At 42.1% G+C, this 128,090-nt stretch overlaps 6 protein-coding genes across 23 annotated transcripts; 4 read left to right on the plus strand and 2 right to left on the minus strand.

The window, feature by feature from the left end:
* Nucleotides 1-6,819: 6,819 nt before the first annotated feature.
* On the plus strand, nucleotides 6,820-20,528 carry morc3a (MORC family CW-type zinc finger 3a). Of its 3 annotated transcripts, none has more exons than XM_034200370.1 (17): nucleotides 6,820-7,538; nucleotides 7,649-7,875; nucleotides 8,215-8,356; nucleotides 8,736-8,892; nucleotides 10,168-10,296; nucleotides 10,404-10,523; nucleotides 10,630-10,727; nucleotides 10,814-10,921; nucleotides 11,032-11,160; nucleotides 15,735-15,812; nucleotides 16,075-16,108; nucleotides 17,576-17,629; nucleotides 17,725-17,845; nucleotides 17,936-18,008; nucleotides 18,094-19,120; nucleotides 19,307-19,376; nucleotides 20,048-20,235. In XM_034200370.1, the coding sequence occupies exons 1-16, from the start codon at nucleotides 7,489-7,491 to the stop codon at nucleotides 19,355-19,357; spliced, it is 2,598 nt and encodes an 865-aa protein (XP_034056261.1). In that variant the 5' UTR covers nucleotides 6,820-7,488; the 3' UTR covers nucleotides 19,358-19,376; nucleotides 20,048-20,235. The 3 variants fall into 3 exon arrangements, with proteins under 3 accessions (XP_034056261.1, XP_034056260.1, XP_034056259.1); XM_034200369.1 differs by lacking the exon at nucleotides 19,307-19,376 and adding an exon at nucleotides 20,345-20,528 and having other exon boundaries at nucleotides 6,823-7,538; nucleotides 18,097-19,120; nucleotides 20,048-20,247; XM_034200368.1 differs by lacking the exon at nucleotides 19,307-19,376 and adding an exon at nucleotides 20,345-20,528 and having other exon boundaries at nucleotides 6,825-7,538; nucleotides 20,048-20,247.
* A 5,102-nt stretch (nucleotides 20,529-25,630) lies between these two features.
* Nucleotides 25,631-34,612, plus strand: chaf1b (chromatin assembly factor 1, subunit B). 11 transcript variants are annotated; one of them, XM_034200381.1, is made up of 16 exons: nucleotides 26,236-26,650; nucleotides 26,991-27,136; nucleotides 27,711-27,843; nucleotides 28,005-28,125; nucleotides 28,562-28,665; nucleotides 29,031-29,127; nucleotides 29,254-29,338; nucleotides 29,729-29,822; nucleotides 29,937-30,006; nucleotides 30,088-30,179; nucleotides 30,286-30,445; nucleotides 30,769-31,215; nucleotides 31,252-31,341; nucleotides 31,414-31,584; nucleotides 33,040-33,128; nucleotides 34,051-34,612. In XM_034200381.1, the coding sequence occupies exons 1-16, from the start codon at nucleotides 26,527-26,529 to the stop codon at nucleotides 34,149-34,151; spliced, it is 2,124 nt and encodes a 707-aa protein (XP_034056272.1). In that variant the 5' UTR covers nucleotides 26,236-26,526; the 3' UTR covers nucleotides 34,152-34,612. The 11 variants fall into 11 exon arrangements, with proteins under 11 accessions (XP_034056266.1, XP_034056273.1, XP_034056272.1 ...); XM_034200375.1 differs by adding an exon at nucleotides 25,631-25,672 and having other exon boundaries at nucleotides 26,495-26,650; nucleotides 30,769-31,584; XM_034200382.1 differs by adding an exon at nucleotides 25,631-25,672 and having other exon boundaries at nucleotides 26,495-26,650; nucleotides 26,996-27,136; nucleotides 30,769-31,584.
* Nucleotides 34,613-35,806: 1,194 nt separating this feature from the next.
* si:dkey-229b18.3 (zinc finger and BTB domain-containing protein 8A) lies at nucleotides 35,807-40,025 on the plus strand. Its single transcript, XM_034200374.1, has 4 exons — nucleotides 35,807-37,121; nucleotides 37,778-37,851; nucleotides 38,074-38,302; nucleotides 39,017-40,025. Exons 1-4 carry the CDS (start codon nucleotides 36,782-36,784, stop codon nucleotides 39,727-39,729), a joined length of 1,356 nt encoding a protein of 451 aa, XP_034056265.1. The 5' UTR covers nucleotides 35,807-36,781; the 3' UTR covers nucleotides 39,730-40,025.
* Nucleotides 40,026-61,195: 21,170 nt separating this feature from the next.
* bcl9 (BCL9 transcription coactivator) lies at nucleotides 61,196-84,559 on the plus strand. 5 transcript variants are annotated; one of them, XM_034200398.1, is made up of 11 exons: nucleotides 61,196-61,381; nucleotides 63,232-63,399; nucleotides 75,506-75,973; nucleotides 77,491-77,804; nucleotides 78,289-78,396; nucleotides 78,538-78,724; nucleotides 79,363-79,456; nucleotides 79,576-80,208; nucleotides 80,257-81,781; nucleotides 82,299-82,571; nucleotides 82,717-84,559. In XM_034200398.1, the coding sequence occupies exons 3-11, from the start codon at nucleotides 75,687-75,689 to the stop codon at nucleotides 83,754-83,756; spliced, it is 4,461 nt and encodes a 1,486-aa protein (XP_034056289.1). In that variant the 5' UTR covers nucleotides 61,196-61,381; nucleotides 63,232-63,399; nucleotides 75,506-75,686; the 3' UTR covers nucleotides 83,757-84,559. The 5 variants fall into 5 exon arrangements, with proteins under 5 accessions (XP_034056289.1, XP_034056287.1, XP_034056290.1 ...); XM_034200396.1 differs by having other exon boundaries at nucleotides 79,576-81,781; XM_034200394.1 differs by lacking the exon at nucleotides 61,196-61,381 and adding an exon at nucleotides 61,416-61,763 and having other exon boundaries at nucleotides 79,576-81,781; nucleotides 82,717-83,756.
* Nucleotides 84,560-85,456: 897 nt separating this feature from the next.
* acp6 (acid phosphatase 6, lysophosphatidic) lies at nucleotides 85,457-92,237 on the minus strand. Of its 2 annotated transcripts, none has more exons than XM_034200400.1 (11): nucleotides 92,053-92,237; nucleotides 90,134-90,353; nucleotides 89,894-90,022; nucleotides 88,847-88,974; nucleotides 88,644-88,723; nucleotides 88,467-88,554; nucleotides 88,158-88,290; nucleotides 87,330-87,430; nucleotides 87,079-87,171; nucleotides 86,832-86,997; nucleotides 85,457-86,744 (listed from the first exon to the last, which is right to left on the minus strand). In XM_034200400.1, the coding sequence occupies exons 2-11, from the start codon at nucleotides 90,344-90,346 to the stop codon at nucleotides 86,610-86,612; spliced, it is 1,266 nt and encodes a 421-aa protein (XP_034056291.1). In that variant the 5' UTR covers nucleotides 90,347-90,353; nucleotides 92,053-92,237; the 3' UTR covers nucleotides 85,457-86,609. The 2 variants fall into 2 exon arrangements, with proteins under 2 accessions (XP_034056291.1, XP_034056292.1); XM_034200401.1 differs by lacking the exon at nucleotides 92,053-92,237 and adding an exon at nucleotides 91,677-91,988.
* Nucleotides 92,238-93,704: 1,467 nt separating this feature from the next.
* gja5a (gap junction protein, alpha 5a) lies at nucleotides 93,705-103,794 on the minus strand. The gene is made up of 2 exons (XM_034200402.1): nucleotides 103,583-103,794; nucleotides 93,705-96,198 (listed from the first exon to the last, which is right to left on the minus strand). Exon 2 carries the CDS (start codon nucleotides 96,095-96,097, stop codon nucleotides 94,964-94,966), a length of 1,134 nt encoding a protein of 377 aa, XP_034056293.1. The 5' UTR covers nucleotides 96,098-96,198; nucleotides 103,583-103,794; the 3' UTR covers nucleotides 93,705-94,963.
* Nucleotides 103,795-128,090: the final 24,296 nt, after the last annotated feature.

Genomic DNA, 128,090 nt, shown 5'->3' on the forward strand with positions numbered 1-128,090 from the left:
CATCATGAGTAGGGGGAATGCTTAATTCTGGCAAGGCCGATGATGCCATACAGAAAGCCTTGTACCTAGCATCATTTACATGTTCGGCTGCTGGCTGATCATACAGGTGACATACATACCGGCAAAGAAGTGCAAATGTTGATTGCTCCAAGTCAAAGTTAGTACCTAAACTTCTGAAAGCCTTAAGGTAGTCATCTTTCTCACATGCAACAGCAAATGACTTTCTTTTGCCTTTGCCATAGAAAGCGCTTGTGGAGTCACACCCAGAGAACGTGTGAATTCCAATCAAGGCTGAACACACACTGGTTCCGAGAGCTGATGACACCATGGCAATGTCAATGATCCGTGTCCTGTTGCCAGTCCCTGTGAACACATATAAGCTGCATGGCAAATCTGCCTGCAGACTTACAGCAATGACTGCCACATCAGTGTCCGAGCTCTTGATGATGACAGCTTTGTGCTCCTGTGCAGCATGTTGGGCATGTAAAAACACCCGTGTGTCACATTCCTCATGATCACACTGCAGGTCTTCAACAACATCAACAGACTGTACACCCTCCATGACAGTTACACAGTGGCATTGATTTTGATGGGCAATGTACAAGCTGAGGTTTTTACCCACTGTTGTGAGGTCTGCATGTGTCCATGCCACATAAAGGAATTCGGCCAGTGCTTCCTTATTTTTTCCGTCAGAGAGAAACTTCTTCCACTGGGTTGGAGTTCTCTGATCTGGGCTGAAGATTGTTATTAGTTGTGACCCTGCATCAGCTCTACGGGACCGTTCTAGGCTTTTGATGCTGATGGGTGGATACCGGTCAGTGACAAAATCAATGCGTGTACACTTGTGATGCAAAGCAAGTTGGAGTATGCTCTGCAGTATGGTCTCTGCAAGCTCTCCAAATATTGCTGGTCTGGATGGCATGGCCTGCATGACTGCCATGCCATCAAAAAGAATGGCACCACCTATTGGAACTTTGTCAACCAAGCACTCTCCACCTTTGCTCTGCAATAGATCCATGAGAGCTGATTTGTTTGTTTTGGCAAGTGAACCATCAGCACTTGCTAATGGATATGACACAGTTCCCAAGGAATATGACAGAATTTCCCTCATTTCAATTTTCCTGCTCTGGCCAAGGATGAGGAGCCTGGAAAATAACTTCTTGTCAGCACGCAAAATCACTTCCTTGCCTGCTGCAGATTTTTTGGGGGGCTTTTTCTGATCACTGAGAGTCTTGAGTTTTTGTGATATTATGGGGGCAAATATGTCAACTGTTTTGGATAACAGTCTCTGCTCCATAAACTCCTTTACAGCATTTTCACCCTTTTCTGAGGCAACAAGCAAATCCTTTGTGATTTCTCCTGTTGCTACTCTTCCAGAGCTAAGACACACAATGCCGTCTTGGTGTACATCAAAAGGGTTGAGCATGGAATCAATAGTGTCCAAGATTCTACTCACAGCCTTTGCATCAGCAGAGATGCGTGTCTTGTCCAGGTCTTTTCTTGTCCGTAGCTCAGGAGATATCCCTGCCATTGATTCACACTGTCTTGCTATCGCGGCTCTTTCATGCTGTGACAGTATCCAGCGATACACTGCAGACCGATTTTGTGTGATCCCTGTCCAGCCACCTTTGGTCTTGGCATCTCTGTTAAGCGTTTGCTCAATAGCCTGGTCGCAAGCAATGGAGGCAAATCCATGAACACTTTGTCGCTGGACAGTCCACTGGCCTTTCACATTCATGTCACTGTGGCAAGAGGGATGTGTGACAGGCGGATTCATCATTTCCAGCCAGTATGCAGGTAAATATCGAGCGTAATTTACTCTATCGTAGGCAAAAAACCATGGCATCATTAACCGGACGGTTGACAGGTGAAGCTGCCAGTTTGATTCTCGCGTTGCTCTCACAAACAGGAGGAGTAGCTGCATCATGTCAATGTATGAGCTCCAGAAAGCAAATGTTGCATTCTCTGTACTCCTCCTCTGCACAAAGTCTGCATATTTCGAGCACATATTATCAAACCTCTGATCTGCACTCAAAACATCCATCAATCTGTCTGGAAAGGCACATTCCATCTCAGTGATGACATCCATGCACGCAGCTCTCTCTTGGGGTGGCAAGGAGTCCATGAAGGTGATAAACCGGATGCGCTGCAGACTCTCATATAGAAGTTTATGAGCCCTCATGCTGCGATTGTAGTGATGGCCATTGAGTACCCCATTGATGGATCCTGGGGCAACAACTTCAGATTCAATGAGGATATCTTGCAGTCCTGCATCTCCGAACCTTTTGCCTAGAATACTCAGGTAGGACATACATGTATGGAATTCACCTAGTCTAATCACTAGACGCTTTGTAAACTCAACATCCTTCCAGCGTATTTGCTGTGCTTTGGCATATATAGCCTGGTCAAACACTAAAACTATATGATCCAGTTCTAGCTGGTCAGCAATCTGGACACTTCGCTTCAGGATAGTGTTGACTGTTGACATCTCTGTTGGTGAGGCTTCAATGACTGGAAGATAATACAATGCGGACTTCTGCAGAGTGTTTTCATCCTGAAGCAGTGTATGGAACCCTGTCCAGCTTGGGATTGTACAACTATCCGTACATGTGGACTTCACAAAAGCATATGCCATTTCAGCTTGTACAGCAAAGTGGGTGTCCATTCTGCATGTCGCTGACTGCACTGGTTGACACAAGTTCTGTGGCCCTTGCCTTTTGGACTGATGGTAAGGTTGTATAGGCATTGGGGGGGGGGCTATGAATGAGGTAACTCCCTTTCTCAGTGGCTGTCTGATTGCTGTGGACATAGGCTCGCCGGGCACACTCTGGAGCATAATTCCATTTGTATGGTGAGTAGTTCCACGACCCGATAGTGTCTCCTCACCAAAGTCAATGTTATCCCACACAAGTGTTGTGGGTGTCCGCTTTGAGAATCCCTTCGGTATTTTGTCTCTGCCTTCTACTAGTGTCAGTTGGGCAAGGCTAGTGTCTAGACTCAAAACTGTGTCCCATGATGCACAATGTCCCAGTCTGTTAAGCAGTGATACAATGCGTGATGATCCAGTTAAATGTCGAACAGTTAAACCTAAAGCCAAGGACTTGGGTGTCTGCTTGCGGCCCTTGGAAGCAAGGTACACAATGTCTTGACAAACAGACAACACTTTCAAATGTACGTCATCATCAATGTTGACACAATGATCCAGTGTTGGCTCCTCAGTGGAACCTATAATCCAGCTGAGCAGATTGTATAGTCCAATGGGGACAACAGTTTGAGATTCAGTGACATTTACATTTTCAGAAGTGGGAGGCCATGGGCATGACATGCCAGGAGTGTCACTAAGCAGTCTTTTCAAAAACAACGCTGCTGTATACAGTGTCCTTGTGTCCTCATGTGTTGTTTGGCACTTTGTTCTCCCTGTTTCATTGTCGCTGTCTGTCTGGCTCAATTCACTGGACTGTGTTGTTTCCGTACCGGATGGATCTGGTAGCATGTCCACGAGTGCATCCTTTGACAGAGTCTCAGCAAAAACCAGTTCGCAGACGTTGCGCTTGGTGGGCATGTGAAACGCTAGCTGAGGGAAATCTTGAGCCAGCCTCTTCTTCAACAGATCCTGTCTGTAACACAACAAAACAGTGACAATTACGAGTCACAGGAGTACCATCAAAAGCAGAGTGGTGGAGGTGATACAAGACATTACAGACTAGAACCTATCTGCCATACAGCACATTTAACACCAAAGAAGCCAAATAAAGGCCCACATCATCACAAACAACACTACACACTACACATCATGGGGGTTTCTCCAAATAGGCCTGTCATACACATTTTGTTTAAAGCTGGCCTTGCACATGATAAATAATAAGACTTGTATTACATTGCAGTTAGCTGTAGTTTGAAGCATCAACACCTTCGTTTGCTTTCACCATGTCAATGAAGGCCTGCCTCAGCTGGCCCATTCTAAGCACCTCATTGTTGACAAGCAGCCTCTGGCGGATGATCCTCTCACAGAACAGCTTGTAACTGGCATCAAACATTGCCTCATCCCTACAACACATGAATGAGAAGTAAATAAATGGATAAATGAATAAGTGTTGTGATTGTGTGCACATATAACAGAAGGAAATTGGATGTTTACTTATAATGTTAAGTATGTGTATGTGTATATATATATATATAGCCATCGCCGACACACACCTGGACTTCAGTCTGGTGGTAGTGCAAATAGGTAAAGCAATCCAAGGAGAAATAACTTACTGTTCTGTCTCTGGTTTGTCAGGTCTCAGCAAAAACATGGTGTACTGACTGTAACAGCTTTTGTGGTACCGCACCTCCAGAGCCACACAGTCTTTGTCTTTTATATGTAAAAGAACACTTTGGTCATCTTTCTTCTCAGCAGCTTTCTGCAATTTGCCTAAACGGAAAAAAAGGACAACTCAATGAGTTTGTTGACGTATCTCTCACACATAATTGTACCTTTCAGTTATTCAACCACAGAGAATGTGTGTGTGTGGTGTGTGTAGTGTGTGTGTGGTGTGTGGGTGGGGGAGGGGGTTTGCTTACCTGCTTTTAATGTTTCAGCCTTACACAGTTGATCCCTTTGTCGCTTGCCTGCTTTGATGATCATTTTCTCCTTCATCTTGCATATAATGCACAGGGCAGGAAGGACGGGGCCAGAGCCTGCGATTGGCAGGCCTGACCTTGATCGTAGCTTCTCTGTTTGGCTTCGGTACGTGCTGCGAGACGTCGATGGGATGGGCTCGACCTCAAGGTCCTCCCTAACGTCTTGATCTCCCTCACGTGCGAGCCGTCTTTCCACCTTCGTCATGGCCTTTGTGTCGGTAAACCTTATGTAGCATGTGTGGTGGAAGCCAGCGTCCTCAGGAATATCTTCGAACTCGAAATCAAGACAGTGCTTGTGGTTTTCAGCCACCACGTTCCGAGAGTCTCCCTTCAAGCCGAGCGACCGTTGTAAGCTTGTCCTGTACGTATTCCATCTTGTATTGGTAAAACAATCAACCTTTTCGTGCTTCACAGACGTAATATGCATGTAACAATGTTTGTGTGTTGACAATTTTGACTTTTTGAGACTTTCTGGTGCGTTTTCCTCGTCTCCGCTACTCGATGAAACCATGGCGGCCGCCATCTTTCACTTCTGTTGACAATATGCAGCTACCCAATTGGTGTAGCACGATCACGTGATGAACCGTGGCACGACTTTGGACCAAGATATTATTACGCTTCGAAGGGAATAGTTCAGCCAATAATTACGTGCCTAGAAGAATTGGCAGGAATTTTAGCGACGAAATTTTTTTTGGTGGATAAGCATGAATCGTTCTTTTTTATGAACTAAAGATTGTGTAGTTTCACTTCTGTGGAGCGGGATTTCTTTTCTAAAGGACTTTTCGAGGTTCACCTTGCGGCCTAGATAGAGAGAATGAAATGAAGAAGTGATCGGATGTGTGGAGCGGGTTTACAGAGAGGTTAGAAGTAGCGCAGTTCCTTGAGAATATGAGATCAAGGACATTGCCAGCTTTATGAGTCGGTGGGGACGGAGACAGTGAGAAAGCAAAGGAGGTTAACAGAGATGTTAGTTCGTCTATCTTCCCCGTCTGGAGGTTGAAGTCTCCGAGAAGTACAGCGGGAGGGCCAGTTTCAGGGATGTGTGAGAGGAGATTATCTAATTCCTCCAAGAAGTCCCCCAAGGCGCCTGGTGGACGGTAGAGAACAACAATGGTTAACTGTATAGGATGGGTTACTGTGACGGCATGGAATTCAAAGGTGGAAGGAGTAAAGTTAGGTAGCTTGAAGAGAGAAAAGCTCCATTTGGGAGAGAGCAGGAGACCAGTGCCACCTCCTCTGCCAGTGGGTCTGGGTGTATGGGAGAAGGAATATGCAGTGGAGAGAGCTGCTGGGGTGGATGTGTTGGATGGAGTAATCCACGTCTCAGTGAGAGCAAGGAAATCCAGAGACTGCAGGGAGGCGTAGCCAGAGATGAAGTCAGCCTTAGGAACAGCTGACTGGCAGTTCCACAGGCCGCCTGAAACTAGATGTTGGATCTCAGTGGAGCATGTGGGATAGACGAGAGCAGGCCGGTTATATCGATTACGAGATACACGGGGCCAGTGATAATTGCGAGAAGACACATGAACAGGAATGGAGAAAATACACATGATTATAGCATGAGGGGCTAAACAACCAAATAAAATGAAACAAAAGAAAAAACCCCAGCGATACTTAGCTCAATCAAAGTAGGATTTGCCTCCTCTTTGCCTCCCTCGTGACTCCCACAGGACTCTAATGTCTTTGCCAGTCTTTGACTCCCACAGGACTCTAATGTCTTTGCCAGTCTTTGACTCCCACAGGACTCTAATGTCTTTGCCAGTCTTAGCCTGTCTGACGCTGAAGCTGACGCTCCAGGAAAGTGCTACCTAAAATGGACACCTGATTGCTGAGTTCTCACAGCTGTGGGGAAACGTCCTTTTAATTAGTTAACTCTGCAGCTGGTGGCCCTCAAAAGGAAATCTAGACTGGCTTCGTCCTGATTTCTTATTGTCTTTTAAGTCAATTACATTAAACCCTAAGTTATAAAGTTATGAGTTTAACCCTTAATACAGTTACACCTACTCAATAAAGCTCTTAGTATTCTACAAATGTTTAAATCAAAGTTAACCCTAGTAGTCAGTTAGTTCACTTTTATGGTTTCAGTCAAATGACTTTTCCCAAGTTTCTGTCTGACAGATGCTGTAGCGGTTTTGAGTTTTTTAAAAACACAATTCCAGTCAGATCAACTACAGAGCATTGATACAGAGTACACACACTGAAACAGAGAAGTCTACAAACACAGTGTTACTCACACAATTCTAGAAGTCTCCAGTAGCTTTCTTGTCAAAAACTAGTTGCCCACTGGCAGGTCAGTGCTCTTCAGAGTGTTGCTAGGTGGCTCACATGAAAGTGTGATATACTTTGTGATCTCTCCGGCCGTATTCTACTCTCAATAAATATCAGTGTTTGACTAAAGCCGCTCCAGCTTCCATCCTTTCCTGAGCCTTGGCTCTGCATTGCTGCACAGAAGTTTCCATCACAGTTTGGGTTGCATATTTAAACACAGAGAGAGGAGAAAGGGAGGGGTCAAGGGTGGCGATAATGAGTTAGGGAGGCAGTATCAGGAATGTTTTCAGTTCAACAGAAGCTGCAATTCATACTATTGGTGCACATGGAGTGTAACTAGCAACATTGCAACACATCTTCTTATGAATGACTTTTCCCAAGCTTAGCAAAGAAGTGAAAGCCAGTAAATAAAGATAAACATTAGCAAATAAGAATCACACAATGATAGTATTAAAGTAAGTAAGTGGGTATAATTGTTTTCTGTTACACCCCTAAACAAACTTTCTCTCGACAGACAATGCCTATGATCCAGATGTCAATGCCAAACAGTTCTGGATTGATAAGATTGTGGTCAAAAAGCAGGACTGCCTTAGCTTTATGGATAATGGATATGGACTGGACAAAGATAAAATACACAAGATGCTCAGGTAATTAGAAATGGCTCACCAAACGAATGTTGTACATGATACATTTATGTATAAACCATGCTGTTATTCATATACTCACTAAAGGATTTTATGCATTTCCCCCCTTTAAGCTTTGGCTACAGTGACAAGATTCCTATAAAGGGAGTAAAGCCCATTGGTATGTACGGCAACGGTTTCAAGTCTGGATCCATGCGCCTCGGCAAAGACGCCATCGTGTTTTCGAAGTCAAAGAGTGTGTCCTGCGTTGGGATGCTCTCTCAAACCTACCTGGAAGAGATTGGTGCTAACCAAATAATTGTTCCTATTGTATGCTTTGAACGGAAAGAAAAAAACAAGTATATCCTTTACCTGCTGCGTTAAGGCATATTGCTTCATGTAAACTATATGTAAATGATGAAAATGAAACGCAAATCCCAGCATCTGATGGAATGGGTGCTAGATCAAATGTAACCGAAAAATAACAAGAACAGATAGATCCTAAACACTAAATAGCGTTATGACATTTTGACAGCCGTATGCTCAAAATGTTACACAGCATTCCAATCCTTCAGACAAGAGTTGTAGAAAAATATTATGAGACCCCAAAGAGTTTGCTTAACATACAAATGTCATCGTACACCATATACGAATGTTCAATTGTCCTCATTTACGACGTTTTCCTTAACTTGGACTATACTCCGTGTAAGAGAAGAACACAAGGCCAGTCTTCAGGACATCCTGCGCTATTCCCCATTCAACAAAGAGGAAGAAATTCAGGCTGAGATCGACGGCATCAGTTCCAAAACCGGCACACGGATCATCATCTGGAATCTCCGCAGGTCTGTGGGTTCTTCACACACACAAACCTTTATGTTTTATTTCAGAAACCAAGGGCTAGTAGCTCCTGTACATGCCTGATCAGACTATATCAACTATTCTAATCTAGTCATCATTAATTTAAACATGATCTATGAGGTAATAAAAAGTCAAACCTAGATGTTTGTATTAAAATGTGTTTTCACAACCATGTGTCCACTTTGGCTTTAAATCTGTTCCCAACAAACAGCAGCAGGGTTGTTACCTAGCAACAATGAATAACGCTATAGTTCTGCATGTGATTTGCTGTTTGATGTCAGTTGTTAGTATTAGGGAGGCCCAATAACTCAAAGATTATGATAAAGACTGATCGCCCATGTATTTCTTTTATATTTTTAACAGTACATCTAGTAAACCATCAGAATTTGATTTTGAGAGGGACCGCTACGATATCCGAATACCATCTGAATTCGACGAGACAATGAAGGACGCTGCTCCAAAACCAGGTCCAAATCAAGCGACCAAGTCAAACATCCCTGAGAGTGTTTCCTCACTTCGGGTAAGTAGCTGTTTTGTGCATGTGGCCCACAGTCACACATTTTATAGTGATACGTATACAAGCATGAAATCTGAAGCCAATTAGGGTACATTATGCAACTTATACGTACAAATGTTTTGTCAAAAAACGCAAATCTTCCAGTTTACAAATAGTGAGAATGTATTTTTTAGTGGGTTGGGAGTTGTGAAAGAAAACTGGAAGAGTTTTTTCTGTTTAAATGTTTTTACTGAGATCCAGTTTGAAGAAGGATTCTTATCTTAGCTTCAGAGTCAACACAGAGGATTGTGTTTAGGATTCATACTGCCAGGGAGTAAGGGACGACACACAAGGAGCTTTGTCTGCCTTCCCATTTGCATCCCAAGGACAGGGACAACACAATGTTTTGTGTGTTAACCAAATGGGAGGAGACAGACAAAATGCCAATACACAAATGCAAATTACGACTGGGAAATTCCAGGATGACTCATTTAACATCTAAGTGTTGTAATTGTAATCTAAAGCAAGATTTATGGCCCTCCTGCGATGTGTCACCCCAAATCAGCCCTGCCCCCAGGCCCTGCCTCCCCCATTAGAATCATTGTTGCATGTTTTTTCCTTACAATCAATGAACCCCTTCAAATTAAAGCTGTATAACTACTTGATCAAGGACTACTTGTTTATTTGAGTAATGTATAACCAACATGTGTATATATTCAGATACGTTATGTTAACTGTGCCGGTATTAGTCAAAAAACATTGGATGAATAGAAATCAGTATGCTATAACAGCATAATACAATTCCTTGCATTATGGCAGGTCGTTTTTTTACAAACAAATATTTCATCTGTGGAAGCCGTGGCGCTGTAAAAAGCAAGACCAATCATCTGAGCCGGCCCGGCTAAAATAACTGGATGGCCTACCTGCCTGTCAGCCTTCCATCTGTGCACAAACTTATCTCGTGCCCTCATTGGTCATGTGCGCGTTCGTGTGTGTTGGAGGAAGGGCTCTGTAAGGAAGTCTGAAGGAAGGGGCAGATCTTTTTCGGTTGTGTACTTTGAAATTCTAGCGCACTCGAGCTGGTTTCTCCATTCTTACCTACCCTATCTTTAATTTAGGTTTATAAAACATATTATTTTTCTTTTTTAAATCTTACGATGAGTAGGCAAATTGAATCCATTTAATTGTAGGTAATCTGTGTTGTGTCCAAGAGAAAAGTTGATTTCCTTAAAACCTGATACTTAGTTTTGATATCTCTTCATTTGTATGAGGTTATAATTGTGTTTCTACTGTCCGCAGGCATATTGCAGTATTCTCTACTTGAAGCCTCGGATGCAGATCATCGTACGGGGTCAAAAGGTGAAATCTCAGCTCATTGCTAAGACACTGGCCTTCGTCAGAAAGGACCACTACAAGCCCGCTTTCCTGGTATCCTTTCTTCACAGAGAATAGATAATTGTGTATGATTTGGGAAATTGTTGTCTTGTCTTTGTCTTGTCACGTGTTTCTTGAGTTTCCCTTACATTTTATTTTAGCCCAAACGCATTCCCATCACTTTTGGCTATAACACCAGAAGTAAAGACCAGTATGGCATTATGCTGTATCACAAGAATCGGCTCATCAAAGCCTATGAACGTGTAGGCTGCCAGCTCAAGGTGAGTTGGTGTTGTTTTGTGGAGCGTGTTTGTATATTACACATTTTCAAGGGTTTCTAAATGTCATCATCTGGTATTCATGTTTCTGAACCGTTGCCTTCTGCAGGCCAACAACAAAGGTGTTGGGGTCATTGGGATCATAGAGTGTTTCTTTCTGGAACCTACCCACAACAAACAGAGCTTTGATGAGACAGATAAGTACAGGTAATGCTATCAATTCTGTTTTGATTATATCGGTATGATTAAGGCCCAGGAATACAGAAATCTGAAGTATTCATTTCTTTTTATAGGAAAACAATGAACAGCTTGGGGACCAAACTGGAGGAGTACTGGAATGAAATAAACTACAAGAAAAAACAAGAGAATCCAAACAACACCATACCCATGGAAGATACCACGTTAGTACATTTTGCAGGGACTATCATCGTGTGATCTATATTTCTACATATTTGTCTAGCAATGTTTGCTTCCTGCATGCTCTGATACTTGTCTCTTTCTTTGTCCTTAGGAAGCGACCGGATCAAAACTGGGTGATGTGTGATGAGTGTTTGCACTGGCGCAAACTCCCTGATGGGATCGACACCGACAAGCTGCCAGATAAATGGTCCTGCCATTTGAACCCGGATCCGCAGTTCAGGTAACTAAAGCATTCTCTAAAACCCACTTGCAATGATAATAAGCTTCTGTGATGAATAAACTAATATACATTTCTATTAGGGCTGCACGATTTTGGGAAAAAATCTAATTGCGATTTTCCTGACAGATATTGCGAATTGCGATATTTGTTTTTAAGCTACCCAACGGAAGTTTATTGTAAAATGCGGCCATAACTCCGGCTAGGAAGGTCGTATCAACGTGCTCCCGTCTCTAGCACCCCCGCAGCCCGAGCTACAGATGTAGCGCTTCATTTCAGACAGTTTGAAACGCGAGGGCCGTGATTGGTACGTGATCTGCCCTCGCTCAAGGGAAAACCTCCAGCTTGACTTGAGACCTCCCCCGTGATAAATAAATGTAATTATAATGAAGCCAGCTGCAATGGATCATTGATCCACCAGGGGGTGCAGTGGGGTTCCACACTGGAGCTCATGTGAAATAAAGTCAGATACAGTACCTGGATGTACTGCGGAACTTTGTTAAGATCCATATGTCACGGATATCATACTCTGTGCTAAATAAGAGACATGTTGTTATTTAACAAAATAATGTTGTTTAGTCGAAAAAAACGAACGGGAGGAAATGCAGCTCGGCTCTCGATTTTTAATCCTAATTTAATCATCATCTTCACCACGATCATTTATGTTTATGTTCGCCGAATTGACATGAAATCACTGACAAATATGAATATACTGTATTCAACTTCATTAAAACGTTATTAACGTGCCTAAACTCAGTAATTCACTAAAAATATTTATATTTTAATGGAGCCTCGTCGGCAGATGGGTGTTATTTTCCCCATAAGGAACAAGTCGCTGCAAATTATCCCGCTATTACATGGCCACATTCTCAACAAAGTAACGACATGACTCCCAATATTAATTGAAATGCTTTTATGGATTTAGAAAATGTTTTTATTGATTTAAAAAATAGTTGTATGTATTGATTTAAATTGACATGCATCCGCTATGAAAAATAGTCCGTTGTTACCGTTTTTAAACAGTCTGAATGAAACGGCAGCTCTCAGCTGTGTATTTACACAACTAATGGCCCATCAACCACAGCTCTCTCCCCCCCTCCCCCCCCCGATCTTTCTTCTCCAGCAGCTAAATTAACTGTAGGTTACTCTGAGTGACAAGTTTACAGTTAGACACAACACTGTCATTGCAAGTGACCCTCAGTTAGTTGACTTTTATGTTCAACTGCTAAATTCGTTACTGATAAAAAAGGGCTTCTACTGTAGCCTACCTAATTACCTTAACACTAGAACCGCCAGTGGTTCTACCTAAAACTGTCAAATCCCGCTATTAGAATGCCATTTTTAACAACATAGGGTGCTACATAACACACTTTCAGGAAAAGTCACGGACTGGGAGACTTTAATATTTTATTGAAAAAAAGTTACATTGCACACACACAACACACATCACACAAATTGACCCGATTGGCGGTTATACTGTTAAATAAACTCACTAATTAATGAAACCAGTTCAATACGCATTATTCTTATTCTTATCATTCTTTATGAGCGCAGAAATAGTCTTAAAATCAGATCTGTTTTTTAAATGAAATCTGACGGCAGGCAGTTAGCTCTGATCACCTATGATAAATGCGCCACACCTAATCGCTGGCCATTCAGTCACAGAGCTCCCTCTGTCTATACAAATCAAACTGTAGACGGTGTGAAAGCACCTATTGTTTTAAATAATGGTCGGAATGTGACCTGTGAGCCTTCTGAATTACCATGGGACAGCACATTCTAAACTAAAATGTTCAATCAATAAAGTAACATCTTATCTTATCTTAATAATATCTTCATAATAATAATAAATCATACAGTATGTGTCCGAAAGGGAGCAGGAGGAAGCAAACACAAAAATATACAAAAAATATACTGCATATTAAAGCAAACGATTGTAAAGGTAAAAGTATGAGCATAACAAATAAAGAAGTGTAATGTAAACATTTACATTATTATTATGATTATTTAATATATGAAGACTATATATTATTGAATTACAAGATTGGATATAGTTTAGTTGATCTAAAATATTGACGTGTTCAAATGTTCTTCAAAACACAACTGAAAGTCCATGAAACTTGTCTTTCTGTATTTGTGAATGAAGCGCGGTTAAAACCTGAAATTGAAAATCTGGCAACGCCCTCTTGGAAAATAGTGGGCGGGCTTAACATTCCTCGATACTGGTCTTAGGCAGGAAGCTGTAAGTTGGAGTCTGAAATGAGGTGCTACATCTGTACGAGTGAAAGAACCAAACTTACATGAAACTTCCGTTGGGTTGCTTTAAAGTCAAGCTTCAGTTTAAGATTCAACCTGTAATAGAAACATGTGATGGAGCATTACTAACCTGACTTATGCCCCGGCCACACAAGGACAAAAACGGTCGTTTGCGTTACTGTTTAGTGTCATATAGACCGTTCGGCCACACGAGGACGACCGAATACGGCACTAAACGACTGCGGAAACGATAACGGGTCCCAAGGTGGATTGAACGGCATACGCAACGCTCTGGGGGGTCCAACGGCTCCGTGTGTACGCCCTATACGATCATTTTCTGATAATGATGAGGCAATAGCCCCGCCTCTCCCCACCTCTGCTGCTCACCCCCGCGTCAAAGTAAACTGCACACTGAATTCAGATTATTTATCTTTCTTATATGGACATAAACGCGAGTGAAGTCTAATCTGACAGGACGGAGACACCTCTCAAACTACCTAAACTAGTTATAAATATGTTTATTTTTACTGTCGGCCGGGTCACTCATTACTGGATCAGCTGCTGCATGAAACAGACACTGACGCTGTCCGAAGAGAGGGAGGAAAAAGAGAGGCTCCGTGTATTTTATTATTACATAGATTCGTTATTCATTTGTTTTAAAGCTCAATAAATAACAAAGAAGACCTTTGACCGGCACTTTTATAATTTTGTCCGGAAGATTTAAACTTTAATACACGTTGACTGGCGAAAAACTCTGCCGGGTTCCCTCGGCCCCCACCGCGGAGAATAAACAGAAGGGCAACCATGACAACCATGCTTCTTCGCTGCTTTTGTGGAGGAAGTTACAGCGCCATGTACAGGCTCCTGCATATGTACTGCAGCTTCTCCAGCGGTTGGAGCTAAACGGAGCTGTCTCGTGTGGACAGACACTATCCGGATGACTATTGCGTGTGGACGGAAGCTTTTTTGCGATTGCGTTTGCGTTAATCCTATGCGTTTAGCCGTTTTCGTCCTCGTGTGGCCGGGGCATCAGATGGTTTGTTTCACCAAACCATCTAGGAAAGCTCCATTGGAAGCCATTTGGAAAGGGCAGGCACTTTCAAAAGCACTTGGCAGGTGATTGGATCAATCTGTCTATCACCTTCTATCATGGACTACTTCTGATTGATTAACAATGGCTGGTACATGTGGAGCACAGCACTTCTGATTGTTGTGGATGATTGACACACAATAAAAAAATTGTTAATAAAAATCGCAGGCTTTGCGATTTGATAATCGCATCATTTCAAATTGCGATTTCGATTTCAAATCGATTAACCCTTCAGCCCTAATTTCTATCCACATCTCCTTTTTTTTTAAATGCCAAGTTATACTCCATATAAGTATGTCTAGATCTACACACACGCCTGTGGATACATCAGATACTAGAGCCACTAACAAACTTCTAAACATAAACAGATGTTTTTCAAATGATTCAATCACAATAATCATACTATTGACTCCAAATGTATCTCCAGGTGCAGATTGACTGTCTGTTTATAGCTGTAATGACTACTGAGCGGTGCCTAATCAAGACAGTTGGGTTAGGAGTCAAATGTGAAATGGCTGAGTAGATTTATGATAGTTAATAACCTCTACAGGGCGTGGTTATAGGTCAAAACATCATTTAAGGCAAGGCAAGTTTATTTATATAGCACATTTCAACACAAGGCAATTCAAAGTGCTTTACAAAAATGAAAGACATTAAGAGCATTAAGAAAAATATTATGAAATGACATTTAAAAACACTCATTTAAAAGCAAAGATACATGAATTAAAGTTACAGTGCAGTGTGAGATACACACATCTGAAATGTTTAGGTCTGACTCTCAATCATTGCTAACTTTTTAGCAGAAATAGTTTTCGATGACCTCCCTTTCTTTCCTCTTTCTTGTTTAACTTGTCCTTTAGTTATTTCAAGTGTTTCATGCTAAACGAACCCCCCTTTGGAAAATTCTAATCTGACCCCATGGTACCTTTTAGTTTTTACCGAAACTATTCCTCTTTTTTAAATGCACATAGTTAAGTTTACCTTGACTTTCTAGGACTTTTTTGGTATCCTCCGTGAACCAGGGTCTTGAAACCAAAACGAATTCCTGTACCCCATGGTACCTTTTTAGTTTTCGCCAAAACTATTCCGCTTTTTTTAAATGCACATTAATTAAGTTTAAGTTGTCTTTTCTATTTAACATGAATCTCAGTCGTCCACAGAAATACTACTCCAACTTTTGCCACATTGTTCTTTGATTTGAAATGAGAAGCATCTTCATTTTCTCTCCCAGGAGCTGCCAGGCAGAACAGGAGCATGTGGACTCAGATGACGATCTGCAACCTTCATACCGCAAGACGTATAAACTAAAGTGAGTCCCTATGTTCATTTTTGACACTGCCCAAAAAGGTCATTTAGTGCTCGGACTCAAAATGAATTGCATATATTGTGAAATCAATCACACCCTAAATGTTTCTGAGGTTCGTATCTTTATCCTCATCTGTAATCGACTGGCCGACTTTCTGATCATATATTTTTGTATTAATCTGCAAAAATCTTCTTTAATACATTATTTAAGCATAATAAAGGAAGTGACTTGCCTTGCCTAACTTGTGCTTGTGTAATATCTACAGAGAAAGGGAAGACATGAGGATTCAAGAGCAAAAGGTAAGGACGCACCCTATTCTGTAATTTACCTGTTTCTTCCACATGGTAACAAGTTGGGTATAACCAGGGCTGCACATAACTGGTGCGCAGGTGCGCATGCACACCTCCGCTAAAAAAAGAGCACCGGGTCATTTGAAAAAAGGCGCATTTGCGTACCAACATTGAGAGAGAGAGAGGAGAGAGAGAGAGAAAGATATTTGCGAGTTGCATATGAACTCAGGGTCGGCACGTAGCACTGACGTTATAGATGTTCGCCTAGGGCGCCAGATCTGTGGAGGCGCTGCGCTGGCAGTTCTGGGAGGGAACTTTTTTTTTTTGACCATTGGTGCTAATCCTAATTTTCGGCCTTGATGTAACAATATTCATAATAAAGTAAATGTAACACCCTTTTCACCCCGGTTACACGTTTCATTTGCCCTGTACGTTGGCTTATCTGGCACCCGCAGCTCACAGCCAAAATGCGAGTGAGCGAGGGAGAGAGAGAAGGGCGCACCGTCCGGTACCGGCGCTGTTGTTATTAGAATCTGGTGCTAGCTGCTCTAACGGATGTAAGAAGAAGATGTTTCTACAATAATGTGGAGGGAGAGTCCTCTCCAGTCAGACTGAGAGGCTGATAACTACAGCTCAGTGAGGTAAAGGACTCTTGAGTGTTTAGATAGTTCACTTTAGTCTAAGTTCAAACAGTTTGGTCACAATTTATGTAAACACATATTTCCAAGGCACTCCTTTATAATTATTGGGATAAACAGGTTTGAAATCATTCCAATGTATACTATAGGACAGTAACCAAACATATCCTATAAAACTGGAGAGATAAAAAAAATGCATAAATAAATAAATGTTACGGTAAAATAAGATATGAATGAACAACACAAATAAAATAAGTTACATTCATTTCTTATTGGCTATGGTAGGTTATTGGTTATGTTCACATACTTATTTGATTACATCCACTTGTCTAAGATGATCACAACAGAGACTTTCGACCTAAAACCAGCTGTTGACTTGTGGATGCAAGCAGCTAATCGCAGACTCAACCAGAGAGAAAGAAGTAGGCCTACATCATCAGCTACCATGTCTGACAGAGAGGAAGACAGTGAGGAGAACAGTCAGGAGGGTAGTGATGACAGCTTGTAGGATTACTGGTCCTGCTAATGTTGTCTTGTGTTCACCTCTGCATGTGTGTTCTGTGTTCACCTCTGCATGTGTGTTCTGTGTTCACCTCTGCATGTGTGTTCAGTGCCGTGTGTCTGGCAAATAAAGTCAAGACCCCCTCAAAAGTTACGGTTTATTTCATTTTAAGGATGAGCCCCAAGCAACATCTCCAGGTGCTCCTTTGAGAACCAGGGCAAACAAGTTATGTGCACCCCTGGGTATAACAAGTTATTTTAATGATAGTATTTGTTTCTAATTATTTAAAAGTACAGATTTCTCTAATAGCACTAAAATATAGATTTATTTTTCTAGGCTGAGGAGGCGCATTTGGCTGATCTCGCCAAGCAGAAAAAGGCCCAAATACAGGTTGGGAGAGACGACTAACTGTGATGTAATTTTACTGAAGAAGCCGTTTGTGTTTAACTGTCTACTTTTTTTCTTTGTGTTGTTCTTGTTGACAGGCTGTTGCTTCCCCCTCCACACATACTACCCCAAAGAGTAGGTTTAACAACATGTTGCCCCAAGGGGGGGCTGCGAGAGCTCTCTCCATTCCACTGATGTCCTCCCCCCTTTCACAAGCTGGTATGTGTGTCTGCGTTCGGTGTTATGTGTGTGAAAGAGAGAGAGAAAACGTTTTAGAGATTAAAAAATATCTGTTTTATTTCTCTCTAGCTTGCAGCCCTTCAAGTAGCAGTGATCTTCCATATATATCCGGTGTTTTCTCACTGGCAAATCTCCCCCAGAGGTAGTTTTTATCTGCTGTTTACAAGCATAAATGTATCCATGTGACTTTGTTCAAGAAGCATTCTAATTGTGCTTTGTGTGCACAGCAGGGGGAAAAGAACCCAGCCGGCTTCTCCACAAATAACCTCCAAAAGGCTGAGACAGAATGGCTTCCATCAGGGCAAATTAGACCCATCAGTTCTCAATGAAAATGATGAGGATACTGATGATGATATATGCATCTTGGAGACGGTCAGTACCCCCAAGCCAACAAATCTGTCCGTAGACTTGACTAAAGTGAAGACCGAGGTGGAGCAAAGTGATGCTGACATGGGCATGCTGATGGAGTGCAGCGATGATGCTGCTTTGGATAACGGCCCAGACATAAATGCTGCGGGAACGAGCTCCTCAGCGTCTGCAGCTGTGGGAACCAGTACCTCCACAGCACCCCCCACAGGGGTGTCCACCAGCACCACCCAAACAGATGTACCCAAAGTAAAGAAGGAAGAGGAGGACCAAATTCCAACTGAGAGAGTGGGGCTGAGTACATCTAATATAACAAAGCCTTCAGGTGTCTGCAGTGTGGAGCAAAGTGTAAGGAAGGAAGCGAGCAGTGGAGATGCTCATTGTGAGAATCAAGGAGAGCTCACCTTGCAGAATGGAGTGACACATCATGAAGATAGTGAGGAAGAAGCTGGACCTTCCTGGGCTCAAAAAGACTCTCCACATCCCCACCCCAGTGTGATTGAGGTACAGGGACAGCAGGACCAGCTTCTAGAGCTCATGCAGGAAATCGCTCAGGAGAGAGACTCCTTTAAAGAGCAGGTGCACAGTCTTACCTGCCAACTGCACGACACGCAGAGCAGACTGCAGGAGCTGAGCAGTGTGATGAAGGAGAGCTCCAACCAGGCCAGCCAGACGGAGGAATCTGAGGTGAAGGACTACAAAGGTCTGTTTGAGAAGGCCAAACAGAAAGTGGAAGAACTTATTAAGGAAAAGGTTTCACTGGAAGCCACCAAACCCAGTACTGCCCAATGTGAGGAAAAGGACTTTGACGAGATTGCTATGCAAGTTGACTGTCTGATGCGACAGCTGGATGAAAGACAAAAGGAGCATGATGAACTGCGCTCACAGGTCAGTGTTACAGCTGTATATGCAGTGTAGCGTACAACAGTGGTTCCCAACCACTGGTACAGGGACCCCTAGGGGTACTTGAGGGGATCGCAGGGGGTATGCAGGTGCATTCATCGCCAAATAAATAAATAACTTTTGTCTTACATGAATACAGAAAATAACATTGTTTCTTTTCAAATATGACAGATAAAAGTGACTGTTCAGAGTGGAGGGGTCTTCTCCTTAAAAAAGACATGATTGGCTTCCTAAATAAGTAGTGAGTCTTAACATAATTTCTTTACCTGACAACAAGTGTACATTTCAAGTTTAAATGCATTTGTATTGAATGTGAGTTATGCAAGTGATTTTCATTTAGGAGCAGTTGGGTTAACACGATAACAAAGGGTTTAATACACGAACAAATTTAGGCAAATTATAACAGATGAGTGAGGGGGTACTTATAGAATGGCGACCAGCTCAAGGGGTACACGAGACAACAATCGTTGGGAACCACTGGCGTACTAGACTGGTGTTACGCTTTATTTTCATCAAATCCCATAAAAAGACCAAAGCCAACAGTGTCACATGTCTTTATTACTTCCTCCCCTAAGCCAATCTCTGCTTACTGAAGATGTCAAATTACACAATTTTTCATAATAATACCAACAATGCTAAATCATTTCTTATAATGGCACTGTAGTTTAGTTATTTATTCCACATGCGTTAAGAATCTGCCTCTCTTCTTTTACCTTAGACAGATTATGATAAATCAAACGTATATCGACAAGCATATTGTTTTTTGTTGTTGTTGTCTTTTGTTACATTTCATTTCTCAATAATATACCCTTTATTTGCTAGCCCGTGTAGATATGTGTGTGTACCTTTGTGTAATTGATGTTGACCTGCCTTCTTTGATAATGTTCTTTTCTCCTGGGGTTCACTCACTAGTTGACCAGTCTGGAAGAGGAAAAGACCAACCTGGTATCCCAGTGGGAGTTCAGGTTGAGCCTGCAGCAGGAGAAGGATAACGCACAAGAGAGCAGTACAACTCCACACAGAGCCTCTGATTCCACCGTACAAACAGATCCAGAGGAGGCAGGAGAGGCATCTACCTCTGGCACACAGTCAAGCTCGGAAACATCCAGAAGGTTAGATTGATAGATGATCAATACCTGATTTATCGGATTCCTGAACTCAGCAGCCGTAGAATAATGACGTATTCTGTTTTTTGGTTTTGTTTCTCAGTTTGATTGAGCTGAGGCACAACGTCGGGCGCCTTCTCCTCTCCTACGTGCCATTGGAACTGGACCAGGTCAATTACGAGTGCAATGTCATTGATGAGATCCTAGAACAGGTGCTCTCTAGTGGGGTGTCTGTTGCACCAAGAGACGGAGCAACAAATGAATAAACAAATCATCAGGTCTTTGAATTAGGTACCACTCCACCTGTAAATCATTGATATGTGAGTGGGGGAAATTCCGTTGTATTTATTTGAAGGGTCATAGGCAGGGATGCACATAACTTTTTGAGTGAGTTACTCAGATGAGTACCAGGAGACAGCGTTTGGTACTCACCCCACACGAAGCGTGGTCCTCCTCAGTGTCTCCTTCACCGTCCTCTATTTACACTTCTTGCATGCTTGATGATGAAGATGATGAAGATGCACCTCCCTGTCTCTTTTTAAGCCTCCGATTTGCTTTCTCCAAAACTTGTTGCCAAAACTGTGAAGTCCTTGCATTTCCTGAGGCCAAGTTGAAGGATCAAATACTAAGAAATGATCACATGACTTGAAGTAATATCTGATTTCAGATGTGGGAAGTAACAAAGTACACTTATTCAAGTACTGTACTTAAGTACAATTTAAGATACTTGTAATTTACTTGAGTATTTCTATTTTATGCTACTTTGTACTTCTACTCCACAACAGTTCAGAGGTAAATCATGTACTTTTCCTCCACTACATTTATTTACATTTAGTTACTTTACAGATCTGGATTAATGATGTGAAATATAGTCAAGTCTTAAATCAGACTTTAGTTACACCTGGAGTAAATTCAGAATCTACCCTGCAGTATACACAGTCATTCAAACACATTTGATAACACTTTCATGATCATAAAACATCATATACATCATTATGAAATGGACCAATCTGCAAAATGACTACTTTTACTGTCGCTACTTTAAGATTTTGATGATAATACTTTTCAAATTGTATTTGAGTAAATCAAATCAAGTTTTATTTATATAGCACATTTATAAACGATTTTTGGTCGAGCCAAAGTGCTGTACATATAATAAAAATAGCCTACAGTAGAGACACTTTACAGCAAATACAACAACACAGATTGTTCAGAATATCAGTATGAGAAAAACGACACCCTCTGTCCTTAGACCCTCACATCGTACAAGGAAAAACTTCCAGAGAAAACCCCACAGTTTAAGGGGAAAAAATGGGAGAAACCTCAGGGAGAGCAACAGAGGGATCCCTCTCCCAGGACGGACAGACGTGCAATAGATGCCGTGTGTAAATCGAAGAGATATTACATTTTACAGACCGAATGTTAGGAAATGCACGTGTCTGTAAACACAGACACTTAGAGAGTAACACCTCTTCCACCTCTGTCTGATTTCAAACTCTGCAATTAACAGCCTGAGTAAGTTTGCAGCTGTGTGTTTTACTCCACTTTGTTTTACATAAAACTGCAGCAGCTTGACCACAGAGCGTGAACGTTGTGATCAGCTGATTTTGCGCAGTTCTCCCGTGTGTGCGCGGGGCACAGAATGTGCACAGGGGAGCCTACCACCGCAGCCAGTTGGCGGAGTTTTGGCACAATTCTGTTGTACGCACCGACGTTAACAGCAGCCCCGTCTGTGCACACGGTGAACAACTCTGTCGTCCAGTGATCTAAGCCTCTTTCTCCTGTGAAGCTTCACAGGTCCGTCGGTTATGTCCTGCGCGGCTCGCTCTCCAGTTCAATCAGTCATAGAAAGTCCGAAAATTTTTGCAGGGAGCGAAACGACAACGTAGCTGCTTAATGTCTTTGTTTTTTTTGGACATGTCTAATAATTTACTCTACTGAGTGTTGACAAGAAACACGTGTAGACGAAATATGTGTTTTTGTTTTTGATGACCTATCAGGTACGCAAAGGCGCGTAGTGACACAAGTGACGTTGCGCATTTCAGATTGTTGCCGCGCATGCGTACCTGCGTACCAGTTATGTGCACCCCTGGTTATAGATGTAATTTGTACAGTTTTTTTTGATGATAGTGAATTTAACATTATACACTGCTAAACAATTTTTTTCTTTTCATATTAAAGCAATATAACAAATGCAATCACTATACAATAATGAATGTAATACGCCATTAACTTTGTTCTTACGTTTCTGTGTAAAATCCTGGAATTTCACAGTTTCCTTTTATATTTCTAAAAACTGTTCCTGATGTTGTTTTAAATAATAGCAGGTTGTTTCCTGTTAAGTTTGAATTGAAGCATACTTTTTTTGTATTCCTGTCAAATATATATTTTTATAAATGCTGCCCTTGCTCTGTGATGACATTTTCTTTCAAACCTTATCATTGGGGTCCTTCTCAATCCTTCTGATTATCAAGAATAATCCAGAACCTTCACTTATTACTTAACAAGTGTTGCTTGCTTGAATTTTTTTTAAATGCAACAATGGAATAATACATTTCCTTTTTGGTTAAATGTATAAATGCAGTCGTTGAACAAAAAAAAAAAGTAAAATGGTAGTGGCACACATGTCCCCTCACACATACTTTACCTCCAACTACATACTACAGGTTTAAAAAGAACAACAATTGTGTGCTTTAGTTGATATACATCATTTGTGAATAAGAATTTGATCATGGGAAGGGCATACATTAATAAGAGCAGGTAGAGTAAAGATTTTAACACATGTAAATGTTTGACCTAAAAAAGTTGTATATTATAGAAAGTAAAATACAGAAAACAAATGAAATAAACAAAAAACCACAATGTCAAATACGCTAAAGGGGTTGCACATATTATCTTGACAGTGTTTATTATGTAGTGCTTTATTTTTATATATATATATATATATATATATATATGCAGGGCTGCACATAACTGGTGCGCACGTGCGCATGCGCACCTCCGCCAAAAAAAGAGCACCGTGTCATTTGAAAAAAGGCGCATTTGCGTACCAACATTGCGAGAGAGAAGGGAGAAGAGAAAAGAGAGAGAGAGAGAGAGAGAAATATATTTGCGAGTTGCATATGAACCTATATGATATGAACTCAGAGCCGGCCCGTAGCGCTGGCGTAATGATTTTCGCCTAGGGCGCCAGATCTGGGGAGGCGCTGCGCTGGCAGCTCTGGGAGGGAAAGAAACATTTTGACCGTTGGTGCTCATCCTAATTTTCGGCCTTGATGTAACAACATTCATAATAAAGTAAATGTAACACCCTTTTCACCCCGGTTACACGTTTCATTTGCCCTGTACGATGGGCGCTGTAAGTGATGAAAATGGGGGATGTTGGCTTATCTGGCGCCCGCAGCTCACAGCCAAAGTGCGAGTGAGCGTGGGAGAGAGGGAGGGTGCACCTGTACCGGCGCTGTTGTTATTAGAATCTGGCAGAGATGTTCACAAGTCTTTTTTTGCAAGTCCAAGTCTCAAGTCTTTGGTCACGAGTCCAAGTCAAGTCTCAAGTCTTTGTGGGGTGAGACTTGATCAAGTCTCAAGTCTTTGGTCACGAGTCCAAGTCAAGTCTCAAGTCTCTAAAAAATAAAAGTCTCATGTCTCTTCTGGTTGTAATAAGCCTTCTATTGTCTGCTGCTATCCAGTCTGTTAAGAATACTGCACAGCTATATCTAAGACATTCAAAGCATTTACTGTATTATTATCACTCCTATATCTATTAGCATACAGTATCAGTACTGATTAGTTGTTATATGATCACTTTAAACAGGCCATTGCAATATGAGGACAAACATCACACTTTAGCTAAATGCAAACAACTTATAAGCAAAACACTTCAGAATCAGAAATCAGTATCACAAATACTTTATTAATCCCCCGCAGGGAAACTGTGTTAAAAGTACTTCAAAGTAAACATTTGTTCTGTGCCATTTGCAACTAAAAAACTATTGCTGCAATATTATCTGAAATATACTGAACTGGTGATATTAAAACATGACCTGTTCCAAAAGAGATATCTACCATTAACACCATTTACCAGCCAAATGCTGGTAAATCATGCAAGTGGTTGGTACTGTATGTTGCACGCACCAGCCACAAATAACAATGGCAATCTATTGAGTGGCTGGTAACATTTCAACATTCACTAGGCTAGCCATTTGGCCAGTTTGACCTCTGCAACCGTATTGTTTAATTACACTGGGTCTCTAATTACATCTTTTAAGTCTACTATAAATAAACATATTCCTCTATCCTCTCACTCAAACCCAGTGTAATGGTAACCTGATAAACCTGTAACATTAACGTTACGTGGTCAACAATAAACCTGTAACCTGCCTATAAACCGACAGATGTATTTATGTATGTAACTATGTATTTTTCTACGTTTAACGTTAGCCAGTAGATGGTGGCAGCGGAACGTAATGATTAACGTTACCGACCTTTTTTATGTCATGTCAAGAGTTGGATGTCAACGCCACTCAACGCAAACAAGTGTGACAAGCAAACATTCACTCATCTTTTCAAATATTCAGTTACAAAGCTAGTAGCAAGCTAAGTTAACATTACATAGCTGATGCTGAGCTAAACATGTTTGCTAACCGTCCATATGCGTTAATGTGACTGACCTCTCCGGGTGAGTTTTCAAGTGCCTGATGACATTTGACGTTGTTGCACCAGCATCCTCGATTTTAATATTGCAGACTTTGCAGTGTGCGCTCCTTTTGTTGGTGCCGCCGGCGTTTTGTTCGAAGTGTTTATAGTTGAACCTAATTACAAGCGGTACAGCTGCAGGTGTGCCGCCGGTCGCCATGGTGTTACCATGATGTTAATGTTAATGTTAAAGGTGGGGTAGGTAAGTTTGAGAAACCGGCTCGAGATACACTTTTTGTTATATTCCATGGAATGCTCTTAACATCCCGATAGCCGGCCCGGCTAAAATAACTGGATGGCCTACCTGCCTGTCATCGGGGCACAAACTTATCTCGTGCCCTCATTGGTCATGTGCGCGTTCGTGTGTGTTGGAGGAGGGGCTCTGTGAGGAAGTGGCAGATTTTCTCCGGTTGTGTATTTTCAAATTCTCTAGCGATCTCGAGCCGGTTTCTCAAACTTACCTACCCCACCTTTAATACGCCAAAAATAGAAAACACAATGATTGTTCACGAGTCCCAAAACACGAGTCCAAGTCGAGTCCGAAGTCTTTTGAGCAGGAGTCCAAGTCAAGTCTGAAGTCTCTGTGTGTGCGACTTAAGTGCGACTCGAGTCCGAGTCACAGACTCGAGTCCCCATCTCTGGAATCTGGTGCTAGCTGCTTTAACGGATATATGAAGAAGATGTTTCTACAATAATGTGGAGGGAGAGTCCTCTCTGATAACTACAGCTCAGTGAGGTAAGTACTCTGAGTGTTTAGATAGTTCACTTTAGTCTAAGTTCAAACGGTTTGGTCACAATTTATGTAAACACATATTTCCAAGGCACTCCTTTATAATTATTGGGATAAACAGGTTTGAAATCATTCCAATGTATACTATAGGACAGTAACCAAACATATCCTTTAAAACTGGAGATAAAAAAAAGCATAAATAAATAAATGTTAAGGTAAAATAAGATATGAATGAACAACATAAATAAAATAAGTTACATTAATTTGTTATTGGCTATGGTAGGTTATTGGTTATGTTCACTACTTATTTGACTACATCCACTTTTCTAAGATGACAACAGAGACTTTCGACCCAAAACCAGCTGCTAATCGCAGACTCAACCAGAGAGAAAGTAGTAGGCCTACATCATCAGCTACCATGTCTGACAGTGAGGAGAACAGTCAGGAGGGTAGTGATGACAGCTTGTAGGATTACTGGTCGTGCTAATGTTGTCTTGTGTTCACCTCTGCATGTGTGTTCTGTGTTCACCTCTGCATGTGTGTTCAGTGCCGTGTGTCTGGCAAATAAAGTCAAGACCCCCTCAAAAGTTACGGTTTATTTAATTTTAAGGATGAGCACCAAGCAACATCTCCAGGTGCTCCTTTGAGAACCAGGGCAACAAAGTTATGTGCACCCCTGTATACATGACATCATTACATTTGGATTTTCGGATATGATATTTGCATAAAATAATGATTGTTATATATTATATAAAGATATAACATAAGTTATATTAACGTATAAGTTAATAAGTAATAATAATAGAACATTCTTTGAAACTAAAAAAGGTAAACACCGGTCTAAACTGACTGAAACGGTAATGCAGCCAGACAGTCCCCGCCTCTTCCGCGTTTTCGTCCAATCACTGCAGCTCCCTCGGCCGGAAGTTTTGAACGGATCGTACGCGGGAAATTACTTTTCGCTTCAGCTGGACAACAGAGGAGGTAAGACTGTACTTTGAGATAACTTCAAATAAACACAAGGATAAAGTATAAAGGTATGTAACTCAGCTGTTACTGTAACCAACCTTCACACGTATGTAAACGCTTACCCAATTTTGTCATTTGTACGCAATGTTAGTTAGACGTCATCCCAACAAACCCGCTAAATGTAGTGCTAACAATAAAAGCTAGTTAGCATTCGTTTTCAGTGACTTAAGTTATTCTGTAACCCGTAACAAGGGCTCTATATTGCCAAGTATGTAGAGATGTATTATGCAACTTCAGCCCGTTAGAAACTTTTAAAGGTATCACATTTAATACTTGCATGTGTTTTCCTCCTGAGGTCAGTCATTCATATACAAAATGAAGGTGGTTACGTGTGAGATTGCATGGCACAACAAGGAGCCAGTCTACAGTCTGGACTTCCAGCACAGCCCGGATGGTCGCATTTGTCGGCTGGCCACAGCTGGAGTGGACACCACAGTTAGAGTGAGTGCACAGTGATGGACAAATAACATACTAGTCCGACCAAGACTCACCATATTGACCCGGTGATGTAAATCCGTGCCTATGCGCTTGTGTGGTATAAGGCACAGCAAATGTCACTTTAAATATGTGCATGCATTGGGCAGATGTGCAGACCCAAAGAAGGGAGTTTCAGTTATTGTGTTAGAGGAAACATCATGTACCATTGCTGGTGGTTTCTGACAGAATATAATAATCTTGCATTTTCATATTGACATAGCTAACATGAAACACTGCTTAGTACAGCTTTTTAGATATGCAAACTGTTATTGCTGCAAACCATATCCCACCAAACAAACATCAATGGGTATGCTACTATGCGAAGAAAGCAAATCTACCATGTGTAATTAAAAAGTAGGTTTCTAATCAAATTGTATTATATCTTAAGACATGTTGTCCCATTTTTTTATGGGAGCTTTATGATTGAAAATGTAGTTAATTGGTACATTTTCTGTATTTACTTGCAGCTGCGATGTACATGGTCGCAGTCCTTTACAGACAACATGTTTAACTGTTTTTTGTTCTCATGTTGATGCAGCTGTGGCGGGTGGACATGGGCCCTGACGGGAAGGCAGTGGTGGACTTTCTGTCTAATCTCACCAGACATACCAAGGCTGTGAACGTTGTGCGCTTCAGCCCCAATGGAGAGCTGCTGGCCTCAGGAGGAGATGGTTGGTCTCACATTATACACAGACACTAGGTCTAATTTGTACTATGACGTTTTTTTAGCCCATTTAGAAGGCACTGTCATTCTTAAATCGGAACAAATTATTTCAAATCAGTGGCCTTTTAGTAATTCTAGGGTGATTTTTGTATTCCTTTGTTGCTACAGATGCAGCGATTCTGCTGTGGAAGCTCAATGACTCTAAAGAGCCAGAGCCGATGCCCATGTTCCAGGAGGATGAAGATGCTCTGCTCAACAAAGAGAGCTGGACTGTGGTCAAGACTTTAAGGTACGCAACTCTGGCAGTAACTATATATCGGTTATTAAAATATCCAGATAAATCGACCGTAATGTTAATATTGTGAAGTTGATTTAAACAAAACATGTAACCCCACTGTGCATTTGTTTTGCTGGGGGAAACTTGTTACATTTGCTTTTATCTGTTGTTTTAAAGGGATTGTACTTATTTAATAAAAGGGGCAGCAACCATAGTTAGACTTTTTTGTAGAGAAACTTTTCAATGAATTTAACCACGGTATACAAACCCTGCAGATTTATAAGCCACAATGCAGATATTTTGGTAATAGATCCCATTGTTTTATCTTATTCAATTGGTTCAATTAGTAAGAGTTTTGAGATCTACTTGTTTGATCTATTTGCTATCTGATAGGTGTAGACGTGTATGGATATACAAAGGGATTTCTCATCATTTAATGTGTCTTTAGGGGTCACATAGAGGATGTGTATGACATCTGCTGGACACGGGACGCAAGCTCCATGATCTCCGGGTCTGTTGACAACACGGCTATTATGTGGGACATCAACAAAGGTTTGCTTTGACTCATACATATCTGTGTATTCCTTTCAGTTTCATCTGTTATATTTTGGATTTCAGTAACAAATCCATGATCATATTTATGTGTAAGATCACATATTATTTTGCTTCTGTATTTATTATAAGATAAGATGGTACTTTATTGATCCCAATTTGGGAAATAAACAAGAATACAAATAAAATAGAAAATATACATGTTGAAATAGAAAATATACATGTAGATATTATATATACAAATATATATATATACATAAATATATGGAATATAAAATATAGAACAGATTATATATGTGCAAAATGTACAACGTGGTTTTATCACAAGAATTATTATGTGTGTTGCAACGGTTTTATGTGTTCAGGAACGAAGCTGTCCATCTTGAATGACCATAAGAGTTACGTACAGGGGGTGACCTGGGATCCTCTGGGGCAATATGTAGCCACTCTCAGCTGTGACAGGTACAACAACATGGATCCAGACCCCTCATGGTCTCATCATGCGGCTAATCTTCATGAAATGAATGTGCTAATGTACACTTTCACTTTTGATACCTAAGATATTTTTGTGTCTGTCCTCCTCTTCAGAGTGATGCGTGTGTACAGCACTCACACCAAGAAGAAAGCCTTCTGCATCAGTAAGATGAGCTCTGGGCCTCTCGCAGAGGGAGAGGTCAGTAGAAATGTTCCTTTTCATGATTCTCTGTTGAGTCTCGAATTGTTTTACATGTGACTAAGGTCTATAATCAGCCATATACTACACTTAACATTGTCTGTCATTTTAAATACTTTGTAATACTGTCAGAGAGCCACTCTATTTCTCACTATTTCTTTGTATTTGTATTTACTTGCACATCTCAAAACATTCTCTTGCACTATTTTATCTGTTTTATGTCCTATATATATGTTGGACTGTTGGAGGAGCCTGTGACTTAAGTTTTTCTTTGCCATATCTACACTGTAGCTACTGTGCATAGGACAATAAAGCCTTGAATCTTGAGAGAGAGAAAAAACTCTGAGGCAAGCAACACACTCAGTGCTGCATTTCTCTCAATGTTCGCAGGTGAAGCAGCACAGAATGTTCCATGACGACAGCATGAGGTCGTTTTTTCGTCGTCTTTCTTTCACACCAGATGGATCTTTCTTGCTCGCCCCAGGTACCTAGATAGCGCGCTCAAACTGTGGTTCTAGTTGGCATTGACCAGGTGAATTTTATTGTTGTAGAATCCAAATTAACATAGCTTACATGTTGTCAACCTTTTTGACCTCAGCTGGGTGCGTGGAGATTGGAGAAAACATCATAAATACCACCTACATCTTTTCCAGGAAGAGTCTCAAGAGGTAACTTTTGTCACATGCAATGGTATACTTAGTTTTTATAGTCAATTATTGCTGATTTACAAACCTCTGTCTATGTTTTAGGCCTATCGCACACTTGCCATGTCCGTCTAAAGCTACACTGGCTGTGCGATGCTGCCCCGTCTACTTTGAACTGAGGACCAAGACGCTAGAAGGCAAGACCGTGTGACAGGATTATGAAGCCCTCACTGCTTTATCCTCTTTACCCTTAATGTTTTACTTGTCTGTGTTGTTTATTCTTCCTCCATTTCTCCTCTGCAGATGGTACAGTTCAGACTCTTCCCAACGTCTTCCAGTTGCCGTACCGCATGGTGTTCGCTGTGGCGTCTGAGGACTCCATCTACCTGTATGACACGCAGCAGACCCTTCCCTTCGGCCTGGTGTCAAACATCCACTACCACACACTCAGCGACCTCACGTGGTAAACCAGGGCTCACTTCTATTGGCCATTAGCGTTCTTGCAAAGCTTTACATCTTTTTCAACATTTGTGGGAATGAGTTGTGTGCATGTCTTTGATAAGAATGTATACTTACTAAAACATATGGAGGAAGATAACGTCCTCTTTATAAGCTTTAATTGGTCAACTCTTTATACAGCTGGTTAATAGGCACAACACGTCAAGTCACGTAAATGGGTTTGGGGGAATAAGCATAACGCTTCAGCCTTAGATCATTTCAAAATATGTTTCAACCATGTTTTAGCCCTCCACCTACTGACACGTTTTCATATTATCTCCTCTTTAGGTCCCGGGACGGCTCCTTCCTGGCGGTGTCCTCCACAGACGGCTACTGCTCCTTCCTCTCCTTCTCTCCTGGGGAGCTGGGCACTGCGCTGAAGGAGCCCCCCACCCTGGAGGTCTTTACACCAAGCACTGCCACTGAGAAAAAGGGCAAGAAGTCGGCAGCTGCTAGAAACTCGTCTCCCCTGACCCAGCCACAAAGCTCAGCCCAGACCCCCACATCCCAAACCATCATCAGCAAACTCACCCCTGTCACCCCCGTCACCCCCCCAGAGGAGAAGAAGAGCACCCCGAGTGCCAAGTCCAAACCTCTGCCCCGAAGAATCACCCTGAACACCCTGCAGGGCTGGGGGAAGCCCTCCTCCCCTAAAACCACAGCTCCCCCATCCCCTCAGACCCCAACGTCTGAGAGCCCCAGCGCACCCTCCACTCCCCAGGCTCGCATCGCCCCTCTCACCCCGACCCAGTCCTCCTCAACACAGCCACGTCTCACCCCGACCCAGTCCTCCTCAACACAGCCACGTCTCACCCCTCTCACCCCGACCCAGTCCTCCTCAACACAGCCACGTCTCACCCCGACCCAGTCCTCCTCAACACAGCCACGTCTCACCCCTCTCACCCCGACCCAGTCCTCCTCAACACAGCCACGTCTCACCCCGACCCAGTCCTCCTCAACACAGCCACCTCTCACCCCTACCAATTCGTCCACAACACAGCCCCGCATCGGCACCCTCACTCCCTCCACCCCTAAGGCCAGTGGTAATAACGCTGGGCAAATGACTCCTAAAGGTACCACCACCCCAAAGGGGCCCACCCCAAGGTAATTGCAAAAGGAGGTATTAGGTATGATTTGTCCAGAGTTGGCAAATATAAATTAGTTTATTATTCTACCAATGAAAGTGTGAACATTTTTATTTCCACACTTATGCTTTGATCATCGACAGGTAGGCTTTTCAATGGACACAATGGCAGGAATATGTGCGTGTAGTAGGGCTGCAAATCATGATGATTTATCTATACTTTAATTTATAATATTTCAAGGTTTAATTGAAACTTCGGATCCACTCCATATATTTAAGTTGGTTCTTCCCTAGCCCACGCTTAAGCCTTCCACTAAGTTTTATAAAAACCAGTAGTCTTTAATTGAATCCTGCTGACAAAACGACAAACACATCCAAGTGCATAACCACCTTGTCTCAGGTAATAATGATACATCAAAATTCACAATTATCTCATGTAAATCACTAAATGTAAAGACATTATTCCTGTGTTAGGAACAAGATATACATATGTTTTACATAATCATTAGTAAATAAGTAAAACAATTTATTTATATCAAATACCAGAGCGACCTTATTGTAAAAGAATAAGAACCAATCAGGTCAATGCATTTCTCTTGCATGGCTTTCTAATCTGAACCCCACAGGGAGACTGTTAAGTGAACCATGTATTACTGATATACAGTAGAGAAAAAACGTTTAAAGATGTTTAACTAAACCTTAAATTGGACGGGAAGCAGGCGTAGTGAACCAATCAGTGAGTTGATGGGGAAAGCTGTTAGTATTTAAGCCAAAGAGTAAATGTAAAATAATGTATTTCACAGCAAGAACCTAAACGTTTCCTCTCAGAGTATGTACCTCTGTTAGATGCACTGCATGGTGTGAAGAAGGCAGGTGCTGCTTCGAAACACAAGTGCTTATGGTAATTTATGGAAATACTTGAACTATTCAAATGTGACTAGCATCAGACTTTAAGCATTCTGCATCCCCCTCCCTCCCTCCCTCCCCCTGATGATCAAAGCTGATTATCTCTTAAGATGCCGTCTACAAATGACTACTAAACGTCGGAAAGCACCGTGATGTTTAGAAAGTGTAGAATGCTATTTTTATATAATTTACTTTTACAAATGCAGGATCAATTAGGAAGGCCGTAATGGGCTTGTGATGTTTTCCTCTGTTTACGTGCTCAGTACGGGCTGTGAGAACAAAGCCCTGTCTGGTATGGGGGATCCGTTGGACCCCCCACTGACTATAAAATAATAATCACTCTGACAGACTGCGTGTAGACAAAGGCAGGCCTGCACACGCTTTTGGATTTGCCTTTTATCTGTAACTTTGAGCGTTCGCCTTGGCTAGTTTGACTACGTAGAACACAGAGACATGAAGCAGAGCAGTGATTGACTTGGTTCACTTCAAGAGTAAATATCGTTGTACTTTGTTGTGTTTTCTCACGCTCGAAGCCTCTATAACATTTGTGCTTTTTCCACTTGTTTCAGGAGGGTATCTTTGACTACAGTTGCATCCCGATCTCCAGCTGTTAGTTCACTCTTCCGCACTCCCTCCTCCACTGAGAAGGCCAAACACGGTGAGTGAGGGTGATACTCTGACTACCTTAATGATGCAAGTATGAGGCTGATGTCTCATAAATCCCCCTCCCTCATTGACAGCCTCACAACCTGACCTCTGTTGTGCTTAGGAATGCACCGACCACCTGTACCTCTCCTGGTACCGAGTCAGAAACCTCAGCATAGGATGTTTAATAGTATTTCTTACTGCATCAAACGCCTTATAATAATTTGTATGTGAGATAGCAGTCTCTCTCTTCAGAGAAATGTAAATCAGTGCATCCCTATTTGTGATCAGTGTATATTTGCAGAAACTGTGTTAAATCCAACACTTTAATCACATTTGCTATATGTATTATTTCTAGAGCTTAAAACGCATCCTCAACAATATTACTGTTGCTATTTGGCTTATTTTATAGGTTTGACTTTTCCATTGGGTATGCTAAACGTGCTGTACTGGCCAGAGTAATTGCTACGATTTGGGAACACAGCAACAGTCCAATAGAGCCAGAAACAGAAGTAGTGAGACAATCCGACAAGTTGTTAACAAACCAATGGCCTGACCACGCAATCCACTTTGCTTAGAGGTCAAACTGAAAGTAAACAGACAACAAATGATTATTCATTGGACAGGAACATTGTGTTTGTGCTTTGGCAAGTACGGCAAACAGAATGGAATAAAGAATATACCATTTTGTTGCTTTTTGGAATAATTTCAACTAAACTGGGGCTTGTTTAAATTCTGTATGATCACCTGACTTACCATGATTCTTGCCCGATGCAATAAATAGCCAACAATACAAAAGAAGTACCAACAACTGTAGTAAGGGGGAATTCACGTCATGCCCTGTCTCCTGCATTTGAATTATTAGTGTGTTTACTAGTCAGTCTATTTCAGGTGCAACCCTTCTGTCACTAAACCTTTCTGTTGCATTTCTCCAGAACGCCCTTCTCCTCCCAACGATCCGGTGTGCCAGCCTCCAGAGCCAAAACGGTCCAAGACCAGTGAGCCGGCAGCGAAGAGCAGTGCCACCCAGACTTAATGTGTGATACAGGGATTTCAGAAAAGATTAAAAACTGCAGAGGGAGACGCTTCAGTGTAAAAACAATGATGTTCCCCATGGATGAAGCACCACCGTGTGTGGGTTGCTTGTACTTCCTTAAAAAGCTTTATCCTCACATAATGTACTTGGTTATAAAACAAACTGTCTTTTGTATTAATACTTATTTTTATTGTGTATTTTTGTATCATACATTAACAATGTTGTATTGGATTATTTTGACATTTAGATGCTTAAGTGAAAAGTTCTGTTTTACTTATTTTAAATAATGTGATTGTTAAACTGCTGAAAACCTGAAGAAGAAAGAACCACTTCAAGGATTAGTGCCTTGTGAAAAACGATGAAAAAGTCTTATTTAGCTGAAGACTGCGGGCCAGCAGCTGAAGTGAAGAGCTCAAATTGTTAAGTCTTTTCTCATTGTCTAATAAAGAGCGTTTCATAAATATTGCTTCCAAGTGGTTTTCAGTACAAGTATGTGGGATGATTCGTGCTTTTCCAACTACAATGGTTATGAAAACATGTTCGCTTGTGAAAAGTATGTCTGTGTGCACCAGAATAATGCAGAGTTAATGTTGCTGAGTAGATGTACATCGATGATGTGCATGACTGTGTCTAAATGTATTTTGGACTGTAACCAGGATTTAATTTGTATTATCAAAACCTAAACAAAATGAGACTGTTAAACATATTGGGATGTACACAAAATATAAGGATTATCCAGGAAATTACCAATCCCATGCATTCCCTCTTGTAGAACTATAACAACTGAATCCCCTAAATTCAGAGCATGGGATTTATGTGTATTATAGTATTACATGGTTACTTTAGTGCAGTCTTAACTTGGTTTAACTGTTCAATACATTTTAATGCAAAATGCTATCTGTATATTAAGTGCAAAAAGCTACATCTAATGCTCAGTCATCAGAGTACACATGTCTCATAAGCTTTCAATGCTCATGGATATATTTACAGATAACTGTTATTATAAATGCATCCTGTGTTTGCAAGTATTTTTGGATAGCAGTTATTTCGGTATATATGATTAATTATAACATTCCGAATGATTGGATAACACTTAAAAACAAACATGATGGTCAATACAGAAACAGAAACAGGAAAGTAATGCGATCAATTACAAACACGGTCTTGATGTTGCCTTGAATGGTTGAAGGATTCACTGTGGTCAGACTCTAGACATATACATATATATATATATATATATATATATATATATATATGGCACATTCAATGAATACAATCAAAATAATTATTTCTGAAGATCAACTATCTTCGGATGTAATGTTATCCTCTTCTTATGTATTTGTAACACTTTATACATTTGCTGCTGTTGTTGAGCTTTTATATATTCTTTTGTGAAATAAAAAAATAAATATAACCAGTATGTTTATTACAGTATTGATACAATACACAGTGGGTTCTATGTTCTGTTTGATGGGTGTATTCTATTTGTAACAAGTGAAGCAAATTCTAGTATACTGGCATCGTGTGAGAGCAACCTACCTTGCTGCACTGGGAAGAAACTAATTTCAATGGCAGCTCTGTCAGCCAATCACATGCCGTCTGGCAGATTCTCTTTAAAGCTTCTGCTAATAGCCTTTGTGTGAAGGCGGGGAAAACTCGTCTCGGTTAGTAGTCTGCTGATTAGCAACAAACAGAAGGTTACGAGTTTAGAAAAATAGAGAATTTGACCGACATACTGGCTTTGCGGCACCGAGAGAGCTACTAACTAAGTCGGGTGTCTAACCGGAGCTTGTTGGGTCGCTTTTGAGGAGATTGGATCTTGTGATTTTGAACATTTCTGACTGATAGCGGAGACAACCTCGCTTTTAGGTCGTTGGTTCAAGTGGCGATGCTGAGCTGATAGCTGCGTCATCATGTTGCTTCCGACTCGAGTTGGCGAAAAGAAATCTCAAGTTAACGTCGGAGGTGAGGCTGCCCGCCGCCATCCATCCCCGGAGGGCCACTCCCGACCCCTGAGACAGATGGAGACGGGCTGCTGGTGAGCGTTTCGCGGGGATCGCCTGTTCATGGGGTCGCTGTGAAACTGGTGACTTTACATCCCTTGTCTCGGGGCTGTTGGCGCGATACTCTCCTGGCTGCATGTATTATCTACACTCGGATGGACAGTCTAACCTGTATATTGTTGTAGCGTAGATTTGACCAAATGCTTCCCCAAAAGAAAGTATTTTGATGTTTTAGGGATGTTAGCCACAACTGTTTGGATAGTGAGAAGTGATGACAGCTAGTGAAATGCCCATCTTCTTCTTCTTTGGAAAAGCAAGCTTTTGTATAAGCCATAATGAGACGTTGCGGTTCATTTAAGCTAATAGGCTAGTTTGTATCCGTCCACTAGGGTTTGTCAGACTATTAGCAGGGTGTCAAAGACTGTTTCTTCTGTATTTATTGTTAAAAACGGTGCTCTGTTGTCTGCTGTCACCGTATCCACGTGGACTGTGTTTCAGGTTGGTGGGTAAAGTTAGGCTTTCAGTCCCCCGCTGGGACTGATTACTTCAGAGGGAGCAGCTGTGGTGCTTCTCAGCCAAAGACACAAAGTTACATTTTTACAACAGAATATTAAAACAATTGATAAAATGGCCGGCGACTGCACCCACATGAAGGCTCACTACAAGAAGGCAGAGACGTTTTGTCCGTCCAAACCCTGGTCAGATGAAGACGGAGACAGGGGGATGCAGGCAGCCGGGAACATGAAAGGGCGTGGACTTCCCGCACGGTGGTCGCCCAACTTTGAGACGATAGACGGGCTGTTGTACCGCAAGAAGCTGGAGAAGGGCTTCTTCAACTACCGTGAGGTCTTGGAGGAGGACCGGAGACAAGAGGCCCTCTTCACCTTTCACCGGCGGCGCCTCGGACAGCCCCACCTGTCCCTGGAGGAGACTTACAAATGTGTGGCTGAAAACTACTGGTGGGAAGGTATGAGGAAGTTCACTGCACACAGCCTGGTACTTAGGATATTAAGGTCCAATGCTTACATTGTAATCATTAACAGAAAAATGCAGTTACTTTACACACATTCACAATGTATGTAAATATCATATGTTTATATATGTCAGGCAATGTAGTAGGTTTGTCTATTATAGTATTCTAACTTATTCTGTACATTTTATATTGTGTATTCTTTAGATACTGTATTGATGTAGACAATTTGTATTGATATGTATATATTTAGCGTTTGTCTATTTATTTCTATTATAATTATATATTTGTATATGATTAACTTGTGTAATGTTCGTTAAAATGCTAATGTGACAAAAAAAAACAATTTGGGATGAATAAAGTAAATGTTATCCCAAATGCATCTTCTCTTATATATCACCAAAGCTAGCTGTATCTATTGTGCATAGCACTATAAAGCCTTTGAATCTTTAGTCTTCTTGTTAGGATGTGTAGGGACATTTGAAACAGCACTCACTAGTGATTAAATCAATCAAAGATAAAGACATGTACTCACACATGATTGAAGGCTCCTAATCATGCCACTTGCTTTACTTATTTGTGAGACAGTACATCTAACATTGTCAGACTTTTGATCAACATCAGTTTGATATATTTTATTTTTTTCTTCACAGGGATGTACTTCCAGATCAGAGATTTTGTCCTGGGCTGTCAAGAGTGTCAGAGCCAGCACACCAAGAAACCTAAGGTACATAACTGTCCTGCTGTCATTTTAATTTACACTCATCAAACTTTCAGCTCTCATTTTATCACTGCCTCATTTTCTGCATCTCACACATTTTAATCCATACTTTCTCACTCTCATTCTCACCAAAGTCTTGCTCTCACACTCTGCAAGTGCTTCACACACATTGCAGTACAATAATGATGCCTCGCTATCTTCTTCTGTGTTGCCGTCTTTGTCTCTCAGGGGCTGGGTGGCAGAGGATGTGTCACCAAGACGATGGTGTCACACAGCGCTGACATGCTGAGCAAGCTGAGGAATCAGCGGGAGGCCGGGCTTTTCTGTGACATTACACTGCGGACCAACGGACAATCCTACTCTGCCCATAGAGCTGTCCTGGCAGCCGTCAGCGATCACTTCCAGGAAATCTTCACAGAAATGGACTCCAGCATGAAATCAGACGTAGATCTCACCGGTAAGATTAGGGGCCAAAGTGACGCAATGAAAAAACATTGCTGCAAGAGCTCTGTTTAAGTTTAGTTGGTCGATTAGAGCTGACTGAGCCTGAACCTTGTACCTCTATGTCCCCAAAATGCTTTTATTCTGAACGAAACAGTTCCACTTTAACTCATTCAGTCATTAGTCTTTTGTTTAAGCTCATCACCAGTGTACCTACAAAAAACTATTTGACTTCACCACTTGATTATTTTCGCTGTTAAATGTCAAGTCAATGTCTAGTGCCCATTATTTTTTCACATAGATATTTAACTATCCTTTATGACAAAGTATAAATCTTCCAATCTACAAGCTGGTACCAGTAAATGTTGAAAAGAGAAAAGATGAATTAGATGATTTTAAATAGTAGTTGATAGTTAGTATGCTACTGAAAGCTGCATTAAAAAGTCCTTTTCGAAAGGGTCTGCCTTGGCAGTTTTTAAAAACCTATTTGATCTAGACATTTGAAGTTGAACGATCCAGAATTTGAATTGGGACACAGCCCTAGTCTGTCTCCTCATTGACGCATCTTTGATGCATGTCATAAAAGCAGAAATGGCCCTAATTAAAGTGCTGGTTATATGGTCTTTACCATCATGTTTACACTTTGCTCCCACTCTGCCTGCTGTTTACTCACTTTCATCTTGCTCACTGACTGACCAGTATGTAATTAAAGGCTCCCATCTCCTTTCAGGCTTCAGTGAGGACAGCCTCCTGTCTCTGCTGGATTTCTCCTACTCCTCCACTCTGTCTGTCCGCCCGGAGGACCTTCCTGAAGTTATCGCCATGGCCCGCCACCTGGGCATGTGGCCTGCTGTGGAAGCCTGCTCGGCCCTCATGAGAGAGCAAGACCAAAAACTCCATCCCGGCAAGGACTTTACCTCAGCTTGTGCCTGTGCCGGCGCCTGTCATGAGCATCACCGCCAGCAGAGGGTAGGCAAAAGGAAAAGGGTTTCGGATTTCGAGGACAGTATGAACAACTGCTTCAGTCTGAGGCTGGATTCATCAAATGGGTCATTAGAAGAAAGTCCAAGGCACAATTTGCGCAGGACACCAAAAGCCCAATGCCATAATGGTCTCCCTCTGAGCCCCTCACACAGGATGAAGCTCATGGACTTCAAATCTCCCTCTTCCAAGAAAGCTGCCACCCCTCGACACACTACATCCACCCCACAGTCGCAGAATTACTCGCGCATATCACCATCAAACACCCGTCTTCTCCGCTCCACTCCTGGGGCTGCCAAAAAGGTTCAGAGATTGCTACCCATGCCAGAGAGCCCTCGAAAAAACAAAAAAATCTCCCTCTCCCAAACAGCATTCCCGCACCTCGATGTCAAGGGCTTCAAAGGTCACTGTGTGCAGCCCTGTGAGGATAAAGCAGGAAGTGGAGGAGGTTGGAGAGGATGAACAGGATTATGCAAGAGCACAGGAGAAGTACCATCTGATGAATGTTCTCGGGTTACAGAGGACCGCCCTCCTCCCAAGACCAGAAGATCTGATTGGCTGGAGGCAGAAGAAACGATTAAGAAAGCTGAAGGCTAACAACTATTCGCTGACAAAGCGTAGGAAACCACGCCCTGCCTCCCCAGGACTGCCATTTGGGGCTGTGACGCTGTCGCTGCCCCTCTGTAACCCTGTTAACACTCATCTTCTTAGCAGGTCAGCAAAGACCAAGCCTTTGGGTCCAATCATCACCGTGCAGAAGAGGCCAAAGACCATCCCTCCGAGTGACAGGAGCATGAGAAGTAAAGGTACAATACCAGACATGTTCCGCCCTGCATCAAGGCCTCCCTTCATGGGGAGGGAACTCAGGCGCTCGGTGAGGAGGGGTGACACTGCCCAGCAGCATCTGAGAGGCTACGCCATCAAAACTAAAGTGAAAAACACGGTGAGGATTAAGTCAGAACCAACTGAATACTCTCTCTCAGGTTTCCCTCTTTTATCAAACAACCCCCACGACCACACAGCCCACACGTTTCCACCCTCACACAGGACACAGGCCCAACATAAAGTCACTGCAGAGAGAACGCTGCGTTGCAACAGCAGCCGACCTGCAACAAAGGCTAAGCTTAAGCAGGCCTCCACAAGGGAGGTGGGTAAGACAAAGTGTAAGCCCAGAGAGGAGGGGAGGAAGGTCATGGACACTAAACCGAGAGTGAAGGTCAATGAACCCGAGGGGCTCAAGTGTTCAGACCAGCCTCCTCCCGCATCCATCTACAACCACCCTCTGTACAAAGTCATCAAAGAGGAGCCGGCAGACCCCATGCCCGTCGGAGGAGCCTTCCCCGATCCCCCCTCACCGGACCTGGGCAAGCGCCAGAGCAAGCCCCCCATCAAGCTACTGGACTCGGGCTTTTTGTTCAGCTTCTGTCGGCCAGCAGGGGGCCCGATGGCAATACTGAAGAAAGAGGAGGAGAGCGTGGACATCTGCTTGACGCGCTCTGTGTCACAAGTTGGGGAAGGATTTGGAGCGGTGGAATCCCCCCACAGGTCGCTGAGAGCCAGACCCCCCGCCCCGCCTGTGGTAAAGAAGGAGAGGGTGGAGAGGAGCGTGAGCCAAGGCAAGGCTCAGAGACCCCGGCCGAACGCCCGCAGCATCAATCCTCAACTGGCTAAATGTGCCGAGTTGAAGGCCACACGGACCAAGTCAAAGGTAGATCAAAGAGAGTACACATTGTGTTAGTAGCTCATGTTTTCTGTGACCATAAACACAGTAAAAGGGCAGTACAGGAATGCATTCAGCCATGTCCCCTTCATCCTGTTGCCACAAAGTAATCTAATATCTGTTGAACAGTTAGTCACCTTATTGCCTTTTTTAATGATGCGCTTATTTACATCACATCTCTGGCAAAACACAAGTTTTAAAGTGGAGCTTTTGTAATATTCCTTTTTGAGAAACGTTACTGATCTGTTGATTTAAATGACGTTACTGATTAGTTAACAAAATCCTAAGAGTGTCAGACGAATACAAATGTATTAAGTGAAGTACAGCCCAAACGTGCGCTTGTGATTGCTTACTCTTATCTAAACCTTTACATTTTCATTCATGATGTTTATTTCATCTTTTTTAATATAATATTTGACTTTCCCCGTCTTCTTCCTGCATCTCCAGCAGCAGGTGAAACGCCCTCGGAGCAGCAGGAGTTGCGTCAGGATGGACGCTGTGTGTCGGGCCAGGCTAAAGCAGCTTCGAGGGCCACGTAGTCAGGTCCCCAAAGGCCTCAAGGCGCCCCACGCCTGTCCGCAGTGCTCCACCTCCTACAAGAGCTGTGACGCTCTGATCATGCATCGCCTCAGACACATCGAGGGCAAGCACTGGCCATGTCTGGTAAGCACTGACTCGTACCACACGATGCATCAAAGTCTTGACCCCGAGCACCAGAACCCTGCAGGTTTCATTCCCGCCCAGAAACCTTAAACCTTGTGATTTAGAGTCAAAGCTAATCATACTGTGAGATTCAAATATGACAGGTGTGTCGGTGTGAGCTGGGTGTTCCCATTGTGCATTGGTTTGAAGTGCAGAGTTTTTTGTTAAAGTACATTTACCTGGATAATGTACCTGTTTACAATAATGAAACGCTTTTTCTTTGCTTTAGTAATTCCATTTGATACTTGTCAGACAAAGGTCCTGGAAGTCGGACTTCCTCCTTTGTATAGATGAGGCCAACAACACATTACTTTGGATGTTCTAGTATTCTTTTACTTTTGACAGAATAAGGAGTGATATACTGCTTTAAGTGAGGGGCCCGGTCTCAGGTCGACTATTTTCATTTCCTCGCTCCTCGGTCCTCGGTCTCACCGGAAGTTGATTTGTCTGCGCCATCTTGAGTACCGTCCCATGGCTCTTATTTCTGCCGGAGGAGCGATAATGGAGGAGCTATAACCGAGGAACCACCAGACCATCCTCCGATGAAATCCTCAGACACTCGCCCCGCCCCCTTACTGTGTATCGCTCACTGATTGGACGAGGCAGCGCATGCACTGATCTGATGCTTCTTGACATGAGAGCAGTTTCCCAGCAGAGTGAAGAAAATACATGAAACTCACGAGAGTCACTCCTCAGTTTATACCGTGTTTTGTTTCAATTCCTGTTTCATTTAGTTACACATATGTGATATATCTGAACAACAAAGTGGTCAAAAATCATTTTATTCATTTTTTGGAAACATTTTCATGATCACTTTTTTCGTTTTACATTTTCATTTATTGTCATTTCCATTCAGTCAGTCATTAAGTGCTATTAAAACGTTAATGTTTGTAGCCTTTATTTAACCAGGTGAAGCCCCTTGAGATCAAAAGATCTCTTTTTCAAGGGTGACCTGCAGGACATTAGTTACACATGTAACATACAAACAACAGAACAACAATAAGGATGACATACAACATAATGTACAGTTTACAAACTATTTAGAGAGACAGGTACCATGAGTATCAAACAGCATGTCACCCAGCTGAGTTTTAAAATGATGCAGGGGAACCAAAGTGCTCAGTTTTAAACATGTTTGCAGACTGTTCCAATTTAGTGGAGCTACACAACTAAAAGCTTTCTTCCCTAAGACAGTCCTAGCACTTGGCACATTTAATAAAACAACATCATGAGATCTCAGGCAATATGTACTTTCAATTCGTCGAGAGATCAGAGAGCAGATATAAAAAGGTAGTTTACCCAACATGGCTTTGTAAATGAACATGTTCCAGTGACTGAGCCTCCGTACAGTTAGTGAAGGCAGACCTGCCTTGGCATACAGGGTACAGTGATGAGGAAGTGCTTTATAGTTAGTAACAAATCTCAGGGCACTGTGATACGCGGCATCTAACTTTTCCAGCCAATGGGCAGGTGCATTCATATAGATCAAATCACCATAGTCCAGCACAGGTAAAAAGGTCACAGTGACATAAAAATGAAAAGTAGCTTCATCCACATTTTCACCTAAACTGTTGATATATATATGGAGAATAAAAGTGGACCTAAAACAGAACCTTGAGGAACACCATTAGCAATGTTTAACCACTCAGAAGACAGCCCATCAAAGTGAACACATTGGGACCTTTCAGAGAGGTAGTTCACAAACCACCCACTGCATGGCTGGATATGCCGATACTGAGTAGCCTCTGCTTTAAGATGCGATGATCGACGGTATCAAACGCTTTGGAAAGGTCAACAAATAGAGCTGCACAACTCTGCTTATTGTCTAAGCAGAGTTAATGTGCTACATATCCACACAAACACACAAAGTGTACAATCCAATGAATGTTAATCTATCTGGGTTTTGATAGATAACAGATCTCTTTTTCTTCTCTGAATTATTTTATTTCTATTGTGCACTCTAATCTATATTAATCAAACTTGTTCGTTTATACATTTTAAGAATGGCGTTTATCTTTTTTGAGAATGAGTTCTGATTTTATTTTATTTATTGGGGTCTATACAGATGATACACATGTTTGTGTCAGTAAATGTGTGGGGGGGGTGTTTGTGAAAACAACGGGGACAGAGCTGCTGTCAGACGATCAGCTGTGCAGCGTCATCACAAACGGACGTCGCTTCACGTGACGCTCCGGAGGAAAGGACGTCCCATTGCTCTTAAAACTCATTTCCCTGCTTCTCGTGGTTTCCTTGCGTCCCTCCATGCTTCCCTGGTGGGAGGGACTAGACGCAGGGAAACGACGCAAGTGAGGGAAGCAAGGATTTCATTTAACCGACCTGAGACGGGGCCAGGGAGTTCAAGAACCTCTGGGTGTTTCTCAATCTCGAGTACGCTTGCTCGGTAGCACATGTCTGCCGAGCATCTTGCTTCAGAAGCGAGGCGAGAATACTTCCTGGCGTTCGGAAAACAAAGAGTGGAACAGGCTAGCAGGTGTGCGTCACATGAGAAGCCCCGCCTTAATTTTCCGCCACAGATTTGGGGAAATTGGTCTGTGCGCAAAGCATTGTGGGGATTTTAAGACCGCGGCGTCTACAGATGTGCAGCCTCGAAATTTCTCCAAACGAAGTACGCCGGGCTCGGTAGAATTCCAAGTATGCTGGACATTGGAACAGTACTCTATGACGTAGTATGCTTGACATTGAGAAACACCCCCTGAGTCTTTTTCATGAGTAGTGGTACATTGGAGATGACAGTCATAGATGAATGACCTCTCTGGGCATTGACCTAAAGAATAATATATTGAATACAAGCGGCTTAAATGTACGTTGGGTGGCTGAGCTTAGACTTGGAGATACATTTGAAAAGGGAGGGGCTCTACATAACAACATGTAGCTTGTGGTGCACAGTTAAAATAATACAGACCCTTTTTAATATAAATTGTGAGCAGCTCACTAGCGAGCTGAGAGTAATGCCGCTTGCCGTCCCTTTTTGTAAGGGCCCAGTTCATCAAGGTGCCTCCTGGGGGCTTCTCATTGGTGGGCCCAGGGGTCGACCAAGCTGGAGAGATTATTGATGCGTTCCAGTGATCCGACCGCTGATAAGCTGATATCAAATGGATGGACAAAGCTTTGCTAACCTATTTTTACAAGCTAACCAGTTGCAGGCTGTATCTTCACATTTGTCGTACACAACTGAAAGTACTTTAAATGTTGTCAAGTACTTTTATAAAAATGTAACGCTTCTCTGTTTGTCTCTGTCTATTTATAAGCCGTTAACTCTCTGTCCTCCCCTTTCTGTCGTGTAGCTCTGCAGTAAGACGTTCTTTCTGCTGAGGAATGTACGGAGCCACATCCGCACACATGACCCCAAGTTGTACAAATGCCGGAGCTGCATCGCTGCCGGAAACTGAAGCAGCCGAGGCTCAGCGAGACTGAGGTGGGTGAGAGTAAAATCCATTCACACCTGAGTTACACTTTTATGGCTTGGACCATCACTCCTAAAACGTCTTCATCAGATTTGTTTGGAACATTGATTTCTTGTCTTAACATTTGTGTTTATTCTCCAGGACGAAGGCTGTCAGTGACACAGCGAGCGGGCTGGAGCCAGAGGCACACGATCGATCAGCAGCTTGTACATAATGCATTCGTCACACACGAGCCCGGGGTCCGTGGGAAGGCGTATTTTCTCTGATTCTAATCATTGCCAGCGCCAATGTTATTTAAATAACCAAACGTAGGTTGCTGGTCTTGTTTCTGTAGCTACAGAAGGTTAAACTTGAACATTACACTCAGGGGGCGGGGAATTTGATGCCACGGTATAAAGTGATTTATCGTCACGGTTGTGTATAAAATGTAAAGTAATTGTTATAACTTTTACTGCTACTTATTGTTATTTTTCTATGTATAGAGGATTTCTTGAGTGCACTTATATAATAGATTATGTTGTGATGAAATTGAAGATTGAGTCTATGGCGGGAATACTTGAAGTAATGCAAGAGGGGGTCTTAGGAGTGAGACTGTCCTTTGGGTGTTTCAGTGGCTCTGTGTCCTGTTGGCGTGGTAACTTCTAAACGGCTTGACCAGTCCCTCTTTTCCTATCAATCATGTCATCTCTACTGGTCCTGAGTCGTGGATTTTACTCCAGTTGCTATGGGGACACCACTGCATGTGTATTTGCTGGCCATTTGTGGTCCACTGTCTTTTCTAAGGCTGCCAATTTTAAAAAGGGAAAATGTTTCTTGTTTTTAAAATGTGAATTTCTGAATAGTAATCAACACAGCTGTGTCATTACAGATGTTTTATTGATCTCCTCTCACTTTAATCCAAGAAAAAGACACACGTCGTCTTGTTCTACTTTAAATTCCCCTCCTACTGATTACATGCAACCCGTTCACATATCGTTATCTGTTAAATAAATAAACTTTTGCCTTTTGTCTTGTTCTTGCTTCAATTACATTTTTAAGTAGATATAACTATTTCAAAAGGTGGGTATCATGTTCTAAGTAACTTGTGTATAGTAGAGCTAATACAATTACATGATTAACTAGTAATATTAACTATTTGGACAATTTGTTGAAAGAAAAAACCTAATGTCTTCCTAGCCTCTAATTGCTTCTTTCCATTGTCTTTTTTTGGACACTATGTTGGACAAAACAACCAATAAGAACACCAGACTACTCATTTCAAAAAAAGATTATTACCATGGAAAAATATTTGCATTTAACCTACTACATTTTGATTGCAAAAATACTCCCATTACTAAGGGAAGGTGGTTATACGAGACACTGGATGTGGAGGAAGTGATCCAGGAGGAATGAGGAAGAGCTTCTTTGCATCCTTTCCCATTGGCTCATCTGCAGCTAAAATGAAAGCCTTTGTGTGCAGGCGAGAACAAATACAGTTAACTCTACCAATTTAAGATTAACCCAAAATCTATTTAGTAAATACACCAATATATTAGGACAGGGAATTTACAACAAGGAATACAAGTATTTGGATACAAGAAAGGAAAATAACAGCTCAAAGCAGATCAAAATCATATTCAAATCTCATAGTTTGAGTTTAGTTGTAAGTTAATAAATAATGGGAAAATAGATAACTCACTGTTTGAATATAGCTGTTAATTATATTGGATGTCAAACTATTTAAATGCATCTGGGGGGAAATTAGCAGCATTATTCACCTTTATCAAAAGTAATCAAATTGCAGTTGAATAGACAGTGACAAGGCACATTTCCATGACTTCCTCTTGTCATTAATATTAGCATGATAACAAAACAGAAGGGTGGAGGGAAATGTGCACTGTACATTAAAAAAGATTCAGAAAACAACAGATTAGAAATAGCCTTATAAATGTATTTCAGATCAATTTAAGCTAAATCTGAATGGTTGATATGATTTCATGCACTGTCATTATTAAACAGTATATGAAGCAAGATACCCCCCCCCCCCCTTAACCCACTAACTGTTTGCTCACTCTGGTCTCTGCAGCATTATTTACCTTTAATTGTATGGCAAATTGTGCATACTGTTCTTTGTATCCTCCATTATTTGTATTATGTGATATAAATCAATGAATACAATGATAACAGAATCAATTGCAGATTGTTCTTTTTGACACTTCAATTGAACAACTTTTACGTTGAAAGTCACTTTTTAGGTATATTTTTGACATATTTTGATAATACTGACAGATCTGCATGAACAATTCACAGAAGTTGTGTGTAGTCCGTACAATGCATGTTGTGTTTAGGTGCTGCTGTCTCTGTAAGTTAATGCCAACCACACTTGAGCAGATGTTCTGTCATTATTATGCAGGAAGATTTAAAAAGCATACGCTGTTCAATATCCTTATTCCTGGCTGAAAACACATATGTGGAAAATAAGACATTAATTTGTGTTGGGTTGCATTGTTTTGGGAATTGTAAATGTATTTACTATTTGCCATTGACACTATACTAATTTCTGTCCAAACTACCCCCCACCTCACTTTGAGCACATGTTGAAACTTCAGTATTTTGAGGCAAGTGGCTCTAACCCAAACATCTCTGCAGCTGAATTTCTCCCCAGCTGTGATGGGGAATAGTCAAACGAGAATATTTCAGCAAAGAAGTCTCACTGGTGATGAGGATTCTCATTAAACCAGACAGACAGAGGAAGCAGGGACTTCTTTGTTCAATTTGTGTAACACTCGGCAGAAAACATTTTTTGTATTGAGCGTTAGAGTTCATTATTCAGGTTTCAGTGTAGGCCTATTTGTCTCCAAATCTTACAGAAACCTATAATCTTGACCTGTACCTTATTATATCTAATACACAGCCCTTTGCTGTAGTACTTCAGGTTTTTAATTGTAAATGATCTGCTTTGCTGCCTCAAAACAACCCCTAAGCGTAGCTTTATTAAACCAACAGTACCCAAACCCAACACTAGATGACAGCCTGCACTAATGGTTAACAATGGCCGCTCTGTCACAATTTGACTACAATGCAAGCCCTATGAACCCCTACCTCTGGAAAACACCAGACACCCCCAATATCAGAGTTAGGTAAAAACAGTTTTATAGTGTCCACCTTTCCATGACTTCTAGCTAAGCATAAATTACCTGTATGTTCCTACAATTATTTAGTGACAGTAATAAGTATAAAAACTGAGAAAAAGGTAAATGATTCTGGTACTCTTAACTTTCAAAAGGTCAATGGGATTGACCCTGAATTATTGTCAAAATAAACTCTTTAATTGCAGGAAAGTGATAGTAATAGTATGTTCATATGTCATGACGATTCAGTCCAACAATATTGTGCAGATATGTGCTATAATGAATTAAAAAGGCCAAAGGAAGGCATGTTGAAGTTAAACCCCAAAATACCATTAGCCTGAGTATTTGTTGCAGCTTATTATAGCGTAAAACTCTCAGTGCCTTCACGCTGCAGCATTATTGGGGGGCCACGGTATACTTTTTCAGACTCATAACCGACCGGGTTTACTTGGGTTACCCTTGTCCCACCAGCGACTGCATATGTGGGCTTATGAGAGTTTAGGGAGCCATGGAGTACGCCCAGGAACAGCTGACAATTTATGCTAGTGGGGCCCCCACATTCTCAGAGAGAGAGAAGAGAGGGGGAGGGAGGAATAAGGGGGAGAAGGAGAAAAAGAAGGGGGATGGAGATGTTAGAAAGAGCAAGGAGAAGAGTGAGGAGCAGACCTGAGTTGGAGGGTTGAGAGAAAGAGAGAGGGAGGGTAAAAAAAAGTGGAGAGAGAGAGAGGGAGGCTGTCTTGTTTGTAGCTTGTCAGCAATTGCTTGAGACCATGCTTGAGACAAGCTTCCCCTCCATGTGTGAAAGCTACTTGGCAGGAATGCTTGGACCGTACCAAGTGCAGCCAGGCGAGAGGGGGGATCCGCAAAAGGAACAGACCCGGATTGAAGAGCCAGTAGTGTGTGGCTGAAGTAATCCTTCGGCGGTGGCGGCTCTTTGATGTTGTATCTTTGTGGATGTGTGTGTGTGTGGAGAGGAGAGGGAGGGGGGGGGGGGTGAACGGTGTGTGGGTGTGAATGAGCCTGGAGAGAGCGTTCTGTATGGATATGTGCTCTCTGCCCAGCAGCAACAAAAGAGAGGGAATGAGACACCCCCCTTGGTCCCCCCTCCTCCCGAGCTCTCAAGAGAAAGAAAGCTAAAAAAAAAAAAGGAAAAGAAGATGATGAAACCTGAAGTGGTCCTGCAGTGTGAATTGCGTGTGTGTCTGCGTGCATACACACACGCATGCTCATATGTGCATCTGCATATTTGCCTGTGTTGCTCTGCATGCATGCCGTTGTGAATAGCTTTTCCAATTTAATCTGTTTACTAACAATCTGTGTGCATCCTGTGTGTGTGTGTGTGTGTGTGTGTGTGTGTGTGTGTGTGTGTGTGTGTGTGTGTGTGTGTGTGTGTGTGTGTGTGTGTGTGTGTGTGTGTGTGTGTGTGTGTGTGTGTGTGTGTGTGTGTGTGTGTTGTGTTCAGTCTGTGGGTGGTTTTTTTTCCTGCTTGCAATTGTCTGTGTTCGACTGTGTGGTCATGTTATGTGTTTTCTCCCCAGTAGAGGCTGTTATTGTCCTAAGAATGTGTGTGTGCGCCTGTGTGTGTGTGTGTGTGTGTGTGTGTGTGTGTGTGTGTGTGTGTGTGTGTGTGTGCGTGCGTGTGCGTGCACAGGGTCAATCTCCAGTAGCCTGTTGCTTTCTGCTTCTGACTGCTCTCAGCTCTGCATCAGGAGGAATGTAGACTGAAATGGATTCCTGCAGGATTCCTCTTCTCTGCCTTCATTATTCCCACTGCTGCTGCTGAACAAACACACACACACACACACACACACACACACACACACACACACACACACACATACACACATTTTGCTGCCTGCTGACACAAACAGGAATATTTTACAACCTGGCCATAATGATTAACACACGACAAGCAGCTTGCTTCTTTCCTCCCTAACAAACTAAAACTGACCTTTCCTCCTCATCTCCTCCCATTTTCTTAACTTTCACTCACTCTCCACATCCCTCTCGTTTCTCCCTCCCTCTCATATCATCACAGACGCACACTCTGCTGTTGGCAGTCACAGTGTTTTATTTCCACACTCATCCTTTGTGTGTGGAAAGCAGTAAAGTTTGAGAACGTCCAGTCAGCAGCAGCAGAAGCAGCAGGCTACCGAACAGCAGCAGCCTCTGTTACACAAGTCACTGAAAGCTCCTCTCATCCCTTCACCCCGGCTCATCATCTGTTTCCACGGCTTGTGGTAAAAAAGAAGGCCAAGAAACCGAATGCAATTTTAAATGAATTAGGCCGTGAATAATTTCCAGGATGTCAAAATGTATCAGGGTGAAGGCGTTTGTGTAATTGGAGCACTTGGTTCACTGTAGCTTCAGAGAGGAAATTCTTTATTAGGACTTGAACGCATCGCACACACATAACGAAATACACACACACACACTGACTGACTAACATGTTTGATATGTGCATGCGTTGGTGCACACCTACGTTCACACCTGAGTGATGCAGTTGATATACTCGACTGTTCTGACCTCATTTACATGTCCTCCTGAGGAAGTGTACTGTAAAGAACGGAGGGGACAAGGCAGAAAGTGGAGAGTAGAGATGAGGAGAGGAGTGAGGAGAGAACGGAGCGGGAGAATGATGATAGAAAAGAAGAGATGAGGAGAGGAGGAAGAGGATATTAAAAATAGAATTTGATGAGATTACAGGAGAAGGAGAGAATAACAGAGGAAAGAGGAAGAAGAGGGAAGGAGAAGAGGGGAAAGGAGAGAAGGACAGGTGAGGAGAAGACGGAATGAATATGAGACAACAAAGAAAGGAAAGAAGAAAGGATTAGATGAGATAAGAAAAGAGAGGATAGGAAAGGAGAGAAAGGTTACTGAAGAGGTGATGACAAAAGAAGAGTTGTGCAATGTAACGTGAAATGAAGGGGACGAAAGGCTGAGTTGAGGAGAGGATAGAAGAGAGGAGAGGATGAAAAGAAGAAGAGGAAAATGAAGGGGAAGGCTAACGGAAGAGGGAAGGAAGGGTAAGGAAATAAGGCAGGGAAAAAGGAAGCAATGGAGGGCGTTTGGGGAGGAGAAAAAGATTGGGGAGTAAAAGGATAGATGAAAGAGAGGGAAAGTTGAAAGGTAAAGGGGGCCGAGAAATGAATGAAGATGGTGGTGGAGGAAGGCAGGGATGAAGAGAGAGAGGGAGGGAGGGAGGGAGGGAGGCTGGCGGAAGAGGAGGAGGGGAGGGGAGGGGAGGGGCAGGGAGGGAGGAGGGGTTGATCTCTGGGGTTTGAAGCACATTAGTATTCATGGGGAAGAGGAGGCCACAGACAGCAGAGAAACAGAGGGACCAGACTGAGAGCAGCATACCACACACACACACACACACACACACACACACACACACACACACACACACACACACACACACACACACACACACACACACACACACACACACCACACACACACACACACACACACACACACACACACAGACACACACTCGTAAACACATCCCTCTGTGTAAGTGCCCACACACGCAGCGTATGTATTATGTGGATTTAGATGCTACACGGGGCCTATCCATTCCTCGTACTCAAAGAAGAGACAATTGTTCTCCATCTTGTCTAATATCTCCGGTTCGCACACACCAAATCTGACCCCCCCCCCCCCAGAGACGATTTAGCGGCTGAGGCCTCCGAAACCACACGCACCCCCCGCTGGCCTCGGATCGAATCCCCGCCTCAGAAGCGCCTCTCCTGTGTGTTCACTGCTTCGCATCCCCTCCTGATCTGTCAATGAAGGCGAAACACATCGGAGGGCTGTAGATGACGTCTGCCTGCCTTGCTTCCTTCTTGCTAAAAAAGAAGACCTTAACCGCTTCTGTACACCTACAGAAGCGGAGAGGAGCGAAGCAGTTCAGGTGACTCATTTCACTATGGGAGAGGAGGGCTGGGCCGAGCTCTGGGGAGAGGGTGGAAGACAGAAAAGATTCCTATCATGGAGGAGGCCACTTGCAAAAACACATCGCTGACAGTGGCAGGAGGAGAGCAGAGCAGTGAGGGAAGAAACAGCAACACTCTCCGGGTGTTCTATTCTTAGTCTCTTCTCCTCAGACTCGTGTGTGTGTGTGTGTGTGTGTGTGTGTGTGTGTGTGTGTGTGTGTGTGTGTGTGTGTGTGTGTGTGTGTGTGTGTGTGTGTGTGTGTGTGTGTGTGTGTGTGTGTGTGTGTGTGTGGGCAGGCAGGTGGTGTACAGCTGACAGTTGATTTGCTGTGACACCAGACACACTGGCAGCCTTGGACTCCTGTGGCCTAGATATCAGAGTCTCCTGGAAGCCCCTCACACTCTATTTCACACACACATACACATACATGATCTCACACACTCTTAATCACATGTACACACTCCTCTGTGTCACTTTCTTTCTCTTGTTGCCCCCTCTCTTTCTCTCTTTTAGACCTACATATCACTCTCTGATTGACAAGCAGGTGGTCTCTGCTGAAAGTCCTTAAGGGTTCGGGGAGGAGAGGAAAAACAAACGTAGCAAAGAAAACCTCAACAGCAAGGCAGCCGGAGAGGAGGAAGAGAAAAATAAATTGGAGATAGAGAGTTGTGACAAGAGAGAGACAAACAGAGTGAGAGATAGAGGGAGAGAAGGGAGAAACAGAGGAGTATTAGAGTGCAGGAAGCCGATAGAGAGAGAGAGAGATGGAGTGAGAGTGAGATCCCATCATGTAAACAGTCTGAAGCACCGCATAGAGATGGAGGAGGCTGTTGCCATGGCGGCAGAGGCTGCATCCTTTTGTTAAAGATGTCACTCAGGGGGAATCAGGGCTAATGAGGAAGGACTTTGCGCCTGCGCGTGCATGTGTGAGCGCGGGGTGTTAGTCAATGTGTATCTGGGCAACACGGTCTGCTGGTATTCTGGAGCACTGGTGCTATAACGCTCCTCACTTCAGCACAAGGGAAAAGAAAGCAGGGGGAAAGTACAGTTGGAGTACAGTCAAGAGTGGAGAATTAAAAATAGAGGAGAGATTAAGTCACGCAGGGGTTACACAGCCCATGTGGAGAATTCGAATGTCATCAGTGAGGAGGGCGGTGAGGTTACAGACGAATGTGTGTGTGTGTGTGTCAGCGTGCACGAGTGAACTCTATTGAGACTCAGGCAAGTGATGCGTGTGTGGGGTTTGGTGTGTCGCGGTGCTGCGTAGGTGGTTTGTTCTCGGGCTCTTCATCTCTCTGCAAATTAGTGAAGAATCAAAGGGAAACAGGTTTCACTTAATCCTACCCTCTCCGTCTCTCTCTCTTTCTCTCTTGTCCTCGGCAAACAGCCTTGAGCCTCCCACAGAGTGAGTGCAGACATCTGCCTGCCCTTTCTCTCTCTCTCTCCCTCTTTTTTCAATCTTAGAACCAACACAAACACACACACACACACACACACACACACACACACACACACACACTGCATATTTGTTTTGCTGTCAGCACCGTCATCAAAGAGAGTGAGAGAGATCTTCGCGCCATTTTTTCCATTCTACTCCAATTCCCTCTACTCACTCGTTTCCCCCCGTCTGTTCCCCTCTCTCTTTCTCCTGATCTTCCTCTATTTCCCCCTCTTCCTCTTCCTCTGCCTTTATAGACAGGGATAAATAATTTGATCTGGAGGGGTTTTTGAAATCCCACCACTCTGAGAGGCGTGACGTTAATCTTTTATTATCTGCTCTCTCATTCTTACTCTCCCCTTTCTCTACCATTCCTTTTTTCTCCATATCTTTTCTACCAAACTCACCCCCCCCTCCTCCTCACCCTCCTTGCTTCCCCCCCCCCCCCCCAGCCCGTCCTTGCAGTATTCTAATGATTCATATTTCACATCCACTGCCTTTTCATTTAGCCTGTCTATACCGCTTCGGGGATAGCTACTCACAATCTTAATTGACTGAGGAGATAGAGGGGCTGGGTAGGTGGCAGAGGTAGAGCCGCCCTCCAACACCCCCCACCCCCAATCTACATTAACAAACATGTGAGGGGGGGGGACAGAGACAGACTCTCCACCATCCACACATTTCGAGCAAAAAACACATCAATGCACGGGCAGGCGTGCAGATTTGCACGGCGTGGTAATTAAGCTGTCGATTTTTCTTAGGGTCAAGGGAGTGACGCAGGAGAGCAGAAATGATGATGTGAAGGAAAGGATGCTCAGATGAGGAGAAATGAGAGGATTCACTCCCTCCCTTTCTCACCTCTCTCTCCCTCTCCATCTCTGTCTCTGTATCCCCCACACACACCCACACCCACCCACACACACACACACACACACACACACACACACACACACACACACACACACACACACACACACACACACACACACACACACACACACACACACACACACACACACACACACACACACACACACACACACACACACACACACACACCCCCAACCCATCTCTCTGTCTGTCTGTGCGTCTCTTTGATCTCAGCCTCTGTCCCACACTGCATATTAAGATGCCCGGGCCCCTGTTTGGTATTCAGAGTCGGGCACCATGGATGCCAGTCTCCATATCCTCTCCTCGCTTCTCTCTGAAAGAGAGCAAAAACCCCTCTGTCTGTCTCAAGATGCTTATCCCGCTAAATGGGTCTGAAATAGCTGGAGAACAGGGCGGGGGAGCGGTGGTGGCGGAAGGGTAGGGAAGAAGAGAGATGCATGGAGGGGAGGTGGGGGGGGGAGAGGGCGGTAAGGGGGAAGTATTAGACACATCACAGACGGGTGGTGGAGGGGTGGGGGGAGCGGGGGTAAGGGAAAGAGAAGCAGAGTGATGGGGCTGATTTGAGCTGAGAGGATAATTAAACACTATTATCACAATGGGCCAGTAATACAGCAAGCTTGTACATAGAGAAGCCAGCCCTCCCATGTTTGCCTCACTAAAAAGAGGGAGGAAGAAATGAGGGAGGGGAGAGGAGAGGGAAGCACAGATTAATCGGCGGAGGAAGAGCAAGAGAAACACAGAGAGAAAGACAGAGGGGGAGAGGGACGGTGAAATACGCAAACAGAATTAGATGGTGAGAGTTTAGTGGTGGGGTGATTGCTCAGTGTTTGGGATTAGCATGACTCCCTTCACCCACTCCCTCTCTCTCCGTATATATCTCCCTCTCCTTTTTTCTCTCCCTCTCCTTCTATAAGCCCTGGGGATGGCACAGCTTTAGTTAAACTGCTCTATTAAACGGCGCCTGCTGAGAAAATCAAATTATAACTTCCTTTAATCAGCGAGTATCAGTGGCCCACACAGGAGCAGCCGCTCTGACAGCACACACAGTGAGAGGGAGAGAGAGAGAGGGGAGAGAGAGGGAAGGAGACTGTGACTGGAGACCTGAGGGAGGCCGATATGAACCTGTCTCCCGTCTGCTTCGGTTCCCATGGCAACAAGATGTGAGGGGGAATATGGGTTGTGGAATGTCTGCATCTATCGTTTCCTCTCTGTAAGCATCCATACACAAAGATATGAGGAGAGAACGCTCCGTGAGGCAGGGCGTCCTTCAGTTAGGGGGGGGGGTGTTTGAAGGTGGGGGCACACACTCACACACTATTGTCATCTATGTCCTCAATGTCTGCGAGACCCTCATACTCGAGTACAATTATTGAGGTACTTGAGTACTTCCAGCGTCGGCTACTTTCTACTATACACAGTATTTCATGACACTGTAAAGTATATAATTTTACATTCTGTTCTTGTTTATCTTATTCTATTTACATGTAAATTACTCCTGCTTTTACTCTTTTATTTCACTCTTTTCTGCACTGTTTTATTGTTTTAAAAAAAATTCATTTTATTGTTTTATGTCTTATATTTATGGTGCATTGTTGGAGGAGCCTTGGATTTAAGATTTTCTTTGCCATACTGTAGCTTATGTGCATATATGACAATAGAGCCTTTACATCTTGAATCTTCTACTTTAGTAAATCTCAGAGGAAAATGTTGTGCATTTCATAATCAGTTGTTACAGATTTTACTTACAGATTAAAATGTTATATTCCAAAAATACTATAGTAAGATAATGACTAAAACAGTGTCTGTTTAAAATGACCAGAACTGGCTGATTGCCATGATAGTTGCATCCCCTAGCAATACATGTTTTATTTTGTGCTAAAGCTCAACAGAGAACAAGCCACGGATAGCATTTGGCGGGGTCACACAAATCACAGTGAACCTTTTATATATACATAGGAATCAACCGTTTCTGAGGTTTTCTCCTCATGTTAATACTAAATGATTATGTTGCCTCCAAGTAGTAGGCCTATTTGTTGTTGAAATCTAGTTTGTGTTATTAGAGTTGCAGATGCTTATGATTTATCAGCCGTTTTACCAAACAAATATTTCCCCCCTAAAGGTCTCAAATTGTTCAATTTAAATATGTGCTTCAGGCCAAAACATCTCTGGAACTAAACAGCAAAGTCTAAACTCCAAATCACTACACATGTGTGCAACAGCGCCTGCTTTTCCTTCTTTCCCCTGTCAAAATCATCTCAACACCCCTAAGATTCATCTCGTGAACCTTTGGGGTTTGGAGCCACTGGACTAAACTTCCAAACCATAAACAAGGCAGTCCAAAGTAGCTCCAGCTCGACCAACTTCAACAGTAAAATGATACTTTACATTGATGCATTAAAAATCCAATAATAATATGCTGTATTGTATATCTCTCTAAGTAAGGGTCAGAGTCAGTGTAATGTAGTGTCTGTGCATTTGATACTGTTCTGTGCCTTATTCCAAAGCAGGACTTGAACTTGTATTGAAGTATTGCATTGTTATATTGATATTTGACTAAGTAAAGGACCTAATACTTCTTCCGCCCTGGATCTGCCTCGTAATAGACCCGTGCAATCATAAATCCTTCTCGTTAGGATGCGATCTAATCACTCTCGCCTCTGATTAGTCATTAACAGTCCAGTTAGTGAAATGGTGAGACGCAGGTGGGTGGGCAACTGCTTAGATCTCCAGGGTCTGCCTTGACTCGTTAATGATCGGTTAATTAACATTGTTTCAGTCCTCCGGCTTGTTTGCACTCACCTGCCACGAGACGAGTCAGAAAACACTGGGGCAGGGGGCAATAAACAAGGGGAGTAGAGGAAGAGGCGTTGAGGCAGAAGGAAGGAAATGAGGTGAAATGATCCTGAAACTTATAATTGAACACAATCAACTAGAGCAAGACTAACACAAAGGGAAATGCAAGGCTGTTTATAAAAGAGCAGGATTGGAAAACATAATAGGCCAAGTGGTAGCATCTCAGTGCATCAACTATCATTAGAGATCTGCAAGACAGTGCTTGTCTCTGTTACTCATAGCAACACTGCATACCATGATAATAGGTTGACTGATGATTGGTCAGGCTGCCACACTCTGGTAAATGACCTCAGCGCTGTACGAGTGAGCTCACTGTCTCAGTATTTTGGAAAACCCAGCCAATTCCTCACAACACCTCCAGCAAATCTGCTAATAAACAAACTGTAGGCTGTTGTGGGCCATCACAGGAGCCACAAAGAAGCATAAACCTGTACCCTAAAGGCAAGGCAAGGCAAGTTTATTTATATAGCACTTTTCAACACAAGGCAATTCAAAGTGCTTTACAAAAAATGAAAGACATTAAAACCCACCAGGCATCCCAGTTTCCCCTCAACCACTGATCTAAGGCCAGCGGTTTGACTGTGTTTAGTTCATATTCTACCTGTTAATTTGTCAGAGTTACTGTCTCTATTAATAAAACGTATCGCATCTCAAACCCCACCACCTCATCCCTCCTCTCTGTGTCTACAGAGTGTCTCCAAAGCATAAGTCTGTTTATCGAAGCTTTAAATAATGCAGATGGTAATATGATAAGTGAACAGTCAATGTTGGTGTCCTGCTTAAACACACACACGTGCAGGCAGACAGATGGGCAGACACATACACACTCACAGTGCAATAAATAGGATTCTTTAGTTGTTTGAATGCAACATTGGGCCGAATTCGGATTTTGTTTTCCAGTTTCCGTATCCAAAGTATTCTGTGTTGCCAGAGAGTTGCAGTGCTGGAGAGCCAGAACATCGACCTGAAGAGCTTTGTGAGTGTGCATGTCTAATGCAACCCTGTCTGGGAATACTGCCAGTCTACTGTTACTCCACTAGTGGGGTTTATCATACACACCTACACACTAACACACATAACAAGAGAGGTAGGGAGTGTAGAGAGACAGAGCTTTGTGGTGTGTCACTGATCTTTGCTCGCATGCACAAACACGTCCAACGTAGCCATGGCCTGCTTGTCAAAAGTCACAAGTATGCAGCTCTCATCCCATGATTTTGTGTCTTAGGTGCTGTGTGTCCCACAACGCTCACTGCTGTAAAATGCTTCCACACTGCCGATGCTCTACAGCCATGAACAATGCATGCTGTGAGACATAGGACATGCTAACGTCTAAAAAGTAAAGTAAACGCTTTTCAAACAAACCAAATAACCTGTTAGCTTCACAAAGAATTAAAGAGCTTGGAAAAGGAAATTAAAATTAGTTGTCAAAACTTCAAAAATGTAACAATCCCAGCTTATACGTTGTCTATGTTTGTATTCTTGGGTTTTAAGACAATTTATGTGACAAAGCATGCAAAAGTAATATGTCAACTTTGGCTTAAGGAAATTGGGAGAGATATTCTATACTATTTTGCCATTTGATTTATTGACCAAACTTCTACGAGAGGGGAAAAAAGCACAGAACATGAAACCAAATCAGTTTCAGCAAGGCTGGTACTATGGGCCTAATTTAGAAAATTGTGAGCGAGCCCTGTTGCTAACTATAACATATAATACACTCTTGATTATGTCCTTGAACATTTAAACCGCCGTGTGCACACATAAAACTGAGCATTCGCTTTCAAACAGTCTCTTAAAGAAGGACGTCTCAAAAACATCTTCACTTTGAGAGTCTGAATCAGTTCCCAGAGAAGTACAAGAACACACAATCAGGCCAGCTAATAGTGTGTGCAATTAAACACCAATTCATTCAATCCCCAGTTGTCGTGATTATACATTTGGGTTAGATTTGAAATGTATCTTGATTAAATATTGAGAAGGACCATGTTCTGAGTGTTTCACTCTTCCTCTGAGGCTTGTGATAGTCTGATAAGAGTGTGTGTGCTGCAGGGGAACCTCATTTTATTTATCAAGTGGCATCAGTCTATTCTTTAATGTCATTAGCTACTCATCATGAACACTATTAAAACTGGATGCCATTGAGTAACCCTGCTTAAAGAAATTGAATAAAGATGATCCAGTGATATTGGAGAAATATTTGACCCTACTGATTTGTCTTATATGTCGTTTTTATAGTTTTTTGTTCTTGCAAAATTACATGGGTAAACCAAGTGCATCACAAATGCTTTCACCCTTTAAGGACATAATACATATTTAATTAAAACACAATGCAAATCATTAGCAACACAGCTACATCCTTCTGTGGTATATTCACATTTTAAACTGTTTTTATTGGTGTATTTATGTAAACGCTTACAGGGCTTTCTATTTAATAAAGACACCTTTTCTTCTTTCACCATTCTTGTTTGTTTAAGTAAATTGTCTTTGACTGGTCAGCGTTTGCATCATTACTACCACAACTAGGATGATTTGGTTATGAACCCAGCAAGTATTTGACTTATGCAGTACACAATACAAATACTGATAGTGATATGTAAGTTAGGGGCTTAAAAGAGAACTCCATCAATATGTTTCCCTAAATGAAAGGTCATCGGGGGTATCTCAGTTTGAGTTTGAGGACTATACATTGAGTAACAAGCTGGAGGTGGAGTTTAAAAGACATGGCCATTTGCCAGGCAGGGCCGATAGATACAAGGAAGGGTGCATTGTGGGAAATGTAGGATTGTTTGCAAAAAACATGGACTAATGTGTGCAGAGGTGAAAATCCCAGCCTTCAGTAGACAATGCCAGCTGGGAGCAAACATGTGGAACCTGCTGCTTTGAAATTGTAAACCTTTCTTTTCCTTTGTGTGACTCCCACAACTTGGAAGTGCATTAATACTCCTTTCCGAAAAATTCAGATGCTGCTAAGTGAGTGTTTCTTAAAAAAGCCCAAGATACAGCTGCTGCCAAATGTACAGCTTTATTAATAGACAAAAACATCTGGACAAAAAAAACAGAACTTCCACACAATGCCAAATGTCAGCAGTGTAAACAGCCGGCTGCTACAAACGATTATAGATAAAGCTGCCCATTATTTTTCTTGTTAAATGTATCAATTTTTGTAATCTATGTTATGAGAAGCAACATTAATAAAAAAAGGACACAGACAAGAGATGTACTGATCACTTTCACATAAGAAGAGCAGCATCTCATTATTGGGGAACTGGAACTGAGAAAAAATAATTTCCAATCAACTACAAAATGTGCAGATTATTTTCATGTCAATCAACAAATCAGTTGATTAAGTTAATGTCTCAGCTCTTCAAAGCTGTTGTTTCAGGCTACTCAACACCCATACTAGTAACATTAAAACCATATTCTACAAGCAACAACAAATAGAAGAATACAATAGCCTACGTTGAGACTTTATCTTATTAAAAATTACAATAATACAAAGTCATTGGGGAAAAAATTATTGACAAAAAGTAATGAGGTCTCCAGGGGAGCCCAGTTAGTAAGAATAAGGTTAACACTTAGTCAAAACTTCCTCGAGTGTGTTGTCAACTACTCCCAAGTTCTTTCATAAGGGTACGTTCGACGTCTCCACAAAGACAACAAGAGTGTATTGACTAAAAATACATGTAAACATTTTGGTTATTCCTCCTGTGTTAAATGTTTAAGTGTTTACCGTTTAACATTGGGTGGACGCTGGTGTCCCGCTGCTGTCCGACAGTAACATTCACTGGCACACAGACCTGACCTAGAATTGCTACTTAGAATTCGGGCTAAACCATCGCGCTGGAACGGAGGGGGGTGGAGAGACGACAGGAAATCTTGACTGGGATGTAATGGAGTAGGACCACTGGAAAGCTCGGGCGAAAGGGGGGAGACATATTTCTATTTTATAATGTTCCCGTGATAATGTTGTGATTTGATTAGTGTACGCTATGAATCCGTCGTTCGAGGAAAACGGAGAATTAAGCTAGCATTCCAGGTGAGTGTTTCTTTCTTGGTTTCCAGGTGAAAAGTGTCGGTCCACAGCTCGCCTCCTGGCAACGGGCACACGCGGGTCCTCCTCCCGGGGACATCTCACTCCGGTATCCGTTCTTCTCTGCCTCTGTCCCCGAAGGCTGGCTAGCTAAACCCACGTCGTGTCTGGCCTGGCAGACAGTGAGCACCCTTTCCACCGTAAATGCCGTTTTTTACAGTGCACCAAAAGCGGATTATTCACGATGTTTTCAGCATGGTGTAAAACCCGCGGAGAAATATTGGTTTTTACCCCATTATACTGGAGGACCGCCCGTGCTTGGTGAAAATGAAAAAAGGATACAATGCAGCATGCATGTTCTGCATTCTTCGGGAGTACCACGCCTATGGTATTGTATTGTTTTATTAAAAATGTGTTTGATATGATTTATAAACGCGTAGCGAGATTATAGGCCTCGGCTGCTGATTGTGTCGACCAGCCCTATCATCTGCCGAGCGATTTAATTGTTACATCGTGAACGGAGCTAACTTGAAAATGAACGTTTGCCTAAGGAGGGCCCGGATTGTTTTATTCGCACACAAAGCCATATAATGAATCTCGTTTTGTGTGTGTTGGGGCCGACGTCGTTGTTCTCGCTCTGAGCCGCCGTCCAGTGCCTCCCTCTTCGGGGAAGACTTTGTTTGCGCTGGCCGACGCTCCATGAATGCAAGTGCTGAAGTCCTCCCTTCCCCCCCAGCTCTCTGGCGAAACAGGAACAACTTCTTTTAGGAAAAAGAAAAAAAAGTTCCTGGAGTTTCAAGCGCCATGGAATTACTTTGTCCGCCAAGAGTTGTCCAGTGAGGCACTGAGATTTCAGGGGGGGGAAGTGTAGTCTCCGTACTTGTTGTAAGCTTTACGTTTATTTGCAGAGTTTTAGGTTTGTAGGTGCCTGTGTGTATTTTAGGACGACTTCCTCGAGTAGGCCCGTTTGTGAGTAACTTGTGTGGCATTGTGCTGTGTTAACTTGGCAAGACCAACAGAGCAAAACTTAGCAAAGAATGTGTTCAGTGTTTTAGTTTTAACAATCTTTTTAAAACTTGAATTGTGAGTGACAAAATCCACAGGTGTAGAAATGTTTAGAACAAGAAAACCGTATGATATGAGTCACTTTGTCATTTATTTTTCCTTTTAAATAAAAAAAAAGAAGAAAACACACACATTGCATGGACTCAATAATATATTATCTGTATGTATCCACCATTTTATTCCCATAATGTTTTAAAAATGTGAGGATAAATATTATGCATTCTTGCAGTTTATATTCTAGTCATTTGAGCTGATGCTGTTATCAGTGTTTTGAAGCATACCTGCCAGTTACTGAGATTGAACTGCAGACCTTCCTGTTTCTGGATTCTGGTCTCTTCAATTGCTAGGCAACACTGCCGTCTGCCACGACATCTATCTGTTGCATAGTCTTCAAGCTGTTTCATATTTATCCTTTCGATGGTCACTACTCCTACCCTATTTTCTTTGCATTACAAAGGTGTTAAAAAAAGCCATTTTATCACTCCCACAGTTGATATTTGGAAGGACAAAGTAGTCTTGGATGCAAAGAAGCCAGGAAGCTCTTGGTAGAGTATCATTTGCTGTTTTGTAGTCCCTTATGTGCACACCGGTCGATAACTGAAGTATAAATGAGTGTCTGGGTTAAAAAGGCAAGTATACACGGTTACTGTAGCCCCTAATGACCTAGGCTTTGCGCTGGTTATGTGTTTGCTTCATGTTGGTCTTGTCAACATGGGTGACTGAGTGCTTTTCCTTGCCATTTGCTTGTTTGTTTTTCACCCGATGAGCAAAGTTGTCTCCCTCTGTTCCAGGTGTGAATGACTTGTGGCTGTAGGGTGTCGTGAGTGGGCCATCCAGGTTCCTGCACAGCCTCCGTGGCTGACTGGGAGGAGTCGAGGGGAGCAGACATCAGTGCCCAGGGGACCTGAGGCCTGGTTCTCCATATGAGGCCCTGCTGAAAGGGCAGGGGGGCTTCTGAGGTAACCCAGCTCAACTCTTACCTCTCTCTTTTTTATATACACTTCTTCCCTGTTCTCTGAAAACATGTATCCAGGACAGATTGCACATCTGTTCTCTCATCCCAATGTATTTATTACTTGTTTTCCTCTGGAAGCATAACTGTAGAAGATCCAAATACCATAAAACATGGCAGGAACACATCCAACATATTTCCCTGTTTACGATGCAGTTCAGAATCCTGCACAGGACTAGTTTTGCACGCCCGCACCCACTAGTCTCAGCACAGGAAACGACCTGTGACCCGCAATTATCTCCAAGTCCAATCCAGACTGGAGCCGAACCTGTTAATAAAAGTCATGCATCCTGACCAGTGATTAAAAACACAGGCTTCATAGTCACTCACTTCAAAGCTTTATTTTGACCCTGCTTTAAGCTGGGTTCTCCTCCTCTTTTTCTAACGGCTTCTATGGGTGTTGTAATGCTGTGCACATTCTCCCGGCTTTCACAATACAAAAATGCTGGCTGATTATGCTTCATAATGGAAACATATTTAGATGTTAGAAAAGCTGCACAATCATTCCATCTCTGATTTCCTTTTTACCCAAGCCCGGACCCGTGAATTCATGCATTTTTTTCAAAACCTTTTAGCAGGTACACCCAAAAGGGAACGAAAAATAGCAATACTCTCTGCAAAGAATTCCTGAATGCAATGCTTTACAAGTATGTAGAAATAGGTACTCTATCTAATTACATCTCAAGGGACCCCACACTTGCCAATGATGCAAAATGACAATGATTAGCAATTGTTGGAAATCTAATACTAAATGTCTTACCATACAGTACAGAACTATGTTTCTATTCAAGGTAGTAGTACATTTGTGAAAAGGGTGTGGATTTTTAGCAAAGCCACGGTGTAGTAGTAAAGCAAATATTTGTATTCACAACATGTAGAAATCAGGAAAGCAGAACTAATTAAATATATTGGTCTGTCATCTTCTCACAATTAAGTCATACTCCTCCCTATAATTAAAAAAAAAAAACTGATCACATTTTCTTCCTTCATAATTCATGTCTGTGAACACTTAAAATCATAGTTCTAAACGGCTCTGATGCAACAGTAAGCATGCTCTTCCTAACGCCATTCACTATCTCTTGACATTTATCTATGGACGTGCCTGCATTGATAGCTGCAGTCTGATGAGAGGCGTTGAATTGTAGAGCAGTTCCCTCTGCACGGCCACTCTTGATGCTCAGGGATGCGTCTTGAGGAAAAGGACCTCACTGCTTTCGGATTATCAGTGCGATGTTTGGTCTTCTTCTCACATCTGCACACGCTGAGGACACACCACCGTCAGGCCGCTCTCCCTGAGAACGCTGTCCACACTGTTTATTTATCTGCTATCTAATTCGAAGTGTGTTAACCCAAAACCACAGTAAGGGAAAGGATGCAGGGAAATGGATATTGATGTAAAGCAGCAAAGGATTTATTTATCTCCTCTGTGTATTGGCCTCTCTTGTTTCCATGCACTTGTTTGCTTCATGGGTTTTCTAATTAAAACTCGCAACGGCTTGTGTTGTGTATGACATGGAGCGATGTGTATGTGAGAGGCAGTTTGTCTTATCGTCTGTGTAGTGGGTGGTAGGAGGCTCCTCATTCACACAGTTAATAAGACCCAAGTGTTTGTTTTATCTATTGTTCCAAACCTTGTCTTATGTCCCAAGGAGTATTTACATTCAGCGAAGAAAAGCGTCAACTTCCCATTAACCTGATTTTGTTTTGATTGAGATATCAATTTATTTACAATTAATTATAAAATCATTTAGTTAATCGGCTGAATGACTTTAAAATAGCCAGGCTTCAAAGTACAGTAACTATGATATGTTTGCAAATGTATCTTGTTTGGGAATTAAGAGTGATGTTGGATTATTGCTGTATTGCAAGGGAAATAACACGCCTTAACATAGCTAAACTATTATATATAACATATACAAATGTTCTGTACAATTATTTTACTGTCAACTAACTTTGATATTGCCGGCAGAGTATGTGAATTCAGTAAAGAAAGAGAAGAGATTCAAAAATGGTATTAATAGAGGGTATTTTTCCCTTTTTTAGCATTTGTTTTCCAGTTCCAAGAAAGTAAGGCTTGACACAAGTCCCCTTTTCTTTCCTCCGTTTGTTGAAGAGGATTCAGAACTACTAGATTTAACTTACAGTTTGAGGGCATAATACAAGCTTTGATGGCTTTAAAACATTTAAAGGTGGGGTAGGTAATTTTGAAGAAACCAGCTCGAGTGCGCTAGAATTTGAAAATACACAACCGGAACAAATCTGCCACTTCCTTACAGAGCCCCTCCTCCAACACACACGAACGCGCACATGACCAATGAGGGCACGAGATACGTTTGTGCACAGATGGAAGGCTGACAGGCAGGTAGGCCATCCATGGTCGTGCTTTTTACAGCGCCACGGCTTCCACAGATTGATTTTTTTTTAATGGATTCTTTGTCGAAGCACTTCAGATATTCAATGCTATCGGGATGTTAAGAGCATTCCATGGAATATAACAAAAAGTGTATCTCGAGCCGGTTTCTTAAACTTACCTACCCTACCTTTTAATTTCTGAGTCAACTCAGTTGGACTCTATATATTTGTAGGGAGAAAAAAAAGTAAACCGCTATTTGATTGATATTAGCCAGAACCCTAAGTTTAGATATCACAATCTGTATTCAGAGAGAGAACAATTGCAATCAACGTATCCCTAAAAAATACACAAAAAAGTGTTTGATACAAAAACTAGTAAATGTTTCAGATGGAACAAATGTTGACAGAAATATCTATTTAATTTGAAACCATTTACGCCACACAGACTTTTCAGCAAGTAGAAGAATAAGTGTATCAGTTGTTTTCCTTTTTCAAATTCTACACTGAAAGATATAAAGAAACATTATCACTTTTTACTAATGTAATAAAGATAATTTAGAAAAATAAAGGAAATTGGCCACACAAGGCTGGAAGTCTCTATGGACCAGCCTCTAATAGTACATCTTTAAAGCTTAGTTTGCTTTTCCGAACGGTAACCGCTTTAAATATGAATATGTTTTTCTACTGGCTGCAGTTCATATCTTTTTTGGTGTAGGAGGTCTCAGTCTTTGTGTGGATTGTTGCCCACACCGGATCCTCGGGGACGTGTCTGGCTCAGTCAGAATGTACCTATAATTCTGCCTTCAGGTTTCTGTGCTGTGATTGACAGTTACTGCTCAGACATGTTGCTCCTCCAGGCCCGCAGGGAGGGTCCTCTCAAACAGCGGCTCTCAGGAGGAACCTGGGGGCCATGTTGACCTGCAATCACCTCAGCTATCTATGATCAGACGGCCTGAGTTCCTTTGCTTCCAGGCTCACTCTTTTGAGTTGGCAAAGTCTAATGTATCACTGTGGCACAATAATAACTGCAGTGGTTCAGAGAGAAATCTTCAATCAGGCTGTGATGTTTAAGTTGACATTTCTCCACTTCATCTACGGGAAGTTATTACAAAATATATTCACTCACTTGCGCTCCAGTTTCTCATAACACGTGCTCCATGTGACACAATTCATTGAGCTTGGGTTTTTAATTTGATCACCGATAAGCATCCATCTGCTGTGTCAAATTATTATTATCAAGTGATTTGTGGGAGGAAACTTCTGGTATGTTCAATCCTTTATATTCTTCGGTTGAGCAGAGTAGAGTAGGGTATACAGTAGTGGCTTTTTAACAAATGAAACTACTAACCGTGTATTGGTTACTATTAGATTTAGTTAAAATGTAACCACCAGAGATTGTTGCTTCTCAGCCATTTTGCCAGTAGTTTTTCCTTTACTGCAGAACCTTGAAAAGCTGACACGTTTTAGAAACAGTCTACAAATCCACAAATAACATATCGTAGTCATTTCCATGAAATCAGTCAATCACTACGATTGGCAGGGACCTCCCGGTGAAATGTAGTAATGATACTTAAAGTACTGATGCTAACATCCTATGTGATGCCTTGAGTGTTACAGTTCGGTAATGTTGTGGATTCATAAGATTGTTGGTGTATCTCTGGTGGCTTTTTCATATTGGATTATGTGGAGCAGATAATTGGAGGCAGTGTTTTGTCAAACTCGCAGGGATGTGTCTGCAGTCTGTTGGGCAGAGACATCAACATTCCCTCCTTTCTGCTTCTACAGTTTAGTTCTGGATGGCGTAGAGCGGGATGTGCCTCATATTCACATCATTTGAAAATCATGAATTCCAAATAGGGTCCCACAGTTTAGGATTGAACTGCACACATCTCCCATTCGTCCTTCACGTTTGTTTTTGGCTCACTGTCAAGTCATTGGAGCCATTTGCTTGAAGCTCCAAAACACACAGGGTACAAATGTAGATTAAAAAGTCCATATTGCAACTCAAATATTGTAGCACTTAGTTTTAAAGCATCTCCTAGAGCTTAACAACTGTGCAGCTGTGCCACTTAATCATCTCTTCTCCTGAGAAGACAAGGTGTTATGAGTGACAGAGAAAGTTCAATTTGTCTCTCTTATATCTCGATGAATGGGCAGGTTACTTTTACCTTTTGGGCATCTCTACCTGTGTGTCATGGGCTAAACACTAAATGATTATAGCATATTAGCATGTGGTTAATAGCTAGGTGAACATTTCTTGTTGCAGACCGTTAGTAGTTTCGCAGGAACGCAAGCTCAGACTCAAGGGAAGAGCAGATGCTATAAACTTGCAGAGCAGCTTTCATTGCATCTCAGACATTACTAGGACGGCTAACTACCGCCGCATGTGAGTATTTCCATGTGTAATGCTATGAGTATGTGCACGCATATTGCTCTGTGCCTGTATATCTAATCGGGCAGGTCTTTTGCCAGTGTGTTTAAAATTCCATGAGAATGACACCCGATTGCAAACTGGGGTAATTCAGGGACACAATCTGGCTCGTGTTCTCCCCAGAGTGATCGTTTTGTTGTTCGATAGAAGAGGAGACGGTGCATGCTTTGCATACTGTGTGTGTCTTTGAGTGTTCTGCTTTGAGTAAAATATATCTGGTCTTGTTTGATGTCATGCCAGGTCAGTGGAGATGCCTGAACTGTGTCACACGGTCTGACAAGTCACCTTGTTTGTGTTAGTGATTTACCGAAATAATTTCTGAGAGAAATATTTTGGGCTGCACATCTTAAAATGTCATTCCTTTCCTGCCAAATATCCCTAGAGCCATAAATGGAGGGTTTGCTCGCTGTAGGTTGCGTTGACTAGCTGCGTCTTTAAATGCGGGTATTTGATGTTTCTCTGCTGTTAGTTGGGAGGTTTAGCATAAGAGAATTAATAACATTCATGTGTGAGTGTGTAATACAACTGCAAGAAGATCCTTTTGACCACCAACAGAGAAACACAAGCCTCCTTAACACTTTACAGTCGGCCTCTTAAGGGCTTGCTCGTTGGGATTTCCCACAATGCTTTTAGCCACAGGGAGACGTCCTCCCAGCATGAACAGAGGAGGAATGTGGCTAGAGTGTGGGAGCGACCGCCAGGATGGAGGGAGGGAGTCACGGACCAGAGAGCACTGTCAAGAGAAGGGGTCTGCACAGAGGGCAGCGCAGTTTCTCTTAAGCAAGTTGAGTTTCTGTTTAGCCACAAGTCAAAGAGAGAGGCATCCTTCCAAATGTAGATCCTTAGGGAAAACCTTTGTTAAACCAATGTCTCTAAGGAGGAGAAAGACTGGATCCAAAATGACCCAAACAAACCCAAATAGACAGTCAATTGGTCACATAGGTCAAATCTTTCCCCCCAAACCAGACTGCTCTTTATACCCAGTGCATATCCTAGAAGTAACAAATGTATAAAACCATACCTAAACCTTTTCTCAAAATGAAATTGACAGAGCACTATTTTATTTATAATCATAGTTAGTATTTCATTAGTAGAGCAGCTCTAAGTTGGACACATCACAAAATCTGAGCTGACCACACATTTTATAAGATCCTTGTGTATTAGGCATTTCAATGAATAGACCCCAAACCCTAATTTGACTCAAGTTAACATCAGTCTGAACCTGGTTCAAGTTGGGTCCAGGGTCGGGGTCTCACTTGTACGACCTTTGAAGTTCTCTTCTTACAGCTGATAAATTACAACCCTAGTAGGACGGGGAAGCAGACTCCTGGTCTATCTGTAGCTCCAGTGGTCATGGGTTTGCTGTGCTAACATTTGAAACTCAATGTGGATGCAAAGTCATAACTTCAAGTAGAAGAGAGCATGGTTGTATGTTCCTGATAAAGAAGAAACATTGTTGCCTCAAGATGTGCAAATGATGTAGGTGTTTAACTTTACAAGTAATACTTAATTTCTGCTCATGGTTTTTCATTTTGGCTTTCATTTCTCAGCTATCCGGAGACGAGCTGAGTAGTTTAAAGAAATATCAATTCAATTGTCTGAAATTGACCAAAAACCCTCTAGTGAAATCCTGTTATTAAGTCTAATTTATGTTAATTCCTTTGTATATTCCAAACGTTGCAATATATGCAACCTAAATGTGACGTTTACCTTTTAATTCTTACAACCAAATGTTAACCTCTATTGTACTAAAACCATTCGATACTGCAAAGCCCCTAACTCGTATCATTGCTTCTTTTGTATTTAGAAATAATGGCAAATTGTTCTTGCCAGTTATGGAGTCTTTGTCTCGTAGAGAGTAGAAAGGTGAGTCTGAATATATGTGTGCGTGCCATCAAGACACACCCACTTATCCAGAGACGCAGGGCAGATGGACAGAGATGGAGGAGCAGGGTGAAGTGTGTGAGACGGAGATCAGAGCGGAGTGCTGAGTGCCAGTCCTGCTGCTGGAGCTGGCCGCCACACATGGCACCGTGCCCAGGCTACGCCAGCAGATGTGTCACTAGTGAGTCAGCTGTGTGTGTGTCTCAGACACAGACACCCACCCGCACTCTCTGTGAAGAGAGCGACTTGTGTAATACTCCCCCTCCTCCTCCGGGTAATCTGTATCACAGCCCCCTGTATCTCATCGTCCTGTTTTCATTGCCACTTCCATCAATGTGATGGACACGGCGAGGCTTCTGTCACCACGATATGATATGACAAAATGTGACATTACACACATGTCGCCTCCCCGGGGATGGAGGGGCATCGTCTGCGGACCAGAGGAGAGGATGATCCGGGGGTGGGGGAGTGAGAGTCGTACTAATGCAGGACAGAAAGACCAGCGGGAAGACAGCTGAAACTGGAGGTAACCGATTGAGTGAAGGGTAGGGCGACAATGTATGTGATATGAGACAAGATTTATCCCTTCATAGTTTTAAATGCGTCATTGTAGTAAAGTGATGTCATTTTCTGAACTCACCACACTGTCTTAGTTTTACAATCAGCCTTTACCTTTGCATATATTATCAAAATTCTCATTGTGTAAAAATGTTTGATGGCACCAACTGTCCGCCCTACAATATCCTCACAAAATGTATCTGGAGATGCCAGATGGGTGTGGCTATGTGCTTTTTGTACTTTGTGTGCAGTTCAATGTGAACATTTTAATTGCTAATATTTCAGTCATACTCGACTCGTGCTGTTCCTGTTTGAGTGGCCTTGCCTGTCATGGGAGATGAATCATGTCACATGTTCCATCTGTGGCGTCACAGCTCTATCTTTAGTGACACTTGGCATTCCTGACATTCTGTATGTACCGAGCGTGAGTCATGTGTGCTATCTGCAGGGTGTGGCATGTGATAGTGCTCTCAGGGAGCCCCCCCAACAGGTGAGCATGCAGGTGTTTCCTCAGCCAGGGCGCTGTCGGATGTCCTGCAAAGCTTTGCTTGGAGGGCAGCAGAAGTCTTGCTTTTTGTACTTTCGTGTTGTTTTTTGCACTCGTGTGTATTGCTTTCTGCAGTTACTTCTTCGCTAGCAGCCGAAAGGTCTGTGTAGAAACTGGTTGTTGTAAAGAAACTGGTTATGCACACGGAAAAACTGGGCTTTTTACTTGATTTATACCTGCACAATAAATAATGGATTGCTATTATCTTATTAGCTGTTAAAGCAATATGTTTTTACCAAAGCAATAACTGAGAAAATAAAAAAGTGTTGGCACTGGTGTAATAATAATCAAGAGGATGCTAGCCTCTTCAAGAAGAAAGAAGTAGCACATTAATTCTCCTACAAATGAAATGTTTAATACATAGACAGACAGTCAGACATACTCATCCTCAATTCAATATGCTATGCGTGTGATGTCTGTTTGTTCAGGTACAACCAGTCACTAATGTTTGCTAACTTCATGAGTCATATAACTGACTTTATTACTCGGCTCTCTTCAAATATAGAAAAAGTAGTTCCTGCACACCAGAAGCTTTTATATTCAGTATAAAACGAAGGACCAAATTGTCCGACACAGTGTTGGTCAATTGTGCTCACTTTATTGAGGCATGGTAGACCCTCATTAGGTATAATGCATGATTCATACCATGAGTGAAATGAAAAGCAAACACTAGTGTCTCGTGGGAATACTAAACAGTTTTGTCTCCTGCTTTTGATCACGTTGCTCTCAAGATACTGATGAGGGAGGATTCTTTTCAAAGTACACATTTCAATGTACCATTATCTAAGTATTACCACCTGTGGATGCTTTTTAACACATGTTAGAACATATTAGAGTACAGACCAATCATCCTCTTTTCAATGGTTTTTGTTGCAAAACCTTTGACTCGAGACTTCATATGTCGTAATTTGGTTTGAATGAATATTGGGTGCACATAAGTTGTGCCTTGTGTAAATAGATTGAAAGGCTTTTGTATGAGAGAGTTGGCTGCTGCTTCCCCAGACTGCATGGTTCCTGGCTGATGGGCTGTGCGTTTTTGTATATTCTTGCAGAAAACTGTGAGGGGAGGTGGAAATAATGTGTCTGATGTAGGCCTAAACAAATAATGGACTAAATTCTTGAAATGGAGGCCGAGCAGACGGAGAGCGCGTAGGGGAGCTAGAGAGCGAGAGAGAGCAACACTCCATTGTGACTGAACTGCAAAATTGGATTTGCATAAATAAGGCTGACACATCAGCAGGCCCTTTTACAGCCAACAGCAGGCCTGAGTTGGTGTGTGTTTGCACTTGTGTCTTTTCCCTATCATTTTAAAATAAAGTCTTTGTACTATTCATGCATTCAAAAATTAAATGCAAGTGGATTTTGTTTCCAGCATGGTCAGCGTTCCTCTCATTCACACACCTTCACTTACCGTACCAGTGATACTTTACTGAAACGCCTCCCATCTCCCCTTCGGAGGAACTTGGGTGACGAAGCAGGTCTACTCCACACTGGACTCAGCCAGCGGGCGACGACTGTTACATAAGCATGAAATGAAATGCTCTCTTTAAATGCCACCTGCAATGCAAAAACCCAAATCTAATTGAATTGAACTATTTTCTGCCCTCTTTTCATGTGGATCCTCGTATTTATATCAGAGGCAAGAAGCTCATTTTTAGAGCCTCATTATACCGTTTTCCCATTAACTAGCATGCACTGCAGCGCCTCGTGTGTGCCGTGATAGACAGGTCAGCCTCTTTTCAGGAGATGGAAGAAGAGAAATCTCTGTGATTACCTCTACGCAGTTTTGTTGTGTGTGTGTGTGTGTGCGCTCGGTGGGCTTTAGTGTGCACGTCTGTGTGTCAGTGCGTTACTTATGACAGTCATGTCAGCAAGCTCCCCAATTAGTGTCTCGTTAGCGTGTGATTGGAGGGAACAGGTGATTGACAGGTCCTGCTGTTTGCGTCTGCATGCGTGTACATTCTCACATTACACGCATTTGTGTACGATTCAGGTTTGGCTTTAGATAACAAACACCCCTTGAGGGCAAACATGATAGTAAGGGCTGAATTAGGGAGGAGGCTGGTTCTCTGCGATCTCCTTTTAGTTAACCGAGTATATTTTCGTCGGATTTCAACGGGCCGCCATCATGTCTCAAGGCCCCTGTGGTGCTTCATCCTGGTCACTGCCCTGCCACGTTAACCACAGCAGGCTTGACAAAACACCTAGAACCATCACGGCACTACGCTTCAAACAATGTGCTTTTCACACGGTCAAACAGCATCTGAAACTATCCCGCAGACCTTTTTTGATGTTGGAATAAAAATGGTTGCCTTCTGCAAATAGTGGAAATCAAAAAATCCTATGTTCACACCCTCTTAAAATAAGAAGGATTTTATCTTATGTCTTGAGCTCTCTGTTTTAGTTCTTAACATGTTATTTTAAGTTTGTGAAAATGAGTAAGACTCGTTCAAGGCTCTTGATAAAAATATGTCAATCCACATCTCCTTGTTGACAAGTATCTCGCCCCGCCTTTCTAATGAAGCCGTTGGAATAGCTATAGAAATGTTTTTCCCCTGACGTGGACTACTTTGTTGCATGCCCTGGCCTTTACGTACACTAAATGATTCTCTCACTTTAAAAGTACAACTATAAGCAATTGTGTGATATTACTGAGCACTTAGGGACAGTGTTACAGCAGTTTGTTCCACTTTCTCATCACATCTTCCCTCACTCCCTGTCCTACTTCGAAATGTTGCTCTAACTACCAAAACCGGTAGTTAGAGCAAAATAAAATACCTCTGCTCTGCTGATGGTAGGAAGTTATTTAGACACTAACTTTTGAACATTTAAACCCGGTCCATAGTTTGAGCCCTCGTGTCTGTTGATCTCAATGTGCTGCACATCACTGCTGAAGAATATCTGATTTGTGTTGCGGCCGTTGTTCCCACAGTTTTGTTCAAAGCATGCAAAAAAAGTGGTTTCACCAGAACAGAGGTTTTTCAAGCAGTTCTTTTGTAAATAAACACGGAGTCAAATCACAGTCTAGCAATCAATAGTCAGCCCATTGCTTCTCTGAAAAGCCCCGACTGCTGTGTCAGAAAGTCTATTCTTATATTTAAAGGTTAGTCTAATCAGTGTAATTTGGAGACACAAGGCTCCTCTGTACCCCCCCCCCCCCCTCTTCCCCTCTTCCCCCCGCGGAGAAGCCGGCCTCTGCTCGCGTGCAGAAGTGATCTGAGGGCCCTGAGAGTTGTAAATCACTCCTCCTGTAGCCCAGCGAGAGACGAGTGTTGCTGCTGTAGCAGGAGTCTGTGTATGCTGTCTGGTTCCCAGTGACTCCCCCCTCCCTCCCTCCCTCCCTCCCTCCCTCCCTCCCTCCCTCCCTCCCTCCTTCCTTCTCCCCAGGGCAACTCTGGAGCCAGTTACAATGTTGAGTGTTTTTGGAAGAGCTCCTAAATATTTTCAGGATGACAATGTAATCTGACTGACTGGGCTGCTCTCTCAAACAGGATTCTCATGCTACAAACACACAGAGACACACAGTGGTAGTTGAGACCGCCATACTACCTCCCCCATTCCTCCAACACACTTCACTGTTTGCTACAGTTGCATTTTAGTGCTGGTGTGTATATATATATATAATGTATGCAATATCACACCCAAAGCCTGTAAAGTATCAAAAACAAAAAGCCTGACAAATGATTGGCTACAGATGTCAGGCCATTACCAGTGTTGATATTTTAGAGGTTTAAAATCGGATGATAATATCAACCAATAGTCATCTTTTTATACACACAATTAAACTATTATTTCCAATAGGAGCCCTTAGATAAATGTTTTGAAGAAACTATGGTGCTCTCTGTTCATCACTTGAATAGACTATTTCTTGGTTTGTGACTCTACCCAAAATATAAACTACAAACTAAGCTTGTTTCAACCATTTTAGCCGTGGAGCTCTATAAAACAGTATGGCAGTATGTTACAAACCTTTTCTTTCCAAAACGGTGTAGATTGAGATAATGCTGCAGGAGTCATAATTGTAATGCTATAGAACAATGTTTTTTTCTATTCGATAGTAAAGTAATGGTAGTTAGGAAATGATCAAAATGTGAATCCATTCTCCGGATATGAATTGAATCTGACCGACGTTACTGTGAAAGAGAAAACTTCTTTTAACAACCACCTTTCAAGCCTACACAAATAGATGATACTAAAAAAGATTTTGGGTTGGTGTCACTTTTTCAGACTTGGCTCGCTTTCCAGTTTTTTAACTGTTATTTTCCCTCTCTCTCTTCACAGTGTGCCCAAGGGCCGTTGAAAGCCCCCTTGGGGGAGTTTCATAAATACACAGCGAACAAGAAAAGACTCCTGGACTCTTGTTATTGTTTTTACACACTTTCTCTCGCATTACACACACATACGCACACACGCATACAGAGACGAGCGCACACACACCTTCACAGACAAGGACATAGAGAGAATGTTGGAGGTCCAAGAGGAGAGGCCAGCGGCGGCAGGTACAGCAGCGACACATTTCAACAAGAAGGAGCGAGGCAAGAAAGAGCGAGAGGAGCCCAAGGACGGTCGTGGAAACCTCTCAAACATCGGGAATCCTGTTCCTGGCTCCAGGAACGTGCGCGCAAAGGCGCCGCTCGCACACACCGGCAGTCCACACCAGCTCATCACTCCACCATGTTCTGTAGTCCTGGGAGCCCCATCAATGCACTCCAATAGGCTGAAGAACTCTCCATCCACCAACACGCAGAGGTGAGTGGCTCCAGCATGGCTCTAGTGTCTGTGTTTAAGCTTTTGAGATCCTGTATTGTATTTGTCAGTGACACTAAATCAAGTTTTAATTCTAGCCACTGTTATTATGGACTACTAACAGCTGATGACTGAAGTCCTGTCTTTCCACAAACATGGTTTACTGAGGAAGCACAGGCTTATGTCCAGTACATACACTTAAAATAAATCATCTCAGTGTCCAGAAATGAATAAACATTAGCTGTCAGTGTTTACTAACAGCTGGGAAGAGAGAACAGATACAAACACGCAACCCTCTGTTCAAAACTGAATGAAGTAAAAAAAAAAATAGCATGTCTATGTTTGAACAAAAACAAAGAGACTACATGTAATCATGGAAACATTTTCTTTCAAAGTGTAATATGTTCTTGCGTTTTAGTCATGTAAACATGCCACGTTAGGCCGTCCTTTGGCTGATTGCTGGTTGCAGAGTGATGAGTGCATCCCAGTGTATGTTGTGAAACTCATACCTTGTTAGTTGCAAGTTGCAAAATGTGCTGGGTTTGGCATTTAAATAGCTGATACAGAAGACTTCAGGCGTGGCTCTAAGGCAGCATTTGTTTTTTGTCCCACTTTTATTATCCCTGTATTGGCCAGTGTCTGAATGCTTTATATTACAAAGCCTGCAAGTTTTTATTTTCTGTGGGAATCGGATGACCTGGATAAAGCTCATGTTCATTTGAGAAAATGTGCAATCTTCACACACATCGATTAAAGGCTGAGACCTTCCTGTTTAAAAGTGTCAACACTAGCTATCATGGCAAGATATTACCAAGTGTGCATGGTAGGTTATGAGCAGTGAAACTACGTCTTATAGGCCTGTGCTACCTGTGCTGTTTAGAAAGCCTCTGTAGGTCAAAGTAATGCAGATCTAAGATCAGCCTCTTCACTCCGTTCTGCTACCTGAAAGGTCTCAAGGCGTGATCCAGAGCTGTCCCAGGGTCAGAGAGTACACTGAGGTTGGAAGTTTCCCCTGCTGACTCATGGTTCTGGATCCTCTGGAAACAGCTGTCTGGACGGCCAACATTTGAGCTTTGCCTTATTTTTCTAGTAACTGTGTGTCTTTGTGAATGTACATACAATGTACAAAGTGTGCAAAGCTGCGGCTGTGCTTTTTTGGACATTTTGGCATTTGTTTCATGCTACATGTACAAGTGTGTGTGTGTGTGGGAGAGAAAGAGAGAGAGATTAGGGTGTGGTAAGGGAGTTCTCTGCCAGTTGGATGTGTCCTGTTGCCTGAACTAAAGGCTCTTATAACTAGAAAGCAGCAGCCATTTTTACATGGCCTGGCTGTGTCTCTGCAGCCTTCAGGTTTAACTGCGCAAAAGGAATTCCCAATAACCCTATACAGTGTTCTTACGCCATAATAGCATTGGGTTTAACAGCTCCAAAGAAACAAAAGGGGAAAATAAATGACCTCTTCCATCTTGTTTCTCCATTCATTTTGCCCATTATCTTTTCCTCTCTCCTCTGTCCGTCAGCCCTAAACCTAAGACGGAGGCCATGGTACGCTCACCTCCCGTCATGTCCCCCTCCACTGCCACCCAGATGGACTCTAAAATGCCTAATCAGAGTAAACCAGGGAGCACTGGTAGCCAATCACAGCCCTCCCCCTGCGACCCCAAAACCCTTGGCTCCAAAGGGGCGCAGAATGTGTCGGGGGGCATGGGGCTGAAGAACGGCCAGGGCCTGACCTCTGGCTCCAGCTCCAAGGTTAAAGTCAAGAGGGAGAGGAGCACCTCGGTGGAGTCGTTCGATCAGCCGGAGAGCGGAACGCCCACGAGTGAGGAGAAAGGTAAGAACCACGCTAAGGTAGCAATCGATCATTATCATCTTATCCTCTCTTAATGCGTTCAGACATTGTCACATCCTTCTTGTGAAGTGCTACAGCCAATCTTGAGGATTAATTACAATTTCTGAGACTATTTGGAATCAGGTTTTTATTCTCACCAGAATTGTAAAGTAGTTTAATTAAGGGGGGCACATTTTTATCATGTTTTTAAGAGTCCCTAGTAGCTGCTTTGAATGGCTCGGCATATATAGAACAACTACAGTGCTTTAAAAGAATCATGTCTGCAGTGCTTGTGTTGTTGTTGCTGCAATGCATCTGGTTGGTCTTTGCTGTGCTCCTTTTATCATGTATCGCTTCATAACTTTATTTAAAAAAGTGCTGTACATTTAGTTTTTAGTTTTCTCTTCGTCTACAAACGGCAACAGTCAGGTGGAATCTTAAAAACATAGTTAAACCCAGGCCCACTGGTGGTTGTGTGTGTGTGCAGACAGCAGCAGGGTGAAGAGGATGTGTGTGGCGGAGAGGAGGCAGCCGTACAGTGGAGCTGACTGGTGCTCTGGGGGAGAAAGTGAAGAAGATGACAAAGGATTCTTCAGTAAGTGTGTTAACGTGTGCCTCCAAGCATGCATAGCAGTCCTTGCGCTGATCAACTTGACTTATGACAGCTCCTCAGTAGAACTGCATTACCCATAGGCCCGTGTTGGTCCTAAAACTCTGCTCTGTTGTGTCCTTGTAGACTGTAACTCCAGTGACGTGAAGCCCCAGGACTCCGTCTCACATTCTACCTCCAACGCCGGACTCAGTCGCTCCTCCACGCCTTCCCACAATACAATGGGAGGCCAGAGCTCCACAACAGAACCTGCCGGCGGCCAGAAACCGCCCACAAAACTCGTTTATGTCTTCACCACAGAGATGGCCAACAAGTAAGGAATCTGAAAGAAAATCCATATTATGCATCCCCGTTGTTTAGTTATGATGAGTATTTACTTCTAGCTCATCTTTATGCCTTTTTAAATATTTGTATTTAGGCAGGATAATTAAATCATCTCTCTACTTGAACCCTTTTTTTTCTTTGCATAAGCAAAACCTACACCCACAGTGAAACCCTTTGTGGAATTGCAGATAAAATTAAATAGAATCACTAACAATGTCAATTGCCTGAAGTTTATCTCTGTGCCCCTGTCATCAGTGCTTGTTGTTGTTGTTTGTTTGTTGCAGCTGTTTGTGTGTGTAGTATACTTGCTTCCCACCACTTCTCTTCCCGTCCCCCAACTTTCCCAGTTATAGCCTAAATCCAATGTGTGTATCTGCACGAGCATGTGTGTTTCTCAGTGGGAGGATACACTTAGATTAACACCCTGTTGAGAAGTGGATGCTCTGTGGAAGGTGTGTGTGTGTATGCAGTAGTTTGTTTGCTTCGTTGACCTTGGTTTTACCTTCATGGTTAAATTATGGCACTCATTCATCCGGCTCACCTTCTCTCAAAGGGCAAACACACACACGCACACATGTTTATTGTTTCTGATGACTGATATCTGTCCGTCTGCCTTTTCGTCCTCAGAGCGGCTGATGCAGTTCGAACTGGCCATACAGAAAACATCATTGCCTTCCACATGAAAAATATCTCCAACAGCAAGGACAAAGCTCACCTTCTGGTAAAGACACACACACACACACACACACACACACACACACACACACACACACACACACACATGCTTTCTTGCATTAGAGTGTCGAAATCTAATCCTTACTTTGTCCCACTCTGTTAAAGAACAATGCAGCAAGCGCCCTCCGAAATGACTCCAAGCCTCCCCAGCAGCCCCCGTCCCATGCCCAAGATCAGAGCCACCAGCCTGGATCCAAGCCGTCCTTACCTGGCATGGCAGAGCCAGCCCCCCCCCAGCCTTCAAACCAAGGGAGCCAATCCGGTGTTCTCACGCAGGAAGGGCCGTCCTCTGCAGGCATGGAATCCAAAAATCTTCCCTGCAGTAGCCCCAGTAACGCTATAGCTCCAGTCGACCAGGCCCCCGTCACCCAACCTGAGGCAGGCCTCAACCCTCCACCAGTAGGTGAAGGAGGGCATGGTGGAGGTTCTGGTGGAGGTTCTGGTGGAGCAGGTCTGACACCCCAGCAGCAGCAGCAGCAACAGCAGCTGGCCCAGGAGCTGTTGAACATGGAGGCCAACACAGAGGGTCTGTCCCAAGAACAGTTGGAGCATCGCCAGCGCTCCCTGCAGACCCTGCGCGATATTCAGCGCATGCTCTTCCCCGATGACCGTGATGCCCCAGCAGGTGGGCCCCCACAATCCCATCCAGGACCCCATGATGGAGGCCCTGACGGTGCCCCGCGTAGATCTGAGCAAGGCCCTCTGCAGGCTATGATGGCGCAGTCTCAGAGCCTCGGACCACCAGGTGGGCCAGGAGGACCCAGACCCCAAGGTCCCCCCTTTGGCCCACCACATGGTCCACCCCATGGTCCCAGGGACATGCCCCCCTTCCCACAGGATGACATGGGTCCACACATGGGGGGTCCAGTGGGCTGTGGAGACGGGGATCAGATGACCCCAGAACAGGTGGCCTGGTTAAAGCTACAGCAAGAGTTTTATGAAGAGAAAAGGAAGAAACAAGAAATGCAACACCGGCCCCTTCCTCCAGACATGATGATGCACCCCCATGGTCCCCGTGGGATGATGCGAGGACCCCCGCCTCCCTACCAGATGGGGCCTGGGGAAATGTGGGGAGGACCAGGTGGACCACCGGAGCACTACCAGGAGCGCATGGGCATGGGCCCTGGTACTGGCCCCGGCCCCAGGGGTATGCCCCCACATATGCAGAGGATGCCTGGCTTTTCTGGTATGATGAACCCTGAGATGGACGGACCCCCCAGGCCTGGAATGGGTTGGCCTGACGACATGCCACCCCGAATGGGAGATTCACGAGGTTTCCCTGGAGGACCCGGGCCTATGTTTGCTGGTCCAGGGGGTCGTGGTGAACGTTTCCCAAATCCTCAGTCAGTTCAAGAGGCAATGTTTCACCAAGGTATGGGGGGGGAGAAGGGCCTCCCTCCAGGCATGATGATGGACATGCAGAGAATGATGGGGCACCAAAGAGGTGGTATGGAACCTGGTAATGGCATGGGCATGTTTCCCAGAATGCCTGGGGATGGTCCTATGAGTCCATCCTCTAGGCTCCAGGGAATGGGGGGAAGGGAAATGGGGCCTGAGTTTGGCATGGGGCCCGGCCCTGGGCCAGGACCTCATATGCACCCTTCCAAGCTACGAGATCCCTCCATGAATATGAGTCCTGAGGAGATCATGAGAATGAGAGGAGGACCTCCAATGGAGAACATGGGTCCACATGGCCGACCAATGCCGGGCCCTCCCTTCTCCGAGCAGCAAGGAGACTTTCCTATGGGGCCTGGGCGGCCCTTCCCCGGGGGTCCAGGAGGAATGAGGGGTCCACATACAGACCCAGGCTTTGGTCCAGACCACAGATCTGCACCAACAGGAGGCAATGGCCGTATGAACCACCTCCCCCCTGGTGGTGGCCCTTCACAAGGTCAGAGGGGCCGCAAGCCAGCAGATCTGAATGTCCAAGCAGGAGGGGGGAGCTCTCCAAGTATCAACCCTCTTAAGTCCCCTCCTTTGAGGCAAGTACAGTCCCCCATGATGGGCTCTCCCTCTGGAAACCTTAAATCCCCCCAGACTCCGTCCCAGCTGGCTGGCATGCTCACTGGTCCCACTGGCCCGAATGCCCCTCCACCTCAACAAAATTCAGCACCAATGAAATCCCCCCACTCCATGATGGGATCAGCTGGTGCCTCTCCTGTTCATATGAGGTCTCCGTCTCTTCCTAACCCCTCTCCAGGATGGGCATCCTCACCAAAACCACCCATGCAGAGTCCTGGAGTCCAGCCTCAGGGGGGCAAGCCCCCCCTGAATATCACCTCACCAAACATGATGGGAGGCATGGATCAAGGTAAAACCGTTTTTCTATTGTTATCTGTGTTCAGCATCCCCTCTATCTCCACTGTTGTCCTTTTTGAATTGCCATTGATTTGAATAGTTTTTCTGTGTATCCTCATTCAATTTAATTAAGTTAATATTTAGCTTTTGATTGATTTGAGTTGATATCAAATTGATGTTGAATGTGTTTTTATTGCATTTTAGTCACTAATGTAAGTGGTGGTAAATATCCCATGAAACATGTCGGCTCCATTTTTAAATCCTTTTAAATCTGAATATGTCTACAATACTGAAAAGCACTAATAAAAGAGTTGTGGAGGGTATTTATCATCAAGTGCCTCTACAGGAACTTTACACATCTGTATGAGGGGTGGGGCTGGCTGGCTCCTGGTCCAGTAGCTCCCTCTTGTGGCACAACATTTTAATCTCACTGAGCCTCAACTACCACACACATTACACATCATCACAGATAAACAATCTACCAGAGAATGAAAAGTCCTCTCTCTCTCTCTCATCCTGCCATCCTCTAGGTGGTAACGGCCCTCCCTCAGCCCCTCCTTCATCAGGGGCTCCATCTGGCTCCATGTCACATCCAGGCAACGTCCCGTCTGGCAGTCCGTACAACATACCCCCTGAGCCAACTCTATCTCAGAACCCCCTCTCCATCATGATGTCACGCATGTCCAAGTTTGCAATGCCCAGCTCCACCCCGCTCTATCATGACGCCATAAAGACTGTTGCCAGCTCTGATGACGACTCGCCCCCGGCTCGCTCACCTAACCTGCCGTCGGTGAACAACAATGGTAAGACATCTGATACATCTTTGTTTGTTTAATTTGTATGTTCATTTTCAACCACCTTGGACCATATTTATAGTTATTTCACTTTGATCTGCTTCTAAAGAGCATGTTGCGAATATATAATCACTTGTTTTTCTCTTGCATGCAGGTATGGTAATGAATCACCAAGGAAATCCTCGTATGATGGGACCAGGAAACCCTGGACCAATGTCTGCCCTCAGTCCTCTGGGAATGAATCAAATGGGATCCCAGCCTCTCTCACATGGCATGCCCCAACAGATGCCCTCTCCCAATGCCCCTAATATGGGCCCAGGCATGATGCCTCATGGCATGATGATGTCACAAAATCCCCAAGACCCCGGTATGGGAAACCCCCAAATGATGCCCCAAGGACGTATGGGTTATCCTCACCGAGGCCAGGGCTACCCCCTCACGCAGTCCCCTTCCCATCAGGGACCTTTCTCCCCGCACAACGGTCCTGGTCCACAAGGTTTTCCTGGTCATCCAATGGGATTCCAGGGAGATGGAGGACCTATGGGAGGACGAATGGGGAACATGTCTCACGGGGGAGGGGGTGATGGGGGTATGTGCAAGCCGAATAACCCTGGAGGGCCAGAGTTTAGCAGCATGCAGGGTGGGTTCAGTGAAGCAGATCTTCATGAGGTGATGCGGCCGGGAGCGTCCGGCATTCCTGAGTTTGACCTGTCCAGGATAATGCCGTCAGAGAAGCCCAGCCAGACTCTGTCTTACTTCCCCCGAGGTGGGGGAGACAACCCTGGGGGGAAACAACCACACCCCTCTGGTTTCCCCATGCAGGGCATGATGGGTGGTGGCCCACCGAGGATGGGGATGTCCATGCAGGGCATGGGGGGGATGCCAGGAGGTCCTGATGGGGTAATGGGCCCCCAAGACATGCCAATGGGCAACCCTGGCCACAACGCAATGCGGCCTCCAGGATTCATGGGCCAAGGCATGATGGGCCCCCAGCACCGGATGATGTCTCCTGGGGGTCCAGGAGGGATGATGCAGGGGAGACAAATGGCCCACCCCGGCCCTGGTGGCTCACCGAACATGATGATGTCACTGCAGGGCATGGGCGGCCCCCCACAGCAGACAATGATGATGGGGGGTCAGATGAGGCCTCGTGACATGGACATGGGGTTCAGTCCGGGCCCCGGAATGTTCTAATCCAACAGAAACCTTGTATGTAGAATGTTCTTGGACAAAACACAAGGATGTGGAGAAAACTCTGATGGACTCAAGTAAAGGTATAAAAGGAGACAGGATGTACCGAGAAGCGAACAGAACGGAGCTAACCGGTCTCCTAGTGACCTCCTGTGGGAACTATTCCAAGGTAGACTCAAACAGGATTGGAGTACTTTTGCCACAACAACATTGAATTTTAACTCGTGAATTTTAACTCATGAACTTAAGAATGTATGGGATTGTTGTGCATCAATTTCGCAATGTTCTTGTGTTTTTTGATTATCTGACTATAAAGATGACTTTCAACATCAAATGGAATCAACCTAACTCAAAGTCAGCGTGGCAATGCTACAGTATATGTCTACTTTTTTCAAATTAAAAAAACAAATTTGTCACGAAAGTGATATGGAACAAGAGAAAGGAATAAGAAGAATTTGTGCTTTGTGAAGACTTTAGTGGAACTCCATCTTGTCTCTCGCTCCATTGTTTTGACTGTTTCTGTACAGTATATACGTGTGAGAGTGCGTGTGCGTGCTTGACAGACTGTATGTTTGTGTGGTATGTATGTATGTGTCTGTATGTATAGGCATTCTATCAGTGACCTCTCAACTCCTCTTGCCCAACTTTCATTGGGGGAGGAATGCCCCCTAAAAATACTGTACTGTTTACCATTGGTGGGCTATTCGAATTTTAGTCTATTTTAATTTCCTTTGTAACTCCAGTGTATAACAAACCAAACTATGACCTCATTAAGATAATAGTATTATTAAAAAAGCACAAACATGGACCGTCTGCAGAAAGCGTCTTCTTTCTTTGTGTTTACCATTGAGAGCAACACATTAAGCGTGAGGATCCTGGCAGCTTTGCAGCACAATGATAATCCCCAGTCCATTTCATTTGTCTTGGTGCTCCAAAACTTTCAGGACTCAACTTTCGCCAGCGTGAATAATACTGCTAATACCCAGATGTGCTATGTGTGTTCTTCTTGTGTCTGTTTTGTTTCGACTCTGGGTAATAATCATTCCCAAAGTAATAAGCCCCCCTAAAGGTCAGCAGAATGGGACAGGAGTGGCTGAATACCACAGCAGGTATGCCAGGTATTATAGAACTAGAGCTAGGTAGATCTGGTAAAAATGTAGTGAGGCGGGTGTGGTGTCCAGAGTGAGACACAGAGAACTGTAAACACGTACTGCTTACCATCCAGTTGACTTCCTCTCTTTTTCTCTATTGTATAAGCTTGTCATGTGTTTCTCCATTGGCTTTGGTGCAGAATAGCCTACCAGGGCTGTGGTGATGGACTACAAATAAAATATATTGTTTTGGTATATACATGTTGTCTATGGAGTGTGTGTGTGAGCATGTATGGGACCATTTGGCTATTGTCTGTTCACTTATAGTCTGATGTGGACCAGGTGGTGTCTTTGTCATTCTACACGTCAAAACAGCTTAGCATTGAGCTGGAACAAAGAGAGCAAGTCATACCGTGAAGCAGCGTGGCCGAGTTGACATTATATCAGGAGGTAATTCAGAGGACACCACACTTATGAAATATAAAATAGAATGTTGATGCATTTCTACTCAAACTAGTTGTGCTTTACTAGCATTTGTTTTGAAGTGTTACATAGCTGGTAGGATTAGTATAAACTAAGGTCTTCATTCGATAGTCAAAAAAAGAGACGTTCATTGATTAAAATCTTTATTGGTTATTCGCAAATCCAAAGCTTTATATTTCGAGCAGCCGGTCACAGGAAACTCCCGCTGATGAGTTACAATGTGTGTTATTTTAACACAGGTCTATACAGTATACTGGGCACGTATTCATGCATACATTATACTGTGTTCTGATGGTATCACCACATCCCTACAAGAAGGCAAACTAATGTTTCACTCTTCAAACACACAGTAGCATTACTATTCAACTTCTGCAGATTCTACATGGTCATGAAGACGTGACCTAAACACTAAAGTACAATCCTCAACATGAGTACATGAAATGCTTAGTATTCCCCTGATTCAAGTTTTGAATGTGAAATAATTGATTTAAACGCAACCAAATTGGTCGAAGTAGATACCTCTATTGGTGCAACCTTGGTTAACCTTTAAGGTAATACTCTGAGTGCAAGAGTAAACTGTAGCAATGGTTAGAACTTCTAAGGCTGATACTTATCTGTATGTTTCCCTTTTCAACGAATCTGCAACTAACTAAACAAACAATATATATCCTACTGTGTAAGCAACCCTGATATAGTTTATTCCTCTGTACCATATCATTCCCATGTTGTCTAAAAACTATTTTACACGTACAGGAGTGTTACCTTGTGTACATGCATTAAATACTTCGTAGAATAGCACATTGCCATGAATCCACAGCTGACACGGTCCATAACAAATGCACAATTTCTCCTGGTTTAGTGTTCTGCTGATCTAGCAAACACTTTTGAGAAATGAATGTTTTTGTCATCTGCCCTTAAAGATTAATGACGGTACAGTGAGTAGGGCTTACTTTGGTAACAATATTTAAAATAATGTGCCTTTTATTCTCAAACCAATCAGATTAAGTGAATGCAAATTTGAACTGAACAAAAAATGGTTTAGCACTTACAATTGTCAATATGCCATATCCATTAAATGAATCTACCTATATTGAACACTTTACTGCCATGGTAACAAAAGAGGAGAGTGCTATGTAAAATGTAAAAGGATATTGAACACCCAAGAAAGTTTTCCATGGTGGCAGGAGTGAGAATGGAGGATTTAAATTAAGAAAATCATGATGTGTGATACCTGTTTGAGTGTGATATTGTGAGTAGCACAGTGTTCCAGTTGGTTGAAGGTTTATGGTTTGGTTGAGTCCTCTTTGCTATTACAAAGTGATTGGTAGAGGTCAGAGCTCAGCGAGTATGATGAGAGGACCTGTTTAAACTCATCCAGTGGGCAGTACACTCCACTACAGCCTGGTATTAGTTGATCCTGCAGAAAGATAAGCCATTTAGAGTTAACGATAGGAAGAAATGCAACAGCTTCTCAAATAATCGTAGACACATTCTCCGCCCCTACCTGGTCTATGTATGAAACTTTAACAAAGGGCTTGTTGGTCTGCCGGTGTTGGTGCAGCTCCACAGTGATGTCAGCGGCGTATGGTGGCCACTTCATGTCAAAGATTCCCAGAGCCATCAAACAGGGAATCAAAGTGGTGTCATGGGCAGAGTACAAAAACAGCTTCCTGTTTGAGAGAGGAGGAATTTAAAGTGGGTCATTTGAAGAACAAACACAAAGAAGTATGGGAAACAAAACGGTGTCTAACCTTTTTGGCTCGGACGAGGTGCCCTGTAGTTTCCCCTCAATGTTGGCTAACATTTTATGAATGAGGGGTCCCACACACAGCTGCAAGTTCTCCCTGCAAAAACCAGAAACAGATATAAAGGGGAACTCAAAACAAATGGTTTTCCAGGACTGTGGCCTTCTTAGACAGAGCTTGAAAATAGGTGCATTCCCTGAAACTGTGTGGAGGCCTTTTCCCTTTGAAAGCCTCCATTTTAAATCATAATGGTGTACCTCTTGCTGGGTTCATACACATGGCAGATCATGTCCACAGCTCTCTGCTCCACTTTGGTTCTCCAGGTGTCCAGCACTGATGGGCAGGGCAGCCCGTGCGTCTGTTAATGCGCAGACAGGACACAGTCAGTTATTAGCGATGCTGTGAGCAACACAAACTACAGAAAGGGAACTTCCAACATGTCTATTGATGGGGACTTAAAGTAATGTTTAAGCTGCGACAGTAAAATCCCCCAGAAGCTTTGTTTTCTGTTTAAGTAGAGTATAGATTGACTGTAAAATGTGCTGCTTTAGTTACGGCTGATAGTTTGAATGAGTTGTAACTGATATTAAGTGGATTTGAACATAAAATAAGACAAACTCTTAGTTAGGGCTTCAGTGTTTTGGCTGTTGAGGGGGAAAATGTATCAGTAAATTCATGAAAAGGAATAAAGTAAAGCCACCCACGCGGTCATTTTCATCTAGAGAAGCTCATTTGAAAATCAAAATGCCCCTCTGACGTTCGATATGGAAAATGGAAAGAGAAATGTAATTCATCACCCGTTAATTAATTTTGAAGACATTTTAAGAATTCATTATTTCCTTATGATATCTTCATTAGTAAATACCATAACTGCTCAAACTCAAATCATGCTGAATCTGGTATCTTAGCTTGTTAAAATGTCTTGACCCAGATGAACTCTGTTGTTGAGTTACGCTTTGCATAACTAGCATCATGCTGGGTTGCCACCTCCATCCCGGCCACGTCTTCATAATAATCATATGTATTCGGATAGCTTGTGGTGAGACCTAATAAAAGTCATGCGAATCAGGATGCAGCGGTGTCACCTCTCTGGCAACCATGTCGTCTCTAATGAGGATGAAGTCGATGTGCTGGTGAGCGGCGATGCCCAGCGCGCTCTGGATGCTCTGCAGGTCGGCTGCGATGTCTGGCAGAGTGGATGACTCTGCCCAGCGGTGGCTGCACAGAACACACAGTGTCAGCCACAAAACACAGACACACCATGACAACCTGTCACAGGCATCTCCACTCGCCTAATCATTTTTGCACAACACATTTATCTCGCTAGAGTCCAGTTTTGGGACAGCGAGTGCAAAGGATGGTCGATGCCTGGAATAAAGATGTTGTCTACAAACCTGGCGAGGATTTTCAGCAGCTTGCATCCGTGGTAGTTAGGATACAAGATTTCAGATTCTGACGCCGTTGTGAATATAGGCACAATTTCTTTAAGTAGAAGACAACATTTCACAAACACATTAGATAAGTAGCAGAATAGAAAAATGACATAATGCTCATATGGATTTTTACCCTACCTTTTTCTTTTTGCTGGAACAGCCCTGCTACCAGGCACTTGGCAGATTCAATGGTCCTCACAATATTAGTAGAGCGTACACTAAAAATGTAAAAAACTGGTCATGGACAGCAGCCATTTAGACGGATATCCTTTTAAACTGCACTCCATAGTGTACAGAAAAGTGTTTATATCCTTGCTATCCTTCATGATTTGAACACTTACTAGACCTCAGCTGGGTTAAAGGTGGAGCTGAGGAAGGAGCTCTCTACGTATCTCGTCCTCAGCCTCTTGCCCAGCTCGTACAGCTGCTGCATGCCCACGGTGGTCAGCTGACCGGAGAACGAGCCACCCTGCCAAGAGCGACAAACACGACCAGGTTTAACTCACAGATGTGGCCTAACAAACACACACCTGCGATCGCATGCAGGAATGTGGTAGAAGGATGGCCCGAGTCCATATTGTGGGATTTAGTTTTCTAAGCTAAATCCAGTGCAGTAAACCTCTTTAGCAAAGGAGCTAACTCAGCACAGGAAACGATCATGTATATGGACACAGTGGCTGGCACACACATCTCACTGGGAGGCTCAACAGCGTGACAGAGAGGAGTTTAATGAATTAACTCGCTTTAATGTCATCTGTGCAGCTTTGTAATGAATCCTAGTGGCCACTAGATGGAGAAAGAATACTGAATCCACAAGTTTCTTCACATCTAGGGGAAGAACATTGAAATACACATAGTATAAAAAGTATTTAATACACAATCACTTGTCAGAACCTGATTATACAGAGACACATAAAAACAATAGGCATTCACCAAAGCAGACACTAAATTGTGTTGCAGACAAAGCTCAGACGTAGCTCTTTGTCTCAGTAAGTGTTTAAGAAAAAGTTATTTGAACACGGTTAAAGCCTTGGAACAGGCACACCTAAACTAAATGACACTTTTCTAGCTATTACAGGTCTAAATGTCTGCTGTGGAAATGTGTTGGGCTATTATCCTCACATAGCTAACAAGCCAAGTTGCTGCACCTGAACTTGTTCCTAAGCATTCCTCCACAGGGAGCACTTACAGGATGTGTATTTTGTAAGTTGTGTAACTTGTTTTTTTTATTATATCATAACTTTTTTTCTTTTTTTTTACTTGAACACTTTTTAATGCATGTAACATATGTAACATTAAGCTGTCTGTGAGTGACTCTTTTTCTACTGTAAAAACGTACATTTCCGCTCTGTGGGACTAAGAAAGGTATTCTAATTCAGATTACTCACGCTCAGGATGTTTTTCCGATAGCTGTCTTCTACAGGAGCCGGGGGCCTGGGGCCACCGTTAAGATCCGTCACCTCATAGTTGATCTGGGTGTGTGCTGGAGGCTCCAACAGCGTTGGCACCCATTGGGCCTTAGGCAAGACAATTGTGTCCAGAGAAATAATTAGTATAATATATTAAGATTTTATGTGACATTATATCTTTTTTTGTAGCTACGAGTGCTAAATAAGAAAGAGATGTACCTCCATCACATCAGGAATTGACTTGAGCGGCGTTCGAGCACCATGTCGGAACAGGACTTGGACCAGCTTTAGTTCGTATGAAGAACTGGGATCCGTTTCACCAGAGGGGGAACTGGCCTGGTCCGAGTCAGGATTTTTCTGTGACCACAGCATGGAACCAAACGCCATCGATACCGAACCAAAAACACCTGCTTTGGTCCAAAGATTCCTCATGGCTGCGCTGTGAACAAAACAGACACTTTGTTCAATGTCTGAATTAACCACACATGCATTTTCAACAATGTTATCACCTTCAAATACAATTCTATGCACATCGTGTACTGTCATATCCACCCAGCTCATAAAGCAACTTCTTCTGTTAATCATTGCATATTGGTCTATGGGTCATTCTACAGAAAAGGTGGAAGTGCTGTCACTTACCTTTGCAGACACCAAAATACATGACGTTGACCTAATACTCACATTCATTATATATGTTGAATAAATAGAGATTGTCTTTGCAATGGTACTAAATACAAAATAAATAAAAAATGGTTTTATACGTAAATTGCAATTTATTTAAAATGTCAAGTTCAAGGAACTGCCTTGTCACTTTGATCATACATGGAAGTGGAGCCTAGTTTTAATTGAATACAATTTCAATAAATCTAATTTATATTTACATAACATTACAAGCATTAAATATAACACTGAAATGGTAAAAAAATAAATGATTATGAATAATATCAAATAAATGTCAGTCATCCAAAATTACGTCATTGATGTTACTGCTACACAAAACGCTTTTATTTTTGAAATAATGTACTGTCTCTGAAGTGCCTCCTGTAACAAGAGATCATTTGAGGCAGTGCACAAAGACATAAGGCAAGTCAGATACTTCTTACTTTGTTTGTTAAAGGTGTCATTTTATCTTCAAATGTTACATGCGTCTTTCAAGTCTGTCATTAGTGTTACTCATTGCATAGCCCTAGGGGTGAACATTTGAATGGGAAATTGTATTGTATTGAAGAGTTAAACGATTTTGATATTGACTGAAGCCATATTTGGTCTGACACATTGCAGCCATTTTGTTAAAATGTTAGTGTTTTCTCCAAATTGTCACTGGTGTTACTCTTCTTCCTGGTAACACGTAACACCAGTGACATTCCTATACAAATAAGCTTTGTATCCATCCATCCATCCATCCATCCATCCATCCATCTTCTCCCGCTTATCCGTGGTCGGGTCGCGGGGGTAGCAGTTCCAGCAGAGAGCCCAAAACTTTCTTTTCCCTAAGAATCTTATATCTTATCTTATGTATAAAGTATAAAAAAAATAAAAATATTTGAAGCTCTACTTGTTGTGGATTCATCAAGTTAAGAGTTAGTTAATGCTATTTAACAGGTTTTAGATGTGTTTAGAAGGAATATATTTCAGTAGATTTGTATCACCCAGATTCCACCTTTTCTGTAGAATGACCCCTATATTGTAAGCACATTCTCCACACAATTTCAGAAATGTAGTAATACATTTAATTTAAAAAAAGCAGATAAAAGCAACCAACCTTCAAATCTGAGAGGCTGGAACCACAGGGGTATTTCGACTGAAACGATTATGTTTAGACGAGTAATCGTTGTGGCTGTAGTAACTTGCTTGTAGCACCACTACACACATTATTTATTACGTTGAAATTATCCAGTTAATGTCATTACAATACTAAATCCTGTAAGCTCAGTAGTGGTATCCTGAGCTAGCCAACACAAATGGATGAACGTGTGGCTTCGTGATGAAGCACTGTAAGAAAAAACCGGCTAACGTTTCAACACGAGCTAGTTACATATCGTGATAACAGGAAGTGTGACCTCCATCTCAACTGTCATCCTAGCTAGCTCATAACCGTTGCAACGAAGCTACTTTCTTTAAGCTAACTATCTACTTACTTTCTGAGGCGAGGTTCTGCTGCTTTATCTCGATAGAAACAGTGTTCAGTCAATTATATATTCCCTTGTCATTCGGCAGGTCTTCCCCAAGTTTCAAACCAAAGGACATGTCGGGAACTGTAGGGGAGCCAATGCCATTGTACAATGAAAGTAAAGGTAAGAGCTGCGAAGATAGAACTACATTTCCCGACATACACCTCTCACTCTGACCCTTTAGTGGAGGAATGCATCAAAGCGGGCTAATGCCCCCTACAGGCCCTCTGTGTGTCTGCACTTCACAAGTGCTGCATTCAAGATATTTTAAAAGTATTAGCATAACATATATTTAAGGTACCAACATTGACATATATTTGTTGTGGAATATTTTCCAAGGCCCATAACTTTGACCCAGTGTATCAGTTCAAACTGTCCTGACTGAGCACAGGCACCTGTAACCTTGGCTGCTGTGCTCTCAGTGTTTTGTCTCCCTGTTCCTGCCTGTTGGCGTCAGCTGATAGAGGTGTTATCATTCTATCTTGTTATGCAGCATGTTGATGATGCTCTCTGAACTAGCTAAATACATGGGTCTGGGGTAGAGTTCTTCAGAATTGACGTGGCAACTCTACCGTGAAGTCAGAACCTCTGACTCTTGGACTTGTGATGTGAATCCTCCGGCCGTTAACTCCAAATAAACCATCATGTGTTTGACATCAAAGCTACTGCTCTTCCCGTGTCTCCTTCCTGAGTCGGTGACTCCCACTGCATAGCTACACAGAAGTTTCCTCTACAATATTTAACAATCCCATAACTATACATACCTGTATATGTAAAACACACTTATACTGTCACTTTTTAAATACATAGTCATTTTATATTTGTATTATTATATTTATTTGTTTCTATTGCTATATCTATTATTATTGTTATTGTTATTGTTATTGTTATTATTATTATTATTATTATTATTATTATAATTGTTCTGCTTATGTGAATTCATATCTGTCCTATTCCATGTTTACGCTTATTTCTGTTACTGTAAGACACCTGAAATTCCCTATGGCGATCAATAAATGTTATCTTATCTCATCTTATTTAAAAAAAATAGCTCATAATGCAGAATTCCCCATTTTAGAATCACATTTATTGATAATATTTTATTAAAATTAAGGATGCATTAATGTGTTCATCACTTAATTGTCGCTTTTAAATGTGTTATATAAATAAAACCTGATTTGATTTGTCACTGTATCAATATCAAAAACTTAATATACGTGAAAATAGATTTTTCTGCCTAAACTTAGAGACATTTTGATTGACTTTCCAAATTGGAAATTAGTGCTCAGTTTCCTGGCAGAGATAACGAGACAGTCTTTGTTTGTGTCAATACTGCACATCCTCTCCAGTCTGTGTCTTGTAGATGTTTTTTGTTGAGTACAGACTCACTAGAACATGCAAGTGGCTAATCAAAAAATGACTGCTTCATCATCTTCTTCCTTTCCACTTGTTATTTAGTTTAATCATTTCTATATTTATGAAGGTTTTAAAATGGTGCAAGTTGGTCTTGCACCTTATCAAGTACACTTTTCTCTGATTTTGCAAAACAGATTTATTTATGTTGACGTTGCAGAGAGATCTAAGAAAAACTTTAATTACCACATCCGGGGACACAAGCGTAGATTGTACAGTTGATGGTTTATTGATTTATAACGGGTAATGATGACGTTTATTGCATAAAAATCTCTGTGGAAAAACCAAAACAATGTCTGTGGTTGGTTGTTGTAGGAGATGTGTTAAACCCCCGGTTGCAGTGGATGTTCATTTACAAATTGCTGTGACAAACAACCTAAACAATGATGATACATAAAATAAAAAAGAGACACAGCAAATGTAATCGAATACATTTGAAGATATCAACTAAAACATACATTTTGCATCGGAACAAATTCACTATTTACACAATGGCTCCAGGACAGAAACAGAAAAACGAGCAATGTTTCCACCCAGTGGCCAGATCTCCTCATAACAACATTCAGACAAGAGCTCTTTCTCCCCTGGATCTCTCTCCAAAGAAATCAGGCTACATTCTGCACACAGATGATCCTGTCACAACGCACACAATGAACACAGTTTGAATTAAAATGTCATTTATAATGTTTGGTGATTATTCTTAGTTTACAGTTGACTTTACCTGACCCGGGTGTAGTGCAATCAGGTTAGCAAGTCAAAATATGGCTTAATCTGATTTGGCTTTTGGAAAAAGAAAATATACATAAAAACTTGGTGTATGACAAAAATAAAAATGTTTTCAAACTTCTTAAGGCACTGCATATGCCCTGGATGAAAACCATCCAATTTAGCAAGCTTCACAGTTTATTGCATATTAACTCCCTGTTTTCTCTATGCGTCTCAATTTTTTGCAGTTGGAGAGAAAAACAATGTTGTAATTAATTAAATAGTTAAGATTTGTATCATATTTCTCATTCCAATTAAATGGTTTCCCTACGTCATCTCACGTCCAGGCATCATTGTCATTCACACTTACGTATTTTCCTCTCCTTATGTTTTTGGATTTTAACTAAAATGTGCAATAGACTGGTATCACACCTGTTAACCCTGTTCTCTTTTAAAAATTATTTTGCAGTTTGGTTTTCAGTTGTTCTAACACTGGGAAAGATTGGTTCACAAATACTATCTGCTCTCAGAGCTTACACATGTAAAGGTCACATAGTCCACACACATATATCTCAGGGTCTAAAGTGAACATTTAGTCCATCCTCTGTAGTCAAGTTGCAGGCTTCAATGCCAGTTTGCATAATTAGCTTGTGTTCACATTCTGACCCCTTCACTCAGCAATGACACTTGTATCCTCCTAAACTGATCTTCTAGTCCCTTCTCTTTGGTTCTGAAAGTCAAATCCCCCTCCTCTCCCCGGCTAAACGGACAGATCGTCCTGTCGAGCCCGGCTGCTGCTCCCGCTGGTCTTGCTCAGGCGGCGTTTGTCCTTCATGCAGCCGGAGTTCAGCAGAGGTGATGGTGCGCAGCTGTTTGGCAGCTCTGTGGGCACGTGGTCGTATCTCATCCTCAGAAAGTCTCCCTCGTCCTCCATGTTGTCGCAGCTGTGATGCCGCTCTGTGGCCAAGTTGACTGAGTTCTGCTGCAGCGCCATCCTGTTGTTGAAGGGATGAGAGGCCATAGAGGTCAAGGGGTTCATGGAGCCATTGGCTGCCAGACACTGGCTGAAGTCAGGGGGTGGGGTGCAGGAGGCCGAGGGCAGAGGTGGGCTGTTGGGCTCCAGAGACGCAGACACCGTCACAGCTCTGTGTTTGCTCTTCTTCAGCCTCTTGTTGCGTAAACACCTCCTGCTGCTTTTCCAAGCAAGGTGGTAGAGCTCCAACACAGACAGCAGCAGAGACACACCGGCCACCACTAGCATGAAGATGATAAAGACGTTCTTTTCTGTGGGACGGGACATGTAGCAGTTGACGGGGTTGGGGCAGGGCCAGGTCTCGCACAGGTACAGGGCCCTGAGGAACACCCCGTATATCCTGTACTGCACCACGATAAATGTCACCTCCATCACTGTGCGGATCAAGATGCTCAGGATGTAAGTCTGCAGCAGCGCTCCTTTCAGGCGGAAAGGGACAGTCCCCTCAGAAGACATTTTTCCGGTCTCTTTCCGCTGCAGGTACTCCTTCTCCTCCTCCAGGTCTTCTTCACTATCCCCTCTCTCCTCCTGTTCCTTCCTCCGCAGCTTCTCCTCTCTGCGGACAATGTGCATGGCATGGCCCATGTAGATGAGGGATGGCGTGGAGACGAAAACAATCTGCAGCACCCAGTAGCGTATGTGGGCAATGGGAAAGGCGCTGTCATAACACACGTTGGTGCAACCGGGCTGCTGGGTGTCACACAGGAAGTCGCTCTGCTCGTCGCCCCAGGAGGACTCGGCCGCCGTGCCAAGGACCAGGATGCGGAAGATGAAGAGGACGGTGAGCCAGACCTTCCCGACTGAGGTGGAGTGTTCCTGGACCTCCTCTAGGAAATTCCCCAGGAGACTCCAATCCCCCATCACTGCTCACAGGCCTTAGCACACACCTGAGACACAAAGACTGGAGGTGGAGGAGAGGAAGAGCTAAAGAATAGTGCAATAGAGGTGAAGAAGTGAAGTTCCTGAGGTGGAGAATGGACATAAGAGAGAGGGGGGGGAAATGAGAAAAGAGAAACAAATACAATCAGTCAGACAGCTTCTCTGTATACTCTATATGTGAAATGAGCTGTGTGTGTGTGTGTGTGTTTGCTTGTGAGCTTGTGAGTATGGGTAGCATAATGTGCATAAAAATAGCTCCTCCGTCTGTGAATTGCTAGAGGACTGGACACAGTGGCATGAGAACACCCATTTTCCCATGAGGGAGCCAGAGGAAGTTCAGGAGTCATGCAAAAGTAAATAATGAGGATGTTTTAAAAGAATATCTTAATATTATACAATATGTGGTTACATTCCCTAACTCCAAATTATGCATGATAGTCAGATTGAGAGGATAACAAGCCACCGCGGGGCAAGTCAAAGCTAGGAGACTTTGTCCTTTCAATGCTGTGAGTGACGGGCCTGAGCTGCATGGTTTCTATTTTGCCTGTGGTCCCTGACCAGCAGAGTTCACTCACGACAACAGAACTGCAGCCATGATGTCCTTTCCTTTCCGGTAATGAAAACCTCAGACATGATGCAATCCATCTGAGAGCGTCAATCTGATCTCTCCATCTATACACTGTGTGCTTTCACCTGCAGCATTAGTTAGAGTTTAGGTTAGACCCAAACATGGCAGTGACAGGCTGGCGAGCCTCAGCTAAGAATGACCCTATAAGGAAGTTCACAAGACAGCTTTATGTGTGCAATAAGTGACCCCATCATTGAGGGGTTAAGAAAAGCCATCTAACTCCATTGAGGGGTGACCTCTGACATCTAAATGCACGATGTACTGTCGCCTACTGCCAGCTTTTATAATGCAATTAGACTTCAAAGTTAAATGAGTTATAACACTGTAAAACGGCTGAAGATAAACTTTGACACTTATCACGTCTCAATTTAGTGCCCTACTTGGCAAGGTTTTAAAAAACGTATACATTCCTCAAACGCTGCGTGTTAAAAAGATAAACTGTTATTTTAATGGTGTGCCAGGTAGGATATACAGTATAATCGCGACAATCACAGTATAAAAAACACCAAACAGGGAGTTAATATTATCTCTTACCACCTCTCATCTACCGCCCATTGTTATCCATGAGCAGTTGTTTCCATAATAAGTTATTCCCATTGCATAGTCCACTGTCCACTGTGGCTGACGATGACACTAGTTATGTGTGAGAGAGAGATGGTCTATAACCCTCAGTCTGTCTCCCCCCCCTCTTGGTGTCTCTATCAAGTATATATATGGCAATGAGATGGAAAATCAAAACGTCGTGCTCTTTATCTGTGAAGCATGGAAAGAAGGGTAACAAAGCAAGTCTATGGGACATTCTTAAATACTTATCTGCCATTTAGACAGTTTCCTTATTATTACCGTATTGGATTCAATCACAGCATATGCGAGAGGAAATGTTCAACCTCTATCAACGCCGTGGCTGATGGGCTAGTGCGTAGCTCAGGAAAGTTTGGTCTGCCATTTGTTTTCCAGCATATTCCTTCACACGCTAACATCACACTGGTCATAGTTGCAAACCATGTTGGATTGTGAGTTAGTGAAGCGGGTCCTTGTCTCACTCCGGGAACTGGCTCAAAGCCCTCCTAGGATAAAGCTGATGATCTTTATTTGAACGTAAATCACAAACAGGCAGAGAGCTGAATGAGGAAGGGAGTGAGAGTCCAGGCAGCACAATAGCAGGAGGCACACATTACACACAAGCCTTGTTGTTATCAGCAGACACTGACACCAGGCTTTCCTTACCTGTGCAGACCCTGCTAACAATACATCTCCCCCTGGACTCTTTCAAAGTTGACCTTTGTGATACACCCTCATTTTGATGTGTGTCATGACTAGCTTGCTGCAGAATACAGTTGGAAAATCAAAATAATCTAGATTGAAGACAACTTAACTACTTTTGTAAAACAATGTCTTCATTTGGTATCTATTCCCTGATTTGTAAAATGTGAAAGATGAGGAGAGGTGAGAGTTTACTGATCTGTCACTGTCAGATCCAAAGCAATGCCACTATGTAAATGTAATGTGCGGCAATTAAAAAGTCCTACATTTAATTTAAATAAAGCATCTCAAGTAAAACTCCACAATGAACGCCTTGAAAGGAGTCATTATTATTATTTTGTCAAATGCATTAACAAGTAGCTATTTAATGCTGTAGATGGTCATCACTTAATCTTTTACTTAAAGCACTATAGCTTTTAAAATATGACACTAACAGCAGTTGAATACATTTTTTTCAGTAGTCAGTTGGGTTTATCCTCCTCCTGCTAGTGAACTGCCTTATTTAAGAAGCTGATTCGGGTATGAAAAGCTCAATACAACTTCAACTGCCATAATAAACACTTCTCTCAAATATAGTAAAGTACCAATAACACTGAAGCTACTTGAGGAAATGTACTTGCTCTCTACCATTGGTATAGTTATGTAGTACAGTAAACACAATAGTATGTATACACAGTATGGTATAAATGGTGCTTTTCTTTACTGAGAAAAGTTGATAAAATATGCTAATTCAAACCAGTCTGTCTCTGTCATCTCCCCTCAACGGCCACTTCCTGTTCTCAGAGGAAGCAATCTCAAACAATATGATTTCCGAAGGACAAAAGGAATACGGTATTAAAAGTAGTGGGAGGCAGGGGGGGGCAGCGAGGTCACAGCCGAGACATCCCAGTGAACTCCTTTGCTGTAAAAATCACCTTCCACTGTGGGCCGTCTGACACCTGTGCTCCTGTGTGTCCTGTGGCAATAACCATGGATTTACTGGGATGCATTGTGCCCTTTGCTGAACACTCTGCTCTGCCTGGTGACCATCATGGCTGTCATATTTGTTTATAATCTCTGTGGCAGAGTAATGGACAATCTGGTTCTAAGGAATTCAAAATGGTGAAGTGCGCAAATGGTGCATTGAGTCATTTCTCTTTGACGTTATATCTGAGTCCCTCGGTGCGTTTGTGTGTCCTGTGGGTAAGAGTTAGACTCCCAGGGAACAACAATCTAAGATAAGTGTTTGAGAGTCATTATGAATAACCATGCCAGTAAGCAGACTCCAAAACTACTGTACAATCATTTCACAAATTCAGTGTCGTATCAAAGTTGACCAGACTCACTTTTAACGTGGCTAGATTATAATTTCCAGTCAGATGACACTGACTTGAGACGGCGGCTGCTGTGACTCACTGCAGAGCAACAGGAATACATTATGTGTGTTTTCCCCCCACCCTGCAACAAAACAACGAATCCTGCTGTGATGCTCAGTGTTGCCATAGATCGCAGTGACTCTGGTCGGGACTGTGGTAGCACCTTAGGCACTTGGAAGGTTTTTATAGGATAATTAAACTATGTTTTTATTGCTGTAAACTGGCATGTGGAGGAAGGTTTCAGAGTTATATCTTTCACAAAATCATAGAGTATATACTGTATAATATAATTGAGATATATCATGATGCCAGAAGTAAAAAAATGGCCAAATAAAATGTATACTTTCGTCGATGAATTTAAAAACTGACCTTCCAACACTAGCTGGTTGCCCACAGCCTGCAATTCATCCACAGGCCGGGAACAACAGGGGGCAGGGTTGATTTAAACATTCCTCCACTGATCTGTACCTCTCAGCACATAAGCCGTGTTTGACAGACTCCGGATCCTCACAGAGGACCAGGATACGCTGCGCCGTCCTCATAAACACACAGGCAATTAGATGGCTGCATATGCATTTTCTTGTCCTGCTTCCCCTTTAATATGGAATGTTTAGACTGACATCAGTGGAGGGAAAAGTATTTACACAGCCTATGGTATAAAGTACAATAGTGTTATTCTATGTGTCTGAAAGGTTGAAGAACATTTTTCAGCAATCTCCAAAATGATCTCAATGCACGGACTTAAAAACTACATTAACTGACAAATGATTTCATCTTATTCAGTAGGTAGTAAAACACAGTAAGGAAACTCATTTGTTCTCTTGAAAAGTGTTTGACATATTCTAAAGGGACACATTTGGGCACACAGGCCCAGACTAAGGGACCAAGTTATATATTAAAACAATTGTTAAGAGCCATATCTGGCAAGCTGCCCCAGTGATTCTGCTGTAGGATATTTTATGTAAATACATGTCTGTACAATTTCTGGTCAGGACATTTTTCTACAGTGAGTGAATTACATTAGGCATACATTTATAGTCTCAATAAATACTTGATACTTTCCTAAAAATGTATTTGATTGCTGTAAAAAAAATCTCTGGTTGTTTTTTTGTAAAGTAAAACCATTCATTGAAGATTTACTGCATTGCTCCCACATTTTAAACATACTTTATTTGGATCCAAATCATTAGTATTTCATCTGTGTAGAAACCCTTTATGCTTTATCAAAGATTATACATGTCAAACGCATCATTGCCGTGTAAAGAGTGATCTGAATTGCACATATTCCACATCAATTGCTCTCTGCATCACAAAGGTGGATGGACCGAAATTAATAATCTCATGATAGATATCTAAAACTCTGATAATCAAACCTTCCAAACCAGCCTATTTTCTCTTTTAGAAATGTTATACAAGATCCAATAACTAACCTAGAGATTACATATTTGCACATCTATTTTCTAGTTTCAGCTATTTGGTGCCTATTACATGGAATAAACTGCAAACTTTCCTCAAGCCAGATTTGTTAATTTTCTCAAGATAATAAAACTACATAATCTGACGTTTTGATATACTCTTGTACTAGTTTTTCTTAATTGTTGGTTATCTGACAAATTGTTTCTTGCATGCTGTTTGTCTGACTGAATGTATTTTGTTACTAGTTGGCTCCTGAGAAAATACTCCCTGTTACTTGTTAGACGCTTTTATCCAAAGCGATTTACATACTCAATACTGTGGACAATCCCCACAGGAGCAATTTGGGGTGAATTGTCTCAGGGACACAACGACATGCTGACTGCAGTGGGGTTTGAACCAACACCTAGGCTCTATCCACTGCGCCACACGCCTCCTCCGTTAAATAACGTAAACTAAAGTAGATCAACTTTACATTTAAGCTGACATTAAATGATCCCAAACAAAAATCCCCTGCCAGCAGCTCTATAACCAAAACATATTTCCCAGTTACAGTTCACTCTGCAGTGTTGTGACAGCTCAGCAACGTTTCAGTGGAACAGCCGTAGCGGAGCACGAGGAAAAGAATGTCAGACCAACCACACAAGTGCTCTGCGCGAACACATTGATACACAGGTTGCATCAGTCTCAGCTGACATTAACAGACCTGCATTCAGGATGCCAAACATACCCAGGCTGCAGTTAAACTCACTTGATTGATACCCTTATTCTCTGGGTGATTAAAGCTGTTTCATTTATTGGAGTGAATAATGGAAACAAATTAGGATTATTCATTTTGTTGATATGCCCATTGCACATGAATTTAGATCTTAAAAGACCTCCATTGTATCTGAAGCATGGCCTTTAAACTTGAACTTTTGAAGGGGGTCAATCCCAGTGTGCATTGCGGCAGCTGTTTAGTCTCAGGACTGGCGTTCATATCTCTCCCATGTGTGTCGGGATTACAATCAAGGATGAGCATGTTTAAGTTTAGCGGCATTGGCGTGTTGGAGGGGTGAGATAGGGATAGTGTGACATACAAAGTGGATCTGACGCGGGATGGGGAGGAGAATATTTCACACTCATGGGAGTCACCTGTTGCTACCACTTACAGGCCGGCGTGGATCTAGGCTGCCATATATCAGTCACACCAGCAGAAGCCGGCGCTGCTACCTTACATGGCTGTCTCGCTCTTCATCTGCCCACTGCTGTACACAGACCCACAGCCTGCTATGATCCATTGTTTGGCTGCATATGGCATTAAACTGGAGCCGAAGACAGCTGCAAGGTGTTTCATGGAGAGAAATTCTTACTAACACACTCCCGACTGAAATTCCTGGATAGCTTGACAGATTAAATGAGTGGCTTGTTATGATCTTTATTATTTTCAAGACTATCTTTAAAGTCTTTGATATAAATTCATCTTTGGTAATGGATATCATATAATTTGATAAGTGAGCCTGTCACATTTTATCTTGTTTTAGCATGAGGCAACTTTACACAATCATAACCTGTTGTTTAGATTTTTACATTTGGAATACATTTGGAATCATATTTGGAAATATCTTTTATGACTGTTGACAGTAGGATTCACATTTGTATTGCAGTGAGTTGTTATCTGTGGGTGTTAATGTGTCTTTGGTTTCATATAGAAAAACACTGACACAGAAGTAATTGATGTTACCCTGACAAGGATTTGTTGTGGATACTCATTCAAAAGACTGCACTTTTTTGGCAAATGTTGTTTGATCTTTTATCGAAATATAAATATCTCACCAAAGTGTTTTATGAAGTAGTCTATATGTGGAAAGTAAGCAAGTACATTTAATAAATAACTGTACCGTTCTGAAGTACTGGAATATTTATATGTTTTACTACTTCATTCATACTACCCTGCATTTCAGAGGGGAAAATTGTGCTTTTCACAAAACTTGATTTATTTGGTAACTTGTTGTTCATCAGATTATGATTTTTTTTAATGTTAGCATAGAAAGGATAAATTCTAACCTATACACAGTCAAACGTAGCCTATCAAGTAGGTCGAATCAGCTCCTCCACGGCCAGCTACAGCATACATGTTAATACATAGGTCATATTAAACGTGATAATATATAAGGTATAGTAATGTAACACATTTCGACCTGCATACTATCAATTTTACTTACCAAAAGTTGAATATTTATTTCAGATGATACTTCATCTGGAATTGTTTTTAATTGCAAGACTTTCACAGTGATATTGATTTAACACTTATCTAGCCTGTGGTTTATGGAATTTAAGATTAAATGATATTAGTGTGTGGCTTTGACCCCAAAAGTGTGCATTTTCCTTTAGTTATTTTTTATCAATTTTCTAGCATTCAAATGAATGCTAGAAAATTGATAAAAAATTCGCTTTGGTGAATTGGTTAATACATGTTGGAAACACATTTTGTAAACGCAGATGAATGATCAGCCCCTGAGACGGCACAGAAGTAACACATCGTTCATAGAGTTTAAACACATTGTTGGTGGCTCTGTGTCCTCAAGTCTCCAGGGCAGCACTTTGTTTGAATATATGTGTCTCTTATGAGAGTTATAAGCATAGAGGAGGTAGAGAGAGACAGACAGAGCATACAGTACTGCTGTACCTGCCAGAGAGGTCAGAGGCTCTAACACACACACAGACTTCACATTCACTTCAAGATGTTAGTCTTAGTTCTCTGGTAGTATGGGTCTCACATTGTTTACCAAAAAGGGAAAGTTGTAATGTGATAACTTTAAGGCTTACCTGCTTTGAGTGGTATTGAGGGCTGTTTCTGATCAAGTAGCTTCTCCTTATCTGTCTAAATCAGCCTTTAACTCAGTGGATGATTGGCAGGTGATGTTGGAGATCAGCTGACGACCAAAGGCTCAGTGTGATGGTGGGAATACTTTCTTCTTCTTCTTCGTGTGAACATCAACAGCATCTGTCTCTCGTGGGCGGTATCTGAGCTCAGTCTCGTCCCAACGCCAAACTGTTAGTCCGCACAGGGGGCACGAGAAGAAAAGCAGGGGCATCACAAGAGTGTTTCCCCACACGGCCCTCCCTTCTGTCTCTCCTCCTCCATCTCCTCCTATCCCCCCCCCCCTCACTTATTTTCCTTACATCCCTAGGGCTCTATTTTTTGCTGGGAATCATTCTCCGACAGCGAGAGAGGAAGTGGAATTGTTTTCTGGGATCAATGGCAATTCCGCTTGGAGTAAACTTCCAGCATGCTCTTATTTACTGTGTGGTCCTTAAAGTGTACAGCTCTGTGTTCTGTGCTGTGTTCAGGACCAGGCACTGCACAATTCTTACAGTGCAAGATTTTATAGCAAAGTTAACAATACATAACAATTCTATAATGAGTTTCTAAGGCCATTCTGTGTTTATCCATATGTTTGTATATTCATTTTGAAGGAGAGTTCAAGCAAACACAGACAACAATTGTATTTATCTATTTAAATTGAGCAAACAATGAAGAAAACATACATAAAGTACGTTCAAGGTTTTTATTTTGTCATACGAACATAGCTACAGTGTAGTTATGACGATGAAAATCTTAGGTCTCAGGCTCCTCCAACAGTGCAATACAATAAAACAGAAAAGCAGAAAAAATAGTGCAAGAAAAATAGTAAAATAGTGAAATAGTGCAACAAGTTATTGGAATATGATATATTAGATAAATAGTTTCTAAGTAGCAGCCAGATGAATGTTATGGATGTTGTTTAAAAAGTTCAGGTGTTTAATAGTCTTATGGCCTGTGGGATGAAACGATTAGTAGATTGTTACCTTAATAGATTTTGGTGGAAATATTGTACCATGTTCATCGTGTCACTCCTGCTCTAAAAGGAGCCTCCACAAGGTCTGAAACCACTTGCTGAAGCTTAGGATGTGAACAAAGAGTTAGATAAAACTGTCATATGAGGTGTGAGTTTTAAGCCAGAACAATCTCTCTGCTCCGCAGCCTGCCTGCAGATACATGCTGCATTACATAATGGACATCTTTGGGTTTGATTTATCCTTGCTGAAGGGGCCAACGTGCATTCAAATGGCTGTAGTTATGTGTGGAGGGCACACAGTAGATTTGAGAACTAACACGAACATTTATAATGTACATTTACTAATGATGTGACTTTATTCATCATTTGCAACATTAGATCTGTGTTCGTTTGTCAAACTCACTCTCTTTTTTTGTATTCAAGATTTCCTTTAAAAGGAATAGTTTGACAACTTCAGAAATAGGCTGAATGACTTTCCTGCCTGGTGTTGGATAAGAGGACTGACACCATGCTCATGTTTGTCAGGTGAAAGTGAAGGTACGGCCAGAAGCTTGTTAGCTTAGATTAGCATTAAGACTGAAAACACTCACAGTTTGCAAATGTATCCAACAATGTTTCTCTAACTTTAACCAAGCAGTTATCTTAAGCCATAATCAAGTTGTATTTTTGTGTGTTAACCTTACTACCCTAAATCGAAAGGAAATTGTTTCCTTTTTAGCTTACCATTTTGTCTTGTTGATAGCATCGTCGAGTCAATAAAAACGTCCATTGTGGAGAATATGGACCAAGGATATATCCCGGGTTGAATTGGAGACCTGTTTTTTTTTTTTGTACCATTGAGACAGAGCAATCTAAAACTATCTTATAGTATAGTATAGTATTCGCTTATTAGTCCCCGAGGGGAAAATGGATTGCAGCACATCACAGAGGCATTTAAAAAGTTAAGACAATACATCACTGACAACAACATAGACACAGATAAAAACAAACAGACATAAGAAAACCAGATATCGGCAGACATGACAAGGGGCCTATAGGCCCTCATTTGCGAAATAGGGGGGACAGGGCCAGACCAGCTGGGTAAACAGTGCGTCCTAGCCATCATTTATTCAGGAGTTTGATGGCTTGTGGGACGAAAGACAGCCTAGATCTGTTCTTTTTTAAATAAGGGGCACGATATCTCCGCCCGGATGGCAACAGTTCAAAGTAAGAGGCAAGAGGGTGCCTCAGGTCACTCACAATATTGTGTGCCAATTTTAAAACTCTGTCCTTATATAAGCATTCTATATTAGCAAATCTACCCTGTGTCTTTGTGCCAGGATAAGCTAATTAGCTTCTGATGGTAAATTATTTTAATTCGGTGAGTACAAACCAGTATTGTCTTAACTGCAAAGATTGATATGAGAGTGAATCTGTTGCATGAGACAAAGCAGTGAAAAGCGGTCGGCACACTTGCGTCCTAGATGAGAAGTGTGCTAATCTGGACAGGAACAGTTCCTAATCCCTAGAGGAAATACGTTTCCAAACTAAAGCAGGTGTTGATCCCTTGCAGCAGACATGCCAGGTGTGAGAAGTCAACAGTGAAAAGGATACATTTCTCAAAACTTGTGTATCCCTGCGATGACAAGAAGTCATTGAGTTTAAAGCATAGACTGTATATATAAATGGATGTAGGGTCCGTGACGTCACCCATAGGATTCTGCAGAGTTGCCGTGAAGCCCTTAGTAGGCGGAGTCGGCCACTAACGGCTCGACAGTGACGTCAGAGTTCAACTCCCACCTTCTCCAGCCTGCTCCAAATAAGGGCAAAGAGGCGGAGCCGAGGTGGGACCTGCTGCCACCGAGCTGGAAGTTCCAGAGCTAGCTGAAGCTACCAAGCTAAGCTAATATGCTCCCCATCTGCACGGCACGCTGCCGTCGCATTTTACGTTTCTAAGGTAAGCGGACATGAAACTATTTAGCAAAACTATAAATAATAATCTAAGTTATTGAGTTTTAACATACAACTTCAGAATCTTAAAACCCCTTAACGTTTGTATGCAATTGTGCTAAATTCAACACTGGAATCAAGCAAATATTAATATGTTTGCATGACATTAGTTATTTATATTTTGATGTCACTTAACTATACGTTTAATACATTTAAGTCAAGCTAAGGTACATGTGATGGTAGCTAGTTAGCGCTGTTACCTGTGAGGCCTCCTCCAAACAGCATAATAACCAGACTGTATCATTAAAACTAAGTACCAGTTATAGATCCTTGACTTTAGACAAACAATTCAAAAGACAAAATGTATTTAAAGACCAATCTTTATTTGAATGTGCCTCTTAACCTGAGATATTAGTTATACAGTAATAGTATTGACAATCTAAAAAAACTGAGCAACTCAACAGTCAACTTTATGTTTCTTATTGTCTAAAGCATTTATTATTTTCATTTTCCCAATCTCATATTCAGTGTGGATGGATTGAGACAGCATGGTGTCCAGAGAGCTGCAGAGACTTCAGGGAGAAACCTCCGTGTGATGGACGTCCTGTCTGTTGGTTTGGAGAGGACTGAGGGTCTTTCCTCTGCGAGGAGGACCAGGGCTGATGGAGGAGCCCATGCTGGGCAAAGCTGATACCAACTGCACAGGCCTAGTCTGTCACTTTATTTGACTAAATGTGTTTAATACATTTAATAGGTTTACACCTTCTGTCCATATGTGCTTTTTATTTAAAACATTTGATTAACTTTTGGTTCACATTTCAATAAATTATATTTGTATTTGCACTCCTTTTGTCCATTATTCTTACTGAAAATGTTAGATTACACATTCACATCTGACTGAAGATTGGCCCCATTTATTTGTGACGTTACAAAACAAGGTACATGTTGTGAAGCTCATAAAGTGAGGCAAATAGAAATAATCAGCTGATGGAGTGTAGATGTGGAAATAGCTGCATTCGATCAGCTGACTGTTTTTACAATACAAGTAGTTTCTTAGTGAATGTCCTGTAGCCTACTGGTCTTAACATCTCATAACATCAGCTTTTAATGTTCCTCTTGGATTTTCTTCTTGACCCTCAGAGAAGGAGAAAATGTCGTGTCTTTCAGGCATGTCCTTTCCTAACAAAAATGACAGGAAACATAAAACATATTATTGCAGAACAAGTGTGTTATTTATGAAAGCAGTGTGTTTAGGGGCTGTAGATATAATTATTTTGTAATTGTAATGTTTTTATTTTTATTTCAACAATGAGCTACAAAGACAATCAGATTATGAATGAACAGTATGAAGTTCATCAACATTGAAATATATGTTATTATCAAAATAATATTGAACTGTTATCAAAACGTAGTGCAACTGTAGAAGCTTGCTCTGTTGTCTCACTGAAAGAATAACTTTTACCACGTTTTTTACAGACAATATTGAGAGATAAATAGTAGCAGTTCTCACTATGTGTTAAATATCTTTGCCTTCAATACATTAAATTAGAAAGCTGACAAAGTCATATTGCTTGTTATCATCTAAATGTAACTTTTTGCATGGATAAACCCCTCAACTTAACTGATGTGTAGGTGATCTAGTATTTAGTATTGTTTAATGGAATGTATATCAGTGTATTCAAGTCAATACTTCATTCATTTAAACCAATATCTTTCTTGATTCTTTGTACAGTATGAAAAAAGAGTATTTGTACCTGAGCTGAAGTTCACTGCTGTGAGGAGTCCAGTTCTGTCTCTCACTCTCTGGTCCAGCGTGTCTGCATCACCTGGACACCTTAAACAAACATATATATATATGTAAAGTACCATGTGTACAAACAATATAACTGATTATCTTCTGTTGAACATGTTGGATTGTGTATTGTCTGAGTCAGGGTCCTTTTTATTTTACTGTAACTTTGGAAGTTGTGTTACCAATGCTTACTGTTTATTTGATACCCATTTGGTAATGCAATTAATAAAAACAACAAGGTTTGGGTTCGTTCTTCAGATGACTGTGACGTTAACGTGTAAGCTCAATAATGAACTCCAGCTCAACCAACCATATTGTAATATCTAAGTAATCATCTTGAAATATGACATTAATAATTGTAATATACACACATCTTATTGTGAGGTTGATTTCACATACACTACTTCGACATTAGCTTGTCTACATACTTGAGCATAGCCAATTTAAATTAACCTTAGATGCATACAGTTCTACCTACATAATAAAATATCTCTAAGTTACAAGGATGTAACCTTATTTTATCAACCTCAAACAGAAGCCGTTTGTTCAACAGTATTATCCCACTTAACACTTGTCTATTTCGTTTTAACCTTTATATATACAGTCTATGATTTTAACTTGGAGGCTACGATTACAATCGTTAGCACCGATGTAGCTACCACTAGCTTACATGCTAACCCAAACCTTACCATTCATTACGTAGCTGATTAAAATCATTAACACATAAATAAAGCACTAGAATTTCACTTACCGCAAAACCGCATTCATGCACCGTCTGTTTTAACCGCAGAGCGAGTCACAATAGTCCGATATATAAGCATGAAGAACAAACAACCACGGCCGGCTACAAGTTGTGTTTCCTGGATGAGCTGAGCAGGCAGAGTCCCTGTAGGAGCAGCTAGCAGAGAGACAAGAAGCTAACAGCGGCAGGCACTTGACAGAGCCGTCACTCAATGTGACCACGCCCTAATTTATGCACACACTTTAAGACCTAATATAAATAAAAGGGTCGCCTTAGAAAACAATTCACTCACAGATCCATAATCATGAAGGTGGAATCTAACTATATCGATAATAAAAATGTATGGAGCCAGGGGTAGAAACATGTTTTTGTCTGCTGTAAAGTTGGGCATTTTAACATGGGGGTCTATGAAAATTGCTCCTTTCTGCAGCCATCGCCTATCGGACAATATATGAACTGCAGTGTGTGGCACTTCCGTATTGGCTTCCCGGCTCTACCCAAAGCCCCCAGGAAGTGTGCCGGACTCAGATGAAAATATTCGTGCTGGCCAAACGGCGGTACTACACTTCCGTTTGGTTGCCAGGCCCGGAAACACTTTTTCCCATTGACTTACATGGGGAAAGAGTGGTCTGTAACTCGTTGGATAATTTTTTTTAAACTACCCAGTATGAACACTTGTATAGCCCTTATTAAAAACATTCGTTCCTCAAGTTGTAAAAATTAGCTAATAACGTTATTCTGAGAGTTATTTCCCTCTGCATTATGAACGCGCATCTAACCCACGGGACCGCGCCGCCCGGCACGTTCATGTTACGTGTCCCGACCAATCAGAGCACACTGTGCTCCCAGGGAGGGTGGGGCTGGAGCATAGACTGTATATATAAATGGACGTAGGGTCCGTGACGTCACCCATAGGATTCTGCAGAGTTGCCGTGAAGCCCTTAGTAGGCGGAGTCGGCCACTAACGGCTCGACAGTGACGTCAGAGTTCAACTCCCGCCTTCTCCAGCCTGCTCCAAATAAGGGCAAAGAGGCGGAGCCGAGGCGGGACCTGCTGCCACCGAGCTGGAAGTTCCAGAGCTAGCTGAAGCTACCAAGCTAAGCTAACATGCTCCCCATCTGCACGCTGCCGTCGCATTTTACATTTCTAAGGTAAGAGGACATGAAACTATTCAGCAAAACTATAAATAATAATCTAAGTTATTGAGTTTTTAGCATAATACTTCAGAATCTTAAAACCCCTTAACGTTTGTATGCAATTGTGCTAAATTCAACACTGGAATCAAGCATATATTAATATGTTTGCATGACATTAGTTATTTATATTTTGATATCACTTAACTATACGTTTAATACATTTAAGTCAAGCTAAGGTACATGTGATGGTAGCTAGTTAGCGCTCTTACCTGTGAGGCATCCTCCAAACAGCATAATAACCAGACTGTATCATTAAAACTAAGTACCAGTTATAGATCCTTGACTTTAGACAAACAATTCAAAAGACAAAATGTATTTAAAGACCAATCTTTATTTGAATGTGCCTCTTAACCTGAGATATTAGTTATACAGTAATAGTATTGACAATCTAAAAAAACTGAGCAACTCAACAGTCAACTTTATGTTTCTTATTGTCTAAAGCATTTATTATTTTCATTTTCCCAATCTCATATTCAGTGTGGACGGATTGAGACAGCATGGTGTCCAGAGAGCTGCAGAGACTTCAGGGAGAAACCTCCGTGTGATGGACGTCCTGTCTGTTGGTTTGGAGAGGACTGAGGGTCTTTCCTCTGCGAGGAGGACCAGGGCTGATGGAGGAGCCCATGCTGGCCACAGCTGATACCAACTGCACAGGCCTAGTCGGTCACTTTATTTGACTAAATGTGTTCACTTATACATTTAATAGGTTTACACCTTCTGTCCATATGTGCTTTTTATTTAAAACATTTGATTAACTTTTGGTTCACATTTCAATAAATTGTATTTGCACTCCTTTTGTCCATTATTCTTACTGAAAATGTTAGATTACACATTCACATCTGACTGAAGATTGGCCCCATTTATTTGTGATGTTGCAAAACAAGGTACATGTTGTGAAGCTCATAAAGTGAGGCAAATAGAAATAATCAGCTGATGGAGTGTAGATGTGGAAATAGCTGCATTCAATCAGCTGACTGTGTTTTCACAATAAAAGTAGTTTCTTAGTGAATGTCCTGTACTGGTCTTAACATCTCATAACATCAGCTTTTAATGTTCCTCTTGGATGTTCTTCTTGACCCTCAGAGAAGGAGAAAATGTTGTGTCTTTCAGGCATGTCCTTTCCTAACAAAAATGACAGGAAACATAAAACATATTATTGCAGAACAAGTGTGTTATTTATGAAAGCGGTGTGTTTGTGTGTTTAGGGGCTGTAGATATAATTATTTTGTAATGGTTTTTTTTTATTTCAATAATGAGCTACAAAGACAATCAGATTATGAATGAACAGTATGAAGTTCATCAACATTGAAATATATGTTATTATCAAAATAATATTGAACTGTTATCAAAACGTAGTGCAACTGTAGAAGCTTGCTCTGTTGTCTCACTGAAAGAATAACTTTTACCACGTTTTTTACAGACAATATTGAGAGATAAATAGTAGCAGTTCTCACTATGTGTTAAATATCTTTGCCTTCAATACATTAAATTAGAAAGCTGACAAAGTCATATTGCTTGTTATCATCTAAATGTAACTTTTTGCATGGAAAAAACCCTCAACTTAACTGATGTGTAGGTGATCTAGTATTTAGTATTGTTTAATGGAATGTATATCAGTGTATTCAAGTCAATACTTCATTCATTTAAACCAATATCTTTCTTGATTCTTTGTACAGTATGAAAAAAGAGTCTTTGTACCTGTGCTGAAGTTCACTGCTGTGAGGAGTCCAGTTCTGTCTCTCACTCTCTGGTCCAGCGTGTCTGCATCACCTGGACACCTTAAACAAACATATATATATGTAAAGTACCATGTGTACAAACAATATAACTGATTCTCTTCTGTTGAACATGTTGGATTGTGTATTGTCCGAGTCAGGGGCCTTTTTATTTTACTGTAACTTTGGAAGTTGTGTTACCAATGCTTACTGTTTATTTGATACCCATTTGGTAATGAAATTAATAAAAACAACAAGGTTTGGGTTCGTTCTTCAGATGACTGTGACGTTAACGTGTAAGCTCAATAATGAACTCCAGCTCAACCAACCATATTGTAATATCTAAGTAATCATCTTGAAATATGACATTAATAATTGTAATATACACACATCTTATTGTGAGGTTGATTTCACATACACTACTTCGACATTAGCTTGTCTACATACTTGAGCATAGCCAATTCAAATTAACCTTAGATGCATACAGTTCTACCTACATAATAAAATATCTCTAAGTTACAAGGATGTAACCTTATTTTATCAACCTCAAACAGAAGCCGTTTGTTCAACAGTATTATCCCACTTAACACTTGTCTATTTCGTTTTAACCTTTATATATACAGTCCAGAGTTCCCGTTAGCCGGTAATTACCGGACTACGACCGGTAAAATATGCTGAAGACCGGCAAATCTAAATCTCTCCGGTCAAAGCGTCCGTTCAAAAATAATTTCCGTTTAGCGCAATAACGCATCAGTTGCGCAATTTGCGCCACTTATGTGACAGACAAGAAGAGTATGTGACAGACAAGAATAGTCAATTCTAATGTCTAACACGTAATGTGGAGAAAGAGATGTCCTGGATGGGTTGATTGTGCGTTGATCTGTTGGTAATGCCTCGGGGTTCCGGTGGGCATGTAAACAAATGCATAATGCTGCGCTATACTTTGCGGCCTCACCCAGTTGCATAGCGACACTTATTGTTTAGGTGTCTTTTAATAAGCAGGTAGTCATATCATTAGCTAGAACTAGCTGGATCTGATCGATATGGACATAAACGCGAGTCTAATCTGACGGGAGAGAGAGATCAGCTGCTGCTGACGAGTCGACATGCAGCTCTGCATAATCACATGCAGCGTGAGCGGACAAAACACACTCTTCAGGTTAGAATATCACACGAAGCTATTTTAATTACCTCTCAATCTACCTAAACTAGTTATAGATATGTTTAGTTTTACTGTCGGGTCACTCATTACTGATCCGCGAGTTGCATGATACTGAAGGGCTGTCAGGAGAGGGAGAGAGCGCTCCGTTTATTATTCCCGTGTTATTGTAAATTACTGAACACTTTTGAATAGTTAATCTACTATGATTAGTTTGTTTAATGTCGAATCATATCAATTTGTTTTAAAGCACAATAAATAACAAAGAAGTCCTTTGACCGGCACTTTTCTCATTTTGTCCGGAAGATTTAAACTTTAACGGACATGATGACCGGCGAAAAAATATTCTAACGGGAACTCTGATACAGTCTATGATTTTAACTTGGAGGCTACGATTACAATCGTTAGCACCGATGTAGCTACCACTAGCTTACATGCTAACCCAAGCCTTACCATTCATTACGTAGCTGATTAAAATCATTAACACATAAATAAAGCACTCGAATGTCATTTACCGCATTCATGCACCGTCTGTTTTAACCGCAGAGTGAGTCACAATAGTCCGATATATAAGCATGAAGAACAAACAACCACGGCCGGCTACAAGTTGTGTTTCCTGGATGAGCTGAGCAGGTAGAGTCCCTGTAGCTAGCTTCACGGAGCAGGTAGCAGAGCGACAAGAAGCTAACAGCGGCAGGCACTTGACAGAGCCGTCACTCAATGTGACCACGCCCTAATTTATGCACAAACTTTAAGACCTAATATAAATAAAAGGGTCGCGTTAGAAAACAATTCACTCACAGATTCATAATCATGAAGGTGGAATCTAACTATATCGATAATAAAATGTATGGAGCCAGGGGTAGAAACATGTTTTTGTCTGCTGTAAAGTTGGGCATTTTAACATGGGGGTCTATGGAAATTGCTCCTTTCTGCAGCCATCGCCTATCGGCCAATATATGAACTGCAGTGTGTGGCACTTCCGTATTGGCTTCCCGGCTCTACCCCACAGTTTGCCGCTGGAGCTATTGGAGCTACAACGAGCTGTTAAAGGCAGAGAGTGAAATTCAGTGAATACACGTAGTTTACAGAGATGCTGTATGAGAAACCAATGTGAGTTGCGTTTATCTTTACCCATGGATGCACAATAAGAACGGATCCATATCGTCTTACTGCCATCCCACGGAGCTGTAATAATGGATATATTGCACATGTTTGCTGTAATTCATTATCATACTACATGGGCTGTATGATTAAGTCTTGTACCGTAAATGTTGTATTAAATAAAGTTAATATTACCGACATTATTAACGTCCCTGTAGCTTCGTATTGCACTAAGAAGCTTATTGCACTGTATATAAATATATATATATATATATATATATATATATATATACAGTGCAATAATTATTTCATGCTAAATGAAGCTCTGTTGGATATCACTAGATCCTGTTACAGCGTAATATAAGTACATAACGATTGATGTGTACATTAGCATCATTACTAGCTAGCCGCTAGCTGCTAACTGCCGCCTCGTTCATATCAAATCCATGATAACAACAATCCATTACCATGCTGTCATGAACGCGCGGTGCTGTTACGTGTACGCAAATTGACGTGCTTGATGTGAACGAGCATTTTGGTTAAAGTTGCGCATGCTCTATGAGTGCACATACGGGTACTTCTCAGGCATGCTGGGTAATCTGTGACATTTCACTCTCTCAAAAGTTGGGCCATTTTATCATCATGCGCTAATGAGCAGCTCTCATAGGAATGAATGAGGCCCCGCCTCCCACGCTGTATCCAGTTCTTATTATACATCCATGGCTCTACCCCACAGTTTGCCGCTTGGTTTAAAGTCATAAATATGCACACAAAATATTAGACTGATGGGTCCAGTAGTATGTGTGATTATGCGTTTCAGACAGACAGATACACACACGCAAGCGAACACATGACCCCCCACAGGCCTTTGCCTGGAGGAGGTAATAAAATATTATGAAAGTGCTGTTGTTTTTCTCATTTAATTTGTAGAACGAGAGTCAATAAATGAACCCGATAGTATTCATTTAATTATGTTTCATTTCAGTGACCAGTAAATTGTTACTTCAGCGAATCAAAGATACCCCTCATTCTTGCTCTTTGATGAATGTTCTTCTCCCTTCTGTTCTGGTGGCCTAATCAGGGATCTGAAAGGCTAAAGTCTCCTCTCCAACAACTGCTCCTTTGACCAGGCAGCAGAGAAAATGGTTGAGCGTGCAGAAAAAACAAACCAATAAGGATCTCATGACAAACCTTTCGAGATCTCTGACAAGGAGTTTAGACTCTGCAGCTCCATCCAAACATATTGTACATTTATTAATTTAGATCTTTCATGCTCTTATAAAACAAAAGTGAAGGCTGTCAGGGTGCTACCCCAAAGAAAAGACTAACTTTTTCCTTAAGCATCATCAAGGTTTTCAATTCATCTGTTACAATTGCCCCTGATTTCCTAGTTTCCTTAAACAAAGGCCCACTGAGCACCTAACATCCTCTCAGGCTTAAATCAGCCTTTAATGGAGTGTTTGAAGGGATGGAAAAGCTGTTGCTGATTCCTAATTACATAAAGTTTACTCTGAGGTTTCCATTGCGCTGCTCATCAGTATGGATTTAGAAGTGGAACACCATTTGCACAGAATAACAGCATGAAATGATTTGTAACAAAGAAGTGATGTTCCACGACTTCACTTAATCCCATCACTTTCAGCTTCTCCGCGGTGCCAAGATGAGGTCTGAATGTGTGTGTCATGGAGAGATCAAGAGCAAGAGGGAGAAAACAACTGTGTAGCGTATGTGTGCCCCTGTGTGTGAGAACGTATGTGTACTTGAGTGTTTGACGGAAAAAGCCCACACTGCCAGGATGCATTAGTGTAACCCACCAAACCCGCCCACCCGCCTGACCCCTGCCTGCTATTCTGCTCATGTCACAAACCCGTTTCAGCCCTGCCTCGCCCACCTCTCAGGGAGGCTTGATGGACACGTGCTCCTGAGCGGCCATCACTAACTCGTGTAATCTGCTTTCATGACAGCAAAATGCAGCATTACAGTGAAACTCCAGTGGGAAGAGAATCTAGAGGTTGTTTTGGTTAAAGCAAACACATACTCTACTACGGTATGTCAGCACAAACTCAGTCAAAGTCACTGACATGTTGTTGTGGCAGACTTCCTGTCAATTAAACTAATTTACTGTACTTTGCTCACTTACTGGTGACATGTTGTCTTTAGGCAAACACATCCTGTTGCACTGATCAAAATCAGAATACCTTTATTAGTCCCACAGAGAGGACATTTACATTGTTACAGCAGAAAAGAGCCCAAGACAGCTTAATGTTACCTAAGCATGCATAGAAAAAGTACTAAGGATAAAAAAAGAAATTATAATGAAAAAGTTACACATTTTACAAAAATTATAAAAAGAAGTTACACATTTTACAAAAATACACACATTACATTACATTACATTGCATTTAGCTGACGCTTTTGTCCAAAGCGACTTACAATAAGTACATTCGACCAGGAAGACACAACCTTGAAGAAAACAGAATCATATAAGTACATCAGGTTTCATAGAGCCAAACATTTCAAGTGCTACTCAACTGGCTTTAGGTAATCCAGTCCTTTATTGGTATAAAAGTGCTTCGTTAATCGTTCTAACGCTCGAAGTGGAGTCGAAAGAGATGAGTTTTCAGTTTGCGCCGGAAGATGTGCAAGCTATCTGCCGTCCTGATGTCAATGGGGAGCTCATTCCACCATCTTGGAGCCAGGATAGCAAACCCACGTGTTTTCGCCGATGGGAACTTGGGTCCCCCTCGCAGCGAGGGCGCAACGAGTCGTTTGGCTGATGCAGAGCGTAGTGCACGCGCTGGGGTGTACGGTTTAACCATGTCCTGGATGTAGGAAGGGCCAGATCCATTCGCAGCACGGTAAGCAAGTACCAGTGTCTTGAAGTGGATTCTAGCAGTTACCGGAAGCCAGTGAAGGGAGCGGAGGAGCGGAGTGGTGTGGGAGAATTTAGGAAGGTTGAAAACCAGACGAGCCGCTGCATTCTGGATGAGCTGCAGAGGTCGGATGGCACATGCAGGTAGACCAGCCAGGAGGGAGTTGCAGTAGTCTAGGCGTGAGATGACGAGAGCCTGGACCAGAACCTGAGTCGCTTTCTGAGTCAGCTGGGGACGTATCTTCCTGATGTTGTAAAGCGTGTATCTGCAGCAACGGGTTGTAGCAGCGATGTTTGCAGTGAAGGACAGGTTGTTATCTAGGGTCACACCCAGATTCCTTGCAGTCTGAGTCGGGGAAACAACTGAGGTGCCGATGTTGATTGTCAGGTCAAGAGTTAGACAATCTTTTCCCGGGAGGAAGAGCAGCTCAGTCTTGTCAAGGTTGAGCTTGAGGTGGTGAGCAGACATCCACTGAGAGATGTCAGCTAGACAAGCAGAGATGCGTGCGACGACCTGGGTCTCTGAGCGGGGAAAGGACAGAATTAATTGGGTGTCGTCAGCGTAGCAGTGGTAAGAAAAACCATGCGGGCTAATGACTGATCCGAGCGAGTTTGTGTACAAGGAGAAGAGGAGGGGACCAAGAACAGAGCCCTGAGGGACCCCCGTAGTTAATTGACAAGGGTCGGACTCAGACCCTCTCCAAGTCACCCTGTAGGTACGGTCTTTCAGATATGAGGTGAGGAGGGAAAGTGCAGAGCCTGAAACTCCAAGTTTTTGGAGAGTGTGAAGGAGGATCTGATGATTCACCGTGTCGAATGCAGCAGACAGGTCCAACAGGATGATGACAGAGGAGAGGGATGCAGTTTTGGCAGTGTGCAGTTACACACCCTGTAACAGTTCTGAGGATTTAGCAGCCAGGTATATATTGCACAGTTTAACGGCATATATATGTTGCACACATTGTACACATAGTTGGTACAACAAAAAGTATTACAAAAGTCTTCCCTGATTCCTTATTTTTTTCAATAATGCATGAATCTTTGTTATCAATTAATACATCGATTTGTGACCATATTCCACACTTTTATGAAGTTTGAAGAAGTTACATTGATTTGGGAGTTCTCTACTGTTCCTCTTGTCAGCACAGGACAAGTGACACATGTGTTTATTTGTTCTCAGTGCAAAACAACATTTAACACAATCTTCACTGTCATCTCTTCTTTACCATTCAAACCAGGTTATTATAAAACCAGTGCTACTCTGTTTACCCAGAGAAGAAAGCACATGGTCAAGCGCAGCAAAAATGATTGTCTCTGCTTTTTGCTCCTTTTAGGGTGACAGAGCTTTGGGGCAACAGGTGGAGGATTGTGAGAAGCTGACAGGCAGACAGTCAGTCCTTTGTTGTTTATTGTGGACACTCATCTGTTTCCAAATCTATCCACCAAATTAGACTGATGCTATTCTTAACGACTGACCTCTTACTCTGCTGCTGACTGAAATGCTGTCCCGGACTGGAGGATATGATGATGAAGAGCCTATGAAGACACATGTGGGTCAGACATGCATGTGTGACCCACATTATGTGTCTGTGTCTTCATTTTAAAGCTTCCTCAGTGCTCTCAAGGTTTAAAACACATCAGCTGTGTGGAATAGCATGTCCCATATTGTCCACCTCCCTCATCAGTGTGTGTGTGTGACATTTATTTTGTCCCCACTCAATAGCAACCACAGTTTTTTAAATATACGAGGTTGACATTTGGCATATAGGTCAAGTGTTTTTTAAGTATTTGTGTGTGGATGCATGAATGAGTGACTGAATGTGCATACATAGTAGCAGCTATTACAAATGTGCCCTTATGTATTGCATGAAACTTCCTCTGCTTTTTCAATAGGTCTGATGTCTGTTCTGTGACATGCATCAACAGCTGAATGCCATTTGGCTGCTTCAGTTTCAGGATCCTGGTATTGTGCATGCTGATTCACTTTCACTGTTTACTGGGACACAACAGATTCGTCATTACCGATGTTTTTCAGTCCAAATATCTGCCATGAAATGAACCTGTTGGCCTCAAATATCCAGTATCAGTCAGACTGTATTTCAAATCTATCAGTGTTTTTATTCTAGAGTTTTTATAAGATTACTGTGTTTCTTTATGCAGAGTCAGTAACGGATGGGTTAACAAAATGAAAGCAAACAAAACCTTGTCAGTTCCTCCTCCGCCCTACTAAGAACAAGGTTATCAAGATATAGAGAGAGAGGGAGGAAACACAAACTCTTATTATATTTCCCCCTTGGTCACTTCTGTGGCGTTACAGCATCCCAGTGTGCAGTCGTGTAGAAGGAGCGGACTAAACAAATGCAGGAAGAGTGATATCTACAAGACCCTTTACCCAAGACGAATAACTAACTCAGACATGAGGACAGACGGGTGCTGTGTGTGTGTGTGTGTGTGAACAGATTGACTTTGTCCAGTGTATATGTTGTATGTGTGTATAGCCATTGAAGACAGACAAGGGGTGTATGTGTGTTTATGTGCCCACCATACATCCCTGAAAACAAACAGTGACTGAAAGGACGGCATTGTTCATCAAGTCCTGCAGACGTGCCACATGCAGTCACCGGCCAAGGGCAACGAGAAGGCCATTCAGGCTTTCAATAAGGCCTCTTCCTCCCCACTGAAGCTTTGACTGGACTTATTCTAAGTCAAATAAATACAAGTGAGGCAGTTTTACAGCTGATTTGACAATTGAAATAAAATCATTCATTGTTGTTTTGTATTTTTTGGGGCAGCTTAGCATATTCTCTTTCTCATAGACTTGACCATTGCCCTGTTTTATGACTTCCTGTAGGTCCTGATCTTTGTGAAAGTGACTCTTGCTTTGTTTGAGGCAACAACATTGAATAGTAAATCATTTCTCTTACCCGCTGAACAAGTGTGAGAAACTCTTGTCAGTGGATGGTTGACCGTGTGTGCCGGCCCTCCTATCCGTAGATAACATTGTGTTGGGCGGCTGGCTGACTTTGAGGACCTGGAGGCATGAAATCATCCTGTTTCGGGCCATGTGTTCCCCTGATAGAGACTAGGGTGTTACCCTCCTCTGAAATCCACCTCCAGCCCTTCAGGCAGCTCTTCCTGTCCTGAGCGATACGTACACATGTTGTTCCGTCTTACATGGCATTTCTCAGTAACCTTAGTCACCCTTCATGCATTTTTATCAAACATTTCCCAATTCCATCCTCCTTTTGTTTTGATTTCCATTATAAGTCCATTAACAACGCCTGACTGCTTCCCAGGGTCTACTGTGCACCAGTGAGCAATACACGTTGTCAAAACACTCGCTTTTTCTGAACATATGCTCTTATCCTTAAGCTGTTCTAATCAACATACCTTTGTAAACCTTACTGAACTATGTGTAAAGGGCCACTAACAACAGTAACAAACTCTGCTCCAAGCGATACTGAGCACATGAACTACTTTATTGTTTTTATTCATTGTAATCGCTCTCACAGGCATTGTTTACAGTACTTTTTTTTAGAAAGAAGCTCTGAATTACCACAGTACTCTATCTTTCCTGTACCAAATGCAAACACAACGTTTGTGATATTATGCTCAGTTTTAGGTTGTATTTTGTGCCTCTCTACTGTGACTGTTTACATGCTTGAATGTTCAAAAAGTGCTGTATTATTCTCGCTGCCTGTGCTTTTCAGCTGTGTCTGAAACCAGAGCCCAGTCAGCTCTGATTAGTTAGCTGGTCGGCTCTGTTGTGATTGGTCAACCGCTGAGAGATGTCCCACCCCTTAGCCCATCACGTACAATTTGATGCAGGTCTAACCAATAGAAGTACACGTGTTGCATTGTGATGTCACTATACAGCAATCCACAACATGAAAGGGGAAACCCCAAAAAACACAATAGGGCCTTTTTTTTTAACACTCATTGATTTATTCTTGGATCATCACCATTTTATTTTATTTTTAGTAATTATACAGGAAGAAATTAATCAAAGAAGAGGCGACTATGGCCTAAGTGGTTTTGCATTTGAGGAAAGGATATGGGTCATTATGGGAAACATCGTGGAAACCACTAAGTTGATGAAGCCGTGGGAAAGTGGGAACGACAAAGCAACACAGAACAATGCTGATTTACAGGAGACCAAGAGAGGTGGTCCCTTTACTTCCTGCCTGTCTCCAACCATCAATATTCATCCTAAACTTCACTTTCTCTCATCCAGCCTCTAATATCCAGGCAGCACTTCAATCCTTCCTCCGCACCGCCTCCTGTCTGCCCTCCAACCGCCCCTTCTCCATTGTTTGCAAATCGATTCTCCTCTCCCTCCCATGATGCCCAGCGTCAACAGAGAGGAAGCTGCCATTCCACTTCCTTCTTCACTGGTGAGAACAATTCATACCTCGTCTCTCACCCCTGCCTCTCTTTCTCTGTCTCTCTCTCTCTGACATACACACACACTAGGACTCAAGAAGAGACAAAATAATTCTGGGAAGGTTTTTTAGTACTATAATGTGAGTGATCTGGCACTATTTGGTTCTGTAGCTGCACTGGGGAATACATAAACTAATACATTGACTAATACTTACAATACATTATATTTATAGAGCACATCCATGAACACAAACTAAGGGAATTAAGATGATTTTAAAAGAAAAGCAGAAATGAGTGTCTAAATATACATAGAATATGAGATTTCATTCTTTGTCTTTTATTTTTATTTTTGTATTATTGTCTATATAATGTGTATCTGTGTATATAAGTCCCTCTGTGAGGGCAACAAAAAAACAATAAAAAGTTGGTCACAAAAAAAAAGAATATGACATTTCATATAAAAAAAAGTTTAATTACACAAAAGATGTTAAAATGAAAATGTGTTGATTGTGTCGTTTGCAGTGGGTAAACGTAACTATTGACGTTGGCCCCTCCTTCCTATGTCATCGAGGCAAACAGTGCCTTTCATGTCAGTTTCAAGAGGGTTCTGACAGTCTTTACATTGCATGAGTCACTTCATCTGTCAATGAGGGACAGACAAAACATACACAGAAACAAAGATAAAAATATATGACTCGTACATTTCTGACTTTTGAGCACTTCAACCATAGGCCTAACTTTGTCTGGACAGTGGTGGGGACACAATAAAAAAAAAGAAAAAAAAGAACTAGTGTGAGCACTACTCTAGTAACGTCTTCAAATTGTATTAAAGGATAAACTTCAAGACAATTTGCTGCATGTCGTTCCTGCCTGATCTTCTGAAGCTGAGAGAAGCATTAAGACACCTGAAGACCTGGCTTCGCTCTTCAATGTTGCAAAACCTGACTAAACAGTGTGGCTGTTAGTCGTATTGGAGTGAGAAATGAAAACTACAACAAGAAAAATGTGTCACAAAAGTGTTGGATCAGCACATGCACGTTTATAGGTCATTTTGAAATAAGTATAGGGGGAATTCATTTTAGCTTTATATCAACTACTGCAGTGCCTTTGCCCTGCTGCTGCTCCGGGTAATTTAACAGAGCTGTTTAGTGGTAATAATAGAATTATCAGCAATTGGGTAGTCCATACCAGGGGTTCCCAAACTTTGCCATGCCAAGGACCCCATATAGCATTATCCTCTGGCGGGGACCCCCCTGTTGCAATTTTTTTTAAATGATTAGTACATTATGATGTAAAATATGACAAATTAATCATACAGCTTAATACATTTTCTTAATATATATATTTGTATTAATAATTAATAATCAGTTATTCTTCAAAAAAAAATGTTATTCTTTTGTTTGTCATTCATTAGATTCATTGTGTCTTCTGTTATAAACATTCTTAACACAATATTAAACAGTAATATCAACAGTAAACATATTTTAAAGCATTTTTAAAGTGATTTCTGTCTTTATAATATATAATTTTGAACAGTAATATGACCAATTAACATATATTTTTAGCATTTTTGAAAGCTATTTATATATAATATTCAACAGTAATATTAACAATAAACATATTTATATTCATATATATAAACATCAATATTTGCTACATCCGTGCTCTCATCCAGCTGCAGAGCGAAATATTCACTAGCTTGCTCCAAAAGCTGAGCAGATACTCAGTTTCACTCTCAGTAGTGGCAGCTCGATTCTGATTGGCTTGAAGGGCGGTCGTGTGATTTAAAAAAAAAAATATATATATATTATTAAATATTAAAAGATTGGCATCAAAGGACACATAGATTGATAGATATGCAGTTATTTATAACATCTAAAAAAATAAATAAAAATGTAACTTTAAAAAAAGAAAAAAATTCCCCTTTCCCTCAAACTTTGCGTGACCCCCCTGGCGCCCCCTGGCGGCCCCCCGGGGGGTTGGGGCCCCCACTTTGAAAAACACTGGTCTATACTACTTAAAGGTAGGGTAGGTAAGAATGGAGAAACCAGCTCGAGTAAGCTAGAATTTGAAAGTACACAACCGAAAAAAATCTGCCTCTTCCTTCAGACCTCCTTACAGAGCCCCTCCTCCAACACACACAAACTCGCACATGACCAATGAGGGCACGAGATATGTTTGTGCACAGGCAGGTAGGCCATCCAGTTATTTTAGCCGGGCCGGCTCAGATGATTGGTCGTGCTTTTTACAGCGAAAGGCTTCCACAGATGAAATATTTGTACATATTTATTGTCAAAGCATTTAATGTATTCATTGCTATCGGGATGTTAAGAGCATTCCATGGAATATAACAAACAGTGTTTCTGAGATGAATTACCTACCCTACCTTTAAGTTTATATTTTTACGTGTGTTTTTTTATCAACAAAAAGGGCAGTTTGATTTACAGATTGTCTATATTAATGGGGAGATGGGTAGCAACCAAGTTATGTTAAAACCTTCCAGCTTTCATTTAAACGTACTACTTGGCGGTCACATGACAGGATATCGAGTCTTGCTTCCAGGCTTCCAGACAGTTATACAATACGCACGCGCAAACATTTGACATCTGAACACCAGACTAACACAACCAAACGTACGCACAAAACAATGGTGGGCCCTTTAAACAACCGGGACTCCCTCACAGACACAGGAGGCTCGTTCTCTGGTGTTAACAGGACATGGAAGGGGAAACCTTAAGCACAAACGCAGGTAGTGAGTCCAAACAGACCAATCTTCTCACCATTTAAACACACAGCTCTAATTTGTAATCTCCAAAACAATCAATCTGTATTTAACTATCCAACAAACTGTCATACAATAGCCGGTAAAAAATATTTACGGAGAAACAAACTTTAATTTCTCAAGACAAAATGACGCATTTTACTTTCTTAGCTTTCAAAATGTTACTATGTGAATGTTTTTGTTCACCAGTTCCTGTAGTTAAGTGTGTTGAACAGGCCTGGTTATGTGCATGTAGTTTCAAGCTTTAAACAAATCTGTCTCATGAGATATCGTCTGGGAGAGCGTCTGAGCACAGAAAGACAGCCGACTGGTCCAAATGCAACAAATCTGACCTCCTGAACACAATGGTCCAACCCAAGTCCAGCTGGGCGGCAAGAACTCTGCCCTGTGGAACACAATGCTATGGCTCGGGACCAGCTGTGACACATGTTGAGTGTGTGTGTGTGTGTGTGTGTGTGTGTGTGTGTGTGTGTGTGTGTGTGTGGTGTGTGTGTGTGTGTGTGTGTGTGTGTGTGTGTGTGTGTGTGTGTGTGTGTGTGTGTGTGTGTGTGTGTGTGTGTGTGTGTGTGTGTGTGTGTGTGTGTGTGTGTGTGTGTGTGCGTGCTGCATGCATGAGGCGTCTCACAAACTCAATCTGATTGACTGGCATACCTTTCCGTATCAGTTTATGAACAGGGTCAAGTTCTGCTCTAATCAATCAAATCTAAAGCAAGCGGCCGCGATGTTCTTCTATGAACTTTGAATGCCGTTGAGAATAGTTTGAAGCGTTCTTACTATTGCAGGAAGGAAACGACTGCTTGGTTCTCAGAGGAAATTAGAAAATGCAGGAAAAGCGTGTTCAAAATTAGAGAGAAAGTTCTTTGTAAAAGTGGTGGTACAACAGAGACATGTGTTTTGTGAATTGTTGGTTTCTTGACGTCTCATGGTTCCATTCAAAATAAAATAAAGCAGCTCCAAACAGATGACTCATGAAAAGAGTAGAAAACGAAGGCTTTGTCAGCGAGGCAGAAGGTCACTCAAACACAAAGAGAAACGATGGCACACATTTGGGCTCAAAATATGTATGGACTCATGTTTGCAGGCTGAACAAACAAAGTGTTTAGAAACAAGTGGATCTCTGTCTTTAAGCGTAAGCCTGATGCCATTGAGGTCTTAGTGTTGTGCTATGTCATGGGACTCAGCGCTGCCCCGAGGTCACGTTGTATCTGTGAAGGGCATCGCTGATACCATCTTTTTAAACCCGCTGTGAATGCCCCCTTTCTGTGTTTGTGAAAATGTGTATGACACAGACGATTAAAATAGTAAAAGAGAAGATAGAAACTCAAAACATAAGATTTTTCCTCAAAATGCTGTGTGAGCGTCTCAATTTTAAACACCATTACTAAGTACATTATATTTAGTTATATTATATGTAAGAATTTCAGTTTTTTTTTTTGGTCCTGATGCTGTTTTATTGCCATTTGTTAGGAAAAAGAAAATGAAGAGTAATTTTAGCTCATTCTTTAATTTGAGGTACTGCCCCAGCTTCTGGATATTACAATCCTGCTCTATATGAGAATTCACTTTCTGTGGAGAGTACCTAGCTCATATGATACAGCAGTCTTCATGAATTACACTCTTTACACTTCATTTGAATAGTCTATTGAAGCTGATATTCGGCATCATTTACTCATTAGAGGATTTACAACCAGTGGATTTGCGCCTGTCCTCTTTTGCAAAAGAAAGGTTCAGAAACTTCAAGGCCTCTCAAAATGAGTGTTAATAGTAGTTAACTACTATTCTCTTTTCATCTGTATTTCATCAGATGAAAAGAGAAGTCAGAATGATTCCTTGCCTGTCAAAGTGTGTATTCCCTCTCAAAAGGCCCACACTATCAAAATCAGCTCAATGAAAGCATGCACAGCAGCAGTGCAAATATGTCATATATGTAACCTCTGTGAGTGTGAATAAAGTTTGCATGCGTTCTTGCAGTTTGGAGCAGACAGTTTCCCCTTCGCTGCAGGAATGACTGCAATAAGGATGTGATCCCATAATGTTACCAAATAAGAAGCGACTCTGCAGAGGATTTAAACTACAACATACCCTGTGATCTTTTTTGACTGACACTGTAAACATAAATGATTGACTTCAGTACTCTTCCTACTAGGAGATTTCCCTCAGGGAGTGATGGGAGGTGTTAATTGTACCCAAAACAAACCATGTGACATAATCACATATTGCATATTGCTCGATGAAAAAACATGTCCTTAATTGCATTACATTGATAAGGTCATTACAACAGTAAGATTTCAGTTACTTCCTGTCGCTCAAAGGCCCTGCGAGCAGGAAGCGTGTGGCACCAGAGCCCCGTAGGCAGATCGCTGTACGATATGTTTGTTAGCGTGTTAGCATCCTGATTAACGGCCAGTTGGTGCCCTGCTTCGGAGGTCTAATCTGGCCTTGCGCCTCACTGCACGTGCTCAATAGAGTCCGCACCCTACATCATGACATCATGTCTTTGTGTGAAATCCCGGTGCCATTCACGGGCCCACCGTAGGGCTTAGCATGCAAGCGTCCTCTATACCAACACACTGCTCTTTAAAGGGAGTCCCCTGGTCCCCCTGCTAAGTGGATACACCCTGATGCCTCCACAGAGTTTGAACATGGCTTCTACCCTCCAACCCACCGGCCCATGTGGCATCCGGGGCAAAGGAGAGCGAGTATTATGGCTTTTTTGATTGGAGGACATTTTTATATGAGAAAATATCAATGCTCCTGGATATATAGAGACTAGTTATGAACATACACACTGATGCTCCAGGACACCATGTCATTCAGAATGTAGTAAATGATTTGAGGACATTTAACAAGATGGTGCCTCACACTATTTTTTTTGCTCTAGGATTACATCATGCATTTGTAAAAAAGCTGTGGGATCAGAGAAGCTCAGTTCACCAACCAACAGAACAGAGAGCAGACATCAAGAGGTGGACTTTCTAGTTCACCAGCCCAGTGATGTCACCCAGGACAGAGAACGCTATTGGTCGAGAGGCAGTGAGGGTTGGACGCAATAAGATGGGCAGAGAGGAGATATATCCATAAAAGGAGTGATGACTTCTGGATTTATGATTGTTGATTTGAACCATTGATAGATGATACATGGTGGCCTGGAGTGTGAGGTTACCTCCATTGTACATATATATTGAACAAATAAAAGATGCTGTATTGCTTTATTTCCCTTTTTATTTATATTTAAATGTTACTATTACCTGTACATTAACTACAATAATTTAGCTTTCTTTAAACTGAATGAGGACAGTGGGTCATACCTCCTTGAACTTATATTTGTCCACTTTCACAAGTTTCCCATTGAAGGAAACTCTTGGGAGTTTGAAACAATTGTGGAACCTGGAAGTTAGCTTGTGTAATGGGAAATGAGTTGTTTGACAAATTGTGTGTTTCAGACAGCCTTGTAATCGTTAACTTCCTTCCCTTTTATTTGTGGTTTTTCAACAGTGTGGAGATAAGACGGAAAAAAAGTAAAAGTCCAAGTGCACAAAGTGTTGAAATTCATAAAGGTACACGTTATATTTATTAAATATGCACACTTTTGTTAAATTCAATTCAAATAGTATCCTATGTATTGTTTATCACTTATGTTATTATATAAATGTATAATATTCTATGTAATCGTTATAGTATTTAACTAGTTTTTATCTCGTGAAAACACATTTTGACAACCACATCTGCCTGATACAAAAAGCCAAATGTTTCATTTTAAAGTGACATTACTGTAAAAAATCAGACTAAGCAGGCTGTATAAATATTGAAGTATTCCTATA

This window comes from Gymnodraco acuticeps, unplaced genomic scaffold, assembly GCF_902827175.1.
Source record: "Gymnodraco acuticeps unplaced genomic scaffold, fGymAcu1.1, whole genome shotgun sequence".
Lineage (NCBI taxonomy): Eukaryota > Metazoa > Chordata > Actinopteri > Perciformes > Bathydraconidae > Gymnodraco > Gymnodraco acuticeps.

What these genes read in the sequence shown, in the direction of transcription:
- acp6 (XM_034200400.1), bottom strand. Translation starts at nt 90,346, where the DNA reads ATGAGGAATCTTTGGACCAAAGCAGGTGTTTTTGGTTCGGTATCGATG. An exon ending in ACGACATGGTTGCCAGAGAG is followed by an intron (nt 87,431 to 88,157) that starts GTGACACCGCTG and finishes GCGCATTAACAG; the next exon opens with ACGCACGGGCTGCCCTGCCC. An exon ending in GTGTATGAACCCAGCAAGAG is followed by an intron (nt 87,172 to 87,329) that starts GTACACCATTAT and finishes TGGTTTTTGCAG; the next exon opens with GGAGAACTTGCAGCTGTGTG.
- bcl9 (XM_034200396.1), top strand. Translation starts at nt 75,687, where the DNA reads ATGTTGGAGGTCCAAGAGGAGAGGCCAGCGGCGGCAGGTACAGCAGCG. An exon ending in AGGACAAAGCTCACCTTCTG is followed by an intron (nt 79,457 to 79,575) that starts GTAAAGACACAC and finishes ACTCTGTTAAAG; the next exon opens with AACAATGCAGCAAGCGCCCT. An exon ending in GCCGTCGGTGAACAACAATG is followed by an intron (nt 82,572 to 82,716) that starts GTAAGACATCTG and finishes TCTTGCATGCAG; the next exon opens with GTATGGTAATGAATCACCAA.
- chaf1b (XM_034200375.1), top strand. Translation starts at nt 26,527, where the DNA reads ATGCAGCCAGACAGTCCCCGCCTCTTCCGCGTTTTCGTCCAATCACTG. An exon ending in GAGTGGACACCACAGTTAGA is followed by an intron (nt 27,137 to 27,710) that starts GTGAGTGCACAG and finishes ATGTTGATGCAG; the next exon opens with CTGTGGCGGGTGGACATGGG. An exon ending in TATGTGGGACATCAACAAAG is followed by an intron (nt 28,666 to 29,030) that starts GTTTGCTTTGAC and finishes TTATGTGTTCAG; the next exon opens with GAACGAAGCTGTCCATCTTG.
- si:dkey-229b18.3 (XM_034200374.1), top strand. Translation starts at nt 36,782, where the DNA reads ATGGCCGGCGACTGCACCCACATGAAGGCTCACTACAAGAAGGCAGAG. An exon ending in AGCACACCAAGAAACCTAAG is followed by an intron (nt 37,852 to 38,073) that starts GTACATAACTGT and finishes TTTGTCTCTCAG; the next exon opens with GGGCTGGGTGGCAGAGGATG. An exon ending in ATCAGACGTAGATCTCACCG is followed by an intron (nt 38,303 to 39,016) that starts GTAAGATTAGGG and finishes ATCTCCTTTCAG; the next exon opens with GCTTCAGTGAGGACAGCCTC.
- morc3a (XM_034200368.1), top strand. Translation starts at nt 7,489, where the DNA reads ATGGATAATGGATATGGACTGGACAAAGATAAAATACACAAGATGCTC. An exon ending in GTGTAGGCTGCCAGCTCAAG is followed by an intron (nt 10,524 to 10,629) that starts GTGAGTTGGTGT and finishes TGCCTTCTGCAG; the next exon opens with GCCAACAACAAAGGTGTTGG. An exon ending in ATGATGAACTGCGCTCACAG is followed by an intron (nt 19,121 to 20,047) that starts GTCAGTGTTACA and finishes TTCACTCACTAG; the next exon opens with TTGACCAGTCTGGAAGAGGA.
- gja5a (XM_034200402.1), bottom strand. Translation starts at nt 96,097, where the DNA reads ATGGGGGATTGGAGTCTCCTGGGGAATTTCCTAGAGGAGGTCCAGGAA.